We start from the raw sequence: 144,179 nt of genomic DNA on the forward strand, positions 1-144,179 counted from the left end.
TTCATCTTGATAAAAGATTACTGAGAATCACTAAAAGCAGACTTCTCAAGGTAATGATTTTAGTGCTTATCTATAGGCAAGAAGATACAAGAATCTGGGGTCACTGAAATTCTTCCCTAGATATGCATCCATCTTGACCTTGTAGGGGCCATCTATCCCAAACACAGAGAGCTCCCTCCCGCCTTTCTGCATCCCGAATTTCCCTCAGGGTGCACTGGAGGTGGGCCACTGCTGTGGCTAATGACCTGATCCTTGTAGAACTGGAATGGCAGCACCATTCTGTCTTTACAAGTTTAAAAATAATGAAATGAACAACGTCCTCCATTCAAGTTAAATAAACAGAACTATCAGTAACCCTGAAAGTGACGTGGAAGTGTTAGTAGTTCGGTTGTGTCCGACTCTTTGTGACCCCATGAACTGTAGCTTGCCAGGCTTCTCTGTCCATGGGCTTTCCCAGGCAAGAATACTGGAATGGACTGTCATTTCCCTTTCCAGGGTCCCTCTCCTTTTCCAGGGGATCTTCCCAAAGCAGGATTGAACGTAGGTCTCCTGCATTTGCAGGCAGATTCTTTACCACCAGGGAAGCTCTGCTGCTGCTGCTAAGTCGCTTCAGTCGTGTCCGACTCTGTGCGACCCCATAGACGGCAGCCCACCAGGCTCCCCCGTCCCTGGGGTTCTCCAGGCAAGGACACTGGAGTGGGCTGCCATTGCCTTCTCCGAGGGAAGCCCTAGGAGTCCCTGAAATCACCATCAAACTGCTGATTGTAAATCATTCCATCATTATATGTGTAAAACTTTCTTTTATTCTATATACATATATATTCACACATATTATGTATATATGTATCCTCTATAAGATGGTATCTATATATAATACATATAATATATACATTATATTATATAATATATAAAATGTTATAATGTATGGTATATATTATATATACTATATAGCTATATAGAGTTGATGTATAAAATAATTTTATATAATTTATATATATTATATATCTATTATCTTCCTTTGTAGCTCAGCTGGTAAAGAATCTCCCTGCAGTGCAGGAGACTTGGGTCAATCCCTGGGTTGGGACAATCCCCTGGAGACGGGAAAGGCTACTAACTCCAGTATTCTGGCCTGGAGAATTCCATGGACTGTATATATAGTCCATGGGGTCACAAAGAGTCAGACATGACTGAGTGACTTTTACAGGTAAGTATTCCTAAGCAATGACTTGGGCTTCCCTGGTGGCTCAGATAGTAAAGAATCTGCCTGCAATGCAGGAGACCCGGGTTGAATCCCTGGGTCTGAAAGATCCCCTAGAGAAGAGAATGGCAACCCAGTCCAGTCTTCTTGCCTGGAGAATCCCATGGACAGAGGAGCCTGGAGGGCTACAGTCCGTGGTGTTGCAGTGAGACATGATTGAGCGCAGAGCAGCAGAAGCAAAGACTTGTTTAGTTTTCCCTGTTTCTGAATTTTATGTAAATCAAAGAGGACTTTATGAATCCTCTGTGACTTGCTTCTTTCTTTCATCATCCTGTTTGTGAGCTTCATCCCTGTTGTCTCTGCTGGCGGTTTGTGTCTTTTCTGTGCTGTGTAATAATTAGTTCATGGCATGACTGCACAGATGCTGATCTCTCCACTTTTTTCTGTTGATGAATATATGTGTTGTTACCAGGTTTTTGCTACCAATGGCATCTGTTTACATTTCTTCTGGTGCATTTATAAAATAATTTTTCTAGGGTATCGTTTTGGTCAGTGTTTAGCCAGAGAAACAACCAGTAAGAGATACAAGTTTAAGAGATTTATCACAGAAATATAAGAGTCGATCATCACTAGTTAAAAAAATATATTTTTATATCAAGAAATGAATTTCCGTGACTGTGGGGGTGGCTAGGCAAGTTGGAAATTCACAGCGTGCCTGGCTGGAAATTCTTGGGCACCAGCCAACCACAGGGGGAACTGCTTCTTCCCGGAAGCCTCAGCTCTGCAGTTAAGGCCTTCCAACCAATTGGGCTGGGCTTCCCAGGTGGCACTAGTGGTAAAGAATCCACCTGCCCATGCAGGCAGCACCGATTTGATCCCTGGATCAGGAAGATCCCCTGGAGAAGGGAATGATCACCCACTCCAGGATTCTTGCCTGGAGAATCCCATGGACAGAGGAGCCTGGCAGGCTGCAGTCCATGGGGTCCCACGAGTCAGACAGGACTTAGCGACTAAATCACCAAGGAAACAGTTGGATCAGACCCACCCAGAAAGTCTAGAATAGCCTCCCTTGCATAAAGTCAACTGATTAGAACTTTAATCACATCTATAAAATCCTTTCACAGCAACACCCAGCTTAGTGCTTATTCAATAACAGGGGACTGTAGCCCAGCCAGGCTGACACCTAACACTGACATTCACATTTATAAGGAAGAGTAGTAAGTGTGAATCTTTATACATAATATCCTGTCATTTGTTACAACTGTCTTCGCTTTCTTATTGGAAGGACAGAAAAGCTCGTTAAAGTCTGAAAATCAGTAAAATAATGAACACTGCTCTCTGTCTCCTTCTAAGGACCCACCGCAGACTCTATGCAAATACACTCATAGAGGAATTCCAACTTGGATTCCATTCCACTTTTGTAAAAAGTAGGCTCATATTATTGATGCTGTTTTGCAACTTGGGTTTTTAAAAAAAAACTAATACTACTTCGTGGGAACCCCTCATGCTGGTGCTTTTAAGTCTAAAATCAGTCATTGTGGGGAATTCCCTGACGGTCCAGTGGGTAGGACTCAGTGCTCTCAATGCCAGGGCCTGAGTTCAGTCCTTGGTTGGGGAACTAGGATCCTGCAAGCCTTGCAGTGTGGGCAATAAAAAATATAATCATTCGTAATAATAGATGCTTGATATTCTGTGGGATAAGGGAGGCTGCCATAACTTTGCAAACTTTCTCACATGGGTGGGCACTTACTTTGCTTCTGGGTTTCGCTCCTTGCAAACAGTGCTCTGTCCACATCCTTAAAGACATGCTTTAAGGCACAAGTGGGACAGAATCCTGAAGTGGAAGGCAGATTAGCAGGTGTGCAGATTTTAAATGTCAACAGCTACAGCGACACCCTTCTATAAAGAGCGGTAGCAAGTCACACTCCCACAGCAAGGTCCCATCAGGGAGTATCCATTTTCCTGCTTTCTCACCAGTGCTGATTTTTAACAACTGGGTTAACTCGAGTAAGAAAAAAAAAAAAAAAAAACCTTTCTCATCATTGCTGTGATTTGTACTTTTCCTTGTTGGCAAAGTTGACAAGTTATCATTGGCTTAGTAACTATCTGCATTTTCTTTTCCATGAACTGTTTGCTCATATTCTTTGAGTATTTTTCTATGGTGCTTAGGCCACTGTGGGCTTCCCTGATAATTCAGTTGGTTAAGAATCCGCCTGCAACGCAGCAGACCCTGGTTCAATTTCTGGGTCGGGAAGATTCCCTGGAGAATGGATAGGCTACCCACTCCAGTATTCTTGGGCTTCCCTTATGGTTCAGCTGGTAAAAAAAGAAATCTGCCTACAATGCGGGAGACCTGGGTTCTACCCCTGGGTTGGGAAGTTCACCTGGAGAGGGAACGGCTACCCACTCCAGTATTCCAACCTGGAGAATTCCATGGACCGTATAGTCCATGGGGTCGCCACCGTGTCATTAACAAAACTGTTAGATCAGTGTTGGTTGGACTCTGAACACTACAGCAGTTCCCATCTGGGGGCCCCTGTATGCGGCGAGTAAGAACTAGGACTTTGTATCAGCGAGATCTAGGAGAGTTTGTTCCTGGGGGATGTTACCTCTCTTCTTGGACTCTGTTTTATTTATCTTTTTGTCTTTAAAACAGGATTCTAAGGGTTTCCTGGATCTCTTAGTGTTATTGTGAAGATTTAAGGAGAAAAGGTGCGTCATGTGCCTGGCAAGTGGATGTCAGGTGTCGTTACCAGGGGTTAAGTCTAAGGAACATGACTTGCTCGGTGGTCACATGCAGACACCTGCAGTGCCTGGTCAGCAGTGGCTACAGGGGGTCACATGGCCCATTGGGAGGATCAAAGGCCGTGTCCTGGGACAATGCTGTCACAGCAGAAGGGCCTGCTTCATGCTCACTGGGTCATCCCTGGGTGCTCTCTGCTCAGGAGCTCTAGTCTCTTAAATAATGCAAACTTCAAAAACTGGCTGGAACAGGGTAGCCTGTAGATAGGGGCCCTGGTAGGGTGGGGGGAAGGGGAGCGCACAGGCCAAGATCCAGAGGACGTTAAGGTCTGCCCCTTTGCCTGGGGCCTCAAGTCAGCTGAGGGACCCAAGGGAGTGGCCTTGGAGGGTGGGATGGGAGAGGCCTCCATGTCTTCTGGGCTTCTGTAGTGCCTGGCACTGCACATAGCCATCTCAACAAGCCCATATAGTGCAAAACGATTATGATACCCTTTTCATTGGAGCTCAGAGAGGTGAGGTCGCTTCCCCAAGATCACACAGCCAGCAAATGATGGAGCTGGGATTTGAACACAAGTCTATCTGAACCCACAACGCCATGCTCCTTCCTACCGATTACCCCTCACTGTCTGGCTAATGAGAGAGGGAACTGCCCTTGCTTTCAGAGGGTCAGTCCAAAGAGCACACAGACCATATGCCAATGGGACGTGTCATCTAGAATTCTCCATGGACAAGCAGTGTGCTTAGAAGGCATTAATGCTGAGAAGTAACCTTTACTGAGTGACAGTTTCAGGTGCTGTGCAAGGGTCTTATTTAATCCCCTGCAGTGCTATGAAGTGGTAGGTCCTATTCTTGGCCCCTTTAAAGAGATGAACAAACTGAGGCACGGAATGGAGCCATCGCTTTGGACAAGGACCCCCAGGGGATAGGGGTTGGGGTGGGGACACAGGTCGAAGTCTGTCTTTGTATCACTTTTCTGAGGACAGCAGGAAATGATATTAATTGGAAAAATAGTTGGGAATTGGTGGAGTGCGCCCTCTGGTGGCAGCCTTGATGGGCAGCGTCTATAGAGCCATGGAACTGAACTCAAATTCCCATTTGGACATTTCCTCCAGGGCCTAGAGGAGCTATCCCAAGTTGAAGATCAGGAAAGGCGGAGGTAAGGAGATACCCCTCGTCCAAGGTAAGGAGCAGCGGCTGTGCTTTGCTGGAGCAGCCATGAAGAGATACCCCATGTTCAAGGTAAGAGAAACCCAAGTAAGATGGTAGGTGCTGCAAGAGGGCATCACAGGGCAGACACACTGAAACCATACTCATAGAAAACTAGTCAGTCTAATCACACTAGGACCACAGCCTTGTCTAACTCAATAAAACCAAGCCATGCCTGCGGGGCAACCCAAGACGGGCGGGTCATGGTGGAGAGGTCTGACAGAGTGTGGTCCACTGGAGAAGGGAATGGCAAACCACTTCAGTATTCTTGCCTTGAGAACCCCATGAACAGTATGAAAAGGCAAAATGATAGGATACCAAAAGAGGAACTCCCCTGGTCATTAGGTGCCAAATATGCTACTGGAGATCAGTGGAGAAATAACTCCAGAAAGAATGAAGGGATGGAGCCAAAGCAAAAACAATACTCAGTTGTGGCTGTGACTGGTGATAGAAGCAAGATTTGATGCTGTAAAGAGCAATATTGCATAGGAACCTGGAATGTCAGGTCCATGAATCAAGGCAAATTGGAAGTGGTCAAACAAGAGATGGCAAGAGTGAACGTCGACATTCTAGGAATCAGTGAACTAAAATGGACTGGAATGGGTGAATTTAACTCAGATGACCATTATATCTACTACTGCGGGCAGGAATCCCTCAGAAGAAATGGAGTAGCCATCATGGTCAACAAAAGAGTCCAAAATGCAGTACTTGGATGCAGTCTCAGAAATGACAGAATGATCTCTGTTCATCTCCAAGGCAAACCATTCAATATCACAGTTATCCAAGTCTATGCCCCAACCAGTAACACTGAAGAAGCTGAAGTTGAATGGTTCTATGAAGACCTACAAGACCTTTTAGAACTAACACCCAAAAAAGATGTCCTTTTCATTATAGGGGACTGGAATGCAAAAGTAGGAAGTCAAGAAACACCTGGAGTAACAGGCAAATTTGGCCTTGGAATGCGGAACGAAGCAGGGCAAAGACTAATAGAATTTTGTCAAGAAAATGCACTGGTCATAGCAAACACCCTCTTCCAACAACACAAAAGAAGACTCTACACATGGACATCACCAGATGGTCAACACCAAAATCAGATTGATTATATTCTTTGCAGCCAAAGATGGCTGAGCTCTATACAGTCAACAAAAACAAGACCAGGAGCTGACTGTGGCTCAGATCATGAACTCCTTATTGCCAAATTCAGACTTAAATTGAAGAAAGTAGGGAAAACCGTAGACCATTCAGGTATGACCTAAATCAAATCCCTTATGATTATACAGTGGAAGTGAGAAATAGATTTAAGGGCCTAGATCTGATAGATAGAGTGCCTGATAAACTATGGAACGAGGTTCGTGACATCATACAGGAGACAGGGATCAAGACCATCCCCATGGAAAAGAAATGCAAAAAAGCAAAATGGCTGTCTGGGGAGGCCTTACAAATAGCTGTGAAAAGAAGAGAGGCAAAAAGCAAAGGAGAAAAGGAAAGATATAAGCATCTGAATGCAGAGTTCCAAAGAATAGCAAGAACAGATAAGAAAGCCTTCTTCAGCGATCAGTGCAAAGAAGTAGAGGAAAACAACAGAATGGGAAAGACTAGAGATCTCTTCAAGAAAATTAGAGATACCAAGGGAACATTTCATGCAAAGATGGGCTCGATAAAGGACAGAAATGGTATGGACCTAACAGAAGCAGAGGATATTAAGAAGAGGTGGCAAGAATACACAGAACTGTACAAAAAAGATCTTCATGACCCAGATAATCATGATGATGTGATCATTAATCTAGAGCCAGACATCTTGGAATGTGAAGTCAAGTGGGCCTTAGAAAGCATCACTGCGAACAAAGCTAGTGGAGGTGACGGAATTCCAGTGGAGCTCTTTCAAATCCTGAAAGATGATGCTGTGAAAGTGCTGCACTCAATATGCCAGCAAATTTGGAAAACTCAGCAGTGGCCACAGGACTGGAAAAGGTCAGTTTTCATTCCAATTCCAAAGAAAGGCAATGCAAAAGAATGCTCAAGCTACCGCACAGTTGCACTCATCTCACATGCTAGTAAAGTAATGCTCAAAATTCTCCAAGCCAGGCTTCAGCAATACGTGAATACGTGAACCGGGAACTCCCTGATGTTCAAGCTGGTTTTAGAAAAGGCAGAGGAACCAGATATCAAATTGCCAACATCCGCTGGATCATGGAAAAAGCAAGAGAGTTCCAGAAAAACATCTATTTCTGCTTTATTGACTCTCCCAAAGCCTTTGACTGTGTGGATCACAATAAACTGTGGAAAATTCTGAAAGAGATGGGAATACCAAACCACCTAACCTGCCTCTTGAGAAATCTGTATGCAGGTCAGGAAGCAACAGTTAGAACTGGACATGGAACAACAGACTGGTTCCAAATAGGAAAAGGAGTACGTCAAGGCTGTGTATTGTCACCCTGCTTATTTAACTTATATGTAGAGTACATCATGAGAAACGTTGGACTGGAAGAAACACAAGCTGGAATCAAGATTGCCGGGAGAAATATCAATAACCTCAGATATGCAAATGACACCACCCTTATGGCAGAAAGTGAAGAGGAGCTAAAAAGCCTCTTGATGAAAGTGAATGAGGAGAGTGAAAAAGTTGGCTTAAAGCTCAACATTCAGAAAATGAAGATCATGGCATCCGGTCCCATCACTTCATGGGAAATAGATGGGGAAACAGTGGAAACAGTGTCAGACTTTGTTTTTCTGGGCTCCAAAGTCACTGCACATGGTGATTGCAGCCATGAAATTAAAAGACGCTTACTCCTTGGAAGAAAAGTTATGACCAACCTAGATAGTATATTCAAAAGCAGAGACATTACTTTGCCGACTAAGGTCCATCTAGTCAAGGCTAGGGTTTTTCCTGTGGTCATGTATGGATGTGAGAGTTGGACTGTGAAGAAGGCTGAGTGCCGAAGAATTGATGCTTTTGAACTGTGGTGTTGGAGAAGACTCTTGAGAGTCCCTTGGACTGCAAGGAGATCCAACCAGTCCATTCTGAAGGAGATCAACCCTGGGATTTCTTTGGAAGGAATGATGCTGAAGCTGAAACTCCAGTACTTTGGCCACCTCATGTGAAGAGTTGACTCATTGGAAAAGACTCTGATGCTGGGAGGGATTGGGGGCAGGAGGAGGGGGCAGGAGAAGGGGACAACCGAAGATGAGATGGCTGGATGGCATCACGGACTCGATGGACGTGAGTCTGAGTGAACTCCGGGAGATGGTGATGAACAGGGAGGCCTGGGATGCTGCGATTCATGGGGTTGCAAAGAGTCGGACACGACTGAGCGACTGAATTGAACTCACGTGACCTGGGGCGTCCCTGCTGGCTCACACAGTAAAGTGAAGAAGTGAAGTGAAGTCGCTCAGTCGTGTCCGACTCTTTGCAACCCCATGGACTGTAGCCTACCAGGCTCCTCGGTCCATGGGGTTTTCCAGGCAAGGGTACTGGAATGGGTTGCCATATGCAAAGCGGGAGACCTGTTTGATCCCTGGGTTGGAAAGATCTCCAGAAGGAGGGCATAGCAACCCACTCCAGTATTCCTGCCTGGAGAATTCCATGGACCCAGGAGCCTGGCGGGCTCCAGTCCATGGGGCCTCACAGAGTTGGACACGATTGAACTACTAAGCACAGCTCAGCACAGCATATGACCTAAGCAAGTCGTGCCACATGCTTGTGCCTCAGTTTCTGCATCTGTAAAATGGGGGTAGTAATAGTAAGGACTTCTTGGGTAGCGGTGAGGACTCCATAATGGAAAGTGCTCACAGGTTGATTAATAAATGGTTAACAATGACAGGTATTCATGCCAAGGGAGGAAATCCTCTCCTGGTGGGAAGGGAACTAGACTGCCCACTCTGCTCCAGCTCACCAAAGGGACGGGAAGTGACGAGGGGGCATCCTCAAAGCTTTACAAAGTTACTCTGGGCAAATCAAGGACCATCCCATTACCTCCAGTCACCCTCTCCCCTCCTTCATGGGCCGCCTTTCTATTCTTCCAAGACCATAACAGCCAGGACGTGTCAGAGCAGCCTGACACGTCAGCCTCCCCCATCTGGCTGTGACCACATACCACGTCTTGGCTGATCTCCCCCAAACCCTGCCTTTCTCATGCCCTTCACTTCCCAGCTCAAAAACCAGGCATGGCTCCCCATAACTCCCCAAATTCACTGCCCACCAGCTACCGTCAACCTGCCCTTTTGAACGACCTCTTGCTCTCACCCTCCGCTCACAGCAAGTCCACAAGGCACACGGTCTCAGAGGTGCTGAGCTCTGAGCCAGGCTCGGGGCAGGGAGAAAGCTGAAGATAGGGCTTGTTGTCAGATCCAGCCAAGCTGCTTTACTCTGTGCCCCAGAACCAGCCTTGTTCAGGCTGTACCCACTGCCGAGAAAGCCGTCTTTTCTCTTTGATTCTAATGTCACTATCTGAAGTTAGAAACAGCAGACACCAGCTGCAGGAAACCAGAGTGTGATCAATATAGCCTACCACTGCTTAAAGATGTGGATGCAGGCTTTGACATGTGGATAGATGTTGGGTATAGACACATATAGAAAAGCATAAGGATAGACAAATGGACATGCTTGTAGACACATAAATAGGCACACACCTATTATGATCCCACCAGCAGTCTGCAAGAGTGTCTTCACATCCTCTCCAACATGCTATTGTCTTTTTTCTTTTTAAAATTATAGCTACCCTAACTAATGTGAAGTGGTATTTTATTGTGATTTTGATTTGCATTTCTCTAATGACTAATGGGGCTTCCCTGATGGCTCAGACAGTAAAGAATCCGCCTGCAATGCTAGAGACCTGGGATCGATCCCTGGGTGGGGAAGATCCCCTTGAGAAGGGAATGGCTACCCACTCCAGTATTCTTGCCTGGAGAATTCCATGGACAGAGGATGTTGAACATCTTCTCATGTACTCATTGGGCATTTGTATATCTTCTTTGGAGAAATGTCCATTCAAGTCCCCTGCCCACCTTTTATTTGGGTTTTTGCATTTTTGTGGTTGAATTGTAAGAGTTCTTTATATGTTCTGGATTTTAAACCCTTATTAGATGTAGTATTTGCAAATATTTTCTCCCATCCTGTGGGTTGTCTTTTTACTCTCTTAATGGTATCCTTTGAGGCACAAAAATTTGAAATCTTAGTGAAGTCTAATTTATCTATTTCTTCTGTTGTCTAAGCTTTTGGTGTCACATGTAAGAAACCACTGCCAAATCTAAGGTCAGGCAGGTTTCCCTCTATGCTTCCTTCTAACAGCTTCATAGTTTTAGCTCTTAAAATTTAGGTCTTTGATCCACTTTGAGTTAATTTTTGTATATGACATAAGGAAGAGGTGCTTATCAGCCCCATTTGTTGAAGAGAACATTTTTTTCTTCACTGGATAATCTTGGCACCTTTGTTGAGAACCACCTGCCCATAGAGGTAAGGCTTTATTTCTGGGATTTCAACTCTATCCTACTGGTCTACATGTCTGTTCTTCTGAAAATACCACCCTGTTTGGATTACTTTCAGTTTGAACCAAGCTTTGAAATCTGGATTTCTTGAAACCCCATATGGATTTCAGGATGAGTGTTTCCATTTCTGTAAAAAAAATACTATTGCAATTTTGATAGGAATTGAATTGAATCTGTATATGCCATTGGGTAGAATTGTTATCTTAACAATATTAAGTCCCCAAATTTGTGAACATGACTCCATTTATTTTTTTAGAATCCTTTGATTACCGTTTTAATAGGGGATTCTTAAAAGTGGTAATGCCTACACAACTCAAAGACTTGAATCCCTAGTGGTTAAATTTGAGGCCAACTGGGAAAGACTCATTTCTCTGACACAACGTAGAATGCTTTCAGAAATACCACAGATCAATTTAGTAGGATCTATTCAGTGTCCCTAGGCTTGGGGGAAGCCGAGCAGAAAGACAAAGCTTGTTTCAGAGCCTTTGGTCCACGATTCCTCCCGTACGTCAACAAGCAGTATGTGAGAATGCCAGCTTGCTGAGACATGCTTTACTGTCTGGGTCATGACTCAAAATGAACCTCCCCAGGACTTAGCCGGTGGTTCAGTGGTTAAGACGCCACGCTGCCAATGCAGGGAGCTCGGGACTGATCACCGGTCAGGGAGCTAGACCCACATGCTGCAACTGAAAAAACATAAAAGAAAGATCCAGCATGCCTCAACAAGACCTGGTGGAGCCAAACCACCACCACCACCACCCGAAATGGCCCTTCCTGCCCTGACTGGAGCATTCCAAGCCTTCCAGAACTTGCCTGCCTTCTGCACAGGCTAATTTAATTCTCTCGAAGACCCAGGATGGCAGCGAGGGTGGAGCTGCCGAGAGTTCAGGAGTGGAGGCGAAGGTCAGGGAGAGGAAAGGGAGCGACGCCAGGGCGACGGTGTGAGCAGCGCAGGCGGAGCTCCGTGGGTGGCGCCCTGCACCAGTCACGCGCACGGAGGGCTAGGGCGCTGGCTGTGCGCGGGAAGCTGCCCGACGCCCATGGGTGGACACGCTCAAAGTCAAAAGGGATACGAAATTGTTAGCACGTCAGCGTTTTCAGATTATACAGCTGTAATTGATATAAGATTGTACATCAACTATGCGTCCATGTATAGAAAGAAACAGAAGTTTATGTATGGAAAGATGTGTTGTGGCAAATTTTTCAAAAGGGAAGATCTTTTTCAAAAATGTTCAACAAAAATGAAAGACTAGGACATGAATTGCAGCAAGATCTTTTTTGATCCACTTCCTAAAGAAACGAAAGTGAAAAATTATTAAAATGGGATCTAATTAAACTTAAAAGCTTTTGTACAGCAAAGGAAACCACAAACAAGACAAATATCATATGGTATCACTTATATGTGGAACAAAAAAAAAAAAGTGTACCAATGAACTTATTTACAAAACAGAAGTAGAGTTGTGGATGGAGAAAACAAACTTACGGTAACCAGGGGTTAAGTGGGTGGCTAGGGCTAAATTGGGAGATTTGGATTGACATAAACACACTGCCATAGATACAATAGGTAACTAATAAGAACTTGCTATATAGCATAGAAAACTCCATTCAGTACTCTGTAATGACCTATATGGGGAAAGAATCTAAAAATGAGAAAAAGAAGAGAGTGAATATACGGATAACTTATTCACTCTGCTGTACACCTGAAACTAACACACATTGTAAGTCAACTCTCAGTTCAGTTCAAAGTTAAAATAGATACGAAATTGCTCAGTCGTGTCTTACTCTTTGAGACCCCATGGACTGCAGCCCGCCAGGCTTCCCTGTCCATCACCAACTCCCGGAGCTTACTCAGACTCATGTCCATCGAGTCAGTGATGCCATCCAACCATCTCAACCATCAAAGCAACTATACTCCAATAGAAAATTTTTTAAAATTACAAAAGGAAAAAAAATATTCTTGTTCTGGCCAGTATAAGTTGTTAGATATCCACACTTAATACTTCTAATAATATTCACTTATCTAAAAATTACCCCTTGATTGATAGGGTAAACAAGCAAAAAAATAAATAAACCCAAAAGAAAATGACTAACTTACATCCCTATGATGGCATACCCATATGATGGGACACAGTGACATCTGAGTGAGGGAATATTATGGTGTTTTCAAAGAACATTGGACGACATGAGAAAATACCCATGATTCCATACTAAGGGGCAAAAACAAGACACACTATAGTATATGCAAGATGACTCTACATTTGTAAAGATACATGTGTTTGTATGGATGCATAGCAGAACAGATGGAAGGTTAACTGAGATCAATCCTGGGTGGTAGGGGTTAGGGGTGACTTTTAGAAGCAGATTTCAGGGACTTCCCTGGTGGTCCAGTGGCTCAGACTCCTCCTTCCCAATGCAGGGGGCCCCTGTTTGATTCCTGGACTAGGAACTAGGTCCCAGATGCCAAGACTGAGAGTTTGAATGGAGCAACTAAAAGATTCTACATGCTGCAACTAAGACCTGGTGCAGCCAAATTAAAAAAAAAAAAAAGCTTTTTAAAATGGAAAAATATCAGTTAAAAAACGTGGTTTCATTTTTTCAAAATTCTCTAATATGCCTGAATTAAAGGCTTAATCTGAAAAAAATACATATATACATGCACATAGATACACACATATTACACACACAAAAGAAAACCAGCATTCTCCTTTAATACTGGGGATGGAGGAAGTGAGGGGAAAATTAGGGAGAGTAAAGATCTCTCTTCCCTTCATCCAAAGACACATCAAGAAGGCAGCCACCCTCAAGCCAGGAAGAGGGCCTTCATCAGCTGTTCAGAGTTGTAGGCTTTTATAATAAACTGGTAATTAGTAAATAAGCTGTTTTCCAGGTTCTGTGAGCCATTCTAGAAAATTACTGAGACTGAGGAGGGAGTCCTGGGAACCCCCAGTTTATAACTGGTTGTTTAGAAGCACCAGAGGCCTGGGGGCTTCCCTGGTGGCTCAGAGAGTAAGGAATCTGCCTGCAATGCAGGAGATCTGGGTTTGACCCCTGGGTGAAGAAGATCCCTTGGGAGAAGGGACTGACAACCCGCTCTAGTACCCTTGCCTGGAGGATCCCATGGACAGAGGAGCCTGGTGGGCTACAGTCCATGGGGTCACAAAGAGTCGGACATGACTGAGTGACTGACACTTTCACACTGGAGGCCTGGATTCTGCAGTGGAGGTGGGGGCAGCCTTGGGGGCACTAAGCCCTCAACCCGGGGGTTCTGACGTGGACTCCAGGCAGAGAGGGTCAGAACTGAATTGAGTTGTGGGACACACAGCTGGTGTCAGGGAGTTGCTCAGTGAGAGAAAGTCCCCCTCGCCCCCAATCTGCTGTGAAACCTACTGGGAGCTGCCTGGTGCTCCGGAGGTTGGAACTCTACGCTCTCGCTGCCAAGGGTCGGGGTTTCATCCCTGGTCTGGGAACTGGGGTTCTACAAGACGCGAAGCATAGCCCTCAAACCCCAGCTAACCAACCAAACAGAAAGCATGGCGACTGGCGTCAGAAACACTGAGGGCAGAGGAAGGAAACAGCTTTCCCTCTTGCGTGCGAGTTGCTTCCCTGGACACAGGCCGGGCAGGATGGACTAACAGGGCCTAGAGTTGGAGGAGGCCGATTCTCCTACAGGCCCAGGCCCCGAGCTGCTTACCAGCCCCTGTCCCCTTGAAGCAGCTGCTGCCCGAACAGATTAGCACACATTTAGCGGCTCAGAGCCTTGCAAGTGTGTTATCTCACGTTTTGTGGTCAGAGGCCCAGCAGGCCTGGCTGTTTCCCCCATTCTAGGCCCCAGAAGGCTGAAATCTAGGTGTTGGCCAGGCGGCGCTCCTACCTGGAGGTTCTGGGGTCGCTCCGCTGGTGGGTAAGCCTGGTTCCATGTGCTGTAGGATGGAGGTGCCTGCCTCTTGGCGGGCGGTGAGCCCCCAGAGGCCTCACATTCCCCGAGAGCAGCTCAGACGCCTCGTCTGCCTCCTCTGTAGCTGACCCTCTCTGACCTCAGGTGGAACCACTTTTCTGCCTTTAAAGGCTGGCGTGGGATTCAATTGGACTCACCTGGATCCTGTCCCCGCCTCAAGATCTTCAACCACATCTTCGGTGTCTCTTTTGCCATGTCAGGCAACATAGGCACAGATTCCAGAGAGTCAGCTAATGGCTTTATCCACTGACAGTCTCTGTTTAAACCACCTGTTTCATCAGAGGTTGCAAAAGGGCGGGATTTCTAACTTGTCGTACTTTCAACAAACATTACATAGGATTTTCCACTTAAAAATTTTGTTTCTTTATCAGTCGTGGCTGTTTGTTTATCCCGAAATAAAGTTTGTATGAGAAAGGCTGGGTTTATTTCTTATTCATTGTTTTCTGAGAAAAAAAAAAGGAGGGGGAGAAGGTACCCGAGGTACTTTCAATGATGATCCGTGACTACATGTTTCTTTGTTTTAATTAAAAACTTTTTTAATTGTAGGAAAATTGCTTTACAATGTTGTGTTGGTTTCTGCCGTACAGTAACCAAGTCAGTGGTAATTATATATATATACATATATATATATATATATATATCCCCTCCCTCTTGATCTTCCCTCCCCCCTTCCATCCCCACCTCTAGGTCATCACAGAGCACCAAGCTGAACTCCCTATGTTATAAAGCAACGTCTCACTACCTGTTTTACACATGGTAGAATATATATGTTAATGCTACATTCGTCCCACTCTCTCCTTCCCCCGCTGAATCCACAAGCCTGTTCTCTACATCTGTGTCTCCATTCCTGTCCTGCAAATACGTTCATCAATACCATTTTTCTAGATTCTCTATATATGCATTAATATACAATATTTGCTTTTCTCTAACTCACTTCATTCTGCATAAGAGGCTCTAGATTCATCCACCTCACTACAATTGATTCAGATTCATTCCTTTTTATGGCTGAGTAATATTCAGCCATATATATATAATTATAATATATAATATAATTATATATATATATATATATAAAATGTACCACATCTTCTTTACCCATTCATCTGCAATGGACATCTAGGTTGTTTCCTCTCTTGGCTACTGTAAACAGTGCTGCAATGAACACCGGGGTACATGGGATGGCTGCATGTTTCCTGATCACTGAAACATTTCCTTTTCTTTGCTCTTAATGACCTTAAATGTCTACTGAGTGCTGAGAAGACTATAATGGTCCCGTTGTGCCTCTCTGAAGGGCTTTGGGTTGCTCACTTTATCCATGCTGGTCTTCGTCCACTGTACACATATCACTTAGCGTGTGGTTATAAACTGCCCTTCATTCTTCTTTAAGGAATTTGTTCTGGTCCCTTTAAGTACATCACAAACCCTGTACGAATGTCCCACAGTTCCCTATCTATGGATCTAAGGCAAGTTCAGGTGTCTCGAGGGGTCTGGTCACTGGCAAACTGAGCAGATGTGAACTTAGGCTGGTTCTTCTTCCATGCCTCAACCTCAGGCCACAGCACTTTCCTTTGTCCTTGTTCTGGGCCAGAATAGTGGTGCATTCCAACATCAGCTCACTGATACTAACCACGTGTCCTACAACAATTCAATTCAGTTCTGACACTGCCTGGAGATGGTGTAGACCCTAAAGGTTAAAGGGCAAAGTCCAAACAAGATTGTTCCCATTCCCTGGTGGCTCAGATGGTAAAGTGTCTGCCCACAATGAGGGAGATCTGGGTTCGATGCCTGGGTTGGGAAGATCCCTTGAAGAAGGAAATGGCAACCCACTCCAGTATTCTTGCCTGAAAAGTCCCATGGACAGAGGACCCTGGTAGGCTACAGTCCATGCAGTCTCAAAGAGTTGGACACGACTGAGCAACTGAACTTCCACATCCCAGCTGCAAGTGGGGTCCTCAGACAACTCTGACTTAGCTGCAAATTCAAGGATTCCCACGACCCCCCTTTCAGGTTAAATAATTCATAGAAAGACTCATAGAACTCAGGAAAGGGCTATTTTTACAATCACTGTTCAATATAAAATATACGAATGAACAGCCAGATGAAGAGATACATAGGAGAGGAGGGCTGGCAGGCTCAGGAGCACAGAAGCTGCCATCCCCTCATCTTTGTGATACATTCATATGCTCACCAGACAACCAGGAAGCCTTGTTGTCTAGAGTTTTCATTAGGGTTTCATTACAAAGGGACAGATGATTAAATCACTGGCCGTGTGCTTGGCTTCGATCTCCAGCCCTCCTGTCCTCTTGGAAGGTTGGTAGTGGGTGGGGCTGAACGTTTCAAGATTCCTCACATGCTTGGCATTTCAGGCATGGCCAATCCATCCTTTGAAACTAAGGACCCACACCTCATTAGCACAACACAGGGAGGGTTGGAAGGGGCTCCTCCAAATACAAAAGACAGCCCAAATCAGGATGTTCCAAGGGTTTCTGAAGCTCTTTGCCAGGAACTGGCGACAAAGACCAGATCTATTCTTGTTTATCTGACAGTTGGTATATGTGGTAGTAATCAAACATTAAGTGGATTTATGAAGTTAACACATTTAGACTTCCAAGTGTCTTGAAAGCCAAAGCCAGAGGAGAAAGCCTTTAGATTTGGCAAGAAGAAGCTCACAGATGTGGGGGAAAAGGTAGGCTCAGAAGGAAATGACAACAGTCACACTTATGTAATACATGTCTATCTGCATTAAACAACTGCTGATGTCTATCTAAATATCTGTCTCAACAGTCACAATCAGTGTGCAGTTGTAAGCAGAGCCTGGCTCACTACTGGCTTAGGAGACCTTGATTCGGCAGGGCCCCACGGAGTTCTGTGTACAGACAGGAAGAGACGGGAGGCGGGCGAGGTGGGGGAGTATGAGGGCGAGATGACAGAATCACAGGAACCGAGGGCCAGGAAAAGTGTTTCACTCTGGGAAGAGACACCTCCTCTAAGACTTAAAGGAAAAGGAAGAAGTTAATCAGAAAAATACAGGAGGGTTCACAATAATGGCACACGTAAAGCTGGATGAGAGCAGATATGTTAATAGCAGAGGTCACTCACGGAACGAGATTTCAGCGAGGTGAGGCGAGACATTACGGAGGACGTGGAGGTGATGATTTCAAGAGGAGCTGAAGAAGCTTAGGAAGAGGTAACGGGGCCCGTCAAGGGAGGCATGTATTACTCTTTTATACCATGAACTGATTCTTTAAAAGCTATTGCTTGATGGCCTCTAGAAGCTTCTCCCAGCATTACTAGTCCAGGAATCTATGACTTCTGAGTAAGTGCGTCTCATTGACCATGGAATACATCCCTGCTCCACAACTTCCTGGTGTCTGCACTCTCTTGAAAGAAAGAAAGAAATATACGTGCAGGAATAAAACATATCCAAGCAGTCAGAACCACTGGTGAAAAGACACAGGAAAAAGAAAGAAGAAGTGTATCTGAGAAGGTGATGATAACCAGGGACAATTTGGGGGTACTTGTTGCCAGAGAAACTGATGGGAGAACCAAGTATACCTGGGGCAGGTATCTTGGAAGGAGGTGGAGCTTTGAACACGTGTGGCAGGCACTCTTGGTTGACTGACCCAACCCCCACCCATGGCTGTCTTCACCGCTGCCCTTTTTGGAGTCACTTTTAAGCTGCAAGCAACGCATGGCAACGGTTCCGGGTAATGAAACATAAGACTTTGCTGGATGAGGCTTCGAATAAGACACCCTGTGGGTAGGTGTTCTCCACTTTTCTGTCCCTCCAGCCTGATGGTGAACCCGCCACGCAGAGGTGCAACAGCTACTCTCAGTGCCAGGAAGACTCAGCTAGACAACTCAAGAGGGCGGAGCCAGAAGGAGCTAGGGATGAGCGTGCCCCGGCTGGCAGTCGGCCATCTCTGGAGACATTTTTTTAAAAGAATTGATTTACTTATTTGGCTGTGACGGGTCTTTCTCATTGTGGCACACGGGCTTTCCGATTGTGTTGCATGGGTTCCAGAGTGTGTGAGCCTAGCTGTCTTGCAGCACGTGGGATCTTAGTTCCCCGACCAGGGATCGAACCCACGTGTGCTGCTCTGCAAGGCAGACTCTTAACAGGGAAATCCCTGGAGACATTTTTGACTATTGCCCTCGGGGGTGGTGCACCCGCACCTCCTGGGTAGGGAACCAGGGGCTGCTGCTCAACATCTTACACTGCTTACACCATGAAGAACTATCCAGGCCCGAATACCAACGGTCACGGTGGTGACAATCTGTTCCCGGGGAAAGCCTGATGGAGCTGTTGAGTGAGTCCTGTATTGCCTGCCTTAGGAGTTCATCAAATGGGACCAAAAAAAGCCAATCGTTTAAGCACCTGTGTTGGGCTATCTGTAATGTGTGGCCGAGTGAATCTCAAGTTCCTAGAGCAGAGGAAACTCTTGGATGGAAGCCCATCCCGGGGTAATCTCCAGACGACACTTCTTTAGATGACTTTTCTGGGCACTTTCCATGGTTGTATGGGACATCCCGACTTATCTTTGAAGCAGAGAGAAGACAACCATTCAGTCGCTTCTTTCGCTAGAAGATGCCAACACCAACGGTCCCCTCCACCCACGTCGCCAGTAGGATCGGCTGGGTCCAAGATCACAGGCCTAAACGAGAGATTAGGAGTCATTAGAGACATGGTTTTTCAGAACTGGTGGCCTCAGAATTAGGGGCCTATTCTCTTTTCCATGATAAAACAATGTGTCTTTCTAGTTTAGATATCAGTCATTCCAATGTACTGAAACATGTACTGAAAGGATTTCCTAGAATTAAATCATATTTGTCAGAAAAGTTTAGAAAGCTATTTGTTATTATGCACAAGAAGGCATGATATAAACATCTCCCCATCCTGGTGCAACTGAAATATGATTTATCATTTAATCAACTCTATTTCCCAGGTGGCTCAGTGATTAAAGAAAGAACCTGTCTGCCAACACAGGAGATGCAAGTTTGATCCTTGGGTTGGGAAGATCCCCTGGAGGAGGAAATGGCAACCTACTCCAGTATTCTTGCCTGAGAAATCTCATGGACAGAGGAGCCTGGTGGGCTAGAGCCTCATGGGGCTGCGAAGGGTCGGACGTGACTGAGTGACCGGGCGCACACTGTCAAGCTGGTCACACCATAGCTGGCAAGCCACAGTATCTTTCTCTTTTTCTCCCCCTCCTTCCTCCATTCTTTCTCAATGTTCCTTTCTTTTCTCTTGCTTCCCTTGTTTTGGTTCCCTGCTGCTGGCGCTGAGTGGATGCATGAAGATTCCTTCCTATTCTTGAGGATAACCGATTTGTAGGATGGAGATGGGAACCCGATCTAAAAAATAACCTGCAGGATCCTTCAGCAGTGAAGTGCTTCCAAAAGCACTATTTCTCAGGGACACTCTTCCGACTCCCACACCTTTTAGACCTGCTAACGGATCCCTGCTTTTCCTTCTGACCTAGAAAGATGAAAGCAACTCAGGACCTGGTACCCTGGTCCTTCCCTCTCTGTTCCTCCTGGATGACATTTCCCCTGCCTCCCTGGAGACCGTGGGAGGTTCTGACGGTCAGCACAGTTCCCTTCTCAGTTTCATATGAGGAATAATGAATCTGGGCCCCTGGGAGGTGAATTCTGGTCACCAAAACAGTGTTGGAGGGAATAAGGTTAAGAAACAGAGGGGTTTGGGGCACCTGGTTCTCTGGATCTGGGTCAGGAGGAAGTTCCTCAGAATTTCATCATCAAAACTGTAGTTGACCGTCCAGAAGACACAGAGATGCTGATATTGTATGACCAACTCCAGGACCATCCGGAAACCTTCAGCTGTGTCAAAATCCTGTGCCCCTCTCCCCTTCTCCCAGGCGTAGATGGTGAGCAGCTCCAAGGCGTACTTAGGGGGCAGAGACCCCTTTTGCTTCAACTTGCTTTCACACTGAGGGAAGAGTGGAAACATCAGACGATCCCGGTTAAAGCAGGGAGGTGACACGCACGTAGCAAGAAGGTGCACCGAAGGATGCTGTGGCCACAGCAGAACAACCGAGTCACGAGACTCAGCCCTGGGGGGACCGGTCTGCTGGGGCCTGAGAAGGGCCACTCTGCAGCTCAAAGGCAGCTGTGCAGGCTTCTTTGTTGAACTCTGCCTGTATGTGCCTTCCCAGAGTTATAACACAGTCTTGTCGTGGATTTCGGTGGCTCGGACGGTAGAGAATCTGCCTGCAATGAGGGAGACCCGAGTTCCATCTCTGGGTTGGAAAGATCCCCTCTAGGAGGGCATGGCAACCCACTCCAGTATTCTTGCCTGGGGAATGCCATGGACAGAGGAGCCTGGCGGGCTACAGTCTGTGGGGCCGCAGAGTCAGACACAACTTAGCCACTAACACTTTCACCACTTCCAAAAGCCCCAGTCTGTGCTAATTATGTGGCCAGACATTCCACCTGCATCATTCATTCCTGATCCTCCAATGTCCCTACCCAGCAGGCAGAGGTCACCACGATGAAGTGAAGTGACTTGCCCAAGGTCACCCAGGAGCCCTGAGTCCTCTGAGCTCCCTGGGGCTCAGCATAGACACAGATTCAGTCTTTTCCAGCTTCAGGAATCTGGACACAGAAAGGGAACATCTCCTGAAAGAGCAGCTATTGTGTGGGGCTCAGAAAGTGCCCCCTGAACCGATGGAAGTGAAGGGAGGTAAACCAGTATAGGAAATGCAGCCCCTGGTGCCACCTGTCACTCCAACCTGCCTTCCAAGAGTAGCGTCTGTGTGTGTTATGGGCACTCATCAGTAGGTAAGCCATGCTGGCGACTTGCAGGCATGCACATCCCGACTTCATCCTCCCTTCGGCTCCAGAATTCTTTGGGTGCCAGAGCAGAGGCAGAATAAGCCACATGCAGCAGCTTTGGGGGTATGAGGGGCTTGCATGTGACCCGACTCAATGGGGTCAGGGATGTGAATGCCACTAACACACGCAGGTTAAGAGCGGGAAGATTTCTTAATGTGATTCCGTCCCCACCCAGCATGGGCAAGTGTGAGCACCAGGTAAGTGCTGGTTTCGTGGTCACAGAGTACTGATAAAAATAAAGACCAGGACAGTCCGGTGGCTAAGAACCTGCCTGCCAGTGCAGAGGACTCGCATTCAATCCCCGGTCTGGGAAGACCTCACATGCAGCGGGGCAACTGAGCCCCAAGTGGTACTGAAGCCTGCATGCCTAGGGCTTGTGCTCCAGCACAAGAGAAGCCAACACGGTGAGAAGCCCGTGCACTGCACCAGACAGTAGCCCCCACCTGCCGTAACTAGAGAAAAGCCCAGGCCTCAACCAAGACCCGGTAAAGCCAAAAATAAGTAGAAGCATTTTTAAAAATACAATAAATAGAGAATTTAAAATAGTAATAATGAGGTGGCTCTAGGAAAAGAGCCGTCATACCCCTTTGTACCAGTGCTTCACCAGGCGGATTAAATCCTTCAGTTTGGGGGGCAGGGAGCGAACAAAATTGCGCTGTAGCTTCGTGAAACATGCAGAAAACTCCCCCCCCCCAGGAAAACATCAGAAGGTTTGTACAGATAGATGAGTTCAGCATAGGTCCTGGGGCTGGGTGTGGAGCCAGAGCCTAGCATGGGCGAGAAATTTACATTATGCTACAGTCTCTCTAGACAGTAACTAGACAGTAACAGATCTCAAAACACTGTTATTATAATTTAATCCTGGGAAATTACTTTAACTCTATTAGTGTATGTAAACTACTGATGCCTAATATCTGCCGAGTAGTGAGTTATTAAAAATTATATGGTTTATATGACTATAGATGGCATTATTAAAGGGTTATCTAGATCTGCACTGTCCTACAGGGTAGTCATCAGCCAGGATGGCTATTTGCATTCAAACTCATTAAAGGAAAATTGAAAAAATTTAGTTCCTCAGTAGCACTAGCCATATTTCAAGCTCTCCATAGGACATTTTTGTTATTGCAGAAAGGCTTTCTGGACAGTGCTAACCTGAACTTTGGAAACTCTGGCCCCCAGATGACATCTGGCCCCTTTCTTGTTTTTATAAATAAAGCTTTATTGGAACACAGTCATGCTCACTTATTAATGTATTGCCTATGACTGCTTTCAAGCTACAAAGGCAGAGTTGAGTAGTTGTGATGGATACACTATGGTCCTTAAAGCTGAAAATATTTGCTCTCTTATCTTTTATAGGGCTTCCCTGGTGGCTCAGATGGTAAGGAACCTGCCTGCAATGCAGGAGACCCAGGCTTGAAAAAGTTAGCTGACCCCCAATCTACCTACTGTCATTTCCTCTCTAAAGACACGAAGAACCATTCAGAAGGAAAGGACCAGAGTCTTCTCGATTTTGATTTGGAAAATGCCTGACACACCCTTGGTTTCTTTTAATACATCATTGTGTATCTGTCACTTACAAATGGAATTTCCAAAGGAAATTTTTTGCCTGTGATTGAAAGTGAACACCCAGATTTCCTGTTTTTGCCTCAGAATTTCTCCCAAAGTCTATTTTTAAAATTTCCTTCCCTAATACTTGAGGCATTTTATCTGTAAATGTGTACTGAATTCCTGTGATCTGAGAAGACAATGGCACCCCACTCCAGTACTCTTGCCTGGAAAATCCCATGGATGGAGGACCGTTGTGCTGCAGTCCCTGAGGTCGCTGCAAGTCAGACACGACTGAGCAGCTTTGCTTTCACTTTTCACTTGCATCATTTGAGAAGGAAATGGCAACCCACTCCAGTGTTCTTGCCTGGAGAATCCCAGGGACAGGGGAACCTGGTGGGCTGCTGTCTATGGGGTCTCGTAGAGTCGGACACGACTGAAGTGACTTAGCAGCAGCAGCAGCAGCAAGTGATACCCTGGGAATATACGATGCAGGTTCTGGCTGTTGCTGTTGTTGAGTCACTAAGTCGTGTCAGACTCTGCGGCCCCATGGACTGCAGCCTTCCAGGCTCCTCTGTCCATGGGATTCTCCAGGCAAGAGTACTGGAGTGGGTTGCCATTTCCTCCTCCAGGGGATCTTCCCAACCCAGGGATCGAACCTGTATCTCCTGCATTGGCAGGCAGATTCTTTACCACTGAACCACCAGGGAAGCTCTCTGGCTTTCGTCAGGATACCTGAATGAGGATAAAAATGCACACAGGTGTAAGATGGTGGTGTCCTTATGTCACCTGTTGGGGCACTGGACCCAAGACTGATTAGTGAGTCATGTGACTTTCCCTCTACCCCGCCCCTGCCTCCATCACACCAGAATCCTTCTTCCTTCTTCCATCACGCCAGAAGCCTCTTCCAGAGGCTCAAATCTCGGGAGTCTCACCAGGGCATTAAATGTAGGCAGCACATCAAAGTCAACACTTTCATTGAGGACTTTGGATTTCAGAGTGAAGCTCAGCACCCAGGGAGGCTTCCATTTTGAAATCTCAAACTTCACTTCAAAATCTTTCTGCTGCTGACAGGCTTCCAGCTGCTCATGGATTTCCTTGATGATGTTGCAGCTCTCGTTTTTTGGGGAGGTGTAGCTTTTCAGCGAGGCTGCGAACACTACGAGGCTGGCATCAGAGCCAGTCTTCAGAGCCGTGCCTTTCGCAGTCGACCCCCCCTAGGGAAGAAAGGCAAATCGAGATGCAGTGTTTTCTAGAGCTCGCCCCTCACCCCTGTGGGCTGGCTCCTGTTGGGTTAATTGATGAGGTTGCCAGGGGTAGCCCCAAGTTTGTGTCTCCAATTAGGGCTGAGTCCTAAGCAGAGTGTTTCATTTTCCCAAGAAATAGAATCCTCTGATTCCAAAGGTGGTTTGTCCCACATTTTCTGATGTGTGAATTTACCCACAAACAATGGATGGGTTAGTTTTAAATGACCTCCTTCTCAAGTCAACATCCTAAATACTTCTGGTAAAGACTGCATAGCTTTACAGACTCACAGACACAGAGAACAGACTAGTGGTTATGGTGGGGGAAGGGCGGGGAGCAGGGCCAATAGAGGTGGGGTGTAAGAGGTGTAAACTATTAGGGATGAAATAAGCTGCAGTGACATACTGTACACCATGGGGAATAAAGCCACTATTTTATAATAACTGTAAATGCAGGGTGCTCAGTCACTCAGTCCTGTCTGCCTCTTTGCGACCCCATGGACTGTAGCCCGCCAGGCTCCTCTGTCTATGGAATTCTCCAGGCAAGAATATTGGAGTGGGTTGTCGTCTTCTCCTCCAGGAGATCTTCCCAACCCAGGGATCGAACATATATCTCCTGGGTTGCAGGTGGATTCTTTACCATTGAGCCACCATTTAAATTACATTCTCTTACAAAATTGTGAATCACTGTATCATACACCTTGTGTGTGTGCCCACTCAGCTGTGTCTGACTCTTTGCGACCCCATGGACTATAGCCCACCAGGCTCCTCTATCCGTGGGATTCTCCAGACAAGAATAATGGAGTATTGCCATCTCCTCCTCCAGGGGATCTTCCCGGACACAGGGATCAAACCTGAGTCTCTCGCCTCTCTTGCACTCGCGGGTGGATTCTCTACCACTGTGTCACCAGGGAAGCCCAACTTACTTTATAGCTTACTGTACCTTATATGATATTGTACAGCAACTATACTGGAAACCGATCACTTTAAAAAGAGACCATAGTGAGAAAAAAATATCCTCAACTAATAGTAAACATCTAAAATTTTCCCACTGCAAGTGATACAGTACAAGCCAAGGATGGGCAAGGAGGGCCAAGCAGCGATCCTTCACCTCTGTGTCAGCCTTGGAGGTTAACGCAGAATCGGAAGTCTGTCGTGAACGGGAACGCCCTGGTGGTCCAGCGGTTAGAACTCAGTGCTCTCAATGCCGTGGGTTCGATATCTGGTGGGGGAATAAAGACCCTGGGAGACACACAACGTGCCCCGCCCCAGGGCCTATCACGGGTGACTTAAGCAGTGCCTCAGCACCCCCCGCTGAGTACCAGGATCCCAGGCGCTGCTCTCCCCAGCTTCCCTCCTGCATTCTTTGCCGCACATTTCTGGTGGTCACAACTCTTGCCGAGATCCAGGGACTGCTTAATTCCCCGCCAAGAACAAAGAAAAAGGCCAGGGCTCACCTGGATAACTTGAATCTTTGTAGTTGAATGTCGAAAGCAATTTTCTTCAAGGAATGAACAGATGATTTTAAGAGCTTTCTTGATCTGGTCTTGGAAAGTCTGGTTGGGCTGGAGAAAGTCCTTGATGAACTTATCTGGCAGATGGCCTGGGGTTATGCAGAGGGGCGCAGGCTGTGGAAGGAGCCAGCTGTGAGATGCCCCCTGCCAGCCACCACCCCCCAGCCCGCGTCCTCCCCTGCCTTCTCTGTTCCACCGACCCCTCCCTCCTGCTCTCCAGCCCTCCTGCTGGTACCTTTGTCATCTGAGTTCTCACATCACATACCCTAAGAGCGTGCCTGAGAGTTCCAGGTGGTACCCAAGATCCGCCTGAAACAAAAGCTCCCCTCCTTGCTCCTCCTTACCCCCTAGGAGGGATCTGGCTTCTTCTCCCAAATGGTTTGTGATGCCCTGGGCTCTGAATCACTCTCTCGTTTCCACTTTCTGTTCTGGCTTCATCTGCCAATTGCCAGTACCTCCTATGAATTGCTTCTCCTACTGCCATATGCCTTCCTTATTTTCCCATTGGTTGTGGGTATTGTTGACTCCTGACGATCAAACTCATTCCTTTTGTCAAGGTTCTATCAGCCTCTGTTAAACACCCTGTGCCCAGGTGGACTGGGTTTCCAGGTGCTGCTGTAACAAACCACGGTTCTGGAGACTGAACGCCTGAAATCAAAGCACGGGCGGGGCCGGGCTCTCTCCCAAGACTCCGGGGAGAATCCGTCCTCGCATCTTCCAGCTTCTGGCAGTCCTGCAGTCTTCCTTGTCTCGTGGCGGCATCACGCCTACCCCTGCCTCTGTTATCACGTGACCTCGTCCCCTCTATGTCTGTCCCTGAGTGCCTTCTTATAAGACCCAACCATTGAATTCACAGCCCACGCTGATCCAGGGTGACCCTTTAACTGATGATACCTGCAAAGACCCTGCTTCCAAAGAAGGTCACACGCTGAGGATCTGGGGGGACGTGAATTTTCCGGGACACTATTCGACCCTTCACAGCAGGGGATGTTGTTCCCTCTAAGTGTGTTGAAGAGAGGGATGTCCTGGGGTCAGAGGGGCTGTGCGCTCATTCTGAAGGGGGCAGTTCCCTGCTCTCGAATCAAATGGGGTCCTGGAGAGTGGCACCTGCTCATTCCCTCGCACCTGCAGTCGCTTCTGGAAGGAAACCATATTCTGATGGGTAAAGGGGTCTGACACCCGCCCAGAAGTGCGGTTCTCTCCTCTTCAGTAGAAAACGTCAGATGGCATGTGCCCTGTGGACCACAGCTCAAGACAGCTCACCCGAGCCTCTTCTCTTTGCTGTTTTGCTCAGGCCTCAGTCTGCAGAGGCAGTTTGCTTCTTGCTCCGGGTGAGGGGCGGGGGGAAACAGCGATTCGCCTCCCCAAAGTCAGTGTCCTGCTCTATGACGCTGCCTACCTTATGCGAAGATGGGACCTTGCAGGTATGGTCAGACATGTGCGGATCGACGTGCTTCTCCTTTGAGGGACGGGAGAGGGGAAGTCAATGCATCTGGCCGCGTCATTAGTTCCCATCTCCAGCCTCCCTTCTCACTCTCACCCCCACCCCCACAGTGTGTGAAGGGAGCTCAGGGCCTGATCCAGCATCTGCTAGGGGGGCCACCACCCACGTCTCCTGGGCTCTGCTCCATTTCACCTGTCTCCACCTTCTCACCTGCTCCTCTCTTGCAGAAACTAACCTCTCGTTTGCAGATGCCCCCGTTCCTTTGTTCAAATTTACACTTCACCATCATTTTAATGGAAGGGAAGGCCCCTAAGGGTGTTGTGTACAGACTGAACTGCGTCCTCCTAAAAACTGCACTGAAGTCCCGACCTCTGGGCTCTATTCATGTGACCTTATTTGGAAACAGAGTCTTTGCAAAGAGGTAATCAAGTTAAGGGGCCGCCCCTGGTCGTTCAGTGGTGAAGAATCCACCTGCTAATGCAGGAGGTGCTGGCTTGATCCTTGGGTGAGGACGATCCTCTGGAGCCGGAAACAGCAACCCACTCCAGTATTCTTGCCCAGGAAATCCTGTGGACAGAGGAGCCTGGGGGGGCTAGTCCATGGGACACAAAAGAGTCGGATGGTGAGCAAACAGTGAAAAGAATCGAGCTGAGATGAGGTCGTTCCTGTAGGCCCCTTATTCTGTATGACTGGGGTCCTTATAAGAAGAGCAGAGAGACGCAGAGACAGACAAGCATGGAGGGAAGATGCTGTGAAGACACGAGAGAGGGTCACGCAACAATGGAGGCGGGGACTGGGGTGACGCTGCCACACGCCAAGGATTTCTTGCAACCATCAGAGGCTGGAAGAGGCATGGAGGCACTCTCGCTTGGAGCCTTCAGAGGGAGCACGGTCCTGCTGATGCCTTGATCTTGGGCTTCTAGCCCCAGAACTGAGACGGAATACATTCCTGTTGCTGTAAGCCACCAGTGTGTGGCACTTTGTCACAGCAGCTCTGGGCAACCAACTTAGGGTGATCTTCGATAGACTGTAGTCCAAGTGTCAGGCGGGCCCTGTCTGCAGCAGCACACCAGCTGTGCTGGAAAGTCCTCTCACCAGAACATTCCAAGATGGTCCAGGTGACTCATTTCCCTGAGAGAATGCAACGAGTTTTCAGTTTCTTGTTTTAGCAGTAGTCAGCAGGTGTTATCCGTGCTCACATTTCCTGAGTCACCTGGTACCTTGTCCCAGCATGAGTGGGGCAGGGTGGGTTGTGGCTCAGATTGGCTCTGAGTCTGGGCAGAGGAGCAGAGAGGAAATGCTCGACAGGTTTGCATGGGTAAGGCCAACAGGTGAGCTGCTGGCTGTGTCTAGGAACCAGCCAACCCTGGGAGGGCAGTCTCTCCAGGATCAGCAGGGTCCAGATGTCAAAGCATCTGAGAACACAAATATAGAAAGGATAAACACAGAAGCCCCGGCCAAGGAGCAGGATGAGGGCTGCGATGGGGTGGGGAGAGGGTGAGATGGTAGCTTCGTCTAGAAGCCACCTCGGAGGCAGTGACATTGACTGAGAAGAGGTGACGGCTGAGGATGACCAGGATGGTACCACGGGTCATCATCACAGCTAGCATTTGCTTAAGAGCCCACACCTACCTTGAGGGTGGTGGCAGAGGTGCTTGTGTGGGTCTGGGTCACTCTAAGGAGCAGATGCCAGTGTGAGATTAAATGTGGGAGATTGTTTGGGGAAACAGCCAGGTGAGAGACAATGATCAGGGATCTTATAGAAGCTGCGCAAGCTGACAACCCTGATCTCATCTGACTCTGGGTGAAGGCAAGAAGGAAGGACAGTTGGCTCTGCAGTCAAGACAGAGTCCAGCAAGTTCGTGGAGAGTCCTCTCGCCAATGTCCCATGTCGGAGCTTCCCCTGACTCTCAGGAATGGGGCTGCCTGAGTGTCTCTGGCACCCGTGGTCATTGTCTGGGAGCTGCAGGTAGGCAGCGTGGCTTTGGTGTCAACGTGGAGATGGATCACGGAGGGCAGTAGCTGGTATGCTCAGCCGAGTATGTTCCCTCCACTGAGGCTCTGCTAGATTCCTTGTCATGGTCCCCAAATGAGAGTGAAAAGTGAAAGTGAAGTCGCTCAGTCGTGTTCGACTCCTTGCGACCCCGTGGACTGTAGCCCTCCAGGCTCCTCCCTCCATGGGATTCTCCAGGCAAGAATACTGGAGTGGGTTGCCATTTCCTTCTCCAGGGGATCTTCCTGACCCAGGGATCAAAACCAGGTCTCCTGCAATCCAGGCAGACACTTTAACCTCTGAGCCACCATGGAAGCCCGTAATGGGCTTCCAAATGGGAACAGAAAAATCCAGTGTATAAAGACACATTGAGAGCAGCGACAAAGAGCAGGAGCTTCACAGCAAGAAGGACCAGGGTTCAACTTCACACTCTCGTCTCTCACTCACCAGGGGACTCTGAGTGAGTGGCCATGTCTCAATGTATTATTATGAGAATCAGAGTAAAACCCATGTCACGGGGGTGCTGGAGGCCTCAAAGGAGGAACAGCAATATGGAGAAGCCAAAGGCTGTCTTCCAGCCACTTAGGTGACCAGTGACTCAGGTGGTAAGAACATCTTGATCTTTTGTGTGTCCTTATGGGAGGTTTTCTGGAATGAACTTTGGTCAATGACACTTTGGTTTGGGTACCAAGGCAGGGTGACAATGTAAGTTGGTAAGCCTGCTGTCTAACCAAGGGATTCATTCTGGGGCAGACACAGGTGTAATTCTACATTTTCTAGTAACCACAGTGAAAGAATACAGAGACCGAGATGAAATTCCATTTGACCAAGTAGCATTTCTAGAAGTTGTTATCTCAACACGCCATCAGTATCAGGTCACATGAAGAAATCAGGAGTTCTCACCGGCACATTCCAGGTGCTCACTGGCGTCCCATCCAAGTTCTTACAGCACGAATACTTGAGCCAGACTGTGACCTCCTGTGCCAGCAGCTGCCACCTCTGTGACTCTCCACCAGCCACATTTCCAGTTGGGTCAGCCGGGTCAAGAATCACAGGCCTGGAAACAACAGTCAGAGAGGACAGGTGAGTACATGGGCTGTGTCTGGGGTGTTCAGAGCTCCCAGCAGGGCAAAATACCAGCCTGGGTAGACTGTTTCTGGGGGCAGCTGGAGGGCCCCATGGACACCTCTCTCTGGCTTGTGACCTGGGTGCCCTGCCCCACAGTGGGTATTGAACACGAGGTGAAGGAGGCTTGCATTTGGGCCTGGAGAGACCTGGTTTCAATCTCACCTCTGCTCTTGAGTAGTGCTGTCTCTTTGGACAGGTCACCTGAATCTCTAGTCCTCAGTATCCTCATCTGTGAAATGGGCAGATTTGAAAATCCCTACCTCAAAGGTTGTTGTATGAGGATCTAGAGAAGTACTTGACATGCTCCCAACCGTAACTGAAACATAATAAGGGGTCTATACATGACAGGTTTAATATTCAAGATTCCATGATTCTATCAGTGTTTTTGTCTTACAGCAAGCTCTTACTTCCTGGAAGCAATTTTTATCATTGCTGCAGCTATTGTTATGTCAGTAAAATTTCAGTTATTTCACTCATTTTCTGTAAAGGTTTGAGCAAGCTCTTCTTTCACCAAACCTCAGTTAATCTGTGGAATGGTTAGCACAGTGCCAGCCTCATAGGGTTGCAGGTTATTATTTAAATTGCATGGTAAGAGTAGAGCACTCAGCATGTTTGACAATAGCTGATGATCAATAAATGTGGAACCCTTTCTCTTCCTAAATTTCCAGGGTTCCACAGCTGTAATCAGAGCTTCATTTATATGGGGATCTAAGCCATGTGAGGATAGAGTACCTGGGTTTTTCAAGTTGTCTCCTCAGGTATCGTCTAATAACATGGTTTTCAAAGTCATAATACTTTTTCCAGTAGATGCAGAGGTCCTGATGCTTCAGGACTAACTCCAAAACAGTCCGAAATCCTTCAGCTCTCCTGAATTTTGTTTTTGAGCCTTCCTGCTCCCAGGCATAGATAGTCAGCAACTCCAGAGCATACTGTGAGGGTAGTTTTTTCCCATGTCTCTTCTTACACTGAGAAGAGGAAAAAAATTAGAAACATGAATTTTTCAGCTTTTGTATGAAGACTTAATGAGTTAATGCCAATGCTTCTCAAACTATTCCAGAAACGTGAGGATCAAGAGATGATTTCAAACTCCTTTTATAGCAAAAACAGCACAAGAAAGAAAACAATAGGCCTGATGATCATAGATGGGAAAATCCTCCACAAAATACTAGCAAAGTAAATTCTCCAATATATTATAAGGTCATACGCTATGATCAAGTTAGATATATTCCAGGGATGCAAGGATGCTTCAGTATCACAGATCAATCAATTGATACAGTTGTATTAAGGAAATAAAGGATAAAAAGCATATGACCATTTGCCCAGACACAGAAAAAACATTTGAGAAAATTCAACAGCCATATGTGATACAGACTCTTTCCAACGTGGGTATGGAGAGAACATAACTCAGTACAAGCCTTATATGACCAGTGCACAGCTAATATCACACTCAGTGGTGAAGGCTCAAAGCTTTTACTTTAAGATCGGGAACAAGACATATATGCCCTCTCTCCCCACATTTATCCAATGTAGTATTAGAAGTCTGTCCATAGCAAGCAGGCAGGAAAAAGAAACAAAATACATCCAGAGTAAAAAGGAGGACGTTACACTATTGCTATTTGCAGATGACATGATATTATACATAGAAAACCCAAAAGACACCACCAAAAAACTTAAGACAATCAAAGACTGAATGCAGAAGTATTGTAGGATACAAAAACAATACATGGAAATCTGTTGTACTTCTATACGTGAATAACAGACTATTGGAATGAGACCTTTAAAAACAATCCTATTTATAATTGTATCAAAAAGAATTTTAAAAACTAGGAATAAATTTAACCATAGAGGTGAAAGACCCTGCAGTGTATAAGACTTTGATGAGAGAAACTGAAGATGACAAACCTAAGTGGAAAGAGAGTGACAACGGCTTTGAGGAATTGATGTTAAAATGTGCAAATTACCCAACAAACCATCAGCGCGTCGTCATGGCCGATGATTTAGTGTTGCTGGGCCGTGTTACTCTTCACAAGTGACAAAACGGGAAGCACAAGAGGTTACTTCATTTGCCCAAATTCAGACAGTCAGGAAGTGATCAAAAGAGTGTGGGTTGGGAGGAGGCGAGTAGGGGGTTAGCACTCATTAACTTATTGAATAATTACCCAGCAAGCACCTATTATGCGCCAGGCACTATTCTAGGTTCTGCGGCAACAGCAGTGAATAAAACATACAATATTATATTGTATATTTATACAATATATATAAATAAAATATACAAATCCCTTCCTTTGTGGCCATTTTTAGTGGGGAGATAGACAATAAACAAACTAATAAGCTCATGCAAAGGCCCTGAGGCTGGAGGAGAGTTTCCTCCTTGGAGAACTAATGAAGAGGAGAGACAGCCTGGGAGTGGGGGTGAGAGGGCAGAGAGAGGGGTTCAGGGAGCTTGAGGGCAGATCCTGTGAGTCTCCCAAGATTACGGTGGCGGGGAGGGTATGGGGGTCAGTGGAAGTGACCGAGATGGTAGCAATTGATGATAATGGGTTTATTTTAGATACAGGACCAAGCCATTTGCAGACTGGTTGGATGGGTGTGTGTGTGGGTACGTGTGTGAAAAAGATAAAGACCCATGGTTCTGCCCAGTGTAGCCGGAAGGATGGAGCTCTCGTTTCGTGATATGGGAAGACTAGGAAGAATGAGATGTCCACTGGCAGCCGTCCCAGGCCCTACCTTTTTTTCTCCCTAACTTTTCCCCCCTCCCTACAACCTCTACACCTCCACCTTCTTCCTTTCATCCTTTCTTTCTTGTTCCTGCCCTCTCCCCTCCTCCACGCCCTTCCCTCCTCTCCATTCGTCTCTGTCCGGCTCCCTCCTGCCTCCCGCATCCTTTCTGATTCCTCCCCTCCTCCTTCCTCTCCTCTTTCTTCTCCTCCCCTCCCCTCTCCCTGCTCCTTCCCTCCCTCCTCTCACCCCTCCTCCTCTCCCGGCCTCACTCTCTCCCTTCCCCTCCTCCTCCTCCTCCTCCTCGGCTCTCTGCCCAGATGGGACCGGCCATACCAGTTGGTACCAGTGCTTCACCAGGCGGATGAGGCTCTTCAGCTTGGTCGGACGCTCCTTCAGGAAGGCTCTCTGCAGCTCCGTGAAGCAGGGGAAGACCTCGCTCTCTCTCCTTAGTTTCTCGCACTCTTGGATGAGCTGGACGTAGATTTGAGGGTCAGGTTTGTAATCTTCAGTCACCTGACCTATGGAGGCGGCATACAGAACTTTAAGGCGTCAGCTCTTCTCTTCTCTAGACAACAAGCTCACTGGCCAAGGGGGGCAGTGGGGAGGTCAGCAGGCCCAGAGCCAGGAGGCCTGAGGTCCATCCCCGGTCCTCCCTTCTCCCGCCTCTACCGCCGTCACCCATCATCTGTCACCTGGACTCAGCAGAGGTGGCGGCACCCTCCTCCCTGGATCCTCCACAGCCCATATAGAGGCCTTTAAACCTGATCCTTCTACTTCTTGCTTCCCAGGACCTCTGGATAAAATCCCGAGTCCTCACAGTGGCCCACGCGGATGGTGAGACCTGTCTCCTCCTTCGTCTTCCCTCCTGCCTCAATCCCTTTGCTGCTGACTCCCCTGGTTGCTTCACTTCTTCAAATATGCCACCTTCATTCCTGTCTGTGCACTTGCTGTTTCCTCCTCTGCAACCCCCAGATCTTTGAGTGCTTGGCCTCGTCTCATCCCACATGCTTCAGGTCAGAGGTCACCTCCCTTGTCGCCCTGTCTGTGAAAGTGCTCTGACTCCCACCTCTCTCTTTTGGACCCCCATATTCAGGTTTTGTCAGAGTGAGTTATCATCTCATTCCTGGTGTTCACATGGTCAGGCTCCAGGAGAGAGGTTCCCTGTCTGTCTCATTTAGGCCATGGAATAGGCCTTGTGCCTCCAAGGTGCACAGTGGAAACTGAGGCTCAGAGATGTATTGCTCCCGGTCCCAGTGATCCTGCAGATTGTCTATAGACGCTAATGCTCAGCATAAGTTTGCTGAGGTTCCTCATGCTTTGAAAAATAGATGAAATTAACATTCTGAGCTTACATCAGATCTATGCTGCTTCATTTTGGGGGATGGGATTTATCTATTCTTGGGCTTCCCTGGTGGCTCAGATGGTAAAGAATCTGCCTGCAATGCAGGAGACCCAGGTTCGATCCCTGGGTGAGGAAGATCCCCTGGAGAAGGGAACGGCAATCCAGTCTAGTATCCTTGCCTGGAGAATCCCAAGGACAGAGGAGCCTGGTGGGCTACAGTCCATGGGGTCACAAAGAGTTGGACACAGCTGAGCGACTAAAAGTTTCACTTATCTATTAATATTTTATTGAAGTTAATTTATTTACAATATTGTGTTGGTTTCAGGTGTCCAGCTATGTGATTCAGTTATAAATAGATAAGATATACTATAAGATACTGAACATAGTTCCCTTTTGAAAGTGAAGTCACTCAGTTATGTTCAACTCTCTGTGACCCCATGGACTAGCCTACCAGGCAACTCCATCCATGGGATTTTCCGGGCAAGAATACTGGAGTGGGTTGCCATGCCCTTTTCCAATAGTTCCCTGTGCTACTCAGTAAATCCTTGTTGGTGATCTGTTTCATGTGTAACTTCCTCATTTTTAGTAAGGTAAGATTCACACACTTTGGCATAAGTAGAACTAGTAAGCCTGGCTATAAGAAACATCTTACCCGGAATTTCTACCAATTTGCTGTTTAATATTGTCATGGTGGCTGAGTATGACCCTAATTATCTTGCTCTGAGAGATACTAAGATCTCCTCCCCGTGTTGACGGGATGTTTTAAAAGGCTCTTGAACTGAGGGAGATTTCTGCTCAAAATCATGAAAAAAAAAAGAAAGAAAGAAAGAAAGAAAGAATCCCTGACCTAGGATAAAGACTGAAATACCTTGTGACTGGGAGTGCTTAGCCAGAGCATCAAAGGCAGGCAGGACATCAAACTTGACCCCCTGGCAGAACCAAGGGGACCTGAGCACGAAGCTGAGAGCACGTGACTTCCTCTTTCTCCGCTTCTGGACCTCAAACTCCACTTCAAACATTTTCTTTCTTTGACAGGCTTCCAACTGTCTCTGAATTTCCTTGATGAATCTTACTCAGTGCTTAAAGTTCTCCTGAAAACTTTTGAGATTGGTGAGGAAGACAACGAGGTCAGCATCTGAGAGGTCCTTGAGGGTCGTGCCTTTGCCTGAGGAGCCGCCCTAAAACAGGTGATGAGAATGAGAGCTGATATTTATCATTTGAGAAGAGCCTCCCTAAATAAAATGCTGAGAACAATCACTAACATTTTGAGTGCTAGCCACTGCTCTGAAGGCATCAGAGGCTATAACTCCTAGAATGCTCACAAGAACTCTGGGATCTAGCTACTGTTATTATCTGTTGTCATCTTCTGGATGGCGAAACAGATGCTGAGAGAGATCATGTTATCAGTCAAGTCACACAGCTAGTAGGTGACAGAGATGCAGTTCACACCCTGGTTGTCTTTTTCTAAAGTCTGTGTTCTTTACGTCTTGTAATTTATGACCTTATGTGATTAATACTATAAACTGGCCCATGGCTGACTTTACTTGATCTGCTGAAAATTCTGGATAAGGAAACTGAGGCACAGAGAGGTTAAGTGACTTGCCCAAGACCTCACAGCTAGCAGACGCTATCTCCTTTCAAAACCTATACTCTTAACCAGCTCATGACTCTGCAGAAATGGTGAGACCCCAGCCTGGTCAAAGATTAGTGGACTGTAGATACTGCCAGGATTCAGATTGCCTAGATTCGTGATCTAGGTGGTTTATACACTTCCCAGGGCATTTGTTTAAAACTTACAGTTGGATGCCCTCTTCCCAGAAGCTATTTTCACAAGTGTGGTTATAGTTTTGGCATGGATAAATCAGAAACCACCAGCCCTAGAGACCTCAACCTCTTGCTCTCTGTCTGTCTCTGTGGAAATGCTTGCTGACCAGCCCTGCTTCTCCCCAGCCAGGCAGTTCTAGACTCACCTTCACAACTTTGGACACCCGAACAGGGTGGGCGGCCTCTGGGAAGCACGTCTCCTTCGGGAAAGTTCAGATGATGTCAACGGCTTCATTGACCTGCCTTTGAAACTCCTTGTATGGCAGGAGGTGGTCTTTGATGAACACGTCCAGTTTGTTGGCTTGGGTTCTTCTGAGTTTCTTCATGATGCTCAAGCAGGAAGGGGCAGGAGAGCCACTGGAGGCAGGCAGAACTAGTAGCCAAAACCTGTTGGCTGCTGTCTTTTCTGCTGCCTGGGACTAGGCTGCCATGAGTTTCATTTCCTTGGAAAGGCGGAGCCTTGCCAGAATCTGGGCTATCATCTCTTTAGAAGGGAGGAGCCATACTCTTGTTCTTTGCATTGAAGAAATTAAGCGTCTCTTTGATCCTGACCTTTGTCTCTTGTTTTCTGAGACTTTTTGTTTTTAACCAGCCCCCTAGACAGCGGTCCCCAACCTTTTTGGCACCAGGGACTGGTTTCTTGGAAGAAGATATATGAATTCTTGCAAGGGGGTTCAGGCAGCAATGTGAGTGATGGGGAGCCCCAATGAAGCTTTGCTTGCTCGCCAGCCAATTGCTTCCTGTTGTGTGGCCTGGTTGGGACCCCTGCCTTAGAGCATTAGGCCTTTTTTGAGACTATTCTGAAAATGTTGCTTTTTAAACCCAGGTTAGTACCTAACTCAAGAGAAATTATAGGTAAAAACATTTTGGGAGATTTCCTCTGTCGTTTTTGGTTGCCTACCAAACTGTTTTTTTTTTTTTTTTTTTTTTTTACCAAACTGTTTTATAGTCTCCTGTGATCTTTACAGCACTACCTGCATATTTCAAAAAGAAAAATGCCAGGAAAATAAGAGAGTGTAAAGACCATCTAGGATCCCAAACCTCAAGAACTACATCTATAAGCATTCTGTGTAGATCTTTTCAGATATATATATATATATATATCCCCCCTCGCCCCAGCTTAACGGACAACCATGTGTCTCTTTTTCCTAAATGACGTTGTCCTGTACTTTTGATTAATAGACTTTATTTCCTAAAGAAGCTTCAGGTTTACAGAAAAATTGAGTATAAGTACAGAGTTCACTTGAAGCTGAAACTCCAATATTTTGGCCACCTGATGCGAAGAGCTGACTCATTTGAACAGACCCTGATGTTGGGAAAAATTGAAGGCAGGAGGAGAAGGGGACGACAGAGGATGAGATGGCTGGGTGGCATTACCAACTCAATGGACATGAGTTTGGGTAAACTCCAGGAGTTGATGATGGACAGGGAGGCCTGGTGTGCTGCGGTTCATGGGATTGCAAAGAGTCAGACACGACTGAGTGACTGAACTGAACTGAACAGAGTTCACTTATGTCCCCATCATTTCCCCTATTTTTGACTTTGGAGTGGTAAGATGAACTGATATTGACATGTTATTATTAAACAAAGCTCAAAGTTTACTCTATGGTTCACTCTATGTTGTACATTTTATGACTTTGCCAAAATCATGTCTTATCTCCACGAATTATGAAATCACCCCAGAATGTTTCCACCTCTTGCTCCACCAGCTCCTCTCTGAGTTTAGATGTTTCTCCTCTTCTAATATATGCATTCAGTGCTAAAAGTTTTCCTCTAAGTGCTGCTTTCATTGCATCTCAAGATTTTTTTTTTTTCTTTTCCTTGAGTGCAAAATAGTTTTTCCACGTCTCTTAGACTTTTGGACCCATGTGTTAGTTAATCTCCAAAGATGCTGGAATTCTCCAAGTATTTTTTGTTTCCTCATTTCTTGTTTAATTCTATACTTTATGCTGTCTATTCTTTTGAATCTGTTAAGGTGCATCCTGTGGGCCCAACAGTGGTCTTTCTTGGTGAATGTCCCATGTGAGCTTGAGAGACATGTGTATTTGGCTGTTGGGTGAAGTGGTCTGTAAGTGACAATTAGCTACCTTTCTGAATCACCCTTGTCTTAACCAGTTCATCAATTAATTGACACTCCCCACTTCTTCTGTGTAACATATTGACAAGCCTAAGATATTTGGAACCATAAAGGGGATGGGTATCCATCTATGTGACACTCTATACAGCCATTTGGAATATATGTTTATCAGAGATTCTGTTTGTTCCCAAATGACTTTTGGGCAATTATACATATTAATGAAATATATACTTTTGACAAAGTATATGTAAACAAATCCTTGCTGTTGTTCAGTCGCTAAGTCATGTCTGACTCTTTGGGACTGCAGACCCCAGGGATTGCACCATGCCAGGCTTCCCTGTCCTTCGCTATCTCCTGGAGTTTGCTCAAACTCCTATCCATTGAGTCGGTGATGCCCCTAATGCAAAAAGAGATCTGTCCTTAGAAAACCAGCACTGAATTCTTTGGCAAGATGTAATAAAGCCAAGTTCCCTAAAACATCGCATAGAGTTAAGTACAAGTGAGACAATTGTGAAAGACCTGAGGGCATAATTGGAAAAATCCAGAATTAGGCCCTTATGCCTTTGCAAGTGGCTTTTATGTTCTTGTCTCCTTTAAAGAAACAGGCGCAGGAAATCATAGATGGCTCATTCTCATGTGTTTTATGAGACAGATTACGCAGGATTTCATCCAGGGGGTCTGCCTTCAGCGATATGGTCTAGGTCTTCTTCGAATGACTGGGAAATGAAGGCACATCCGTGGGCCTGGGGAACGAAGTGAGAGAATCAGGACACTCTGATGTCCTGCCTACAGAATTGAAGACCCTTCAAGTCTTCAAGCTCAAGAAGCAAACTTGGGCCAGAGCCAAGCAAAATATTATACCTGTTATGTGCATGGACAGCCATTTCTGTTTCCATGGTGCTTGTATTATTATTATTAATTAACCTTATCAGGCAAGGCCCCTGGCAAGTTTGATTGAGCTGAGGTGGGGCCAGCCCAGGGTGTTTCAGAGCCCTGGGTGTTTAACCCACTTGGCTTGTGCCCAGCTTTCACCAGGAGCCACCAGCCCCTTGACCTTCACCTTTGTCAACCCAGAGGGGAGATCAGACCTTGACAACTTGGTTTCACCTATTTGAGGTCTTTATTGTCCCCATTTTCCAGATGAGGAAACTGAGACTCAGAGAGTTTAGGTTCCACAGCTAGGAAGTGACAGTCAGGATCTGAATGTCACACTGAGAGGATTAAATAGCTGGTGTACTTTCCTGGTCAGGTGATTTTCAGGACACAGCATCCCCTCTTATGATATATTTGGTTTCAGTGGGGAAAAAGAAAATTAGCCAAGTTAAGTGTACTGATATATATGACAACTTTCCTCGTGTGTATTCATCTCAGCCCATTAAGGATGTCCCCACACCCAGGTAAGATGAACCATTTTAGAGGTGGAAATTAGGCTTCTTCTTTCAGCTGCTCAGGACTGACCGATGGTGGATGCTGGGTGTAGAGTGCTGTGTTGAGCAGGACACAGATGCTGCTCGTAGGTTCTGTGGGAAGTGAGTCAGTTCACACAGTCATGTCTGACTCTTCACGACCCCATGGACTGCAGCATGCCAGGCTTCCCTGTCCATCAGGAAAGTGGAGCTTGCTCAAACTCACGTCTATCGAGTCGGTGATGCCATCCAACCATCTCATCCTCTATCGTCCCCTTCTCCTCCTGCCCTCAGTCTCTCTCAGCAGTAGTGTCCAGTGGTACACCATGAGCACAGGAAAGAGAGTGGTAACTCGGGTCTCCTGCCATTCCGAGAAAGCTCTGTGGCCCTAACGGGCACCTCTCTCCACCTGGTGGCAGCTGACGGGATTGGAGGCAAAATGATGGACTTTTAGGGCAGAGGTTTGCAAAGTCATGATAGAGGTGGGAAGACCAGGCCATCAACCAGGGAATGTTTTCAAATATACCTCCCGTCCCCAGGGTGTAGCAGAATCTGAAGGGAGCAGAGAAGGTGACAGGGCAAACACAGTAGTTTGAAAAAAAAAAAAAAGAATCTCCCCAGATGATTCTAATATGCCAGCTTCTGTCTCCAACCTTGAAAACCACCCTTTGGGGGATGAGAAAAGGAAACTGCCTCAAACTTGGCATGAAGAGAAGTTACCCTTGGATGGAATTGCCAGCCCCTTCTGAGAGGTAACCAACCTTCCTGGTGAGTTGCTTAAGCACTTTTGGTGTAAGCTGAAAAATTTCACTTACAGGGAGTTTCCAAATCCTTCTGAAAAGTTAGTTTACTTACTAGCTCACATTCAGGACCATTGAGAATCTCAAGTGAGGGATCCTCTCTGAAAAGGCTCGCCGCAGGATGGAAAGTGCTAGAATACAAAGGAGGTGTTTGGTGAGTTGCCTTTTTGGATTGGTGCGTTAAGAGCAGTGCGCATGGAGTTCACTGATCTTGCTCCTTTCCTGGCATTGCAGCCATGAGATGCTGGGTGTGCCATTCCCTTCTCCGGACTTTGGATTATTCATCTGTCAGATAAGCAAGTTCACGGAACTAGACTCTGGCTCAACTCTATGGTCTCTTTCAGCCTTGACATCATCTGATTCCACAACCACTAGGGGTTTTTCCCCAAGGGTGGGTTAGGCAGAAGAAGAGGAGGATGTCCCCTTCTTATTGAGTGGACACCAGCAAAGAGCATTCTTCCAGGAGGGTGTGAGCTCAGCCAAGCTGGCTGGAGTCTACCTTTCCAAGATGAAATCCACCAGGAAGCACACTTCACGGGCTCGGGGACCACATCTGCCTGTTCACTGCTGTGACCCCAGTGGCTGCAACACAGCAGATGCTCATTAAATACTGACTATCCGAGTAGGCATCACACATGTCGGCAGGAAGAGAAAGCTTCCAAAAACCAGAGAGGACAAAAACCCAGGCCACCGGTTTTCCTGGATATTCCTACTTTATTTTTGGCTACATCATCACAAAGAAAGGCGATGGGTGGTTCTGCATGCACCAGAGGGCGTGTGTGTGTGTGTGTGTGTGTGTGTGTGTGTGTGTGTGTGTGTATGTGTGTGTGTGTGTGTGTTCTAGGCAGGGAGGTGCTTGCATCTGTCAGGGAGGGGGCGCGCCTGGGCCGAGGCACTGTGAGCTAGCTGCATGCTGAGTCCAGCGCCGATGCCAGCGTTAGGCCTGGGCGACACAGCCAGAGTGCTTTCTCCTAAGGGCAAACCATGAGAAGGAGGTGGGCTGAGAATGGGCACCAAGGGGGTCCCTGGGGAGAGGGAGGGTCAGTGGGGAAGATGGCAGCCAGGAAGCTGCTGGCCACTGTAGAGAAGGCGAGGTGCCTGGCATCTAGAAAATGGTTATTCAAGAAATCGATGCCTTCCAATGACTTGTCAGGGGAACTAGGGGTGGGAGCCCCTGAATGGAAGGTTAACAGGTGTGCGTTTGGAGACAGTGAGAGTTTAGTGTCCATTTGGCTACTTCTGTAGATAATGGTGGTGTTTTGGAGAGAATGGGGTGATTTTCATGGAGGAAGACTTACTGGAAATTGGGGAAAAAATCCAACCTTTCTTGCAGGGCACTGGAGATGACCTGGACTCAAATCTTATAAAGTTTGGCCTCATTGCCTTTTCCTCCTTTAAAACAATTAAAAAAAAATTTTAGGACGACTGAACAATCCAGAATGGAAGAAAAGCCTTTGGTGTCAGGATCTGTCACTTTCTAATGTTTTATGTGCACGATGGTGTTTTATTCTCCCAACACAATGAACAGAGTGCAAGAGATAAAGAGACAGAGAAACACAGAGAGACCAGAGATGATTCTGAGTTAGAGGCAGGATACAGACAGTCAGAGAGAGAGAGAGAGAGTGAGGGGAAGGGGTCATGTGTTCATTTAACTAGGAGCAAAGGAAGGAGACTGGTGGCTTCTATGGAGAGGCCCCCTGGAAACCAGGGCTCTGGTTTGAACACCTTCTGCGCCCACATGGGGAGGTCAGGGGCTGAGAAAGGCCCTCTGAGCGGAGCATCTACACAGCTTGCTGGATGCTGCCATGCTCCCAGAGCAGTGCTAGCGAGCGGCCCAAGGTCCAAGTACACCCAGCTCTGCCAAGGGGAGAAGTGGTTACAGAAGCAGGGACCTACGTGGTAATTCAGGATTTTGCCGGTTTCTCAGCATTTGCTCGTTAGGCTGGTGAGAGGAGGCGAGGAGGTGAGCCTGTGTTAAGATATATGTTTTTGCTTTTGCTATTCTATCCCCTCAGAGAAGGGGAAAGAAGAAGGGGCGAGAGGTGGGGGTGGAGAGAAGAGATAAGGAGGTGAGAAGAAAAAGATGAATGTGGCATCAGGCAAAAGGAAGGAGGAGAAGTGGGAGAGGGGTGGTACAGAATGGGGGCTAGTTTTTGTTAGGAAGCAAATAGGGAACATCCTCAAAGAGGGGGGTACCCAGTCCCTTGGGGTATTCTGCATGGTCATTTCTTGATGCATCTAGAGCTGGGCAGTGTGTTCCTAGTCACTGGAGAGTTTAAACACGGGGGTCTGTTTTGTGGCAATTGAGTGCATGATGTGAAGAAGTTGGTGGGGGAGGGGGGCGCGGGGAGCCGGGATGCTCCATTTCTGTCCCAGGGCTCATCCTCATGACCTTGTCTGGCTCTGCTGACAGCTGAAGGTATAGGCAAATGGATGTTAGGTGTGTCCAAGGCCAGGAGGATCTAAAAACAGTCCTAAATGATGAAGAGCCTCTGTAATTCACCAGGGCTGAGAGGTTGTTAAATGAACAACCTTCTTGTGAAACTCTCCTCATCCCTACAGCTCCATCCTGGAGGGATCTGAGACAGGCTAGATTCAGAGCCTGCATCACAGCATCATGGAGAGTGGAGGTTATTGGTGACAATGTCCACGGTGCAGGGGAGACCTCAAAGGCAGGCTCTAGGAGGGATGGGTGGGGAAGGTGTCGAGAAGAGAGATGAGAATGCAACGGGCAGCTGGGGCAGGCTCGGGGTGGGGGTGAGGGGCACAGGTTGGGGCATGGACCTGGGGACCTGGGCACCATCCTAATCGCTTGACACGTGGTTCTCATTCTGTAGCTGGTGCCAGCGTTCAATCTTCTTGTCCTTGTTCTTCAGACACTCGTACCAGTGTTTTAAGCGCTCTCCCTTGGCCGAGATCCCCAACTGGCAGCCTCCTGGAGGACAAGAAGGGAAGACAGGGGCAGGTGGTCGGAGTGGAGTCTCATTCTAGACCCAAATGTCTAGTTGGGGGAAAACCTGCCACCAAGCAGTGATCACCCACCCACCCAGCCACTTGGGATCCATCTTTTTTCCTGGAAGTTGTGGTTGTGATGTTATTATTACCACTGGTTTTCTTTGTCTACAGACTCCCTGCTTAAGAACCTGCAACGGCTCCCTACTATGGCATCAAGTCATAACTACACCGTCTATTTTTCAAGACCTTTATTTTTTTAAAGTCTTTATTGAATATGTTATAATATTGCTCCTGTTTTATGTTTTTGGCATGTGGGATCCTAGCTCCCTGACCAGGGATCAAACCCACATTCTCTGCATTGGGAAGTGAATCCAGAGAATTCTTAATCTCTGGACCGCCAGGGAAGTCCCTAAAGACCTTTTTAAAATCACCACTCTGCTCACTGAAACTCTCTCTCACTACTTCTGGGGACTCATCGTGCATTTCCAAGGAGTCCGTTTCATCACCCTGCTCAATCCCGCCTGCACTCCTTTGCTGGAGCTGTATCCATTGTCGGGAATTCCCTCCCTGCTCCACAGGTAATGATGGTGCTTCCTCATTATTTGGAGGGGGACTGGGAACAACAGAACCTTCATCCTGGACTTGCCAATAGACTAAGGAGACTCCTTTGCACCCTGTTTTCTGCAGAGGCCACACACTCCTCTCCTCTGCAACTGTTTATTCCACTGGAGGTGATCTGTTCAGCAAATAGCCAATCATGATCCAATCTTCCCAGCTTTGTAACCCAAATTGGACCCAAATGAGGACCCTGGGTCCTGACTTTGCATTTGGACAAAGTAATTGCCAGAGTAAAGCAGGGTCCTCAAACCTCTGCATCCCTGGGTAAGGCTCTCTTCTCCTAGGAGGATAGAAGATAGCGTTTTGCCCAGGGGCTGGGACCACTCACCAATGTAATCATTGGACTTGCCGATGTCATAGTCCCAGACTGAGATGTCCAGTGACTTCTTCGCCAGGTCACTGTGTTTGATGTCATAGAAAAATTCCTAGATGCAGCAGAGGAAGGTATGTGAGTGACAGGGTTCTCTGAGCCTTCAGCATCAGGAGCTAAGAGGCTGAGTCTGAGGGGTGCATGGACCAAGGTAGGGGCCCTTGTATTGGTTATTTGGAATCAAGGGGGTCTTTACCCCAGGCCTGATAATCCCCTTTAAACAAACACTCTGTTTAACAAAGCCCCCCAGGCCCTGTAATTCTCTTTTCAATGACTCTGCTTGAAGTTGGGAAGACTGGTGGGGTTTTTCTAAGAAGGCTGATTCTGGTCACGTTTCCTTGAAGGTAGACAGACATGAACTCAGTCCTGACATTCTGATAGCTTCTGAAGTGGTTTTCCTTCCTCTTCATCATTCAGAGATTAAAGGTAGTTGAGGTTTAGGTGTTTATGTTTTCAGATAACCTGATTTTTTCAATAACTCTTCTGCCCAATCATAGAATTCACTCATGTTCACTTTTAAAACAAACATGGAAGCAACTCCGGCGCCCCCTACACAAACCCCAAACCAAACTTGTAATCTATCCACCCAAGAATGACCAAGGTCAACGTTCCCCATGTGTCACCCATATTGGTGTATGTCTTAAAAAACCAATGTGAGTATTAATTTGAATTTTATATCATATGAAATATTCAAATATTAAATTATAGGAATATAATATGAATATACTGTACTGTGGTTTCCTTTTTCCATTTTATAACTATGGTAAGAACCAATTTTGCATGTTAGCAGTTTTTTCTACATCACCACTTTATTCTTTATTTATTAATATATTTTTTTCCAAATCACCACTTCAACGGCTTCATCTACCAGCTGCATGCCTGGACCGTAACCTCGTGCCCATGAGTTGAGGATTTAGGTCCCTGACAAGTCGCAGTGCAATACAGAGGAAGGAACACCTTAAATGGGCATCTGGAGAGTGGCTTTAGCAGGACTGGATGCATTGGATGGATCTGGGAATTGAGGGAGAGGGAGAGGGCACTGCCAACCAGGTGGCTGGTAAGGGGGACAACTGCTCCTATTTATTTCCTCAAATATTAGTATTACACACAATTAGAGTTAGTAAAGACATTCTCTCCCCAAACACAGCCTCTTCCCTTTGACATTCCAAATCTATAGGCTTCTGTCTTAGGCTTGATTCCCACCGGTGATGAGGAACTCATTCCTTCGTCTTTAGATAATTCAAGGTGATCTATGAAAAAAAGCTATTTCTTAAAAAAAATGTGCTTTACAACTTTCTAGCAGGGAATTTGTTCCACCTTCACATATAGGAACTATTACAGCATATGACAAAAAATAGGACAACCATACCTCATTAAATTCAGGATTCAAGGTTTTCTTCTTAATTTGAGTCTTGTGTTTGGCTTTCTTTCCCATGTCTGGTTTCAGCCAGCTGAGAGCAGACATAAGAGGCTATTATGAATGAAGTTTAATGAATAGGAATAGCCTCCTGATGACCCTAAATGTCCAACTAGTGTCGGGAGAATAATTAATGAACAGATCAGAAAGTGAATCAACATTAATAATGACAAGTGTGCATTAGAGCATTTACCTGATGCCAGACATTACCTAAGCACCTTATGCACATTTAATCCTCAACAAACCCTAGATGGTACAACCGCCCATTTACATATAAGGAAACTGAGGGACCAGAGAAGTTGAAACATGTGCCTCCAGTCACACAGCTGGGGGCTCAAGGCAGCTGTTGCCTCTGGAGTCTGTGCTCTTAGCCAGGACTTTCTCCCAGTGGATCACTGAGAACCTGGATGATGGTGTCTGGGGATTCACTACTGATTACCTCTTAAGCCGGGCATCTGTCTCACTGTGTGACCTCGGGCAGGTTCTTTGCCCTCTCAGGGCCTCAGTGTAAAATGATCTTGGGGAAGCTCTCTAGTTCTCCATTTGCAAGGACCTAGGATCCCCTCTCGGGCCCACTGACAGGCCCCGGCATTGACTCACAGCTTCACAAATGGATCTGAGTAGCCATTGGCATCCATGGCTGCCAGGTGCACGCAGCGTATGATGCCCACGATGAGGCCTCCCTGCTGTGTGCTGTACATGAGGGACACCAGGATCTTGCCGCGTTCCTCTATGTCACCAATACGCTCCACCTGCTGCAGGAGAAGAGGGTGAGTGGGTCTAGGATGGACAGGGTCTGGGAACATGGATGGTGATCATTAAGAGAGAGTCTGTGGAGAGTAGGAGGACTTGGGCCAGCACAAGTGCAGTTCAGCACCACAAATAGCAGACACACCCCTCCAACCTCCAGGGAGAAGCAAAGGATGAAAGCCAAGAGGCCCAGCCCTTGGCACACAGGGGCCGATGGCTTTATTCTGACACAGTCACAGACTGAGCCTGACCCTGATGCCAGCCCAACTCTGAGCTCAGAACCCCCCATCCAACCAGTCTTCTCAAAAGTGGAGTGCCTGGGACCAAGGGCATGGCTGTGAAGCCCAACTTGAGCCTCTGCCAGACGCACAGCTTAAAGAACCTGCCCTGCCTTCCCAAGGGGAGCGTGGCATTGCCCTAGTGCAGAAGAATTACTAGAAGAGCTTCTGCAAACAAGGCCAAGGAACACGAGGGTGTCTCCTGTGGGCAAGAGGATGTGGCTTCCCCCACCTTGGGGGCTCCAGGTGTGAAGAGCAGGCTCCTGGTCTCATGCTCTAATGCCCTGGGCAAGGGCACCTCTCATCATGAGCCAACAGGTGGGTGGTTTGGGGAGAAAGCGTGGGAAAGGGGCCAGGGAGGGAGAGAAAGGGGAGATGTCAAACCCTGTCTGTGGCTTCAACTCTATTTTTCCATTTTCCTCGGCACTCACCTCCTCCTCATAGAGGGCCATGCCTCGGGCTGACCCAGTGGTTCCGGCACGCTTCATCTTGAGGAGGGAGATAGAAAAGATAGAAAAGAAAAACAGCACTGTCAATGGGGCTCATCGCCCTACTCAAGAAAGACCAGAGACCCCTTCTTCTCCCCTCCACTAGCATCCAGAGCCGTGATGAGAGGTCCTCCAAGCTTCAGGAGCCCTCCAGCACTCTCCTTTCAGCTAATATATACGTATATAAAATGCTAACCATTTGAGAGACCATGTTAATGCACAACGGCCTATGATGTAGATTGTGTTAATGTCCCCATTTCGCAGATGATGACACTGAGGGTCAGAGTGGTCAAACCACTTGCCCCAATCAGTAAGTGGCAGACTACAGGATCCACAAAACCGATAAGGTTTTGTCTGCTCTGGTTGAAGCAGCACAGGGGCCTTGAGATCTGGTCCACCAGATGCTTCTTCCCCACGGCTCCTCTGGGGAACAGAATGTGAAAAGCGCTGGTTAAATCCAACCTCTCCCCTTTAGAGATGAGGAAACTGAGGTGCGGAGCAAAGGGCACAGTGCTTAGGAGATCCCTGTCCTTGGTGGGACACGTGAAGGGAGTCAATGGTGAGAGGGTTAAGAGCAAAGATCAGCAGGGTTCTGGGGCCAGCGCAGGCCTGTCCTGCCACCTCTGTGCCTCTGGGGACTGGCTGTGCCCATCAGAGCAAGATGAGCAGACCCAGTAACTGAAGACCCAGATGGGGGCCTGGCCCTGTCCTGACCGACTGGACTCACTGAGTGAGGGGAAGGAGATGAAGCCTGAAGAAGCCAGCTGTTACCAGGCAAAGACCCAGAGGAAAGGCTTCCTCCTAGCACATCTGGTGATTTATTGGAGCCTGGCATCCGGTGTAAAGTTCTCCTTGTTGTTTTGTCGGTGCTATGGAACATGGTGTGGCACACATGAGAGCCCCTCCTGAGGCTGGCCATCTGGTGGGAGGATGCTGCAGGCCTCGCCATGGGGGCACTGGCTCACTGCCCAGCGAGGAGACGTACTGGTCATCGCAGCAAAGCTGGGCTACGGCCGGTGTCTGAGAGCAGAATCACCGACTCATATCTTAGCAACTCCCTCCTCTTTCTGGACTCCAGGTGGCTCAGAGGTTAAAAAAAAAAACTGGGTGGGTTGGATTATCTGTAAAAATACAGATTGCTAGGTCTCACCCTTCCTCGCTAAGTCAGAATATCCAGGGAGATCTCCCGTGAAATCTATTTTGTAAAGCTCTGGTTTTAAAATCTCCAGCTGATTCTGAGGTGCAGCCCAATTGAACAGCCTCAGTGCGGTTCTCATTCTTTCTCAAAAGGTGAGAAATAGCAGTTGTAATGCTTTATATGTACTGTCACCTCAATCCTTAAAAGACCCTATGAGGTTAGTACTGTATTTTCCCATTTTGCAGATAAGAAAACTGAGGCACAGAGGGGTTAAGTCAAGGGATTCAAGTTATACTGCAAGTGGCAGAAACTGGTACTCAAACCCAGCCTGGCTCCAGAGCCCATGCTCTTAAGCACTCTGCTATCCTGCCTTCTGCGTATCTCTGCGATGCTTTACGAACTTCTTGACTGACAGGTGGGTAAGGCAGCATTATTTTCTATAATAACAACAAGTAGTTTATGCATGCTCATTATGCGCAAGGTTGTTTTAGTTATGTCTTTCACACAACCCTCCTACGAGGCAGGTGCTACTGTAATGCCCATTTTATAGACAAGAAAAACTGAGGCCCAGAATAGTTCAGACCCTTGGTGAAGGCCAGGGAGCAGGGACATGGCAGGGCTTTGAACTCAGGCAGACCACCCTGCCACACCACACTGCCCTTCAGAAGCGATGCCAACCAGGGTCGGAAGAAGGCATAGCCAGGAGGCAACCACGATGTTCTGAGCTGAAATCTTCACCCTCCTCCCCAGAGCTGCCGCAGCCCCTCTCCTGTCTGGCACCTGACAGATCTATCCCATCCTCTCCCTCACTGGACCCTCAGGGCATAGGCACTCACCGGGACCACCCGCTCCAGACAGATATTGAAGTTCTTCCTCTGATTGGGCTTCAGTTTCTTGAGGGAGAATCTGGTCTCACCAATAAACTCATTATGGCCGAATTTGTCCTCATCACAGACAGAAATTCTGTGGCCAGTATAAAGGATGGGGATTAAAAAAAAAAAAGAGCATATACTGAGCACATATTGTGTACCAAGAGCTGGGTGTGATTCATGATGGTAGGGAACGTATAATGTGCACAGGAATAATACAACCTCCTATTTACTGAACACTAGGCCAGGCATTTCACATTTCTTCTTGATAGCAGTCTAACTTAATGAGCAGTAACATGCAACAAAACTTAAATTTTTAGCTTGCTGGATTTTTGAATATGCATACACCCATGTAACCACCACTCAGATCAAAATGTAAAACATTTCAGCTGCCAGAAGACCCTCATGATTCTCCCTAGCCACTAACTTCCTCAAAGATAACCATTTTGTTCCCTTGGCAAGATTCAGTGTCTTGTTTTTGACCCGCATATAAATAAAATCACATGTGTAGGTTCTTTTCCATTTGGCTTCTTTTGTCCAACATTATGTCTGTGAGAGTCATCCACGTGTATAGTAATTTGTCCTTGTTTTGGCTGTATAGTATTTCATCATGTAAATATACTCTAATAATGTTGCTACATATGGGCATTTGGTTTTGAGCTATTTCTAGTTGTTATGAATGAAGCTGCAAGGGAATATTCACTTTCATGTCTTTTTGTATATGCATGTGTTTCTATTGGGTATTGGTGAGCCAAGCTTCTCCTGAGGTTAATGCACAAATTTAACCTCAGTAGAAATGTCTAAACAGTTTTCCAAAGTGGTTCCTCCAATTATATTCCTACCAGTAGTTTACGCAGGTCCTGGTTGTTCTTCATTCTAATTTCGTTTTTGTCAGTTTTAACTTTTGCATTTCTGAGTAGGCCATCGTATCTATCTCCTTGTAGTATTAATTTACATTTCCCTGATGAGTAATGAAGCCCAGCCCCCTTTTCATCTGCTTTATGGCCATTTCAGCAGCATGTTTTCCCAAGTTAGGCTAGGACCTCTTCTCATTTAATTCTTTCTCTTCTCCCAAACCTCTGAGTTTCCCACTTTGTAGAGGAAACTGGGGCCCAGAAAGGTTGAATAATTTTTCCCTACTAAGGGGCAGAGATGGCAACCCACTCCAGTATTCTTGCCTGGAGAATCCCATGGACGGAGCAGTCTGACAGGCTACATACAGTCCATGGGGTCGCAAAGAGTCAGACACAATTAACATCACACAAGGGGCAGAACCAGAATTTGAAGCTCCTGAATCCCAGAACACTGTATCGTCTTTCGCTATCCATTCTGTACAGCATTAAGCACACTAGAGACACAAAACTGGCTGGTCATGAGAAAGGTACCTCAGGAGGCCCAAAGGACAAGTTGAGGCATGATAATTCTTCCTGACATATACTAAGAGGAAGGAAGGAATTTCCACCTCACCAAGGCATGGGAGGCAGATAGGAACTAACAGCACCTTGCTCTTGGCCATCAACATTTGTTGAACGAGTATACTCCAATTAAAAAAAAGTTGCTGAACAAGGTTCATAGTTCTAGAGGGTCAGAACACCCTCCTTCTGAGCCCCATGTGTACACACCATGCAGCCAGTAGGGGTGTGAACAACACCATCCTTTCTACAGGACACTGTGTCTCCAAAGACTTAAAAATAGTCGCCATATTTGACCTAGCAATGCCACTTCTAGGAATTTATCTTGAAGATACAAGTGCAAAAATACGTAACTAAAGAGCCTTCCTATAGTTTTGTTTGTAATTGTGAAAAAGCAGAAATAACACAAGTATTCTATAATGGGGAGAGATCTTAAGAAAATTATGAAATAATCCTGGAAACGTTAACAGTACACATTGAAAATAATGTCCTCACTCACCAGGGAAATGCAAAAACCACAATATGACACCCCTACACACTCACCAGAATGGCCAACATGGAGAAGTGTTGATGAGGACGCGGCTGGAACCCCCAGACATTGCTTGTTGGAGTGTAAAAAACAGTTTCTGCTAAAACTATGGAAAACTGGCTATGTTTCTACCAGAGCTAAACATATACATATACTGCAGTTCAGTCATTACCCTCCCAGGTGTATATACGACAGAAACGCATGCAAGAAACAGCTACTACTATGTTCCCAGCAGCACCATTTGTAATAGCCCCAAACAGAAAATCAACCAAATGCCCATTAACAGTAGAATGAATACATGAAACTGTGTTATGTCCACACAATGGAATACTAAATAGCAATGAGAAAGAGCAACTTGCAGCTACACACAAGTCGGGTGACTGTCACAAACAGGAATTAAATGAAGGCAGACAGACATAAAAGGAGGAGGTGGCGTGATTTCATTGTATAAAGTGCAGAACTAGACTAAGTGAGCCTGTCCTGCTCGCAGTGAGGGTGGGGGACCCCCTGCGGGGAAAGGTCCTCACTGAAAGGGGGCACCAGGGGAGGGCTTCCGTGGCCCAGGGCCGCTCTGTTTTCTTAACTCAGTGTGTTCACTCTGTGAAAATTCATCTATCTGTACACTTTTCTCATGCACACTTTTCTAAATGGATGTTACACTGCTATAAAAATGTGTGCTTAGGAAAATTTTGTAGCTGACAAGAATGTACTTGGAACAGCCTCTTTGAAGAGGAGTTTGTAGGTCTTGTAAAATTAAAAAGACCCACACCCTATATCCTCTGATCCAGCAAATACTCCTCCTTGATTTCTATCCTAAGGAAATACTCATATGAACACAAGGAAGCATGAAGAGTGCTCACTGAAAATGCGTTTATAATAGAGAAAAGCTGGGAGCTGTCTAAACGCCTGCCCACAGGGAACTGGATAAGTAAAGGGGTAAACAGTCACATAAAACTTTAAGACAGGCCAAACAATATCATATACTGTTTATAGACACATAATTATGCAGCTGAAGCATAGGATACGCTTGGGAATGATACCCATAGAATTCAGAATAGTGGTTAGCCCTGGGGAAGGAAGAAGAAAGGAGGTGGGGGATGGAGTATTAAGAGGAGCTTCAGTTTGCATCTGTAGTGCTTAATTCTTTACAAAAAAAAAAAAAAAAGAGCAGAAGCAAATGCAACAAAATATTAAGGTTTTTGAAAGATTGTTTTTTTTTATATTCTGTAAAAGTGTTACTTGCTCAGTCATGTCCGACTCTTTCCGACCCTATGAACTGTAGCCCACCAGGCTCCTCTGTCCATGGAATTCTCTAGGTAAGAATACTGGAGTGGGTGGCATTCCCTCCTCCAGGGGATATTCCCAACTCAGGGATCAAACCCAGCTCTCCCACATTGCGAGCGGATTCTTCACCATCTGAGCCACCAGGGAAGCCTGTATATATATTCATGATATTTAATAATAAAGCATTTAAAAATATGTGATAAATCTATGCCGTGGAATTTTCTAAAACAGTTAAAAATTAGGTAGATCTAATGTGTAAAATGTGTAAAAAGAATACATTTGAATCAGTTCTAATGAAGTAGATGAAACTGGAGCTGATTATACAGAGTGAAGTAAGCCAGAAAGAAAAACACCAATACAGTATACTAATGCATATACATGGAATTTAGAAAGATGGAAACGATAACCCTGTATGCGAGACAGCAAAAGAGACACAGATGTATAGAACAGTCTTTTGGACTCTGTGGGAGAGGGAGAGGGTAGGATGATTTGGGAGAATGGCATTGAAACATGTATAATATCATATAAGAAATGAATCGCCAGCCTAGGTTCAATGCAGGGTGCAGGATGCTTGGGGCTGGTGCACTGGGATGACCCGGAGGGATGGTGCGGAGGGCGAGGTGGGAGGGGGATTCGTAATTGGGAACACGTGTACACCCGTGGCAGATTCATGTTGATGTGTGGCAAAACCAATACAATATTGTAAAGTAAAAATAATAATAATAATAATTTAAAAAAGAAAGAGAAAAAGAAAAAAATAAATAAAATTAAAGATCATTTATATATATATATATAAAGTAGCTAATGGGAAGCTGCTGTCCAACACAGGGAACTCAGCTTGGTGCTCTGTGATGACCTAGAGGGCTGGGATGGGAGATTGGGAGGGAGACTCAAGAGAGAGGGGATATATGTATACATACAGCTGATTCACGCTGTTGTACAGCAGAGACCAACACAACATTGCAAAGCAAATATACTCTAATTAAAAAGTAAAATAAATATCCTGAAAAAAATTAGGTGGATCTAAATGTCTTCTCATGGCCACAAACCTAAGATATATTGTTAAGGAAAAAGGCAAGTTCCAGATATATTCAAGAAGATATTTCTTGTACTGTAAATGACGGTGTTTGCATATATATGTACACTAAATGTATGTATATGAGGCTTCCCAGGTGGCACCAGGTAAAGACCCTGTCTGTCAATGCAGGAGACTAAGAGATGTGGGTTCGATCTCTGGGTCAGGAAGATCCCCTGGAGGAGGGCATGGCAACCCACTCCAGTACTCTTGCCTGGAGAATCCCATGGACAGAGGAGCCTGGCGGGCTGCAGTCCATAGGGTTGCAAAGAGTTGGACATGGCTGAAGCCACTAAACCGCCACCACCATGTATGTATATAATGAATATACACACACTCACAGAAGGGGAAAAGAGACCCAGGCTGAGGAAGGGATGAACATTTAAAGGCAGCTTTGTTTTCTCAGTAATTCTTCACAAGAAGGATATACTCATTTATTGTGTGTAAGTGGCTTCAGTCGTGTCCCACTCTTTGCATCCCCATGGACTGTAGCCGGCCAGGCTCCTCTGTCCATGGGATTTTCCAGGCAAGAATACTGGAATGGGTTGCCATGCCCGCCTCATTAATGCATTTTAATACATTATAGAAGAATATGAAGTGGCAACAGTATGTTGTTAAGTGAAGCTGGCTAATTATTCAATAGGATGGTCCATTCTTATAAACATTTAAAAAAATACTTTATTAAAAAAATACTTTTGTGCGCACACACACACAAATACACACGCTAAACCCAGATGTCAAGACACCAAGATGTTAACAGCTTCACTTACCTGTACTTTCAAAAAAAATGTCCACTTGAAATAGATAACATCTTTTAGAAGTAAACTACCCTGAGATGTTTTAAGGCATAGCTCCTGGGGGCCGCGCCTGCTTGTCTGCCCAGCCACGGCCCGGTCTCTGCCCTCCCACCCAGCAGGCACCTGAGGGTCTTCCTTTGCATGTCCTCATCTGTGATGCCGTGGTAGACCAGAGTTTCATTCCAGATGGGGTTTCTGGTGTTCCGCAGGGTTTTTGTACGAAGCTTGTTGGACTAGAACCCAGAGAGATGGACAGACAGACACCTGCCTCAGTGGGGAGCCAGCCCTGCAGCCACACCCCTGGGCCCATTTAGGGTGGCTGCGTGACTTAGGCGTCCACTCCCCTTACGGGCGTCAGGGCTCTGTTCTCGGGGGAGTCGGGGTCAGGCTCTAGGGTGCATCAGCAACGCTGGACGGTGGGCCACCCCTCCCTCCAGGCCCTCTCGTTGACTTTTCCATAAAGATTAGAAAGCTACGATGTCTTTCTTTGAGAAAAATGATTATTTCCAGGACAGGGAGGCAGAAATGAGAGTCATCTGGGGATATTGGGACAATTCTCTCAATTTCCCCAAACAGAATCCTCCATGCTGGAAATTCCTCGGAGGGAGCAAAATTTGTTATTTTACTCTAGGAGTGAAGGCTAGAAATACACCTGGTGACAAGTCTAATTCATACTAACATGTATGACTGATTGGATTCTCTGGCAAAGCAGGTCTGGATCTAGGAGTGGGCAAAGGAGAGCGTGTCAAGGAGAAGCAAATGTCACTCGGGTTAGAAGGAGCAGTGGCCAGCTAGTTTGGCCATGGCCAGATGGGACTGTCTTGTCTTTACTTGCTCTTAGCCTAAAGGCCGAGAAGCGATGGGACTGTCTTTTCTTGATCTAAACAAAAAAAGAGTGACATAAAGTGTGTGTGTGGGTGTGTGTGTGTATGCCTGCACACATGTAAGTGTATCCTCTTTTGTCTTATGGGGCATTTGATACTTACAGACATTTTTGAGAAGGCATTTTCCTAAGATCATGTGTATAGTATATACCAAGTATACAGTCAGCTTTGTTTTTAGGACATTCATGTCAAATGAACACAAAGCAAAAAATAAAACTCAAGAAGGCACACTTTCATTTCCAGCCTTGTGTTCTGAGGGGGTCAATCCAAAGAAAGGAGAATTAATCCCACTTTTCCTCCCCAGAGCAAAATAATGGTCAGCAGGTGAGGTGGAATGGGAGAGAAAGGTAGGAGGGATGGGGGCCCATTTTCTCTTAATGACAGAATATTTTCTCAAGTTATCTAGAGAGAGTTATTCACCCTGTAGAGAGATGTTTGGCTGAGGCACAAAATGCGTGGGAGGGGTGACCACGGTCAGCACTGGGGAGCCACTATAGGTGTTTGAGCAGGTCAGGGCTTAATCATGGCATCTGCCTGTCTACTGGAGTCCCGGTTTCTGAGCTGGAGAAATGAGCAGAGCCCCTGCCACTTGAAGGAGGATGGTTCTGGCCCATGCCTTACCCCGGGCAAAGACTTTGCCAATCAGGGAAGAGGGGGCTTGGGGGCAGATAGGGCTATTTTAGGCTCTGAGCTGGGAACCTTGGCTGCTTTCCAGAGCCCATGTACCCAGCTTGCCAAGAGGCCCAGGCCATATGGTACCTTGCTGGCTCCTGGCAGGAGGTGCAGCTTAACGTAGGGATCGGCCAAGCCGTTCGAATCCATGGGCTTCAGTCCCTGTAAGAAAAGAAAGCAAAGGTGTGAGGGCCTGGGGAGGGCTTGGGCACTCAGCTATCAAAGGCAACGTGCAGTTATCGGTCCAACCTGTGTCCTTCCTCCTCTGAAGAAAGAGAAAGGAAATACAGCATCTCAGAATGAGCACTGGAATCAGGCAGATGAGCTTTAAAGCCTGGTCATGTCACTCACTGGCTGTGTGACCTTAGGCAAGTGTCTTAACCTCTCTGAGTCTCATTTTCCTCACCTGTCAAATGGCTGGTAAAATCTAAATGCATTCCCACTTGTAAAGTGTTTGGCACAGTGCCTGGCACACTGGAAGTGCTCCATTAAGGTTGGATTGTTATTGCTGAGATGGAGGGACATGTCCCAGAATGGGTGCGAGAGGAGGAAAGGCTAGGGAGAGGAAGCTTGCATTCTGGCCCTGGACTCTTCACTTGCTTCTGAGACCTCAGTTTCTCCATCCATGTGATGGAGATCACAGTCTCTGTCTGGTCCCTCTCAGAGCTGACATGGGGCTCAAATCAACCATAGGGAGAGGAGTCTGTCTGGGATAGGAGTTAAGTTGGGCTTGTCAGTATGAGCAATTCCAAAATTCCTGGGGCTCAGATACTCTTTGTCCACTCCCTAGGCCCTGGCTGGGCAGGTGTCTTATCTCTGGGTTCCCACAGTCTCCTTATAGAGCACTAATCTCCACTCCCATGTGCTTCATTCTGTGATCTCTGGGAACCTCAGTTTCCCTATCTGTTCAATGGGGCTGATCACAGCCAATGCTTCATGGGATTCTTGGAGGAGTAAAGGAGCTCTCATTTGTGAAGGTTGAGCTCTGGTCCTGGCATAAGTTAAGTATGATCAGTGTTTGTTAGTACTATATGGGGACAGGAGGCCACAAAGTAGGGTGCAAGGGGTAAATCTGGCCAGGGAGCCGAGTGCGTAAGAGCACAGGCTTTTGAGCTGGACAACATTGGTTCAAATCCCAGCTCCACTTCTTCCTGGCTTTGTGACCTGAGCAAGTCCCTTAATTTCCTTGTGTCTCAGTTTCCCCATCTATAGAATGGGAATGATGATGGAACTGTCCTCATAGGTTTGTTGTGAAGATTAAATGGGACAAAATAATCTGCAGAAAGCCCCGGAGGGTGAATAATACTCATGTGTGCAGAAGTGCTCAGCCGCTCAGTTATGTCCAACTTTTTGCAACATGGACTGTGGCCCACCAGACTCCTCTGTCTATGGGATTTCCCAGCAAAAATACTTGAGTGGGTTGTCGTTTCCTTCTCCAGGGGATCTTCCTGACCCAGGGATGGAAGGTCTCTTGCACTGAAGGTGGCTTCTTTACTGCTGAGTCAACAGGGAAGCCTGAATAATATTCAGGTGATGGTTTCTTATCCATTTCTAAAACAAAGTTCATGAGAGCACAGGCTATTCTCGCTCATTCTAACATTCTCCAGCATTAGGGTAGTTCCTGGTACACAGTAGCTATTTAATAAACATTTCTGGAATGTCTGGTTGGATTGTGAGTTTGCAAATCAGCAGATGTTGTGGTTTTCAAATTGAAGTGGGAACATGTTGGTTTGGTAAGCACACCAGTTTACTGAAGTTACTACCATTCCCTAACGCTTCCCACATGCTTTTCATGTCTCTATTACCAACCTAGCCCATAAGTCATTAAGCCCCTGTCTCAAGGGGGCTGTGATGGTGTGGCTTTCTCCCATTTCTGAAGCTGGAGGCCATTACATCTGGAGTCAAATCCAGCTCTATCCCTTACCAGTTGAGTAGCCTCAGGCTTTAACTTTCTAAGCTTCAGTTTTCCCATCTGTACAATGGGGCTAATAATAATCTCTTCCTCAGAGGTTCCTGTGAAAATTAAACAAGATAATGTAGGGCCTTACCTCACCGTGTTATTGGGGGTGGGGTGTAAATGCATCTAAACACCTGCTGAAGAAGTGACCTGGGTGTGTTGATCTAGAAGTTGTGTTAAGCATTTCACACATCACTGATCATCCAAACTGGGACATTTTGTGAGTGGGAAGGAGAGTTCTTAATTATTTTAGCAAGGCAACAGGCATAATGGGGGCTATCTGTGCAAACTGGGATACCCAGCTACCTTCTGTGTAATACTCACCATAGCCCTTATGGGAGAGGCTCTACTATTATCCCCGAGGCACAGACAGGTTAAGTAACTTCCCCCAAGTCCCACAGCCAGGAGCAGGAGAGCTGGTGTTAGAACTCAGGAAGTCTGGTTCCTGGGCCTTGCTTGTTCTCTATAGACCACACTCGGGCAGGGGAGATCCTGGTTAGTTTTTAGTACTTCCTGGGGTTGGCACTGGCATCATCCAGCTTTCCTTGGGGGCTAGAGTGGAGTCAGGTCACTGCCCGTGGAACCTGCTGTGTAGAGATGCTCTTCCAACCTGCTCTGCCCTTCCGCCCCCTCAGAAGGCCAGATGACTGTCCTCGTATCTGCAACCACAGGGCTTCCCAGGCGGCTCAGCGGTAAAGTATCTGCCTGCTAATGCAGGAACCACAGGAGATGTGGGTTCGATCTCTGGGTTGGGAAGATCCCCTGGAGTAGGAAACGGGAACCCCCTCCAGCATTCTTGCTGGGAAATCCCGTGGACAGGGGAGCCTGGTGGGCTATAGTCCATAGGGCTGCAAAGAGTCAGAAGCTATTGAGGTAACTTAGCGCACCTGACCTGCAACAACAGGCCCCTGACTGTCTGCTACTCCAGCTTGACAGCCACGTCTGTAGAAGGAGCTGTTCAGTGACATGTCAGCCGTCAGGATCGGCTGTCACTGCCTCCCGGGTGACACCTCTGCAGTGCCCTCCAGCGGCCGTGGATGGGGCAGGTCTCAGCTCTGCCCTTGAAGCTTGGTTGCCGTCATTCCCAGGAGGCAGATACAGTTAAGTAAAACCCCTCCCGGGCCATTCCCACAGGAAGTCCTCCCCGAAAGGAATTAGCCGTGGCCAATTCCTGCTCTTTTCTCATTACGGTCACTGTCACAGACAGACAAGGCCATGGCAGGAGACAGGCCTAATATCCCCTGCCCTCCCCAAGTCCCCTAGAAATGCCAGAGCGTACTGAGCGGTCCCCAGCTTGGCGCCTCACCCACCTTGGCCTTTATGATGGTGCAGTGCAGGGAGCTGTTGTCCTGGTCATAGAGAAGGCTGAACTCCAGGGCACCCAGGGTGGCTGAAGAGGACAGAGGCAGGTACCAAGAAGACACTCGTTCAGTCATTCAACAAACATTTCCTGAGCACTAACCATGTGCCCAGTCTGGGATAGGCATTGAGCCTACAGGGGAGAGGAAGCCTTATCTGGACTCCTCATCCTCATAGACCCTCCTCCTCCCTGGAGCCCTCGGCACACCTATGATCAGTTAATCATTTGTGCAATTGCCTAGTTGATGACTTCCATCCGCTAGGCTGAGAACCCCGTGAGGGTAAGGCTGTGACTGTCTTGTTCACTGCTATGTCCCCACTGGGCACAGCGCAGGGCACACAGTTAGCTCACTTACTTGCTGAAGGAATAAATGAGCCTTAGCATTTGCTGTTGCCTGTGTCGAGAATGCACTTCCTCTAGATCCTCATGTGGCTGGTGACATCTCATTATCCACTTCTCAGTTTAAATTAAATGCCACCTCCATAGAGAAGCCCTCTCTGATTGCTCCATCTAAAGCAGCTACCTTCTTGGTCATTCACCCTATTTTACTTCCTTCACCATGCTCTGCCTCTGTTTGAAATCAACTCATTGGTACATTATGTGTCTTTCCACTAGAATGCTAGTTCCATTAGATCAGCCATCTTGTCTGTCTTTTTTTTTTTTTTTTTGGCCATGGTATCCTTAGCACTTATAATAGTTTAGGGGCACCTAGTCGGTGCTCAATAAATACTTGTCAATACAGAGATGAGTGAGGGAGGGAGCCAATACAGAGACAGGCTTGTTGCAAATCATCAAGGACAGCTCCTATTAGGGATATACATAGGCTGCGATGGATATTCTAGGCTTGGCAGGTCAGTGAAGAGACACTTCAGGTGGATGGAAGGAGCAGTGGTCACTGCTCTGGGCAGAGGGGCCAGGATTGAAGAGCCAAAAGGTGGGATAGACATGGTGCCTTTCCAGAGCAGAAGCAGCCTGTGGCCAACAGCTCAGACTCCTTTCCCCCTAGCCTGCAGCCCTGCGACCCCTGGGGGAGACAGGACAGCTCATATTTCCTCCAGGTCTGGCCTCCGATCTGCTGCAGCATTGAGGCTGACCGTCGGCCCCTCCACTCACTGTCCATGGGAACTAGGACAAGCCCTTGAACCTGTCCGAGACTCCATCTCCCTATCTGTGAAATTGGAATAAGAAAAGCGACTATTCCTAGACTCACTGGGATGGTTAAAGTGAGCGATGCACTTAACACACTTAGAAAAGTGCCTGGCACAAAATAAGTGCTCACCAAGTGTTGACTATGACTATTATTACTTCTGATGCTCATGTTGCATAATAATAATTCCTCATGTGTGTTTTGTACTATAGAAAATGATTTTTGGTTTTTGATGCCCTTTCTCAGGAGGTACCTCAGTTTACCCTGTACTTGTACTTTGTACTATATAAATTGTTTTGTGTGTGTTTTGTACTATATAAAATGATTTCTGGTTTTCGATGCCCTTTCTCAGGAGGTAACTAAGTTTACCCTGCCCTCAGCCCCACATGGGAGGCAGTATTCACTCCCCTTTTTACAATGAGGAGAGATAACCTGAAGGGCCAAAGCCATTCCACCGATTACAGCCATTGGTCCATTTTTTTGGAGCGGGTACAGTCTCCCCGTCTGACCAGCAGGTCGTGGAATGTCCCTCCAACCCCACGTGAATCAGGTCCAGACACGACCCATCTGTGCTTCCTTCCAGCTCACAAGGGCCACCCCAGCTCTCCCCTGAAGCACCCAGCCACACCCAGGAGAAGTGCCACTGGCGTGTGTGTGTGTGTGTGCACGCATGTGTGTATGTGTGTGTGCATGTGTGTGTGTGTGTGTGTGTGTGTGTGTGTGTGTGTGTGTGCGTGTGTCCCCTTGGGACTCAAGCTCTGAGTGAGAGAAGCACAGAGTCAACACTTTATAAATCATCGAGTGGATGGATGCAAGAGGAAATACCAGAAAATTTTAAACCATGGTTAAAAAAACGACTTTTAGAAGACACACTAAAGAGTTTGGGAAACTATTAAAACACATGCCTCTTTGTATACACCTAGGAGTGGAATTGCTGGGTCATATGATAATTCTATGAAATCACCCAGTAGACCATTGTGAATGTAGTTGAATTATACTCATAAAAAATGATGTAAAAGGTAACACTGATGTTATGTATGTTTTACCAGGATGAAAAAACCATACAGCACCTATACTTTAGAAAGCTGATGTCACTTTGTGAATTTAGTAACACAAATTTGTATTTTTATAGCTTGGCTAATATGTTTATGGGGGGCTGGGGTATACAGGGCTGTCCCCAGACCCATTCCTGTTTCCCAGGGGGTGACCACTGAAGCAACTTTTTCAGCCACCCCTCTGTTACGAGTCACCTACTTGCTTCATCCGAATCGTAGCTGTTGGCTTCCTCCTCGTCCTCCTCAGGGGGTGGGGGCTGACGGGCTGGGGCCACCACCGGTTGGGGAGCAGCCGCAGAGGCTTGGGAATAGGGGCCTGGGGGGTGGCCCGCTCGGTCCTCCCTGGTTCCAGCCGCTGAGTAGCCTCCGATTGCCCCGGTTCTCTCCTCCCGGGGTTGGGCTGTGGCCCCTGTATAGTCTGGGTCACTGGGAGCCACCTCTGCAGGGGAGATGGGAGAGGGTGAGAAAGAGGCAGCTGAGTCCCTGTGTTGGAATTCTAGCAATGACAACTGCTGCAGTGTTACTGTGAGTGACGAGCACCAACGAACCAGGTGCTTGTCAAGCTTTGCACCAGAATCACCCACTGCTCTGCAATGGGGGGACTGTCACTTTCCTTGGACAGTGGGGGGGGGGCACACATTGCACTGCTCCCCAGATCTCAGAATGTCGCCTTTGTCAAAGCCACCCAAGGAAGGTCTGCAAAACTGCAGGTTCCCGGGCCCCAGCTAGAATCTAAAGGCCCTGTGATGGGGCCTTGGAATCTATGTTTTATAACAAGACCCATGGGCTGATTCAAATGGAGGCAAAACAGACCTCACTGAGAGCACTCATTGGTGTGGGCTCTGAAGCCAGGCAGCCTGGGTTTGAATCTCAGCTGTGTGTCCTGGAGCAAGTGACTTGTCTCTGAGCCTTAGTTTCCTCATCCCCAAAATGGGGAATTTTAAGACCTGAACGTGCTCAAATAGTAGTTCAGTTCGGTTCAGTTCAGCCACTCATGAACTGCAGCACGTCAGGCTTCCCTGTCCATCACCAACCCCTGAAGCTTGCTCAAACTCATGTCCAACAAGTCAGTGATGCCACCCAACTGTCATTCTCTTCTCCTCCTGCCTTCAATCTTTCCCAGCATCAGGGTCTTTTCCAATGAGTCAGTTCTTCACATCAGGTGGCCAAAGTATTAGAGCTTCAGCTTCAGCATCGGTACTTCCAATGAATATTCAGGACTGATATCCTTTAGGATGGACTGGTTGGATCTCCTTGCAGTCCAAGGGACTCTCAAGAGTGTTCTCCAATACCACAGTTCAAAAGCATCAATTCTTCCATGCTCCGCTTTCTTTATAGTCCAACTCTCACATCCATAGATGACTCCTGGAAAAACTATAGCCTTGACTAGATGGACCTTTGTTGACAAAGTAATAGCAATTATTTAAACTTTTTTTTTTCTAATATTTGCACAGTAGGCTCAATGGTAAAGAATCCACCTGCCAATGCAGGAGATGCAGGAGACACGGGTTCGATCCCTGGGTCGGGAAGATCCCCTGGAGGAGGAAATGGCAACCCATTCCAGGATTCTTGCCTGAGAAATCCCATGGACAGAGGGGCCTGGTGGGCTACAGTCCACAGGGTCACAAAGAGTCGGACGTGACTGAGGAACTGAGCACGTCACACAGTAACTGGTGCATTAGCAAGCAGTGAATACGCTGTATTGATTGGGGCTGTTACATATGTATCAGTGATAATCACTGTCACTTGGAGTGATCTTGGCAAAGAAAGAAAGAAGTTTGGAACAGAGAAGGCGACATCATTTGAGTGTTTGCCCCATGCACCGCCCTGCCTCCATTTCACAAGTGTAGACACAGGCCTAGGGGCAGCAGGTGATGGGCAGAGGCCACGTGCTAAAGTTTTCTATGTCTCAGTTTACTTAATCCTCACAACTCTATGAGGTAGGTCTTTGTGTTATTCTCATTTTCAAGATGAGGAAACTGAGGCTCAGGGAAGTTAAGTGACTTACCTAGGGTCACACAGTTGGGAAGTGAAGAAGCAGTGATTTGAATCCAGGCAGCCTGTGCTCTTAACCACTAAATGTATTGTCATTTTCTGTCCATCAAATGTTAGTACGGACTCTCTAGAGTTTCAGAATTCGGGGGATCCCTTAGAGATCATCAGCTAGCTCTCAGGATGCAGAATGGGCCAATGTCTGGTAGCCCTCTCTCTCTCCACCTCTGTCTCTCTATCTCTGTCTCTGTCACTCTCTCTCTCTCTCAATTGGTGAAACAGAGGTGGTCACCCGTGCAGGCACAAAAAAGAAGCAAACACTCGCCTGGTCTCTGATCTGGAAAGCGTCCCGTCGGTGCCGGACTGGGTCTGCTGCCTCCTGGGGGTCCTGAGTGAGGCAAAGAGAGAAAGAAGCTTGGAACAGAGAGGGTGACGTCATTTGAGGGTTTGCCCCAAGCTCTCCTCATTTCACGGTGCAGACACAGGCCCGGGGTGGTGGATGATGTGCAGAGGTATCCAGGGGTGCAGGAACAGTCCCACTGCAGGGATCCTGGGGTTGGAGAGGCCTAGCTTCAAGCCTCAGTCCCTCCTTCCTGAATCTCAGCTTCCTCCCCGCTGTGAAGTGGGGCTGGTGATACCTGCTCTTCACGTTTTGCTGGCTGTTATGAGGGCAACGAGCTAATGGAATAAGAACCACTTGCAAGGTAACAGGCGAGCCCATGTTTTGTGTCCACCATTATTACAGGGTCATTACCAGTCCAGAGGATTCTCTACATTTCCAAAGCTTGGGATGTGGGAGAGAGCCACGGGCTTGGGGCATGAAATAAAAATAACATTCAACGATGCAGTGAGAAAGCCATTCTGGGCTCCATTGGTTCGATACTGATCCCATCATGGGAAAAGTCTTACTGCAGTGCTACTTTTCTTTAACACGTCTCTAACCTTTATTTAAGTGTCCCTTTTGAAAAAGCCAAAGAGGACAGGCCTCAGGCTCCAAACCTTCAGTAGGCCAGTGTACTGAGAATATCACTGTGCTCTTTTATCTTCAGTACATTAATCTTTTAAAGCTGTATTTAATTTATAAATTAAATTATAATTTAATATCTAGGTCTTTGTTGCTGTGTGTGAGCCTTCTCTAGCTGTGCTGAGTGGGGTCTACTCTCTGTTGCTGTACGCAGGCTTTTTATCGCCCAGGTGTCTCTTGATGCAGAGCACGGGCTCTGCACACAGGCTCAGTAGTTGTGGTTCACTGATTTATTTGCCCCATGGCATGTGGGATCTTTCCAGAACAAGGATCAAACCCATGTCCCCCTGCATTGCCAGGCAGACTCCTAACCACTAGACCACCAGAGAAGACCCAGTATACTAATTTTTATAATAGCTTTCACAGTAGGTTGAATTGCATTCCCCCAAAGATGTTCAAGTCCAAACTCCCAGTCCCTGTGAATGTGACTATTTAGGAAGAGGGTCTTTGCAGATGACCAAGTTAAGACGCAGTCATTAGGCTGGGCCCTAATCCGATATGACTATGCCCTTATAACGAGGGGAAGTTTGGACATACAGGGCCCAAGCATGGAAGGAGGATGATGTGAAGATACCTCTACAAGCCAAGGAATGCCTGAGGCTCCCAGAAGCGAGGGAAGAGGATGGGACACATTCTCTCTCACAGCTCATGGAAGGAGCCAACCCTGGCAACACCCTGATTTTGGACTTTTGACCTCCAGAACTGGGCCACAGTACATTTCTTTTATTCTAAGCCCCCCAGCTGTGATATTTGTTATGATTGTCCTTTGTGCTGTTTAGTCACTAAGTTGTGTCCTATTCTTTGAGACTCCATGGACTGCAGCATGTCAGGCCCCCCTGTCTTTCACTATCTTCTGGAGTTTGTTTAAATTCATGTCCATCGAGTTGGTGACACCATCCAACCATCTCATCCTCTGTCGTCCCCTTCTCCTCCTGCCTTCAATATTTCCCAGCATCAGGGTCTCTTCCAATGAGTTGGCTCCTCACATCAGGTGGCCAAAGTATTGGAGCTTCAGCTGCAGCATCAGTCCTTCCAATGAATATTCATGACTGCCCTAGCAAACTATTAATAACACACTCTCTTTTTTTCTGGTATGGAATACTGGTTTCCCATTATTATAGGTTTCTTTTAAAATGACAAAAATTTTAAAATATTTTATTTATTTATTTGGCTGCACCAGCTCTTAGTTGCAGCATGTGGGATCTAGTTCCCTGACCAGGGATTGAACCCAGGTTCCCTGCATTGGGAGCATGGAGTCTTAGCCATTGGACCACCAGGGAAGTACCTAAAATAACAGCTTTTTAAATGCACCTATTAGGAATTATTTCCATTCTTTTATACAAGACACATGTGCTCAAATTTTCTCATATTACTAATCTCTTGCCCACTATTTCTTCATGAATCTCACATACCTGTCTGAGAACATGTCTTTTTGTTAAAGTCCAAGATCCTTAAATTTTCCTTGAGAGAGAGTTTATGGTAACAACTTCTCTCAGTTATGTTTTTAAAGGAGGTCAATTTGGAGAAAATATTAAGGAAATAAGAGGGCAGATGGTAGACGTATGTGGTGAGAATTGTGACAGTGGGGTGACAATACTGGAAGGCGGGGCACACTAGGGGATGAAATATTGTCACTTTTTGCGTTTAGGTGGATATGATGCTACCCACCCCCTCCCACCCATGCTGGGCTCTCAGCCTCATTCTATTCTAGTATTACTCATTCTAAGGGTTATGGAAGAGTTTAGAGTTTGCCAATGGCTGCAGCTTTGCAAAAAGCCCAGCGGATTCTGTAAGCAAAGGTGGGAGGTATTGCAGTCACAGCTGAGTGATGACCTGGGTGGGCAGGTGGGTGGCAGGTACCTGGTTGCCCAGGCTGGGGAGGTGCTGGGCTCTGCATTGAGGTCGGGGCGGGTCTAGAAGCCTGGACTGAGTTGGCCCGTCTCAAACCTGTAGGGGAAAGAAAAGAGCTTGTCGTGTTACACACACACACACAGACACGCGCACACACACATATACAGTCAAAGCAGGAAGAAGCTTGGGATTGGTGCGTTGGCATAAGGTACGGTCCTCTGGGTATGAACTGGAGGCAGCTCCCTGACATTCTCGGCTCTTTCAGACATTCTACTCCCCTCCTCAGTGTGTTCTCTCTTTTCAGTACTTAGATCACCCTGAGAAGTCACAGCAGCAGTGTGGGTATTGAAAAGCCCAGGTTCTGTGATGTTGCTCCCAACATCTATGACTTTGCACAAATGACCTGTCCTCTCTGGGCCTCAGTCTCCTCATCTGTCAAATGGGATAACAGTACCTAGCTCACAAGGCTGTGGTGGAGACCCATAATGATACAATACATGCAAAGTGCTCAGAACAGTGCCTGGCATGTAGTAAACACTCAACATCTGGTAGATTTTAAAAATCAATTTAGAATTTACTTTGGTACTTGTGTCAAGCAGATTTCTTTTTTTTTGTCACACCTTGTGACATATGGGATCTTAGTTCCCAAACCAGGGATCGAACCCGTGCCCCTCCTACAGTGGAAGCATTGAGTCTTAACCCCTGCATGGCTGAGTAAGTCCTGAAAGACTGTTCTTATCTTCATGAGGACTTAAGTTTTGCATCCCAGATTTTTCTTTTATAAGCTGTGTGTCTTTGGGTTGGTCACTTACCCTCACTGAACCTCAGATGCTTCATGCAGGCAATAACTCTACCCACTTGATAACAATGGGCTGATGCTTATTTATAAGAACTTATTTAATTTCATACCCTGTGAGGTAGTGCTTTATGAGCTCCATTTTACAAGCGGGTAAACTGAGGCACAGAGGGGTTAAGGAGCTCACCTAGTGTCTCCTGATTAGTTAGTAGCAGAGCCTGGGTTTGAAGTCAGGTGTTTGACCTCTGGAGTCTGCCTGAGACTTTTAGGCGCTACTGCCTCTTGCAGAGCTGCTGGGGGATCAAATGTGGATGATACACATAGCAGCTCCTGGTGCCCAGAAGGTAAGACATTCCCAGAAGAATGCCTTGTCCTCGCTCACCTCGCTGAGCTGGATCCTACCTTTCCTGAATTTAGATCTTTAAAAAAAATGTATAACTTTTATTTCCAGAAATAAAAATGTGTAGGCTTTATAGGAAATTCTCTTTTTGGGGGGGGCAGGCTGCACCCTGTGGCATGTGGGATCCTTGTTCTCCAACCTGGGATGAAACCTGTGTCTCCTGCACTGGAAGCATGGAGTCTTAAACACTGGACCACCAGGGAAATCCTGATTATTTACTTTCTTTTTCTTTTTGCCCATGCTGAGTGGCTTGCAGGATCTTAGTTCCCTGACCAGGAATCAAACTCATACTCCCTGCAATGAAAAGTGTTGAGTCCTAACCTCTGGACCACCAGGTAAGTCCTGAATTGAAACCATTTCCACAGGAGAGATGCTTGAATGCTCAGAACAGAAAGTACCTGGCCACTCCTGCACTCCTGGCTGGGCTAACTAGTCCCCAGGCCTTGCCTCAGGGTCCTGCATTAGCACAGCTTGTTTGCTTGTTCATTTTGGTCTTTGTTCATCCATCCATTGACTCACTCACTCATTCAACAAATGTTCCCTGAATGTCTACCAATGGCCAGTGAATAAATGGATAAAACACTGTCCTCCCCATTCCTTTTGATTCTCTTCCGCCAGGAAGCCTGTTTGGATTTGCCCATCTCTCTCACCTGCTGGGCTCTGGCTAGGGTCCCCAGCAGCCATGCCGTGGTTCTGGTCCCAGCTGTCTGAGTCCCGGCCAGGGGAGCTCATTCGTGCTTCAGAGGCCCTGCGCACAGGAGGCCCGTAGCTTCCTCGCCCAGGAGCTGAGGTCATGTCAGGGCCTGGAAGGAAAGCATGAATGGAATGTAGAAAGGGGGACTGGAGGAATGGGGGAAAGGACTCCTGTCCCCAGAGTAGAAGACAGAGTCAGCAGAACCCACCTGTCTTCTGACCTGGGCTCCTCCTATCTTCAGTGTCACCTGCAGAGAGAGAGAAAAAACTGACCAGGGGTATGTATTTGATGTTTTTGAAGAGGCATCACTTAAGGAGCTCACAAAAGAGTCTGTCCACCATTCCTAAGAGCTAAAAAAAAAAATTAAAAATTTCCTCTCCCAATTTCCCCTCTAATGTAGAGACTGCTTACAACATCACATTATTTCCTTTGCAAATGAGTTGGGATCATCACCTCTGTATTCTTTCTAGAATGTGCTTTGTTCACTTACTTTGATTTTCCCCAGGATTCATCAGGCATGCTCCAACCTCAAGCCCTTCGCAAGTGACATTCCCAAAGATTCTATGGGCACTTTTAACCACCTTGGTCAGTTTCTCTCAAATATCATCTCTTCAGACACCCCTTCTCTGACCATTCTGCCCAACATGAAGCTTCTATGCCCTCTACCCATTTCACTTCTCTTCCAGGCACCTATAACTACCTGATATTTATTGTATTTGCATTTGCTGTTTGTTGAGCATCTGTTTGTCCCACCAAACTTTAATTGCATGAAAGTACAGATTTTATCTGCTTCATTCACTGACTCCCTAGGGTGTAGAACAGAGCCTGGAACTCATTAGGTGTTCAGTAATTGCTTGTTAAAAGAATATTGAAAGTTCATATCATAGGCATAATTCTAAATCTATTATGTGTGAAATATCATTATGTCTTAAAAAAGTACATGTCTTAATTTAAAAATATTTCATTGCTTAAAAAATGCCAAAACAATTGCCATGGTAACATCAAAGACCACTGATCAAAAATCATTTTTTGTGTGTGAAAAACTGCAATTACTGTGAAGTGCAATAAAGCAAGGTGCAATAAAATGAGGTATGCCTGTAGCATCTCATTTAATCTTCAAAATAACCCCATGAGTTATTAACCTCATTTTATTGATGAGGAAAGAGTTTCAGAGAAGTTAGATTACTCATCCAAGCTCACACAACTTGTAAGCTGCAAAGCTGGAATTCAAATTCAAGTATTCCTGGGCTCAGATGTTCAAGATGTTGACAGTTATGCTATAGTCTTCATCTTAGAGGGAGTAATGCTTAACCAGGGAGAAAGATGCTCTAGTGATGGAAACCCAGGGCTACAGGGTATGTTGACAGTTTGGTGAGTCTCTGCAAAGAGCAGAAATTGCTCATGCCTTGCCAGGATAAAAGTATTTGTTGAGTGCCTTTTGAGTGTCAGACATGTTACTGGGTGCCTTGAGAAGCTATGATTGGGCACTTCAATTTTTGCGATCTTCAACTATAACTTTCCTTTCAGAAGTACTGCCTGCACTCAACTCTGGAATTGTCATTCAGACCAGTTTTTATCACTTGGTTAATCAAAAGTACTGCAAGAGCTTTATGTGGTCGGTCTTAGTGGCCTTATTAAATTAAAATATGTTCTATTGAGGTTACATTTTTTTCTTCTTTTTACTGTTTTGTCACTCTTTTTATTATCATTTTTATAATTAGTAATAATAGATAATAGTGATAATATCCATAGTAGCGGTAATTTTCTTTTTGCTAATTTCCTTTTTATTCATCTTTCACTTTTAATTAGTCCAGTTTCAGATTTGCTGGTGATTGATATAAGAAATATCAGGAGAAAATAAGGCCTTTTCAGCAAGCCTCCAATCCCCTGCCCTCCAGACTCCAGTGTGTACTTTGGTGCTGGGAGTCTTTCTCAGTTCCTAATTTTGACTTCCACCTCTGCTGTACCTCTAAATACTCCATCAGGGATGACAACAAAGCCTTTTGGCAGCCTGGCATTGCTGGAGAGTTCCCTGTGCTACTCTCTTGATAAGGGTTCATGGTGAGTTGTGAAAGGGACATAGGAGTTCTAGACCAAAGCCCAGAGGCTGGCTGGCTGTCCACCAGCTGGGTAGAAACACAGACATGATGCCAGGACACCCTTCAGGTAGACCAGTTAGCCAAGATCTGTCCTTGGTCCTGAAAGCAGCAGCTATATCTTCCTACCTCGAGTTGGAGCCCGGGCAGGGTGCTTGGGCTCAGGAGCGGGCTGCTCAGGGGCAGCGGGCACAGGCTCACTGACTGGCTGCTGGGGCTTGTTCTTCTTTATGGGCATAGGCTGTGGGAGGACCTGTTTGGGGAAGCCCTTGAAGAACCATGCTCCAGAGCGCTTCCACACCTGGAGGAGGAGAGGTAGAAGATGAAGACATGGCAGCTGAGCACCATTGCTCCTGTCTTGATGAATGCTAATTTTCCACTTTGCTCCCTGTCCTCAGAGCACCGACACAATAGGCTCCAGGAACCGAATGGGACCCGTCCACTCACCTCTCTCTGCTCGATGCAGATTTTGCAGAGCCACACAGGGTGTGGGCGGTTGTTGGAGGTCTCCACCCCACACTTGGTGCAGACATTCTGGAGACAAAACACAGCCCAGTGCACACTCAAGATATGTCAGGCTCAGAGCTGCTGGTAATCAGAAGTGGCTGGGAAGGGTGTCAATGAAGCCCTATTCTCCCTTGTTCCTCACCTGCCTCCCATGACCAAGGCCAGTTAGAATAAAGTTCTAATTTGAGTCTTGATTTCTGATAACAAGAACTGGAATCATTCCCAAGCCCTCAAAGCAGGGATTCTCCAAGAGTCTCTGTGGGGCCTGAGTTTTCAGCATCCACACCAGGGAGATCATTGACATAATTTTTTAAAGAGCAACTATTTATCTGTTTCTTTATTTCTTCTTTCTTTCCCAAATGAATTGGAGACAAGCTAGACTATGACTACAGGTTCAACTCCTTACAAAGAAGGAAGTTATCTGAGTAAATGCTGTGACTATGTGATGGAACAGTATACTTTTGGCTGAGTTTCCTGCTAGTCAAAACAAATAGGTCACAAAATTCTCACTATCTAGTTGACTACAGAAGACAGGTTTTTTGGAGTACTCCATTCTAAATGCTAACTGGGACCCCAAGTAGGAGAAGTCAGGTGATATTATGGATCTCTCCAGCTGGATTGTTCCCTTGAATTCCTTTCCTGGGAATCAGACAGACTCAAGGACAGTTGTGTTTCTGTCCTGAAATGGTCAAGTGCAGACAACTTGAGCAGAGGGTACAAGGTGGAAAGCATACAAGCCCCAAGAGTGAATGCTTGAGGCTTTCCTGCCAGTTCAGTGGCTAGGACCTCATCTTCCAATGCAGGGGGTGTGGGTTTGATCCCTTGTTGGGAAGCTAAGATCCCACATGTCTCATGGCCAAAAAACCAAAACATAAAACAGAAGCAATATTGTAACAAATTCAATAAAGACTTTAAAAATAGTACATGTCAAAACATGTACTTTTTTTTTTCTTAAGGAAAAAAAAAGAGTGAATGCTTAAGAAGACCAAAGTCTAATTTGGCCTAACTTGGCTAGAGCTGGGCTTTCTAAAATGGCTTGTACTATAACCCAGGGTAGAGCATGCTGTGTATGCTTTCCATGTACACATGTATATAGACATAAGCCCAGCGTATTTTTTTTTTTTTTTGCCATGTGGGATCTTAGTTCCCCAACCAGGGATTGAACCTGCACCCTCCTGTGGTGGAATCATGCAGTCTTAACCACTAGACTACCAGGAAGTCCCCCAGTATCCTCTTTAGGATGACCAATATCTTGCTAAGCCAGAATACCTGTAGGTTCAACCACAGTTCATGTTCTGCCTCATTCTCCCAAGTTCATCCTGTACGGAGCAGAGCTCCAAGGGGACAGAAGGGTCAGCATGACATCTAGGGGAGGAACCATGAACAGGCACAAGAGCATGCTAGAAGGAATCGATCCAAGCTCCATCCCTAAGACCCAAGGCCCCCAAAAGGCTGGACCCCAGGCTTAGGCCCTCTACATGGGATGGCCAGGGAAGCAGGGAAGGGGAGGGAGATGGTACCTTCTTACAGTCCTCACACACCACACAGGTGGAGCCCAGCATCCCCAGCTGCTCTCCACACAGGATACAGCGGTTCACCCCGTCCCCGGCCACGTTCTTCCTCATGTTCTCTAGGCGGTCCACCAGGCGCCTGGAAGCAGAGTCAGCGTTATATGGACCTTACAGGACCAGGGGCCACCAGCAGCTCCCTCAATATCTGGCTAATGGCCTTAACCTTCTTTGGGGCACATATTCTTGAGTATCTGATGATGACTAATTGGGCTACTCCCCAGAAAAATGGTACATACATTCTGATATATTTCAGAACATCATGGAACCCCTTCCCTGTACCCCAAAGCCTATCTATTCTACTAACTTCAGATTAAGAACTTTAATCTTTTCTCCTGTCACCTCCTCCAGGGACACTGTCTTCTGAACTCCAGATCTTTTTATCTAATTGTCTAAACGATGTCTCCACTTGGGTCTCAAACTTGCACTTTCAGCTCAACTCTTCATCTTGGCTGCTCTTCATTCCATCCCCAGTAAATCTGCTCCCATTCTCAGGGAGCAGTAGCGCTACCCACTAACTGGCTCCAATCAGAAACCTTGAGGGTCTTCCTGAGCCCCTACTCTCCTGACATTCAGTGACCCTACCAAGTCCTACTGTGTCTAACTCCACACCACTTCCAGAATCCACCCACTTCTCTGTCTTCACCTCAGCCAAGCCACAGACATCTCTCCTCCAGGTGACTGCAGGAACCTCTCAGTCTCTGTGTCTTCATTCATCCCCTTCTACCGTCTGTTCTCCCCACCACAGCCATGGAGAGATTCCTAAAACATAAATCTGATCATGGCACCCCCTCTTCCCCCTAAAACCTTCAGCTGGTTCCCATTCCACAAGGTTTCCGTGATCCCGTGTGGTCTGGCCCTGGATAAAACCCTAAACCTCTTCTCCCTCTTAGTTTTACTTCAGTGTTATAGTTCAGTGGTTCTTTCAGTCTGATAACCAGACCATCAGCACCAGTGTCTCCTGGAAATTTGTCAGAAATGAAAATTCTTGGGCCCCACTCCAGAATAACCTAATCGGAGAGTCTGGGGGTAGGGCCTGGCAATCTGCTTTAGCAACCCCTCCAGGGGATTCTGGCAAAAGTTTAAGAACCACTGCTCTGGTTACCCTGGTCTTTTTGAGTTCTAGTTTTCCCAACTGCCTCAGTGTTTCTGTACATTTCGTTCCTTGTGCCTGAAACATGCCTTTGCCCATTGCCCATCTTTGTGATCTTTCTCTCTCACACACACACACACACAATTTTCCTGTCTAGATTCCCCTTATCCTTCATATTCCATATATATTTCATATTCCAATATCCCCTCCCCTTAGAAAACTTTTCTGACTACCCATTTTATTTACTCTAATTGCAACCCTTCTGCATAACACTTGTCTCATGTATAAGTAATTGTGGGATTGTCTACATTAAGTAATTAGGTAACTGTGAATCCATCTCTAGACTAAGAACTCCCCTGGGTCAGGCATCTTGTCTTCAGGGCCAGAACAGTGTCTGGTCCACAGTGAGTGTTCACACATGATGGTCAAATGAATGAATGAATGAATGCAGCCCGCCTCCCAAATATGTATTCAGCAAAAGCAAGCTGAATTCAATGTCTAGTGACATATAATAGCATCTTATACTTAATGAATACATAGTGCTTATTATATGCCTGGCATGGTATGAAGTGCTTTGCCATCCAACCCTAGGAGGTACTATTAATAAGCCATTTTGCAGGTAAAGAAAGTGAGGCACTTTCTTTAAAGTTAAATTACTTGCCCACGGTCACACAGCTAGGCAGTAGCAAAGCTAAAACTGAAACCCATGTATCTTATGTGCTACACTGTGTGTGTGTGCATGTGTGTGTGTGTCTGTTAGTCACTCAGTCATGTCTGACTCTTTGCAACCCCATGGACTGTAGCCCACCAGGCTCCTCTGTCTGTGAAATTCTCCAGGCAAGAATGTTGGAGTGGGTTGCCACTCCTTTCTCCAGGGGATCTTCCTGAGCCAGGGACTAAACCCAGGTCTCCTGCACTGTAGGCAGATTCCTGACATTTTGAGCACCAGGGAAGCCCATGTGTTACGCTAACCCTTCTCAAACTTAATGTGCATACCAGTCACACTGGTGTCTTGTTAAAATGCAGATTCCAAGGCATCAGGTCTGGGGTGAGGCCTGAGGTGCTGTGTTTCTACAAAACTCCCAAGTGATTCCACACTATGCTACTGGTCCCAGGACATACTCTGAATAGCACAAGGCTGCACATGATGACTCTACCTGTGGGGGCAACCTGCTTTGATCTCAAGCGCGTTGTTTTTGACACTTCCTACCAGCCTGAGGGGCTTCCCAGGTGGCGTTAGTGGTAACCCACCTGCCATCCCTACAGGAGATGTAAGAGACACAGATTCGATCCCTGGGTCGGGAAAATCCCCTGGAGAAGGAAATGGCAACCCACTCCAGTATTCTTGCCTGGAGAATCCCATGGACAGAGGAGCCTGGAGGGCTATAGTCTATGGGGTCGCAAAGAGTCGGGCATGACTGAAGCGACTTAGTATGCACACAGCAGCCTGAAGTCATCTGCTTTTTCCCTCAAACAAAACCTTACTGTTTCCGTTCCAGCCACCGCCAGTGGACTCAGATGAAGTTGGACCCTGCCCACCCCTCCACGTGCTGGCTCTCAGCTGTGGACACCAGAAGCATGAGAACCCCTGGGATGGCACTTAGGCATCACAGGGTCCAGGAGGTCCCTGGCCAGCCCTGCTGGCAGCCACCTGATGCCAACTCTCCCCACGGCCATCTCTCCTCGGTCCCGCCATCCACTCAAAGCACTCTAGTCGCTGTCTTATAAATAGCAGCTTCTCTTTTTGTGTTCCATTCAACAGGGGAGCCCACGGAGGAGCCAAAAGCAGCTTGTGGGCGCTAGAGCCTGCTGTGACCCTGATCTGACAGGGCTGCTTAGGGAGGCAGCATGTGAAAAAGCAAAGGCAGCACACGCTCCTCCTCCTCTGCCCCGGCCCTCCCCACATTTTCCCTAGAAATGGCTTTTATAGGACGACGCAATGATGCGAGGTAACCAGATCCAGGGGCTCCCGGTGCTCAGTCTCAGTACACCAGCAGCCAGTGTCTACTGAGCACTTACAGTGTGCCAGGCACAGAGGTGGGTACTCCACGTGGATTTCCTCAACAAATCCTTCCAGCAGCACTGCAAGCTGAAGACTATTCTTTTCCTCATTTTCCAAATGAGAAAAGTGAAGCGCAGAGAGGTGAAGTGAGGTACTCAGGTCACACAGCAGGGAGGTGGGTAGGGAAAGCCTGAACCCAGATCCAGGCAGTCTGGCAGTCTGGTTTTTGAGTCCCTATTCTTTTTTTTCCCCTACATTTAAGTAAATAAAAAATCTTAGTTCCCTGACCAGGCATGGGCCTCTGCATCCCTGCAGTGGAATCATAGCATCTTAACCTCTGGACCACTAGGGTAGTCCTTCAAGTCCCTGTTCTTATTCAGACCTCGCTGCTGCTACTGCCAAGCAGAGCCATGGGGGCCTTCTTGAACAGTCCAGTCTCCCCCTGCTCTGTTCTGTTGCCTTTCTCACACCAGCGGGGCCTCGATCACTGGTAGGTACCAAGTTGCACACATGATTCTATCTTTTTTGCCTCTGACTTCTCAGAAGTTGGGATAAGACACCAACAACTGAGCTGCCATCTTGTTCCCCTAAAAAGTCCCCAACATCGGATGCAGAAATCGGGATGTTGGCCTTGAGTTTTGCCTCTCTGGGATGCAATTTCCTCATCTGTAAAGGAGAAGGTGTTGGGCTAAGTTGGTCATTGTCAAATTGTGCTTTATGGCACCCCAGAGGTTCCTCAGAGACCATCTTGGGCCCACTCACTGGAGTGCTATAGCGGGAGTAATGCTGAGAGCTATTTCATTCAGAGTATATCTGTGTTTATCTCTTCCATTTGTTTGAGCTTTCGAATTAGATTTCCTTCAGAAAGTTGGTTCCGCTGTTTAAAGAAACAGTTTGAAGTTGTCTGGAGCAGACAAATTTGAAGATGCTTTTCAATGCCATACAATTACAAAATGTTATGAGACAATGAGCTAAGCTAATGGAGGCAGGGGATGGTGATTGCACAGTGTCATATATGTATCTTTCTCTTTTTTTTGGACACACATTGGCTCTCACATTGTTTCCCTTTCATCCACAGCCAGATGAAGTGATTCATCTAGCCAGAAAGTAGTTACATTTTGTTCTTCTCACGCTATCAGTGGTGGTGATGGTGGTGAAGGGGGCAGTCCCAAAGTACAGAAAGCGCTAAGCCTGGGCTAGAATCTAGTTCTCTGAGCCAGTAAACCATCTTTGCTTTCCATGCAATCCCCTCGTGGCCTCCTGCCTCAAGTCAAGCTTTGCCAACCCAGCTCAGGAAGAGTGCACTGGCTAGACGACCCAATTCTAAACTGCAGCATGCTTTACTCAGGAAACCTAGAAGGCTCACCTGCTGCCACTTGCAAACCCACACTCTTGCATCCCTCTCAAGATGCTTGCTCCTGCCATCATTCAGTCCTCAACTCCCAAAGGCCCCATTAACACGCATTGTACTGGGAGTGTCTCATTAGCTTCTATCAGTGGCAGCAAATGGCATGGAAAAACAGATTGAAGATCATTATCCAGATCTCTCAGCATAGCGACCCCTTGTTATTCATGAATTCAGTACAGACCAATAAAGAGAGAGGGTAGTGGAGTAGGGTTGGGCAGACCTTCCTTCTCTGCTCAAAGACAGGGATGAGCAGGGTGGCAGGTGTGTGGGTGTTTCCTGTAGCCTGACCATTCGGACAACCTCTCTGCAGCCCCAGATGCTAGGGCCTCAACAGGGAGGGCCTGAATAGCCAAGGAGCATAAATTTGGAAATAAAACTTTGCAGGGAACTAAGTCCAAATGATGTCATGAAGACCATGAGTCATAGATGGGTCTTTATCCTGGTGATCAAACATTTCAGTTTCTTCACCCCATATGGAATGTTTCTTGTTACCAGGCTTGGCAGGAAAGTCCTATATGCACTATGAAGGACGCCTGTAATCCTCAATGCATGTTAATGACCCAGAAGAATTAAAAAAAAAAAAAAAATGCCTGGCGCCCCAGCTCTAAAACTTCTCAGTTATGGATTTGATTACACCCGGAAACCAGTATTTCAGCCTGTGGTCCTGTTGAGAGCCACTGCATGGGGGTATGTTCTGCAAATGGATGGTCCATCTAGATTACCCTAGAAGCGTGTTCAGCATTCAGATTCTGTGGGACTGGGATGGGTTCCAAGTGTCTGTAGTCTGGAGTAGCTCCCTATGGGATCCTGGTGCTGGTGAATTTTTGGCCACACTTTGAGAAATGCTTCAGGAGGGAAGGAAGCAGTGGGACAAACCACACGAGAAAATGCTCTCCGCCTTATGTTAAGTGGAGGAAAATCCCCCAAATCTGTGCAGAACTGTGATCGTGATATAAGGCTGGGTTTGGAACATGCTCATCTGAATACATTTGCCTAGTGTGCACCAGGGGAAAAAAAATTATAAAAGAAACACACTGAAATATTCACAATGATTATTTCCAGGCGGTGGGATTATGAGTACCTTTTTCCCCCTTCTTTTATACCTGTGCTACCCTCTTCCCTTAAGCACCCAGTTAGCTGGACTCCTCTATACTTTCTTAACTTTCTGTAATAAACATGAGCTACTTTATGTTAGATGATAAAATTAGCATTTTTGGAGATAGATAACATGTAAGCCAACGGTTGAAAGCCATGGCCTTAAATCCTACCCCTTATCCAGTCAATGACCTAGAAAAAGCTTTGTGCTCTGTGTGCTTTCACCCCAAACAATAATGTGAGCAATTAGATGAGATGCACCCCAAGCTTCCTCCCCTGGGCAACATTCAGGGATTCTCAGATGCTGAGGCTGAAGCATCAAGATTTCTCCTTGTGTTTTGAAACTGAAGGACTTTCACTGACAGAGAGAAGACCCATCCGCATTGGCAGGCTAGCTTTGTTTGCCTGTCTAATGTCTCCACATTAAGTGCCCAATTAGCTGGACACTGTACGTGGCTGTCACTCTCTAGTTGTGTCTTTACATGCCTGATTAACTTTATGATTCCTATTCGTGCCTCAGATCCAGGAAACCCGTCCATCACCAGGCTGGGTGCTTAAGGGGAGCTGATGGTGATTCAGTGAAGTTGGGTGGGCATCTCCCGTTTCCCAGGATGTTTCCGGAGGCACCAGAAAGGTTAATGGTCTCCTCCTCTGGGCACCAACAGACAACCCCTGGAGGTGGTGGGAAGTGGATTCCTGAGGTGCTCTGACCTTGCTGTCCAAATAGACGCAAATGGGCTATTCATTCATGTGACGAATATTTATGGAGAAACTACTATGTGACAGTAGACAGCGAGGACACAACGGGGAGCAAAACAGATGAGGCGCCTGCCGTCGCGGAGCTGGCATTCTAGTGAGAGACTCGGACATTTTTTAAATGATCACATTGATCATCATAATTAGGCTCAGAGTAAGTATTCTGCAGAACAAGCACGGGCAACTGTGAAAACTCAGAGGGAGGGACATTAAGTAGGATGGGGCCTCAGAGAAAGTGACCACTGAAATGAGACCTGAGGATAAAGAGGAGCTGGACCAGTAAAGAGGGTGAGGAAAAGCACTGGAAGAAGGAACAGCAAGTGCAAGGGAGTTGAGAGTTGCTTAACAGCCCTTGGGCGGGACGGCAGAAGATGAGGCTGGAGAGGTGGGCAGGGGCCATTCCCTCAAAGTCTTGAGTCTAACAGTGATGGGAAAGCATGAAGGGCTTTAGGTAGAGGAAACCCAACTTCCCCCATTTTGAGACAATGTATGGACATATGATGGAGCCCCTGCAGTCTTGGAACAGTGAGTTTCAAATGCCAAAGTGGTTCTAGGTGGAATGAGGCGGGCAGGTCACCAGACTTTGTCTACACATGGGATTGGACCAGGTCTCTTGAAACTATAAGATTGTCCCCAGTGGCTCTAATTCAGTGGTGAAAGGGTACACAGTGGGAAGCCCATGAGATGCCACTGCCTGCTAGCTGGCTTCAGGAGTCCCTCTGTGCTAGCTTCTTAGTGCCGCTGTCACAAATTACAGCTTAGTGGCTTATGACAGCATAAGGGTCCTAGAGATTACGTACCTGACACAGGTTTCACTTAGTCAAGGTACTGGCAGGCAGGGCTGCGTTCTTCCTGGAAGCTCTAGAACACCTGTTCCTTGCCTTTTCTAATTTCTAGAGGCTGCCCACATTCCTTGGCTTGTGGCCTCTCCCTCCATCTTCAGCCAGCAGGGTAGCATTTGCCAAGCTTGCTGTTACCCTCCCACCTCTCTCTTATAAGGACCCATGTGATTATATTGGCTATTCCAGGGTAATCTCTGTACCTCCAGATTCTTAATCATACCTGCAAAGTCTCTTTGGCCATGGGAGGTAACAGTCACAGGTTCCAGGGGTTAGGATGTGAACATCTTTGCAGGGTAGCATTATTCTACCCACTACACCTATATTCCTGCCCCATCTGGCATGCAAGTTCTGTTTCCACCTGGTTCAGGTCAGAATCAGATTCAGGTTCTCTTCTCTGGAGCAGGGTTTGGGCAGTTCCTCCCTGCCTGGCTGTGGATGTCAGACAAATCAAGTTTTTGGACTCTGTGAAGTTTCTGATCACCTTCTCTGGGTAGTCAACTCCAGGAAAACATAGACTCTCTCCACACATGCACACGCACATGAACACGCGTGCACGCACACACACACACACACACACACACACACACACACACACACTCTCTCTCTCTTTCAGAATTAAGAAATGTGAGGCACTTATGATGCAGGAGTTGGGGTGTCCATTCTGCAGTGACCTTGCTTGGGTGCAAGTGGACTTTGGGCTTTGGACTTTGGACTTTGCGATTTCCTGGCTCTGAGACTTTAAGAAAGTTATATAACCTTTCTGAGCTTCTGTTTTCCATCTGTAAATTTAATGAAAACAAAGTGCTTGCCTCCTGGAATTGTTGCAAAGATAAAACGAGAGTGTTTGTAAAATGCCCGGAACACAGTAACTACTCAGTTGTGGCTGCTGCTAATTATTTCTTCTGGAAATTTGTGGCTTTAATAGCTCCCTATGCTCACATTTTTCTCCTATGTAACCAGGGTGCTAAAATCTGCACATGAAATCCATCTTTCGAAAGCTTTTAAAGGGGCTGCCGTGACTAGAAACTGACAGAACTCATGTGCCCATCTCTAACCACACACACAGATGGAACATACAACCACACAGGAGCATGGGTGTGATTGTCACCTGCATACAGAGCATGCTTGCACACACACACGGCTGTACACACTCTGCTTTTGCAAGGAGCCTAGCCCTAGTTGGCTGCCTTCTGCAGACAAGGATACCAGCCAACTGCAGATCTGACAGTGCTTGTTCGTCGAGCTCAGGCTCCCTTCAAAAAATCCAAATTGGCCCCAGAAATGTTCAGGCAACTGCTTTAGAGCTTTCAAACCAGCAGTGCTGCAACATCTTGATGAATGTCAAAGAGAAGCCTAACAGATGTACAGCTGCTCCAGAAAGTAGGTCTGAAGGGGTGAGCTGCAGAGCTGAGAACACCCTGCCTGTGAAGGTGTGCTGGCTTTACATGCTGGTCCCTGAACCGGTGGGGAGAATGGCAAAAAGCTGGGCCTCCATCACTGATGGTGCGGAGACAGACAGCTGCCTTTAGAGCCTCGATGGAGCGTGACGGCACGACGGTTCGGAAGACGCAGGGGAGCGAGAGAGTGCGTCGTGTTGTCTCTCTCCCTCACGTACACACACCATTAATTCCAGGGGCATGCTGCTTTCCCCATCACCCCATTGCCAAGTGGGGAGATGCTACCACCAGGTTTATTCGACTTGGCATTTCCTGAAGTCTAGACTGGGTCATCTAGACTGTGAACATGGCTGCTCTGAAGGGGGCTGGTCTGAGACTCCAACGCCAAGGTCTCTCGGGAACCTGTCCTTAAATGACCAAGTCCCTCCATCATGAAGCCATGCTGCTGGCATGCAGGGTGCGTGCAGTTCAGACTCATTAATTTCTACTGCTGTTTATTACCGTCACTAGCTGGGGAGCTGTTGATCCTACTCTCTCTCCTTGATGGATTGGTCAGTGGGATTCCTGTCTGGACCCCAGCACTTTGGGGAAGGGGGTCACCCCGGGTCAGGGTTGGAGCCACTAGAGAAAGCCCGAGGGCTCCGCGGGGCTAATGTAGTCAGCCAGGCAAGGAAGTGGGTCATTTAAACCCAATAATAGCACCAGTTATCCGGTGCTGTGCTAAGCATTCCTTGCGCATTGTTTTCCTTAAGCCATACAACCTGTGGGGTCAGTTCTATTATTCACTCCCATTTTATGGGGGGCTGGGGGGGCGGGGAATGAGGCACACAGACAGGAAGTCACTTACCAAGGGCACACAGCCAGCAGGTGCCCGAGATGGGACTGGAGGCTGGGTCTAGCTACTCGGACGCTGTTACCCACTTTGGAAGAATGAAGCCTTTGTTTCTTTTCAGTGCTTACAGTTGGGGCCCCTTCTAACTCCTGCACCTGCCCTTTCTTGTCATGGAAAGTAGGGTTGAGAAAATATGATGCTGAGGCCCAAAAGGGACAGTGGAGAAGGGTGAACTGCCCCACTGTAGGAAGAAGTGTGTGACACTGAATCTTTTAACCTGAGTGAATATATGAGACACCCTGTAAATTATTGACTTCCCTGAAGCTCTGAAGTCATTTGTCAATTGCCTTCCCTACCTGCACCTCTGAAAGGCAATAAGATAATGTGGAAAGACAGATTCAAGTTCAGAGTTTGGTTTGGCCATGAAAAGACTGTGTACCCCTGGGCAAGTGACTTACCCTCTCTGAACTTCGGTAATCTCATCTGTGAAGTAAAGATAGTAGTCTCTCACTCTGAGAGGACATAGTAGGGATCAAAGGTAATGCAACATATTTGAAAGTTCCTAATAGAATGCTTGGCTATAAATGATTATCCCTCTATCAGTCAGTTCAGTTCAGTCACTTAGTTGTGTCCAACTCTTTGCAATGCTATGGACTGCAGCACGCCAGGCTTCCCTGTCCATCACCAACTCCCAGAGCTTGCTCAAACTCATGGCCATTGAGTCGGTGATGCCATTCAACCATCTCATCCTCTGTCGTCCCCTTCTCCTCCTGCCTTCAATCTTTCCCGGCATCAGGGTCTTTTCCAATGAGTCAGTTCTTTGCATCATGTGGCCAAAGTATTGGAGCTTCAGCTTCAGCATCAGTCCTTCCAATGAACATTCAGGACTGATTTTCTTTAGGATGGACTGGTTTGATCTCCTTGAAGTCCAAGGGACTCTCAAGAGTCTTCTCCAACACCACAGTTCAAAAGCATCAATTCTTGGGCACTCAGTTTTCTTTATGGTCCAACTCTCACATCCATACATGACTACTGGAAAAACCAGAGCTTAAATCTCTCTATAGAATAGCAGAATAGGCATCTAACTCTGAAGCCAGCCAGTCTGGGTTTGCAATCCCAGTTGTATTGCTTATTAGCTGCGCAACCCTGGGAAGTTGCTTAACCTCTCTGTGCCTCAGTTGCCTCATCTGTAAAATGGAAATGATAATAATATGGCTTAACGCATAAAGCTGTTGAGAGGGTTACATAGATGAATCTGCATAAAGCTTTGAGTACACTGCCAACACATGGTGCTTTGTAAGGGTGAACTATTATTATTTCCCTAGAAGTTGAGTTACAGTTGCAGGAAAATTCTCATTTGTTTCTTCTTCCTGTTTTGAGTCACTCAGCAAGAAGGCTAGAGCAGTGATTCTCAATGGGGCATGATTTTGCCCCTCAGGGGGGCATCTGGCGATGTCGGGAGACATTTTGGATTGTCACAACTTGGTAACAGTCCCAGTTACCACTGGCATCCAGTTGGAAGGAGCCAGAGGGAGCTGCTAAAAAATTCAGGGCACAGAACCACACCCACCAGAAAGAATTATCTGTCTCCAGATGTAAATAGTGCCAAGGTTCAAGAACCTTGGGCTAGATGGATTTGGAGATGGACATAGTCCAACTCCAACTCGCCATTTTATAGATGAAGTCTGATAAATCTCAAAGTTAAAATCATTCAATGAGAGACTTAGTCAGTTGGGTTTAGAATTATCCAACATGCATTCATTTGCTCTCTTCTTCTTATGCCAGGCACTGGACTGCTTAACGAATTAGGAAGACATCTGTGTTCACTGGGGGCTTCCCATATAGCTCAGCTGGTAAAGAATCTGCCTGCAATGCAGGAGACCCCGGTTCAACCCACTCCAGTATTCTTGGGCTTTCCTGGTGGCCCAGCTAGTAAAGGATCTGCCTGCAGTGGGGGAGACCTGGGATTGATCCCTGGGTTGGGAAGATCCCCTGGAGAAGGGAACAGCTATCCACTCCAGTATTCTTGGGCTTCCCTGGTGGCTCAGCTGGTAAAGAATTCGCCTGCAATGGGGGAGACCTGGGATTGATCCCTGGGTTGGAAAGACCCCCTAGAGAAGGGAACAGCTATCCACTCCAGTATTCTTGGGCTTCCCTGGTGGCTCAGCTGGTAAAGAATTCGCCTGCAATGGGGGAGACCTGGGATTGATCCCTGGGTTGGGAAGATCCCCTGGAGAAGGGAACAGCTATCCACTCCAGTATTCTTGGGCTTCCCTGGTGGCTCAGCTGGTAAAGAATTCGCCTGCAATGGGGGAGACCTGGGATTGATCCCTGGGTTGGGAAGATCCCCTGGAGAAGGGAACAGCTATCCACTCCAGTATTCTTGGGCTTCCCTGGTGGCTCAGCTGGTAAAGAATTCGCCTGCAATGGGGGAGACCTGGGATTGATCCCTGGGTTGGAAAGACCCCCTAGAGAAGGGAACAGCTATCCACTCCAGTATTCTTGGGCTTCCCTGGTGGCTCAGCTGGTAAAGAATCCGCCTGCAATGGGGGAGACCTGGGATTGATCCCTGGGTTGGGAAGATCCCCTGGAGAAGGGAACAGCTATCTACTTCAGTACTGTATAGTCCATGGGGTCGCAAATAGTCAGACATGACTGAGCAACGTTCATTCATTCACTCACTGTTTTCATCTTGTGCAAACAGATTCCATATATTATTAAGGATGCATGGACATAAGAAAGTGTTGATCTGATCCCTTGAAAAACTGAGGTACTATTCAGTTTCTCAACATTTGGGGGTTCAGAATCCCCCCAAACCTGATGACATCTATGAATATTTCTTCTTAAAAATGAACACATACACACAGATAACTATGTTTATAATATCAGGATGCCCCAGAACCCCTGACTTCTAGCCACAGAATGTCTAGGACTCTGAGTTAAAAAAAACAAAAAAAAGGTAGCAGGGAGGAGAAGATGACCTGGTTTGCTGTCAGCTTGTCAAGCCATAGGAAAGATGCCTAGCTAATTAGATGCAGCAATTCCAAGCATTATTACTCACTTCTCCCTCTGTCCACACTTTGAGAAAAATTCTGGGCTAAGACTATAGGGGATGGTGGAACTGAGATGGGGAGGTGACAGAAATCCAACAGATTTTGTCAACAACAGGTCTCCTGGTGTCTCTTTGACTTCCTCCTCCATCACAGTGTTTGGACACCAAGCTTAATGACAAATCCTAATTACTTCTTCGGATCCATCTGTTGAGGGACATCAACCTCGAAAGGAAGCCACCAGGCTGCCTGTCCCCTTGCAGACAGAATATGTGAGCAAATGCCTTTGAGAGGCTCTGAAAGAAAGAAATATGATAAAGACATGGAGGAACCTACCAGGGAAACAAAACAAAAACAAACCCTGCACACACAAGTTTCCCCAGGCAAATGTTTAATTCCAGATTTAATATGCTTTAAAAGTCCTATGGGCACCCTCGGGGTGTCTGTTCAGTTCACAAAGGACCTTGGCACTCTCTTGAGAAGCTCAGCATCCTTGTTTGTATAGCCTGGCACCTCTGGTCACGGCTGATTGGATGAGAGGCAGGCACTCAGGATGACCTGGACCAATCAGAGTTTCTTTCTTGGGAATTTGGAATTAGGGCTAAGAAGAAGTATAACAACTGAAGAGGTATAGTATGTGACTATATTTTCTAAGATGTGGATGAGAAGCAGAACTTTCGTGAGTCTAGGCTGTGTCCCTGTCCTTGGATCCCTTGAGATACCTCTGAAACCTTGTATTCAATTCCCCTTTTTGCCTAATGGAGTAGAATCTCCAAAGAAAACTCCCATTTACAGCTTCCTCCCCTGGATGCGTCTTAAGTCATTCTTCCAGGAAGAGGTGGATCTCTTACTCCTCTCCAGTAGAACCCAGTGGAGTGATGCTCTACCAGTCCCAGACCTAGCTGTTAAGAATCCCGATGACTTCCATCTTTGCTTTCTTTGCCAGGTAAAGGAACTCAGGTCAGACAACTGAATAAGGAAAGATTTCTTGGAAATAGAGGGGCCATGCAGAGCACACTGTGTGAAAGGATTGCAGCTTTCCTGGCCCTTCCAGTCCAACCCACTCACTCACTGAATGCAGTTGAATGAGTGACCCCTTGCCCATGCTACACAGAGCAGAAAATCAATCTGTCAGAGTCCTGCCTAAATTCTTAACCCACAGGATCATGAAAAATAGTAAATTGTGGTTGTTGGCAGTCAGTAAGTGTCGGGTGGTATGTGATGCAGTCACAGATAACTCAAACAGTCTAGCTGGAATTAATTTCCTTTCTTGCAAGCCAAATGTCCCAACTAATATAGAAAGTTTACAGCAGTCAGGGCATGCAAAATAAATTCTGAGATCCCACATAGCCTTGAATAAGGAATGTGGGGCAAAATGAGGCTCTTTAATGGATTTCCCTTCTGGGTGTCATCCTTCCCTCCAGGAATGCTGAAGACAGCAGAGCTTGACTGTGGGCTGAGTAGCGAGTGAAGGTTTAGACATCCTCTTGGTCAAAAGCAAAGAGGCTCCAAGGCGAGAACCAGCTCTAGCCAGCTGCATCTCCTGGGACTCCCCAGGGCATCTAACTCTAGCTAAACCACCACAGGGAGGCAGCGCCTCCTGGGACACCCGGGGCTGATTCTCACTTGGAATTCTCCATGGCCTTAGGACCATGGAGACAAGCTCTGACAGCTTTGGAGGTAGAAACAGGTTAGTAAGATCACTGGGAAGGAATTACTGGGCCAGTATAGAAGGGATTCTAGCTTCTAACTCCCCCAAAAGTGAGTGAAGTTGGTCAGTCATGTCCAACTCTTTTTGACCCCATGGACTGTAGCCTACCAGGCTCCTCCATCCGTGGAATTTTCCAGGTACGAGTACTGGAGTGGGTTGCCATTTCCTTCTCCAATGTCCCCTCCAAACCCAAGCTTTAAACGTTCCCATATTCTGTAGAGTCTAACAATTTGAGGCCAGGACTTCAGGAAAGACACCTAATAGTTAGGAGCGTAATTCTGAGAGTCAGCCAGAGAGGGACATGTCTCTTAGCTCTGTGTGACCTTGGACAAGTGACCTAGATTTTCTAAGCCTCAGTTTCCACAGCTGCAAAATGAGAATAATAATAGAAACTACTTGATCCGGCTGAGAGGAGCAGTTAATGAGTTAAGCCTATATGAAGTTTTTAGATTCAGTGTTTGGCACACAGTAAATACTCAGCCTATAAATGGTACCCATTATAATGATTGCTTATTATGTAAACAATGACTTTGCATGTCTCTCAGATGACTGTTAGGTAACAGAAAAGGAAGTTCAGCATCACAGAGCTGGTGTCTGGGCCCAGAAGGGGACACAGTTATATCCACAGGTTTAATAGAAAGAGCTCATTTGCTGAGAGGGGCAGCCAATAACATGGTACAGGGTCCTCCACCAGACACTCCCAAATACTTCACAGTTGGATCAGGAAGGATTCTGAGACCCAGGCTGACCTGCCTTACTGGATGGGTGGGGAACTGAAGCCCCCAAGGCTCATTAACTGAGCCTCAGGTTCTGGAGGGGGAGCCCCGATGGCACCCCGTGTTCAGCCTCACTCTGCGTCTGATGTGTCGCTCTCCTTTCATCTGACTCCACTCTGATCCCCTTCCAGGGATGCGTGGGTTGAACAGGAATGAGGGCAGGTTCGAGCTCATAAGACACAAATAGCATGGTTTGCCTCTGGCGATGCTACCAGCGAGGGCTAGCAGCTGGAAGGGCGCGGGGAAACAGCAGCAGCCAGAATCCTCCAGGACTGTCCTGCCTCCTGGCAGGATGAGAAAATGTGTCTCAGCAAGGGGACACTCTGTCACCATGAGCTTGGCCCCTGCTTCACTGGAAGGCTCTCAGGTCTCCTTCAGGGGAAGCCAGGGGCTTGCCAAACCACAGTCTCGGGCATAATTCTAGAACGGAGGCCTTGGTTGGTGTAAAGAAATGCATTTCCTCAGCAAATGCATTGTTAAATGATCATCACCATTAACTGAGCATGTGCTCTGTGCCAGGCACCATGAAATATTTTGTATGTGAATTAAACACTCCCAGAGAAGTGTGTGCTAAGTTATCCCTGTTCTTACTGTCCTTCAGTTGCTAAGTTGTGTCTGACTCTTTGCGACCCCCTGGAATGCGGCACATCAAACTTCCCTGTCCTTCACTATGTCCTGGAGTTTGCTCAAACTCATGTTCATTCAGTCGATGATGCCATCCAACCATCTCACCCTCTGTCACCCGCTTCTCCTCCTGCCTTCAATCTTTCCCGGCATCAGGGTCTGCAGAGGTTCAAATCAAAGGCACCTATTTCCTGTGGGTTCATAACATCATTTTCCATCCAGGAATAAAATGATCTGCAGAGCTTTCCCATTTTGCAGATGAAGAAATTGAGGAAGGAGGAGCTCAAGTGGCTTGCGTAAGGTCACACAGGGGATACGAAATAGGGCTGGAATTTGAACCCAGGTCTCTCTGACTCTGGGGCCTCAGGGGTTAACTGCTGTGCTCTTCCACCAGGTCACCAGATCAGGCAAATAGGAGGACATGGGGATAAGGCGGGGAGCCCGTCTACCCTGATCTTGAATGTTCAAGCTAGAATCCATTTAATTCACAGAGATCCCCTTAATTCACACCCAAAGACAGCCTAGTTAACAGGGATAGATTCTGATATAAATCTAAACCAGCCAGTCGTAGTGTCTTCTCTGGAAATTTGGACCCTGGACTACAAAATTCCAAGCTCTCCAGCCTCATGGCCACAGGAGATGCACAAAGAAACCGACTTGGGTGGATGGGAGGAGCACTCACTCATTCAACAAATACTTTACTGCACACCTACTGTGTACTAGGTCTGGGGAGTCCGTGGTGAACAAAAGAGGCAACAATGTCTACACTCAGGAATCTTATCATCTGATAGGGAGAGACACACAACAGTCAAACTCAATGTAAAATACAAAGTGTGTTAGCTGGTGGGAAAGTGCTATGTAGGAAAAAGGTTGGAAGTTCTTGCCTCCAAGCAAGAATTTAACATCCATATCCTTCTGCAAGGATATCCTTTCTGCAAGGCTGAGGCCCCTTCTTGGTTGAAGTGAACACACACTCAAGCTCACACCCACACACTCACAAGACTTCCAGCCTGGACAACTCCTCATTCCTGATATATCTTTTTAAAAGCAAAATAAAAACTCAGCCCTGTAAGCAAGCCCCTCAAGACCTCTCCCCATTAGCAACCTACTCAGGAAGCTGATGGAGGGTTGAACACCAGCTGACTCTGCCTGGCACAGGTTATCTGCCATTTGCCAACATCACCTCTGATGGCCCCAGCCCACCCTGAACAAAATGATCTGCAGAGGGTCAAATCAAAGGCGCCCACTTCCTGTGTGTTCAGAACATCATTTTCCACCCAGGAATCTTGTTAACCCCCTGCTAAGTGGATGGGCAGGGAGATGAAAGGACACCCCAGTGCCCAACTAGTTGCAAGCAGTCAGCAAAGGCTGCTCCCCACTCTGCCCCAGGGAAGAAAGGTCTGGGAAGGAGGTGACATCTCGGTGACCCCTCCCATTTCCCATCTGAGGTTCAGTCTTGGAGGACTGCTTGGTGGCCTCCCTGAGTCCTGGCAGTGGAAACTTCTACCCATGCCATGAACCGCAACCCCCAACCCCCAACACACACATACTCACTCTTCTCTTCTCCCAGGCTCCCTTCCCCTCTCACTTCCTCATCCACCCCTCCCAAGCCCACCTGCTAGCCTTCCCTCTCTCTCTAACACTGCCCTGGCTCACTGATGCTGTCACTCCCTGACACACACACGCCACACATCCTTCTTCCATCCCTTATGTGTTTTTGTTACCTCTGCCCTCCAAACCCCACTTTCCTCCCCCTCCTACCATTCGTTAAATGCAAAGTATGCCCAGGCCACTTGATGCAAAGAACCAACTCACTGGAAAATACCCTGATGCTGGGAAAGATTGAAGGTGGGAAAAGAAGGGGATGACAGAGCATGAGATGATTGGATGGCATCACCGACGCGATGGACATGAGTTTGAGCAAGCTCCGGCAGTTGGTGATGGACAGGGAGGCCTGGCATGCTGCAGTCCATGGGGTCGCAAAGAGTCGGACACCACTGAGCGACTGAACTGAATGCCCAGGCCTGGGCCAGGAAAGATACAAGTATCACTTCACTCCTTATGACTGTCCTATGGGACGATGACTTTTATTTCCCCCATTTTAGAGAGAGCAAACCGAGGCTCAGGGGCTGAAGCAACATGCATGGGAGCTGCAGCTGGTAAGCGGGGAGTGGGGATGGAACCCTGGATGGCATCCAGACCCACCAGCTTAATCTCTGCAGCCTCACTCTCACGCTGGCTCCCCTTTAGGAAGGATTTCTCCCGCTCTCTCATATAGTTCATTTCAGGCGTGTGCTCTCTTTCCCGGACTTTGTCTTTGACATAGACTTGCTCCCCCTTACCTCACCCTCAGCTGTACGTTCTGGAACCTGCACGACCTATGTCACTAGAACACATTTCTGTGCAGCCGAAATGGTGAGACACCCGTGCTCACACACACACCTCCAGCCTCCAGAGACAATCTCCCATCTGCCTCTGAGAAGGTCCCCCCTTCTCCATCTTTAATGGAGACGCCCAGACGCGCCTCTCCCCAGCCAGCCCCCAGCCCACTCTCTCCCCTGTTCTCCTTCCTCCTCTCCCGGCTCTCTCATCTCCTGCACCAAGGATTCCGGCTCTGCCTGAGTGGGTGGCTCGGCGCGTCACAGATGACAAACCCCAAAGGCAGCCCTGCCCCGTCCCCTCCCCCAGCACCCCGCCCTGGGCAGCACGGCCCCCCCAGGATGGAGGGAAGCGCGGGGCCTCACCCGATTCGCTCCTGTTCCATCTCTTCCATCTTCTCAGCGCGAGCGATCACCCTGTTGATGATTTCCTTCTCCTCATCTGTCAGCTCTTCCTGTTTCCTCTGTCTGTCTGGCTGACCGCTGGGGTGGACAGACCATCCTGTCTGGAGCCTGAAAGGTAATTTGGGAAGGCGTGAGGCTGGAGAGAAAGTAGGCCATTGTGGTTAGGCTCTAGCCTCTGGAGTCTGGTAAACCTCAGTTCAAATCCCTTCAGGCAAAAGAATCCCAGCCTCTCAGAGCCTCAGTTTGCTTATCTCTACAATGGGGCACATGCGGGCTTTGCAGGTGGCACGGTGGTAAAGAATCCACCTGCCAATGCAGGAGACACAGGAGATAGGGGTTCAATTCCTGGGTCAGGAATATTCCTCTGGAGGAGGACATAGTAATCCACTCCAGTATTCTTGCCAGGAAAATCCCACGGACAGAGACCAGTGGGCTGCAGTCCATGGGGTCGCAAAGAGTAGGATGTGACTGAGTGACTGAGCATGCACACACACACACACACACACACACACACACAGTGGGAAACATATACATCCTTCATAGGGTTCTGCTGAGTTTATTTTTCTTAAGTGCTTAGCATGTGGCAGACACTCTTGACTTGACATTTGCAGGAAGTTCATGGAAACCTGGGCTTCCCATGTGGCTCAGACAATAAAGAATCTGCCTGTAATGTGGAAGACCTGGCTTCTATCCCTGGGTTGGGAAGATCCCCTGGAGAAGGGAACGGCTACCCACTTCAGTATTCTGGCCTGAAGAATTCCATGGACATAGAAGTCTGGTGGGCTACAGTCCATGGGGTTGTAAAGAGTCAGACACAACTGAGCGACTTTCACTTTTCATGGAAACCTGGAGGATAATGGTGTTCTCAGGAAAAGAGTCCAAACAGTAGATTTCTACAACTGGAATGGAAAAGATTCTGGGAGAGCGGTCTGAGGGCCTGGATCCCAGGTTGACCCCAACACTTACCTGGCACAAATATGTTTAGTGTGGGCCACAGAATTTTTTTTTCAAATTTAAACTAGTTGCCAACTAGTTTTATAAAAATCTCTCCATTTCACACAAACATCTAGATTTCCTGCCTCCAAAGCTCCCGTAGCATTTAAGTTCCATCCTGTGGTCTTCTTGACTTTTTTGTTTCGATAAAAAAGCAAATACTGACATGGACTTCCCAGGTGGTGCTAGTGGTAAAGAACCTGCCTGCCCATGCAGGAAATGTAGGAGATGTGGGTTTGTTTCCTGGGATGGGAAGATCTCCTGGAGGAGGGCATGGCAACCCACTCAATTATTCTTGCCTGGAGAATCCCATGGACAGAGGAGCCTGGCAGGCTACAGTCCATGGGGTGGCAAAGAGTCAGACACGACTGAAGCCACTTAGCAGCAGCAAATACTGACATAGCGCCTCCTGGAGGCCCACATTACTTCATTTAATCCTCACATTTCTACAAGGCAGGGATGGTTATTGTCTATTTTCTGGTGAGGAGACTCAGGTGTGGAGAAATTAGACAACTTGCCCAAGGTCGCACGGCTGGGAAGTGGCAGAGGTGGAATTCAGAACTGGGCAGCCTGCACACTTAACCTCCCCAATACGAGGTGAATTGAATGCCTATCCGTGTAGCCCCAGGGATGGTGCAGAGGATCAGAGCTGGGTAGAGAGCTAATGCTACGGTCTATGGCAAATTATCTTTCTCTCCACTAATAATATCCTCCACCCCCGAGGCACTGAGGGGCATCATCCAAGCGGAATGCAGGGCTCAACACCACTAGAAATTCTTGTCCCTGTTGGGTGGGGGGGGAATCAGTAATTACAAATCCCCTGGAGCCAGCACCCCATTAGCTGCCAGCCCTTATTACTTCCACTGCTCTAATCACGTCAGCAGGCATGAAATTGCCTTTTGACACTTAAAGTTGAAAATTAAAAGCCCCTCCTCCCTCCCAGCCTCATCTCACATCCTCCCACCTTAGATGGTTTGTTCAGAAGAGCAGAGAAGGAAGAGTTTAAAAGCAACTGGAAGGAAGCAGACATCTTGCAAGAAAGAGGAGAGAGCGGCCGGGGGAAACCCGGATGGAAACATACCTTGCTTTGGATCAGGGGCCTCTGGGGATGGACAAATGCTAAACATACTCAATGGAAGAAAGACCAATATGGCAGTCAGTCTACCAGGTGGTTCCCCGGGATATCTGCCTCCTGGTATTCACTCTCCCTGTGTTTTTCGCGTTGAATCCCAGCTGGTGCTGTGTGACCAGCTAAATACAATGGGTGGGACCGTGGGTGACTTCCAAGGCTAGGTCATGAAAGACATTGCAACTTCTGCCTTGGTCTCTTGGGTCATTCGGTCTAGCAGAAGTCAAAAGCCATGTCATGAGGACACTCAAACATCCCTGTGGAGAGGAACTGAGCCCCTGCCCCCCTCCCCACCACCCAATAGCCAGCACAAACTTGCCAGTGACCCTCTAGCCCTTGTCAAATCTTCAGATGGCCTCAGCCCCAGCTGACATATGACTGCAGCTCTGCCAGGACCACCTGGTCAAGCCACTGTCAAATATCTACCCACAAAATCTGCAAGAGGTAATAAGCAAGCAGTAACTGCTGTTTAAGCCACTGTGCTTGATGTGATTTGTTCCGTAGCATTGTTCAGTTGCTAAGTTGTGACCCCATGAACTTCAGTATGCCAGGCTTCCCTGTCCTTTTCTATCTCCTTGAGTTTGCTCAAACCCATGTCCATTGAGTCGGTGATCCATCCAAGCATCTCATCCTCTGTCGTCCCCTTCTCCTCTTGCCCTCAATCTTTCCCAGCATCAGGGTCTTTTCCAATGAGTCGACTCTTCACATCAGGTGGTCAAAGTACTGGAGCTTCAGCTTCAGTATCATTAGATAATTGGAAAAATCAACATAGCTGAGGATATAGACAGGGTGGAACAAAGCCCCATCTACAATGCCTATGTTCATTTTCGATTGTTGCATAACCAGTTATTACAAACTTAGGGGCTTTACACAACACACATTTATTATGTCACAGTTTCCATGTTGGGACTCCAGGCACGGCTTTGGGTCCTCTGCACAGCATCTTACAAGGCTGCAATCAGATGTCAGATGAGTCAGATTCCAGATGGCTCCAGATGGCTCAGATTTCATCTGGAGGCTTTCTAGGGGAAGAACAAGCTTCCAGGTAAATCTAATTCATTTCCCAGCAGCCATGTGACCTAGGACCCCAACTTCTTGTTGGCTGTTGGCAAGAGGTCACCTCCATGTCATGGAGGCAGGCTGCAGTTCCTAACCAAGCGGACTTCAACTTCATCCCATGGGCCACTTCCTTCATCAAGTTTGCAAGGTGACTGCAGCTCCAGTCAAGTGCAACAGAGTCTTACATAACATGATGTAATCACAGGGCTGAGGTCCCATCCTGTTTGCAGTATTCCATAGGTTAGAAACAACCCTGGTCCTGCCCATACTCAAGGCGAGGAGGTTCCACAAAGACATGAACACCAGGAGGGGAGGGCCATGGGGGATCACCCGAAAGCCTGTCTTACACAGCCTCCCCATAGGGGTCCTTCCAGCCTTGCTTGAATGCTCCCTGTGATGAAGACCTCACTCTCTCATAAGGAGTCTATGCCATTCTATTGGAAAGATCTTCCTCAAGGTATGCTAATATCCCTCAGCCTGATGTTTCTTCCCATCAATTGCAAAGCACACACTGGACTCCTGCATGAGGAAGACCACCCATCCTTCCCAAAGAGCCTTAGTTACAACCTCATCCAGCCACCTCCCCAGGTCCCTCTGGTTTTCCATGAAAATGGATGTCTCAACTACCCCTCTTCTTCCTTCTTCATCCCCACTTCTCTTTCTTCATTCTCTTCTGATCCCCCTCCACGTATTAAAAGTGAAGTGAAATTATTAGTTGCTCAGTCGTGTCTGACTCTTTGTGACCCCATGGACTGTAGCTCCTCTGTCCATGGAATTCTCCAAGCAAGAATACTGGAGTAGGTTGCCATTCCCTTCTCCAGGGCATCTTCCTGACCCAGGGATCAAACCTGGGTCTTCTGCATTGCAGGCAGATTCTTTACTGTCTGAACCACCAGGGAAGTCTCCATGTATCTTCTGCCTTTAAAAAGCAGCTCAGGGACCAAGACAGAACATACATGTGATGCCGGGCCATATACCCAGTAGAGACCCTTTCACAGACACATTCCTACAGTTCAGTCTGGTCACGGGTATGGTCAGACCTGAAGCCAATGCCTCTGACCCCACCACACATCTCACTGGGATTAGCACGCACAGGAAATGCATGACTCCAGAAACACAAGCAGGAATAGGGGTCCCCAAGAGGCCCACCTAGGATAATTGCCTCCATCTGCAGATGAGCAAAAGGCCTGCTGGAGCTCCCAGCATCTCTCCAGACCTTACCCACTCCCCGTCCTCAGCTCCAAACCACGCAGTTGACAAACAACTCATCTAGTGTTTGAAAATGTCACCAATTGGTCCCAGTGGGGATTCGCAAGCCTCCTGTGGATTTTCATGTTTTAATTTCAAAAGCAAACAGAGGGAAACAAACTGGTTTTTCAAACCAAAGCCTTTGCTCTGAAGGGAGAGAATGGCCGTATCTGGGCCTCCTGTGGGCTGGGGAGCATTGTGAACATGGGGGCCTTGAGAATACTCTAGTGACAAGAAGGTGGCACCCTCACTAAGGATTTGGGCTCCATGTCCTTAAGACCAAAGTCCAGTGTTGGGATCTCATTTAAGACCAAAAGTGAAAGTGAAAGTCGCTCAGTTGTGTCCGACTCTTTGCAACCGCATGGACTGTAGCTTGCCAGGCTCCTCTGTCCATGGAATTCTCCAGGCCAGAATACTGGAGTGAGTAGCCATTCCTTTTTCCAGGGGATTGTCCCAACCCAGGGATCAAATCCAGGTCTCCCACACTGCAGGCAGATTCTTTACCATCTGAGCCCGAAGGGAAGCCAAAAGTGGAGACCAAAGTGTTGCCTCCTTGGACAAGTTCCTCAGAGCATTGTATTCAATCCAGTAACGCCTAGAGGGCCTACTGCACACCAGCTTGAGCCCTCCTTGACCTAGTGGGGTTTAAGATCCAAATCCTGGGTCTGTTGCTTATTAGCAGTGTGCATTGGGGCCCCAGTCTGAATGTCTGTTTCAGATCTGTTAAGTGAGAAGGATTTCATGTCTGTTTCCGGCCAGGACTCTCAGAGGCTACTCCTTTTAAAAAAAAAAAATCATTTATTTCTTTGGCTATGCCAGGTCTTAGCTGCATCACCCAGGACCCTTAATCCTGTATCTTCACTGCAGCATGTGTGATCTTTAGTTGCCAACTCTGTTGTGGCGTGTGAGATCTAGTTCCCTGACCAGGGATCAGACCTGGGCCCCCTGCATTGGGAGTGAGAAGTCTTACCCACTTAGTCCCTCAGAGGCTACCCCTGAACCTCAGTGGCTGCATGCGGAAACATCCCTGGCTTAGTGGCTCAGGCAGGTCAGGGCGAAGAGGCCTGACCCATCTCCACTCTTATTCACATACTTAGGACAAGGCTTCCTGGAGAATTATGAAGGGCACCTGCCTCTTATTCCCCCAAATAGTCTAAGCTGTTGTAGATCCCCGAAGGGACCTCAAAGGGTTGCAGGTGAGTGGGCCGTGGAGGGACAGAGTGGACAGGGAACCAAGCCCTCCATCCTCACTTCAGCCCAGATGGCAATGCTGGGTTACCACTAGCAAAGTAAGGATACCAGTTAAAAAGAGAGTGAGCAAAAACAATTTTTAAGAATTTAATATTTAATAAAATCATGAGATCTAGTTTATCACATTGGGGACCTCAATACTTCACCCTTCTAAGGATCCATGCCCTTTGCCATGTGGATTTAAAACTGCTTTCACCCAAAGGGCAGAGTCTATTTCTCAACCCTTGAATCCCACCTGGAATTGTGGCTTGCTTTGGCCAATATAACACAGGGGAGAGATGGGCCATCCTGGGGCTAAGCCTGAAAAAGCCTTGTATGTTTCTATTTACTTTCATCACTGAAACAAAAAGCTCAGGACAGGATGAGAGGCACACAGAGCTGAGTCACTCTAGCCACAGCATCTTAGATCAGCCGACAGTTTAATGCACAAGAGAGCCCAGCCAAGATCAGCAGAGCCACCAGCCAGGCCCAGATTCCAGAAAATAAATCATCATTGTTCTATGCCACTGAGTTTTTTTTTTATAATTATTTATTTTTAATTGGAGGATAATTGCCTTACAACATTGTGTTGGTTTCTGCCGTATATCAACATGAATCAGCCATAGATCTATGTATGTCTCCTCTCTCTTGAATCTTCTTCCCACCTCCAACTCCATCCTACCCCTCTAGGTTGTCACAGAGCATCAGATTTGTTAACAGCAAAAGATAACGGATACACTATCCACTGTGGCAACAACAACAACAACAACAACAAAGGGAAGCTTGCTAAACTTGCTACATTTACTTTATAGTTTGGAATTATTTTAACTTACAGTTGCACCATGATACATTTAATGCTTTTAGCCACTAAAGATCTTTATCCAGCTCCACTCTTTATCTTATATATTTAGCTTCTGAATAAAACTGTATTCACAGAAAGAATTTTGCTGCTAATAAAAGTCTAAAGATCACTGCAGTTGACCTGCTCATTTTCCAGATGCCCAACCCTCAAAAGAGGGAAGGGAATTGCCAAGAGAGCTGTGTGGGGAGGATATGGTCAGAGGCTCAAGAAACCAGCATTCTGGGTGTGCTTCATCTGTGACCTGAATGTACCTGCTCAGGTGCATCTAGAGACTGTTGGAAGGAACCCTCCCCAAGAAACCAGCACCAGTGGCCTCGAATACAAAAGGAAACTAGTCTTGACTCCAGGTGGAAGCCCCTCACAGAAACACTGCAAAGCGCAGACTCCCAGCTTCTTCCTGCCGCCTACCTTGATTCTTCGTTTCATGCACACAATAGTCACGTAATAAATACCCACCAGATGTCTCTATTAATATATTATAACTCCCCAAAGGAGTGGGATGATGGAAATGCTGTCAGGGCATGAAGGCTCTGAAGCATTAAACAGCGGTGGTGTGCAGAAAATTAATCCTTTTTCTTTTCTTTCTTCTTATCCCCTCCCTTCCCCCAGGATGCCGACAGAAGCAGGTGTCAGCAGGAAGTCTCTTTACAGCTCAGAGAATGAGATTTTAATGAATCCTGAAGGGGAGGGTGTAGAAAGAGGGACATCCACAACACAGAACATTTTATACAAGTCCTGCTGGTATAAAGGCCCTTTTGGATGAGATTTACCCCTACCAGACTCAAGGGGGTGCCAAAAGGATGCTGTGGTTCCCTAACTCCCTTCAGAAAGCTAAGGGGATCTCAGGATCCTGGCAATCTTTTAAACCAGACTGAGTTCCATTCAGCTTTCCTAAAATCCCATGCTCTCCCTCCTCTTTAGACTTTGCGTATGCTGTCCCCTTACCTGGAACTCCACTGTCTCTTCTCTGTCTTGTACCTCTTTACACAATCTCAGCTTACACAATACTTCTTCCAGGAAACTTCCCCATCATTGTACTCCCACAGGACACTGTGATTCTGCTATTATAGCTCCTTGCACAATAAAGTGTATTTGTTGGTGACTGACTATTTGTTTGTAAACCCTTTTGGGGTTTGGACCTAACAGAAGGAGAAGATATTAAGAAGAGGAGGCAAGGATACACAGAAGAACTATACAAAAAAGACCTTAATAACCCAGATAACCCTGATGGTGTGGTCACTCACCTAGAGCCAGACATCCTGGAATGTGAAGTCAAGGGCGCCTTAGGAAGCATCATTATGAACAAAGCTAGTGGAGGTGATGGAATTCCAGCTGAGCTATTTCAAATCCTAAAAGATGATGCTGTGAAAGTGCTGCATTCAATATGCCAGCAAATTTGGAAAATTCAGCAGTGGCCACAGGACTGGAAAAGGTCAGTTTTCGTTCCAATCCCAAAGAAAGGCAACGCCAAAGTTTGTCCAAACTACTGCACAATTGCACTCATCTCACACGCTAGCAAAGGAAAGCTCAAAATTCTCCAAGTTAGGCTTCAACAGTATGTAAACTGGGAACTTCCAGATGTTCAAGCTGGATTTAGAAAAGGCAGAGGAACCAGAGATCAGATTGCCAACCTCTGCTAGATCACAGAAAAAGCAAGAGAATTCCAGAAAAACATCTACTTCTGTTCCACCTTTGACTGTGTGGATCACAACAAACTGTGGACAATTCTTAAAGAGATGGGAATACCAGACCACCTGACCTGCCTCCTGAGAAATCTGTATGTAGATCAAGAAGCAGTTAGAAACGGACATGGAACAATGGACTGGTTCAAAATGGGGAAAGGAGTATGTCAAGGCTGTATATTGTCACCCTGCTTATTTTAACTTATATGAAGAATACATCATGCAAAATGTCGGGCTGGATGAAGTACAGGCTGGAATCAAAATTGCAGGGAGAAATATCAATAACCTCAGATATGCAGATGACATGAACCTTATGGCAGAAAGCGAAGAGGAACTAAAGAGCCTCTTCATGAAGGCGAAAGAGCAGAGTGAAAAAGCTGACTTAAAATTCAACATTCAAAAACTAAAATTATGGCCTCTGGTCCCATCATTTCATGGCAAATAGATGGGGAAACAATGGAAACACTGACAGACCTTATTTTCTTGGGCTCCAAAATCACTGCAAATGGTGACTGTACCCATGAAATTAAAAGACACTTGTTCCCTGGAAGAAAAGCTATGACAAACCTAAATAGCATATTAAAAATCAGAGACATTACTTTGCCGACAAAGGTCCATATAGTCAAAGCTATGGTTTTTTCAGTAGTCATGTATGGATGTGAGAGTTGGACCATAAAGGAAGCTGGGTGCTGAAGAACTGATGCTTTTGAATTGTGGTGTTGGAGAAGACTCTTGAGAGTCCCTTGGACTTCAAGGAGATCAAACCAGTCAATCCTAAAGGAAATCAGTCCTGAAAATATTCATTGGAAGGACTGATGCTGAAGCTGAAGCTCCAATACTTTGGCCACATGATGCGAAGAACTGACTCACTGGAAAATACCCTGATGCTGGGAAAGATTGAAGGCAGGAGGAGATGGAGACGACAGAGGATGAGATGGTTGGATGGCATCACTGACTCAATGGACATGGGTTTTGGTGGACTCCGGGAGTTGGTGATGGACAGGGAGGCCTGGCATGCTGCAGTTCATGGGGTTGCAAAGAGTCGGACACGACTGAGCAACTGAACTGAACTGAGCTGAACTGAACCTTTCCCATGCATCTCATTTGACCACACCACCTCCCAGTGAGGGTGGAAGGGCTGGGTTAACATAGCTAGGAGCTTTGTGCATGCTCAGTCGCTAAGTCACGTCTGACTCTTTGCAACCCCATGGTCTGTGCCCTCCAGGCTCTGTCCATGGGATTTTCCAGGCAAGAATACTGGAGTGGTAGCCATTTCTTCCTCCAGAGAGTCTTCCCAGCCCAGGGATTGAGCCTGTGTCTCCTGCTGCATTGGCAGGTGGATTCTTTACCATTGAGCCACCGGGGTTAACATACCCACGTTATAAAGGAGATGGCCAGAGTTCAAGGAAGTGACACTGAGTCCCGGAGCAGAACTTAGACCTGGGTGTTCTGAGGCCAGGCTCAGTGCTCTGCTTGTGGGTCTATGACAACTCCCCTACCGTGGGGAGAGTAAAAATGACCTTCCACAGTCTCCCAATGTGTACACACAACCAAAACCCCATCTGCTTTGCAGCCTAACTGTTCATTTATTGGACCCAGCATCCAATCTGTCATGCATATTTAGGAAATGAATCTAATTTAAAACAAAAGTTATGAGCAAAGATGGGACCTCAGAGTCAAAGGCATTTCATTGGGAAATCAGGCCGACCTCCCATGAGGCGACAGAGACCATGTGTTTAGCATATAACTTCCCACAAGCTCTGTTCTATTCTTCATCATCTTTGATTAATGACAGCAGTCATTTGAGTTAATATTTTCTTTATCTAAGAACAGTGTTCCCAGGCAAAATGCAAAAGAAACAGAAGGTGGTTAATAAACTTGCTGAATCCCACAAGCTGCTAACAAAAATTAAATTGAGGGCTCCCCTAAGGAATGTTTTCCATCCTTTTATCAAGAATTTTTTTCTTGAAATTTCATATTTTTTTCTCGAAGGGTGTGCTTTTTTTTTAACAACTTGGATTTTTTTTTTATTAGATATATAAAACATGTTAGTTCCTTTTTGAACCCACTCTCCATAGGGGCAAGCCACTTTCATCAGAAAAGAGATAAAATTCAGTCTGTAGAAAAATAAAAGTATCATAAAATACTCACTGTTCTTTATCACTGAAGGTAGGCAAAGAAAAGAGAGAAAGAAAAAAAATAAATAAAGTTAGGGAGAAAAAAACATCTTGTAACAGTATCAGCACTGGATACAACAACCACACAGTTCAGTTTAAATTACAATGACCTACTTCCATTTTTTATCAGTCATTATTATCTTATTTTAGCACATCTAAAACATGGTTGCTGTAGGGTTGTATATTCACAGCTTTGATGACCATGACCCATCAGTTCAGTTTCTTAATTAACCCATCTAATCATTTATGTATTTGAATGACATTTTTTTGGCACTAAAGAGGAATCATTTAATGATAACAAGGCCATCACCATTCTTGTTTTCTGCTGTTTCAAACACTGAGGGTTAAGGAGAACATTGTTATTGTTTAGTAGCTAAGTCGTGTCTGACTCTTTGTGACCCCATGGACTGGAGCCCGCCAGGCCTCTCTGTCCATGGGATTTCCCGGCAAGAATACTGGAGTGGGATGCCATTCCGTTCTCCAGGGGATCTTCCCAACTCAGGGATCGAACCTGCATCTCCTGCATTGGCGGGTGGATTCTTTACTACTGATCCACCAGGGAAGTTCTAAGGAGCACGTTAAGAAAGGGCAAAGAGCCCTGAACAGTGGTTGGATCATCCAAAAGCAGAACTCACAGTGCCCCATTTTGAGGAAGCAAGTCCTTGCATTCTAAAAAGAAGACCGGCCTCTCCATTTACTCGTCGTGCTACCACAGACAGGTCCCATCTTCCCTTTGTGCCTCGGTTTCCACCTCTGGTCTCTGCCACTCTCAGGCTTGCAGACTTGAGGGCCACAGCAAATAATCAACTATCAGAGACAGCATTTCTCCCCATGTATCCCCAACACAGAGAATTGAATCCCTGCTCCACCCGGACAAGAAAGAAATACATTCTCTCCTTTCAAACACAATAACAACTGTCTTCCAAACACCATCGTTGGATTCAAGGAGACTGAGAGAGGAAGGCATTTGAAAATCACAAAGGCAGTAAGTGTATCTGGCTAGCCAGCAGTTAATTAAGACTAGATTTCTTAATTTACTGGAGAAAGACATTAGAGAATCATCTGCATTAGCACATCATCACTGCTGCAGACTAGATAGCATGTGTGATGACTATAATTCACCCATTAACATTTATTGGAAAATAATTTTAATATCTGAAGAAAGTGCAGTAGCAATCAAGCCAGCCAGATGCATTAGGAATGCCAAGATGTTTCACAGAAGCCCGGGAGCACTTGAAGGAAATAGCATCCAGACTGCTTAAATAATTCTAATTTAATTGTAAGGCAAATTGTTTGGCTTCATATTGACTAAAGTAAACTGTGATGGATGGGGTTTTAATTAACTGACATTTCTTATATAAAATAAATATTTTACCCCATCTACCTTCAGGCAACTGTTTATCTTACAGAGAGACAGTTTTTGGCTGATAAGATATTCTTTGCCAAATGAGTTTGGTATCAAGAGAACGTTCATGTGAAGGGCTTGGAAGCTAGAAGTTTCCTTTCAAAACAGAAACCAACAGAGTTCAATAATGTCTTCAAAACTGTTCAACTCGTAGAACTAGAGGAGATTTTAGGTGGAAATAGTAAACAGACAGGGACTTTTGCTTCAGAGAATACGAGTGGACTAAATATTCTGAAAGACCCTCATCAATATATAATTAGGACCTTGATAATTAAGGGCAAATCTTATTAACACAGTTCTAGGATTGCTAGAAAGTAAAGGAATTCTCCAAAACCTCTTTACCTTTGAAACAAACAGACAAAATAGAGTTCATCAAAATAAAAAACCTTTCCTCTTCAAAAGACTCTGTTATGAAAAAGAAAATGCAAGTCATAGACTGAGAAAAATATGTGCAAAATGTGTCTCCAACAAACGACTTTTATCTGCAGCACATTAAAAAAACATGTTAAAACTTAATAACAAGAAGATAAATGACCTGATTTTTAAGTGGACAAAGTGTTTAAACAGACACTTTAAAGAAGAGGTTATATGAATGTCAAACTTACATAAAAAGATGTTCAATATCATTATTCATTAAGGGGAGTGCAAGTTAAAGTCACAAAACAGATACCACTATGCACACACGGAATGGTTAACATGGAAAAGACAAATCGTATCAAGTGTTGGTGAGAAAGGAGACAGAACTCTCATACACTTCTGGTGGAAATTTAAAGTGGTACAATTTGGAAAACAGTTTGCAAGTTTTTTTAGAAGTTAAACATTTACCTACTAAGCCACCGAGACATTTTCCTCCTAGGTATTTCCTTAAGAGAAATCCAAGTATATGTCTAGACAAATTTTACTTGTACTAGCCAAAAAAGCTAGAAACAACCCAAATGTCCATCAACAGATGAATGGATAACCAAACTGTAGTACATCCACACAATGAAATGTTACTTTTTTAGCAATAAAAGGAATAAACTATTGATATGAAAAACAATATGAATGGGTCATGATTTAATTATGCCAAGTGAAAGAAGACATCTTCCCTCAAAGAGATGATTCCATTTACAGAATTACTTAGGGATGGGTGGTGACAGGGAGGAGCAAAGGGGAATGAGAATGCATATAACTGTAAAAATGATCAAATTGTACTTTAGATGTGTACTGTTGGAGGTACATTAGTTATACTTTTAAAAGGCAATTTTTTAAAAAAGAGAACTGAATCCAGAACCGGGAGCTCTGAGCAGGAAACCAATGTAAACACCAACATTGTGTCCCAGAGACTGACTCTGAGCTCCTAACTAGATGAAGAAGCTGAATCTGGGACCCCCTAAGGGAGCTCAGATCACATCCTTGGTGAGTAGCACACACTTCCTGGCAGAAGCAAATGCAAATCTCTCTGAAGAAAATATTCTCATGGTAGATCCCCAGGATTCTCACAGGTTGAGCTCACAATAAAACATTACCAAGCAATCATGATAAAAAAGCTGTGGTACATACAGACAATGGAACACTACTTGGCCATAAAAAAAGAACACATTAGAGTCAGTTCTAATGAGGTGGATGAACCTAGAGCCTACCATACAGAGTGAAGTAAGTCAGAAAGAGAAAAAGAAATATCATATATTAACATATATATATGGAATCTAGAAAGATGGTACTGATGAACCCGTTTGCAGAGCAGCAGTGGAGACGTAGACATAGAGAAGAGACTAATGGGCAAGGGTGGTAGGGAGGGTAAGATAATGGAGAGAGGAGCACGGACGCATATACACTGGCATAGTAAAATAGAGAGCCAAGGGGAATATGCTGTATGACCCGGGGAACTCAAACTGGGGCTCCGTGACAATCTAGAAGGGTGGGAAAGGGTTGGAGGTGGGAGGGAAGTTCAAGACGGAGGGGACATATGTACACCTATGGCGAATCCATACTGATGTATGGCAGAAATCAAACCAGTATTGTAAAGCAATTATCCTTCCATTAAAAGTAAATAAATTTTAAAAATTACCAAGCGTTCAAAAAATAAGATCTTTGAGTGAAAATCTTCGATAAACAACAGACGTAGATTGTCAAGGTCTTTAGGCGGTGCTATGCTGGTGAATGTTTAACAGTTGCACTTCTAGAGAAAAACCCCACTGAGGCTGATTTCGAGTACCTATACGATATCACTACATGCAAAGCTGGGAGGAAACATGCAGTACCATACTAATAGACAGTGTTTCACTATATACGTATCACAGACAAGTAACACAGAGAATAGCAAAATGTCGTAAAATAAGTAAGAAATGATTAATGCTGAGTATTCACCACCCTTGTCTAATATAATTTAATTATAAAACTATACAACTTAATTTTTAGTAACAGTCACATTTAACAACCGACTTGCAAAATTCCTGCAAATTTAACAACAGCTCTAAGGACCAGCATGGTACAGAGCCAATACACCACCAATTCAGGTATAATAATTACTTAATACAGAATGTGAAGTCATTTTTATGTGAATTTTCCAATTTTTAAATGATCAGGCCAAAACTAAAAAATACATTTCTGCAAGTCACAGTCAGCTGGTGGCCTGTCAGTCTGCAACCTCTGATCGAGTCCAACTTCCTTATTTAATTGATGATAAACTGAGGCCCAAAGAAGGGAAAGAGACTCACCTAGTAAATTAGTTCAGATTTAGGACCAGAATCAAGTCTGATTCTAACCAATAGGCTAGTGCTCTTTCCATTTCACCAGACCACCTCTCATTTAGGGCATGGAGCTCAGAGTTTCATCTTGTTACTCAAACTTTGCAAAGTAGTAAACTCAGTGGAGGAGTTTCCACAACAGAACTCTCACCAGCTTCTCTTATCCCTCACCCCATGGATGGAAGTTCTCTTTTTATCTCTACTACTCTCCTCCTTCAAGTGTAGATCAGAACCTCATTGCCCCTAAGCAGATGACTTCCAGGAATATCCAGTGACTTACTTTGTTTGCAGGGGTCGGTCACTGGGACACATCCAACGGCTTGAGCTGCTGCTGAACACGGTGTCAGTCATGGCTGAAGCCCAGCACTCCTGGAAAACATCAGTCCAGAAAGGTCATCATGCAAGCAGTCATTCAATCACTCCTTATTTCTCAGGTCCCTTGTCTATGAGTGGTATGGGGAAGAAACAGAGCTTCATCCAGCTTCTCCGCTTTCCAGATGGGACCTTCAGGACCAAGAGGGGGAACTGTCACAGCCCCCTTTTGGCAGAAATGGATCAGAATGAAGAACTCTTTCCCTTTAATCTGTGTTCCTCCCATTCATTTCTGATACAAGAGGAAGGGTGTGTATGTGCACGCTAAGTTGCTTTAGTTGTGTCCAACTCTCTGGCCCCGCCATGGACTGTAGCCTGCCAGGCTCCTCTGTCCGTGGGGATTCTCCAGGCAAGGATACTGGAATATTGCCAAGAATACTGGAGGGTTGCCATGCCCTCCTCCAGGGGATTTTCCCCACCCAGGGATCAAATCTGCATCTCTTTTGCCTCCTGCAGGTGGGCTGTTTAACACTAGAGCCACCTGGGCAGAGCTCTTAACTCCAATCCTGGATATTTCTACTAGAGGATGTCATCTGGCTCATGTACTAGTCAACTTGGCCTTGGGTAGGTAAAAAAAAAAAAGAGGCAAAACCCGTCTCTCAGAGTTTTGAGGTCTCAAATGCTAGATTCATCCCTGGCTTGCTTTCTTTTTAAAACTCTACACCCAAGCCATCAGAAAGTCATGGCTTGATTGTCATAAATAGAGCCAGAATCTTCCCAATATTCTCTGCCCAATTTGCTCCTGTGCTGACCCAAATCTCTGCTGCCCAGCCTGCCTTACTAGAGGAGCCGCTTCAATGTCTCCCTGCTTCTGCTCTTGGCCCACCTCAGTCTATGCTCCACACAGTGACCAGGGAGATGGTCACAGACATAAACCACAGCTTGTGAAAACAGCATCACCACAGTTGGAATCTCCTGCTAAAATGTAAGCTTCTTGCAGAACTCTTCCTGTTTTGTTCTCTGTTTAATCTCCAACACCCAGCATAGCTCCTGGCATGGAGAAGGCATTTAGTAAATAATTATCGCATGCGTGAATGGGTCTTCATCAATGCTAAGCAAGTCCAGCTGAACTTAGGTGAACTTGTGTTCTTTCTGGACCTCCACTCCTCCCTGCTCCCCCAGGTATAGCCAAAGAGACCATGGAGATCACATTTAATTTATTGTTTTAGAAAGTTTTGGAAGGTAGGTCATGGGGTCCAGTGGGTCCTGATTTCGCTGAAGTTCTTGTTACATCACAGTCCTTTTCGCTAGGAAGCTGAATAGATGAGCAGTTGGGAGGGGAACAGGGAGAGAACTATCTTTCCTATTCTGCAACCAGTGCAATTATTAAATATTCACATGGGTGGGGTCGGGGTGAAGGGCTCTGATGATTGGATACAGGAAAGACCCCTTACAGAAAAGCCATTTCATCTGTTCCCAGGTGGTTAACATAATCTTCCTAGAATAATATGACCATTTCATTGTTTCCACTCTGAAAATAGAAAAAGGAGCAATGACTCCTGTTGCAAAGGAAATATGCTGAAAAGAACCTTAACTTCTCATTACTGCCTGTGCCAAGAGCTGAATGAGGCTGCCCGGGCTCCTGGGGGTCCCCTGGTCCCTGCTGGGGACCCCAGTCCTCAGTCCTCAGTAATGAGCTTCCTCGGCTGCCCTTGACTGGAACAGCCAAGCGTTCATTTGAATGCATCGCCTCCTGAAGCAAGATGCAACAGTGCCCTTGGCGGATCCCAGGAGGCGGGGATGAGGGGATGGGACGGGTGATACCCAGTCCCCGCCCAGGAACTCTGATCTCCAAATTCTGATGCTCGGAACAGACACCTGCCCACCCAGACCCCTGTCTGGAGATCACATGCTCTGTTAGAGCCAAAGCCCTGGCTTAAATCTAGTGAGGCGGCGGCAAGTTCAGAAGGCAGAAAATAATTAGTGTGCTCAGCTCTCTGCTGGGCACCACAGCAAAGGGTCCACCACAGCCCTGTTGGGAGCACCAAGGAATGAAAGAAACAACAGCAACAATCACTAGTTCAAATATCAAGGGTTTGATACCTGCTAACTGCCTTTCAGGTTTAACTCATTTAATTCTCAAAAGGTCCGCATAGTCAAAGCTATGGTTTTTCCAGTAGTCATTTATGAATGTGAGAGATGGACCACGAAGAGGGCTGAGTGCCAAAAAATTGATGCTTTCGAATTGTGGTGCTGGAGAAGACTCTTGAGAGTCCCTTGGACAGCAAGGAGATCAAACCAGTCAATCTTAAAGGAAATCAACCCTAAATATTCACTGGAAGGACTGACGCTAAAGCTCCAACACTTTAGCCACCTGATGTAAAGAGCCAACTCATTGGAAAAGACCCTGATGCTGGGAAAGACTGACGGCAGGAGGAGAAGGAGGCAGAAGAGGATGAGATGGATGGATGGTATCACTGACTCAATGGACATGAGTTTGGGCAAACTCTGGGAAATACCGAATGAAAGGGAAGCCTGCTGTGCTGCAGTTCATGGGGCCACAAAGAGTTGGACATGACATAGTGACTGAACAACAACAATCCTCAAAACAGATTTAGGAGGTAAATGTCCTTATCCCATTTCACAGATGAGTAACTGAGTCACAGAGAGTTTAAGTGGACTTCCCAAGGACTTTCTTGAAGCCCTTCAAGGAAGCAATCTAAATGCCTAATAACATGCGCTGGCTAGCAGGATGCTGGGGCATCTGTGTGGTGGAGGGCTTCACAGCTGCCAAGAATAATGAGAATTTATGATGGGTATGGATAGGTCAACAAGATTACTTGTCTAGTGGCAAGGCCAAGACAGAGAACACTGTTCGAGAACAACACTATTGTGTAGACAGGGCAAGTAGGATAATGTGCATGTTTAGGTTGTATAGGCATAAAGCATCTCTGAAAAGAACACACAAGAAATGGACAATACCATTGGCCTCTACGGAGGGAGCCTGGGAGGCTGGGCCTGAGATGGGAAGAATTGTCACATGATACCCCTTTGTATTTGCAACCATGAGGACACTTTAGCTATTCAAAAATAAGTGTATTTTTTAAAAGATAATTTTAAAATAATAAATTACTTCAATTTATTGGCTGTCCAGTGCATATAAGATTTAAGACTCTCTCTGTGACCTCAAAGAACTGTCATGACCTTCTACCTGCTACTGTTCCTAGATTTTGGACCATGCTCCAGTCATGCTGGCTTTTCCAGCTGCCAAGTGTTTGCCTTTGCTGTGTCTCTGCCTGGATAGCTTCTTCCTCTTACTCTTGCATAGCTGGTTTCTACTAATGCTCTGCTGGTCTCTGTTCAAATGTCACCTCCTCCAAGAAGCCTTCACAGACTGCACCCTCTAAGTCACCTCCTCTCACTGCTTACTTAATTCTCACTGTTTGTTTCCTCTATGATATTTATCAAGATACATAATTATTATTATTTTTTAACTTATTCACTGTTTGTGAATATCCCCACCTATTCCATAAAATCCATGAGAACAGGGCCTGGGTCTGTATTTGTTCAGCAGTGACTCCAGTGCCTGTGGAACCAAAGTCATGAAGCTTTGGACCCATGTCTGGAAGGACCCTGAACTTAGAAGGACCCTGTACTTTGAGGAGCCCACCCTTGGCTTAATGCTTTGCTGTCATCATCTCAAAACGTTTTATAGTATTTGAATAAGGGGCCTTACGTTTTCACTCTGCAGGAGTGTGGTATACAGTAGATGCTCAATGAATCTCCACACAAGTCCTAGAGCTCAGCGAGTGCGGCATGTACTCAGTAAATCTACGTGTAAGTGACAGAGCCAGGCCTTGTTCCAGATCTGCCCACCTCCACAGCTTGGTACTAATCTTTAAATCACCTGCATTTTAAAATGACTCAAAGACCCAGTGCCAAGCCCAGAAAAGATTCCAGAACCCTGCCTTTCTCCCCCTGCGTTTTGTTCTACCTACTTCTCCCCTGGCTCCCATCAGCACTGCTTGTTAAGGATCTGTGCCTCCATTCCCCAGAATCTCCAAGGTCTTCTGCTGGGTTTAGTTGAACTGGAAAACAACAACAACAACAACAACAACCCTGAACATCCATCAAGCTTCAGAGTCACAGTAGGTGTCTAAGCATGACGCGGCAGGGCTGGGCTGGGCTGGTGGCGGCCTTGCACGTGGCACTTCAGGGCACTGCAGGGCCCCAGCATGGGCTGCAGCTGTCTGCATGGAGTTCAATGCCACAATCAGTCTCCCAGCCCCGAGCTGGAATTAAACCAGATGCTTCACATCAGAACCTGCAGCCACCAGCTTGGATGGCATCAAATCGGTTCCATCTCTGTGTCTCTTTTCCTGCTCTGTTCCTCTCCCCCTGAGTCCAGCCTATCTCTACTCAATTAGGAATCTGGGGGTGGCGGGGAATCACTCAGACTGCCTGATGGGATGGGATATGCGACTTACACCAAAGGCTCCAAACAGGAGTGAAGTGGGGCTGGGGGGCACTTCACAACAGCATCCAGGCTGAAAGTATGTTTTGTTTGGCCCGTGCAATAGTTTTTAAAAGTAAGAGTAACCCAGTATTTTAAAGGCACAGGATTTAATTAAAAATACAGATTGCCAGCTTCTCTTGAGAAACGGGAAGAATAAACAAAAAATTATAGAATATCTATTACTCTGTGGCAGACACTGGTCTAGGCACTAGGGATACAGCATTAAAACAAATAAAAAAGGAAAATCTTTGTCCTCATGGAGCTTCCCTTCTAGTGGGGAAACAGTAAGTCAAATGAAAGCGTGTCAGCTGGTGATTGAGTGCTTTAGAGAAAAACAAAGGAGGGTTGGTGAATGAGAGGAAAGTTTGATTTCAAATAAGTGATCTAGGGAATTCCCTGGTGGTCCAGTGGTTAGTGCTCTCACCGCCAGGGGCCTGGGTTTGATCCCTAGTTGGAGAACTAAGATTCCACAGCTGTGCGATGTGGTTTAAAAAAAGAAAAGGTGGAGGCCCACTGAGAAATTACATTTGAGCAAAGACCTGAAGTGGGTAATGGACTGAGCCATGTGGCTATCTTGAGGCAGAGCATTCTAAGCGGAGGGGAGAAGCAAGTACCAAGGCCCCGGGGTGGGCATGTACCTGGTTAGTTGGAGAAATGATAAGGAGGGCAGAGTGGCTGGAGTGGAGTGAGCAAGGGGGAGATGAGTGGCAGCTGAAGCAGCAGTGGAGGCCGGACCATCGGGACCACTTAAGCTTCTACTCTGAGTGATGTACAAGCCACAGAAGGACTTTGAGAAGTGAACTGAATATATCCTATTCTGTCTCAACCATGCATTCAGCTTTGATTATTTGATAGGCACTCATGGTTCCTACAGGAGAAGGCAATGGCAACCCACTCCAGTGTTCTTGCCTGGAGAATCCCAGGGATGGAGGAGCCTGGTGGGCTGCCATCTGTGCCATCACACAGAGTCAGACACTACTGAAGCGACTTAGCAGCAGCAGCAGCAGCATGGTTCCTACATACCTTTGCCATGGCAAGGACACTTGGTCCAGTGAGAAAAAGGTGGTGGTCTCTTGCCCCGTCTACTGTACTTGACAGAGCTGAGCATGCCTCCACCTGCCTGCAAGCCTTGCCATTCCACTCTCTCAGAGCCCCAGTATCCTTTACCCCAGTTTCATCCAGGGGGTGCAGGCTGCTGCTGGCTTTCTCTTTGCTTCCAGAACCAGTTGGGTCATCCCCAGCCTCCCCTGAACCTGGCCAAATCTGGAATGACAAGACTTTGACTCCTTCCATGCTGAGCTGGTTGGTGTCCAAGATGAGGACAGAAACAAGTCTGAGAGATGCTCCAGACGAAGGCATCTCTGTGCTGCCAGCCTTGAAACACAGCAAATTCACTGTCATCTTCCCAGGGTTCTCCCATCACCGTATCGCATAACAGACGGTTCCATAAGCCCTCAAAAAAACCCCACAGGATTTTATGGGTTTTTAAGGCGGGCACAGAGCTCATCCCCCACTGCTCTACAACTCTGGCAATTTGCAGAGACCACGCGGTAAGGGTCACAGTTGCCCTAGCCTATGCAGCTGCTCCTTCATAAACTGGCCAGTCCCGGCTAACATACCAGCTGACCACAGAAGTGGACAAGCCCAGCCAAGATCATCCAAGTCTGGCCTAGACCGGAAGAACCGCCCAGGTGAACTGAACCCAGTCACTGACTCTAAACAATCTTGAGATAAATAACTGGCTGTTGTTCTAACTCACTCATTTGTGGGTTGCTTTGTTATGCAGCAAGATCTGGCTGATGGAGCAGCCCATGTTGTGGAACAATTCCTGGCCTTGGACCCAAAGTCTGGGATCTGACCTTAGCTCCTCTATTCATTTCCTGGCATCTCGTTTAGTCATTCTGGGCCTCAGTTTCAGCATCATGAGGACGTAAAAATTCACATCTTTGTCATGCCAACTTCACAGGGTTTTGGGGAAGAGCCAAAGGGTTAATACATGTGCAGAGGCCTGGTAATACAAAATACTTTTTAAGGATTAGGGAAAGAGGTCACTGTTAGTGTTATTTGAGGGTGGGGCTGGGGAGAAGAACACATGTCTAATTAATTTCTAGGTGTTTTTTAGGCCTGAGTGAGACACTGCAGTGGATACCTGGGGTAGAGATTTCTTGCTTTTTCCTGTCCAGCACTTATCCCTTCTTCTTCTTTTTTTTTTTAAAGTAACAGCACCCCCAATTTTCCTTTTGGAAACCATCCCTCTCTCGTATCAATTTGCATGGCTTAGATGGAGATTACCCAAACATGGTCCCTAAAGGTGGACTAAAGATCATCTCTAATCAATCAGTTTATTATATGCCTCATGGACTCAGGGATAGGCACATGTCCCAGTCTGGACCAGTGAAGGTATACCCTAAGACTTGCTGGAACTATGTGGAAAGAAGCATTCTTTTTCCACTGTGATTGCTAAATTGATAGAACAGAAGCCTGGAGCTGCTATTGGTCACTTTTTGGCACCACGTGGGAAAGGTCTGTCAAGGGATGAAAGTAGAGTTGAGAGATGGAGAGTGACTGGTTCCCGACGACGCTGTTGGAATGCTGGATTCAGCCACACCTGGATTCCTCGTGGTCTGTCTTGGCTACCATATGTTGAACATATGAACGAATATGTTCCCTTTTTTTTTTCCTCCTGAAGTCAAATTTGAATTGAATTTCTGTCATTATAACCCTCCTAACCTCTATGTGTCTTTATAAACCAGCTACCTTGGAGCAAATGGGGATCTCAAAGAAAACCAGAATTGGCTGAAGCCTGGGGGGAAAAAAATCCATCTTCATCCACCCACACCCCCAAAAATGCCCCCTCTTTACTTCAGAGGCACTGCCACCCAACCTGAGGTTATGCAAGAGGGCAAGAAACATTTGTAATGCATCCTCACCAAGGCCTGCTGAGACCCTGCACTGACAATTAAAATTCAGTGACAATAAACAGCACTAATTAAAAGCAAAACTAAGTGCTTAATAAGACAAATGAGGTGCCAGTATTAAAAGCTAGGATGAGAGAACTGGCATTAATTAAAAACAAAGACTAATTTCTTCCCTCCTCCAAATGGACTGCATTGTGTGTGTGTGTCTAGAAAATGTTTAGATTTATTAATGTACAAAATGCCGTGGAAGCAGACAGGTTATGGGATTGGCTCTGTCTGGGGGTGGGGGTGGGGCGGGTCCTTCCCAAAACGGGGAAGACTGGGACTGCTCCCTGAAGGATGAGCTGGAGTATGCAAGACATGAAGACTGGAGGAAAAGATGGGGAAACAGAGTGAGCAAATGTTCAGAGGCTTCAATGGACATGGAATATTTAAGGAATGGAGACATTCAAGGGGATGGAGCCTGGGGTGATTGTAGGGCTGGGAAAAAGGGAAAACAGAAAAGAGTGAATAGGTCCCAATGATGAACGCCTGTTTCTGTGGGTCAACAAGGACAGTGCATAGCATCTTCAGCACTCTCCACCCAGACAACTCCTGCTTCCAGTTAAAGATCCAGAGGCTAAGACCACATATTCTTAGCAGACAGTTCAGCAAGGTGACTTAGGGTATGAGTTGGGAGGGCCAAGTCCATTCTGCCATTTATGAGCCTGACAAGTGGATTCATCTTCCTGAACCTGTTTCCTCTTCTGTAGAGTGGCGACAATAATAGGACCCATCTCAAAATAGAATTGTGAAGATTAAATGAGATGAGGCCTGACACAAGTCATCCTCTTGTAAGTGGGAACTATCATTTGTTTATGTTATTATTAATAAAAATATCAGTTATGTTTTCTTAAAGAAATGGGAACCCAACTTTGGCACAAGTAGGAAATGTCTCAGGATTCTTGAAGCCAGATTAAGTATGTGAAGCATGATAATGAATGATGGAAATAAAAACAACAACAAAATGCATTCTGTTATTATGATAACAACAATATACCTGTACTAACACAAGGATTATTTGAGAGTGCTATGGAGAAGGAAATGGCAACCCGCTCTAGTATTCTTGCCTGGAGAACCCCATGGACAGAGGAGCCTGGCAGGCTACAGTCCATGGGGTCGCAAGAGTCGGATACAGCTTAGTGACCAGATCATCATGGTTGTCATTAGTGCTGATAACTAAATATTTCTGACTTCCCACAGTGCAATAGCATTGCTCTTGCCTCTCCCTGGAAAGCTGGAACACAAACTGTTTTGGCCAAAAAAAAAAAATTTCCAGGTGGAAACTCTACAGCAAGTGCTCACGTCACCACTTTCCCCTTTTCCTGTCCTGACAATCGTAGATGTATGAGGATGGAGCTCCCCCCCTCAATCTGGGTCCCTATGTGGGGACAAATGCAGAGCAGACACCCACTGCTAACCCACCCTATCCAGGTAGCATGAGTGAGTCTCTGCTGTTGCCTCTGTTGTCTCGGTCCTTGCAGCGTTGAGGATCACTGCTACCACAGCACAACCTAACCCATCCTTTCTGGACTCACTATGAGCGGGTAACTGCGCTAAGTGTTTCATGTGCAATATCTAGTTGTATCTTCATAAAGATCCTAGAAAAACAGGAGCTTTTGTTACCCACTTTTACAGATCAGAAAACTGAAGCCCAGAGAGGTAAGGTCATTTGTCCAAGGACACACAGCCAATAAGCCATAACAGTGTGTGCATTCAAAATGAATCCACAGCAGAAAACACAGGTCACACACTGGAAGCAGGGCAGGGCATCCAGAATTGATCTTCCTGGGGAAAATGTCTCATGCTGGAGGGAGGTGCCCCCATCATTTCCCTCTTTCCCTAGCTTATGAATCCCTCTGAATCCCGAGTCTACACACCCAAATACTGAACAATACAATGCAAAGGCAGACACTATTAACAGAACACTCTTCAGGGCTCCCTGCACAGCCCAGCCAATTACCTGATTCCTTGATAAAGGGGAAGCTTGCCTTTGTTGTGTTGTTAATCGAGTTTATCTCTGCTCCAACTCCATTGTGGTGAGTAAGGAGAAGAGGAAAAGCTCAGGATTGATTTCTGCACTTGCGCACACTTGCACAGACACACACAGCCCCAAACAGGAAAATGTGATTAGACAGGTCTGCGTATTAAAACAAGTAATTTAGCTTAATGGCCTGTGGCTGCCACTCAGGCTCAAGTTGCAATACCATTCATTCTGATTAAAACTCAGTTGGAACTGACTTATTTGCAGCCCTAAACTAACTCTCCTCATGTCACAGAGACCACAAGTGTCACCCTAATCCCTCCTCTGCCTCAGGGACGAAATACTCAGAACAGAGAGGGGTATTTATCCTGTTGAAAAAAAACAGCATCCTCTCATCTGAGGAGCACTTTCACAAATCATAGATAGGAGACATAGCACTCCCATTTTACAGATAAGGAAACTGAGGCCCTGGTGTGTCAAGGTCACATGGTAGCAGGTAGAAAATCCAAAGATATTCCTGGATCCGGGTCTTGTATAAATGTACCTTCTGACCACTCTGTTATCTTGACTATTATTGCAAATAATACAATATTTGTTCTTTTAAGTGAAAGTCGCTCAGTCATGTCTGACACTTTGTGACCCCATGGACTATACAGCCCATGGAATTCTCCAAGCCAGAATATTGGAGTGGGTAGCTGTTCCCTTCTCCAGGGGATCTTCCCAACCCAGGGATCAAACCCAGGTCTCCTGCATTGCAGGCGATTCTTTACCCACTGAGCCACAAGGGAAGCCCAAACATACTGGAGTGAGTAGCCTATCCCTTCTCCAGCGATGGCAGAGCCAACCAGGGATAAGTCCAGGTGTATCTTCCCTTGATACCAATACTCCTGACCATTATGCTAGACAACCACTCATATAACACAGCTGCCTAGCTAGATCTGGCACCAACAAGTGAAAGGTACAGTGAGGGAAAGTCTGGCATAAGGTAACGAACAGCTCTTGGGTATTCCCTGGCAGTCCGGTGGTTAGGACTCAGTACTTCTACTGCAGGAGATATGGGTTCGAACCCTGGTCAGGGAACTGAAGATCCCGCAAGCCACACAGTGTGGCCCCAAATCCCCCAAACCAAAACAAATAAAATCCAGCTCTTGTTAGAGCTGATACCATCAGAGGTACCAAAAGGAGGATGTGCTACTTTGAGAAGTAATGAGTCCCCATTCACTGGAGCCGGTCAAGCATACACAGCAGAACTACATGTTGGGACTGTTGTGAAGAGGGCTATGAGATTTTCTGAAATGGCCTCTTTGTGCATTTGCAAAGGAATGGTTCAAGTTCACAGACTTTCCTCTTACATGTGAGCAAAACTCCTCACATTTCACATGTCTGACTCTCCCATCAAGCAAGCAAGGCCAGTTTCCATTTATAAGACAGAAAGATTCAGAACTCTGGTCTCAGATGCGCCCTGCCATGGGAAAATGCATATTTCATTTCATCCTTGGAAGAAGAGGCAATCAGGGACCAGGAAGAGCTTTGCTTGCCTCTCCACCTCAACACACACAAACACACAGTCACATTCACTGTCACCCACACCCGCTACTTCAGGCCACCAACACCTACCTACACCCCTGCTACAGCCCCCTGCCTTCCCACACCACATACTTAGATTTGCCCATCCCCATTGACAACATTCTGATGCACTTAGGCCCATTCATACTCAAACTATACATCCACACACCCTCTACCACACACACTCCACACACTCCTGACCACCCCTCCTCCCACACCCCCAGCACCTTCTCCACCCACAACACACCCACATTTATGACAGTCACCCCCATACCCAACTGCATCTACACACCAACCATCTTCAGTTCCAACACCTCCCCCACGACACACACACACAACACAGTTTGTACCATTTTCACACATGGTACAAATTCCATGACAGAATCTTCCACCAAGAGCTCAGGCTTTGCAGTCACATGGACCTGGATTCAACCCCCAGCTAAACTTGAGCTGGGTGAGCCTGGAAAAAATTACTTAACATTTCAGAGCCTCAATTTTCCTGAGGCTGTAAAATCGGGGCTGTAACAGCCCTTCCCTCATAGGATTGTTGAGAGGCTGGAGTGGAAGACACAGCAGTAGAGAGCATAGAGGCTAGCGCTGGGCAGGGCAAACCCTCACTTGGTGTCATCCAGGGGCTCTTGCAGAATTCCCGCCCTCCAAACGAACACAGGTTACAGGGTCCCTGGCCGGGAAGGACAGTTTTTGCCTCAGATGGTCCAGCCATGCTACCTCCCTGGGATGTGGATTCTAAGAAATCTGAGACCAGGTCAGAAAGAACAAAAAGCTTCTCTTGGTTCCCATGAATAATAAATCTTGGAGACTTGGCTCCATCTACTCCTCTCTCCTGCTCTCCTGACACCAGGTGGGGGAAGGCAACAGAAAAATGAATCTCGGTCAGTGTTGGCTGGAGAACCCAAACGAACCCAAAAGTTCCTGTTCCTCTCCCTATGTCCCCATGAAAACAGCCATCAGAGCAAGAGCACTCTGCAATTTACCAAGTCCTTGGTCTTCACAATGACCTGGGCAGGTGGGTGCTATGACCTTCATCACTGGAGGCAGAGGAGTGCAGAGGCTGAAAGGTGCTGAGTTGCCACAGTTCTAATTACAGCTCTGTCTCTTTCTAGCTGTACGATGTTAGGATAGTTACTAAACCTCTCAGGGCCTTAGTTTCCTCATATGAAAGACTTCATAATAATAGTGATAGTAATATTTACTTCGTAGGGATGTTGAAGGATTAAATGAGATAATACTTGCAAAGTATTTAGAATAGTGTCTGGTACATGGTTAGAATTAAATAAGGAGCAGTCTCCATTATATCCTGTCACATCTGCAGGATATAATGGCTGAGAATAACAGCTCTAATGGTATTTCCCATTCACTGGGTGCCAGTGATCACGCTAAATGATTTACGTACATTGGCTCATATGGTGCTTGCAAAGAGACATCATTGAGTCCATTTTACAGATGGAAAGTTGAGGTTTAATAAAGTTAATTGGCTTTCCCCAAAACTGAATCAGAACCAATAAGAAGTAGGACTTCTTAGAAAAGCTGGGGAGACATAAAGAGAGCTTTGGCCCGAGCTATGGTTCAGGACCACAGACAGCGGCACACGTTTAATACTTTACTTCTATCATTTTGGAGCTTCCCTGGCGGCTCAGATGGTAAAAAGCGACTGCTTGCAATGCAGGAGACCAGGGTTTGATCCCTGGGTTGGGAAGATCTCTTGGAGAAGGAAATGGCAACCCACTCCAGTACTCTTGCCTGGAAAATTCCATGGATGGAGGAGTCTCGTAGGCTACAGTCCCATGGATAGGGTCGCAAAGAGTCAGTCGGATACGACTGAGTGACTTCACTTTCACTATTTCCTCTCATTTTAGTGAATATATGAAAGTGTGTGTGTGCGTGTGCTTGTGTGTGTGTATACATAGAGGCGAAACTCGTAATTGATGAACTGTCTAAAAGTTGGGATCAACCATTATTTTATGATGTAATTCACACCTTTCTCCCCGAGGCTCATGCAACAGAAGATACCAGGATGGTAAGGTGTCGAGAAGCCTTTTTCATCCTCTGAAATGTTCCTGCTCCTCCACTTAACACCTCAAGTCCCAGTTCAAGTCTCACAGTCCCATGATGCCTTCTCTAGCCCCTTGAACCCTTTCGTCTCTGAAAATTTAAGGTTCTTAGAATACAGAAACTCAGGGCTTAGCCTCCTCTAGTTCACAGAAATCATCCTCCACAAGATGGAATGTTCCATGGGGGGATGGGAAGTGGACAACTGTCCCTCCTTCTCCTTGTATCAGCACTCCAATTTTCTTTTAGTGAGCCATCCTTTTCCTATCTTACCCATGGTTCTGATGGGAATGGCCTCCACTACCAGCCATGGGGCAGTCGCAGAACCCTGGTCTGGGCAATCAACATATTCTCCTCTTCTGATTCAAAGTTGTATTGGCTCCCCAATACGAGCCAATTAGACTCAGTCCTGAAACTTTTGTTGGAATATCTTAGGAAGGAGTTTCTCTGTTTTCTTTACTGGACTGAAGATGGGATAAGACAAACTTAACTTGGTGAGGTTTGACCAGATAGAGAAAATCTGCCTGGGAGTGAGGGTAACCCAAAGGGAAGCAGAATGAAGAGACAGTCAGATCTCACTCCTACAGCTGTCAAGCTATGGGATCCAGTCACGCCTCAGCTGTGTCATGGACTCTTTGATTATGCTGACCAATAGATGTCGTTTAGCATCACTTGCATTGGAGAAGGAAATGGCAACCCACTCCAGTGTTCTTGCCTGGAGAATCCCAGGGACGGGGGAGCCTGGTGGGATGCCATCCATGGGGTCGCACAGAGTCGGACACAACTGAAGTGACTTAGCAGCAGCAGCAGCAGCATCACTTGAATTAGTTTGAGTCAGGTTTTCCATCAATGTAGCTCAAACAGACTAAGATGTGTATTAAATAGTGTGTCTTTAAACAGAAACACAGAAAGCAAGGATATATATAGATTGGTTGATGCAATGTTACCAGAAGCTTGCAAGAACTTAACCCTGATTTTCCTCTGGAAGCAATGGTTTAGTCATTTGTTCATCAGTGACCATGATGATGAACTTTACAGAACATAACATGATGACTTTACAGAACATAACTACTGCAAAGAATGATAATCTGCTCCCTCCCGCTCTCTCTCTCTCTCTCTCTCTCCACACACACACACACACACACACACACACACACACACACAGAGCTTCCCAGGTGGCTTAGCAGTAAAGAATCTGCTGCAATGCAGGAGACTCAGAAGATGAGGGTTGGATCCTTGTGTTGGGGGGGGGGGGTGATGATCCCCTGGAGAAGAGTATGGCAACCCACTCCAGTATTCTTGCCTGAATTTTCCAGGCAGAGGAACCTGGTGGGCTACAGTCAGTCCATGGGGTCGCAGAGAGTCAGACACAACTGAGCAACTGAGCGCACATACACACACACACACATATATATACATTATGCATATATAAAATAAATACTATATAAAGATGTTATATATCATATATACATATGTATCATATGTAAATGTATATAGAATACTAATCAGCAGGCACTCCTACCTTTCCACTTTTCCTCTTACAAAGAGGACTATTAAGTGGGACAAATGCTTAGTAGTTTGGTCTGTTTTCTATTTTATTTTTCAGAGTGTGACAGAGGCAAAGGGCCAATAATAAGATAATTGATGCAAAGAAGCAATTTGGGAGGCAAAGTGCCAAGGACCTAAAAGGACTGTCATTGTGGTTAGTTTCCTGGCCAGTTTCTCCTATGCAAAACCAAAGGTGCACTTCAAGTCCCATTCCTACACCATCACCTTTCTGGGGGCAGAATGAGGTGAAGAAGAAGAATGGAAACCAGCCAAGAGCGAACATATTGACTTGGGGTTCAACTGGGGATGGAGAGCTTGCAGGAATCATCTAGTACACAGCCTTCCTGGAGTCTAATCAGATAACAAGCCACTGCTGGGAGCAAATGGGTTTTTAAGTATATTTTTAATCTCTAACATCCATGGGGCATGCTCAAAGGCAGAAGGTCTGCAGTGAGCCAGAGGTAGTTGCAAGTAGCTCCTCTCCAGCCAGGCTGCCGGCTCAGTTTCTACAATAAAATGGGCCACTTATGAGGGCTGATTTGAGGGAGTAGGAGAGTCCTCCTCTTTCAAAGCCAAGAACAAGTGTGGATTGAATCCCCTTGTTCCTGATTCCCAGCTTCTTATTCAGGAAAGAAAGGAAAACTTGAAGGTCGTTTCTCTCTAAAAGAGGAGTTGAAGTTTTGCAGTTATTCTGAGTTTTTAATCTGGTTTTTGCATGACCACGTTGCAAGGAAAGTTAAGAAAGGAAACTAAAATGTCCCCAACAATGGGGCCTGGTGACAGAGAAGGCTTGAATGAAAAACCAAACGCTGGTGATGTAGAACTGAAGCCAGTGGGAGGCACTGGGTTAAGAGTCTGGATTTAGAAGCAAAACGAAGAGGAAAGTGAAAAGTGAAGTCAGTTAGTAGTGTCTGACTCTTCACAACCCTACGAACTGTAGCCCACCAGGCTCCTCTGTCCATGGGATTTTCCAGGCAAGAATACTGGAGTGGGCTGCCATTTCCTTCTCCAAAATGAAGAGGAGGTGATGCTCAACTCCTCCCACACTCATTTCACCTGGTGCTTCTTGGGACACCTTCAGGCCCTCTCCTCAAGAATTACCTTTCCCAGGAAGCCAACCTGTCTTTAGGGACTCACTGCATTTGAAGTACCTAAATCCAGACATGTCACTGAGCCTGGAACCTTAAGCAAGTTCCTTGGCTCCTCACCTTCCTTGTCCAGAAAATGGGGCTTATCACTGTGCCTTCTACTCAGGACTGATGGAAGAATTGGATGAAATCAGACATGCAGCGCCCCTAGCACAGTGCTGGCCCACATTAAATGCTCAAAACCTGGGAGTTCTCATTTCAAAATAATAATAACTCTCATACAGAGTCCTCATTGCCAACCACAGCCTGTAAGATTTGAACTTATACACAGGTCCTCTTGTTTTCCCTGCCGTCTGCACCTTGTGTTGACCTTTCCTCCCCCGAGTGCAGTTATCTCCAAACTGAGCAGCCTCGGTGATGTTTTAAAATCTTGGGGGTTGAGGTGAGCATTCTATGGCCCTAGATCCCCAAGAGGATGAGAGGGATCAATGAGGCAACCAGAAAGAAATGGTCAAGAACCATCAAAAGGTACTGACACATCCCAGGAGACCTTCTTCAACTCTCCTACATGCACAGCATTTTAATACCTATAAAGATATCACAATAGCTTCCCTCTTAATCTTCATTTCCTCGCAAGTCTTACAAGATTAGAGTTTTAGGGCTCACTTCAAAGATGCCAAAAATGAGGACGCATGAGGTAAGATGACTCACCAAAGGCACATCAGTGGTAAACAGAAGGACTGTCTTAGAACAACGTGTCACATCCCTGGCTGCACCCTGGAATTGTTGAAGAGGGATGAGAGGACTCAACAATGCTAATTCTAGGATCCCAACCAAACCAGCTAAAGAAGATGCTCATGTTGGGTACCCACGTCATACTTTTCGAAACTCCTGATGATGTTACTGTGCAGCTGGGGCTGAGAACCACCAGCTTAGAACCACGTGCCCTGAGCCACACTCTTTCCAGGCTCCCTCTCCTCCAGCCAGTGCACCTTCAACCTGAATGCACACCAGAGTCAGCTGGAGGGCTCAGGAAAGTAAGTAGACCGATGCCCACTTCCCAGCCCTGCAGATTCTGATTTGGGAAGTCTGGGATAGAGCCCGCCAATGTGCATTTCTAAGTTCCAGAGTGATGCTATGCTGCTGATCTAGAGACCACACACACTCCAAGGACCACCTCTGCATGTAATGCTAGAAAAATGGAGCCTATGAGACCAAATTTCCTGGTCCATAGTTTCCCTTCTGCTGACAGCACTCTCTTCGCTCTGAGTCAGAGCAAATGCTACCAGAAACCAAGGAAGCCCAGGGGGAGGCTGAGGGCTTTAGGGCTTTTTCTTCTCTTGTTTCTCTCCTTTTAAAAATAATCCACCACTTAGGAGACTGTCGCTGAGCATTTGCTGCTTGTTCTTCCGCACGCAGTCCAAATCCTTCTCCTGCAATGCAGGTCTTCTTAAATATTGAATACGTCTGCTGTTCCACCAACTGCCACAGCCAGAGCTGAGCTAATGTTGATATTGACAAAGGATTAATATCATTAATCAGGTTACAAAGATCAGGCTACTGAGCTGGTTTCATAAAAGACCTTCACTTTCTTTCCCATCACCAAAATCTCTGGTGCCTCAGCACCTCCCCTGACTGTCCCTGACCCCTTCTAAGGCATGGGGTTTGCTTTCTCTTTTACTGTTTTTGCCATTTAATGAACCGTAGGACGAGTCAGAGCAGCCTGGGGAGTGGGTCAGGTTTTGAACAAGAGCAAAGAGCATTAGACTGACACTGTCAGTGCCCCTTTGTTTAACAAATACTACTTACTGAGCACTGACTGTGTTGCCAGGCGCTGTGGGACACAGTGTATTGAGCTTATAGTCACAAATAAAATCATCAGATATTCCTGCACCAGTGGAGCTGACATTCTAGTTGGGGGAGATAGACAACACATGAAATAAACAAGTAAAATTGTGTGTCATATGGTGTTAAGTGCTAGGGGGAAAAAATAAAACAAAGAAGGAAGAAACAAAATTCTGGAGGGGGGTTATATTTTAAATAAGATGGTTAGAAAAGGCCTCACTGAGAAGCTGATGTTTAAGTAAAGTCCAAAAGGAAGTGAGACAGTGGGCAGAGAGTGGAAAGGATTAAGAGTACCCCCTCTAGAATGTCGAACTCTGTAATATCACCACCATCATCAAAATAACAATAACTAGTGTTTATCAAGCATCTCTCATGCCTGTTCCAGTGAAAGTCACTCAGTTGTGTCTGACTCTTTGTGACCCCATGGACTATACAGTCCATGGAATTCTCTAGGCTAGAATCCTGGAGTGGGTAACCTTTCCCTTCTCCAGGGGATCTCCCCAACCTAGGGATTGAACCCAGGTCTCCCACACTGCAGGCAGATTCTTTACCAGCTGAGCCACAAGGGAAGCCCCATGCCTGTTCCAAGCAAAGACTATATATATACATATATATAGAGAGAGAGACTCCTTAAATTCCCAAGACAATCCCAGGAAGTAGATGTTATTGTCATCCCCATTTTCCAGATGAGGAAACTGAGGTACATGGAGGTTTAGTAACTTGCTCAAAGTCACACAGCAGCAGAAAAGTGAAAGTGTTAGTCACTTAGTCATGTCCGATTCTTTGCAACCCCATGGACTATAGCCTCGAAGAAGGCAATGGCAACCCACTCCAGTGTTCTTGCCTGGAGAATCCCAGAGACGGGGGAGCCTCGTGGGCTGCTGTCTATGGAGTCACACAGAGTTGGACACAACTGAAGCAACTTAGCAGCAGCAGAAGCTGGACCGTAGCCCACCAGGCTCCTCTGTCCATGGAATTTTCCAGACAAGAATATTGGAATGGGTTGCCATGCCCTTCTCCAGGAGACCTTCCCAGCCCAGGGATCGAATCCAGGTCTCCCGCACTGCAGGCAGATCATACTCTTTGAGCTACCCAGAAAGCCTGCACAGCAGAAGAGCGGGGATTCAAACCCAGGCAGACTGGCAACTATCCTACCTCCCCTCTCCACTCTGACTTCACATTTTCAGGAATTGGACCCTACACCATGATTAACTGCAGAACACTCCCTGGTTGGGGTCCCACTGTCTTCTTGATTTCTAAGAAGTCAGTGCTATAATCACTTTCATGCATTGGAGAAGGAAATGGCAACCCACTCCAGTATTCTTGCCTAGAGAATCCCAGGGATGGGGGAGCCTGGTGGGCTGCCGTCTATGGGGTCGCACAGAGTCGGACACGACTGAAGCGACTCAGCAGCAGCAGCAGCAGCAGCAGCAGCGCTATATAGAGAAGGGGTGTGGGCAGATTGGCCAATACAAGAAACTTTCTCAGTCAGTTTAGAGCATTTCCTCCCCTTATAGTGAACCCTGTGCTGCAACCAAGAAGTCATTTTCAAAACAGATAAGGCTAGGTCATCCTTTTGCTTATAAAATCGCACTGCTCTCAGAATAAAGACAAATTGCCTCATGATGGCCCTGCAGGTACCATCAACCTCATCTCCCACTGAGCTCCCCACAACCCTATGTTTTCGCGATGCTGGCCTTGTTTGATCCTTGAATATCACCACCTCAGGGCCTTGACACACGCTTTTTTCCCTGCCATGAATGTTCTTTTCTCTTTTCACTTGGTTAACATCTATTCATCTCAGCTCCCAGGTCAAATGTCACTTTCTCCAGGAAGATGAGGTCAGATTTCTTTGTGACATGTGCTCATAAACTTGTGTTCCTCTCTTTAGAACCCTTGCCTCAGGTTCTAATCACATATTCATTTGTATCATCACTGATTTATGTCTACCTCCTCGAGGGAAGTTACCAACTCTAAATTGTTTTCTACTGTATCTGCACAGTGAGCACAGTGCCCGATAAATACTAACAATGACCAAATAGAACATAAGGACTCCCCCCAAACCCCTGCCCCGACCAAATATCCCTCAGAAAATGGAAACTTCCTTCTATCCAGGTCCTTAAAGGTTTTTACACTGTCATTATCTCTCTCAGTTTACTTGTTTTGAATAACAAAATAGTTAGGAAATTCTTTCTAAACTTTTCCACCATTATGCTCCAAATGGTATCTCCTCCTTTTCCCATTCTTTACCATAAAGTATTTGTAGCAGATGACTTTTTTAAAAAATTATAAAATTGTCCTTACTTTTCTGGTTTGTTGATTGTTTCTAAAATATGTGTCAGTGGCAGAAAGCATAGTTTTTATGAATTACTTGATTATTTTATATAATAAGTATTTTTGTATAATATAGTTGATGAATCAAACACTATAAATGGACATTTGACCAGTTCATCTATATCCCTTAATAGGTTTTGTTTTCTTTCTTTTAGCTCCTAATAGGTTATTTTTTAAAGTCTGGCTAACCATTCTGTGCAAGTCAGGAGGGACTGATTTTACAGGGAAAATGTGGAAATTGAAGGTCCCCTTTATTATCTGGGGACATCTGACCTACATGGTAGTAGGTAGTCATTAAGTATCTATCAACTGAATAGTCGTAACTATATGTTGAATGAATAAATGATTGTATGTTGGTTGAGAGGACCTCTAAATTCAATGCAGAGCAGACCAGACATTCATTTTTTAATTATCCCCCTGACAAAAATGAACTCAGATTTATAGCCTCATACAATTACCTCCTAATGTACACTTAAAGAACATGTTCTGTCTTAGGATTTTCATTTCTTCAGTTTGTCTCTGGAAGGTAAAATGGTCAGGAGTGACAGGAATCAGATCTAAGTTAACATCAAGGAGGACAACCACGCTGATCAGACCTGTTGAGCGTTGCACAGAATGACTTTGTAGATGCTGAGCCAACCATCCTAGAGGCATTCAAGCCCAATGCCCCGGAAGTGATGAAGAGAATTTGCCCATGGGAAAGAGCATTGTTCCTCCCAGAATGACCCATGGATCAGCTGCAACCCTATCAGTCAAGAAACCCTTTACCTTGCAGGTTCCAGGGTACAACCCAAATCTTCTGAGCCAGAGTTTCTAGGGATGGGCCTTGAGAATTTAAAAATACCCCAGGAGATTCTTGCATACACTAAAATTAAATAACCCCTGAAGCTAATGACTGGGCAAAATAAGCTCCCAGACATTTGGATTTCTCAAATGAGTACAATTCTCTTCCAGATTTTAGGGGGCACTCCCTAGGGCTCTCCACTTTTGCTGTTGTTGTTATTTTCCAAGGAAGGGCACTGAAACGTTTTTTTTTAAAGAAACTACCATCAACTATTGCCAATGTGTCATTTTTAAAGAACATATTTTAACATTAAATGAGCAGAAAAGACAATGTCAGCCTAAATGAAAAGTCGTTCTAGGAAAATTTAGTTGGTAATGTTTTGCCTGTCTGTAAAGGCCTAATTTCCTCCTTTCACCAAGGCTAGTGGGAACTTTATTACAGGCCAGATCCATGTTTGGAAACCACTAGTACAAGTGATCTCCTAGAGCCTCCCTGAACTAGGAATAGACCCCAAGATCTGAGAAGTTTGTATCGGCTATTAAAAAATAACAACAAAGGTGATGATAGGATCCTGGCATCTCTGCCCATATGAACCCATCTGATCTTGTGAGAACCCTGTAAAATCTGTGTTGCAGTTAACAGCATTCCCATTTTATAGTTGGAAAAAAACTGAGGTACCGGGAACTTTGGTAACTGGCCAGGTCTGCACAGTTAAAAGGGATGAAATGGAGATATGAATACCCAAGGAGTCTTAGCTCTCAATGCTAAGCCCTTAACAGCTGGGCTGTCCCACAGGCAAGTTAGGTTATTTACAAATGCCTGGTCCACGCATACCCCCGCCTTGAGCCAACCAACTGGTGGAGTGAACAACAAAGAGGCCAGAGGTTTGTTGATGGCAAGTGCAGGGGAGTGAGAACAGAAGCTGGGAGAGGGGGAGACACCCAACTTTCCCCAGAGCATGAGAAGTAGCCTACAGAACCCTGTGTGTTTAGCCTGGGGCTCCCAGCACACTATGCGAGTCAGCCCCCTGCTGTGTTTCATGACTTGGAGCCCCCCACCTGGAAGTGCTCACAGCCACAGCTGCTGGGGCCCACCAGGAAGGATGCTGAGGACACAGTTTTAACTGCCTGCTTTTTCCAGCATACTGTCACATTTTGTCGGCTTGATGCCTTGTCACTGGCCTGGTGGACCTGCTGTGCTTTAGAGTTCTGTGGTGTAGCCATTGTCATCCCTGAAGACTGAACTTTTTTCTGGTCCCCAGCTTACCTTGTGATCTTAGGGAAAAAGTTTACCTCTATGGGGTTTAGTTCCTTCATCTGTAAATGGAAGGAGTAAATCCCAACTCTCCCCTTCAGAAGGTTATTGTGAAACACCATTGACTCTAAAAGTAATTTTTAAAATATAAGTCCTATGCAATAATAAAGAGCTAGCATTTCTATAGTTGACCATGTACTGGGCACTGTTCTGAGTGCTTCATATGTATATTAACTCATGTAATCTTCATAGCAGCTCTACAAGGGAGATGATATTATTATTCCCATCTTATAGGTGAGTAAACTGAGGCCAGAGAGGCCAAACAACTTGCCCAAGGTCACAGTCCAGCAAGTAGCACAGCTGCATTCCAAAGAAGTCTAGAGGCAGTGGCTGTGCTTTAACCACTGAGAATACAGCATCCTACCGGTCAGTGAGATCCAGTCCTTTACAGGAGTGATGTTCTTGCTTTGGCTACAAACCGGAAGGAGCTGAAGACTAGACAATCTGTTTCTGTAGAGCTTTCAGTTCAGTTCAGTTCAGTCGCTCAGTCATGTCCGACTCTGCGACCCCATGAATCGCAGCACGCCAGGCCTCCCTGTCCATCACCATCTCCCGGAGTTCACTCAGACTCACGTTCATCAAGTCAGTGATGCCATCCAGCCATCTCATCCTCTGTCGTCCCCTTCTCCTCCTGTCCCCAATCCCTCCCAGCATCAGAGTCTTTTCCAATGAGTCAACACTTCACATGAGGTGGCCAAAGTACTGGAGTTTCAGCTTTAGCATCATTACTTCCAAAGAAATCCCAAGGCTGATCTCCTTCAGAATGGACTGGTTGGATCTCCTTGCAGTCCAAGAGACTCTCAAGAGTCTTCTCCAACACCACAGTTCAAAAGCATCCATTCTTCGGTGCTCAGCCTTCTTCACAGTCCAACTCTCACATCCATACATGACCACTGGAAAAACCATAGCCTTGACTAGACGGACCTTAGTCGGCCAAGTAATGTCTCTGCTTTTGAATATGCTATCTAGGTTGGTCATAACTTTACATTGTTAAAAATTGTTTCTAAATTGCTCGATCTTTGCAACAATTCTGAATAGTAAGGGAAGTGGTAACTATTATCCCATTTTACAGAACAGAAGAATGAGGCCCTAGGAAGTTTATTTCTTTGCTATGGAAACTTGACTGTAATATCCCAAAGATCTGGATTTGAGTTGTTGAATCCACCCTTTACTAAATGAACTGGGGGCAGCGGGGGAGGGGACTGAGAAAGCTGCCTCTCCAGCTTTCTGTTGCCTCAGAATTCTGTATGCAAAATGGACATAATACTACTGTCTCTTTCCCAAGGACTTCTGAGGGTTAAAGGCAATAACTCATGTGAATGAAAAGCACAGGGCTAGTCCTTGGGACTGCTCTGTCTATCCCCCAACTCATTTGCTTCCTGTACAAAACTACAGCTCCAGGATATAATTACCATGTTGCATAGCAGGTACTTGAACCCAATTGGACAGACTTTATCTCAGAGCCCTTTCTAGCAAGAGGATGAAGAGCAGGTGGGGAGCTCCCCAGGGCATCAGAGACCACCCCGTAGTAGAGCCCTGAGGCTACTGTTAGTCTGTGTCAATCAGAAATGCCCCTGTGCTGCTCCATCGGAATAAAGGTTCCCATTCCAGATCTGCTGCCATGACAACCAGAGGGAGGATTTTCCAGAGCTGAAAGCTGCTCAATCCCAGGGCCTTGGGGGTGGCCCTGGGGAGCCTCTATAGCCACTTGAGGAGGCCAACTACCAGCCTCTGAAGCATTTTACCCTCTGAGCATATTCAGGGGCAATGCGATCCTTTCTGCTGCCACCAGCATTTTTCAGAGCCCACGTTAGTGTTAGAGGAGGAAACCAAGGCTCTGGGGGGCGCACACAGAGAAGCTTGTGTGGCTGAGTCTGGGATGGGATCCGGGTCTCTCTGGGTAGTTGGGGAAATGACTACTCAACAGGTTGTTGAAGGAAATGACTGCTTCAATCTCAGCCAGGAAACTGCTCCCCAACACACACACATACACCCCTCCACACAGGGTAAATTCAGCAGAACATGGAGGGGCCATTAACACCTATTTATCCATATCCCGCCCCCAAGTATCATTTAAGAAAAAGTTTCCTTACACAAACCACATCAGGCATAATCTCATTTCACTCTCAAGCAATCTTATAAAATAAGAATATTAAGACTATCCCCATTTTATAGAGGAAACTGAGACTCAGAGTGACAAACTCACTTTGCCAAAGGTCACACAGTCAATGAGTATCTGAGACAGAATTTAAACCCAGATGTCCCTGGCTCCAGACCCCACTAACTTGACCTCTGCTTTCCTCGACATACCTATGGGGTCTGATATTAGAAGCTGTTCCTCAGTGTTTGCTGAGCAAACCATCCAAAGCAAAACAGTAAAGCATCAACCTGCACCTCTCAAATGACATTGCTACATGCTAAGTTGCTTCAGCCATGTCCAACCTCTTTGCGACGCTATGGACTATAGCCCACCAGGTAATTCTCCAGACAAGAATACTGGAGTGGGTAGTCATTCCCTTCTCCAGGGGATCTTCCTGACCTAGGGATTGAACCTGGGTCTCCTGTATTGCAGGTGGATTCTTTACCATCTGAGCCACCAAGGAAGCCTCAAATGACAATAAAGTTCTATTAAAAATGAATCTCTATGTCTTGAAGAATCCAGGCTGCCCAGTGCAGGGAAATTTCCAGAAATGATCTGGGTAACTGGAGAGAAATTAATATGAGAAAATGGGTAAGCTATAAGGGATTTACACTTTGGAGTACAGCAACAATTAGAAGCAAAGGATTAGATGTACATCTCACGATCTCTTAAAAAACAGTGCTGGGTGGGGGGGGAAAGGTGAGAAACAATGAGATCTATAGCACTATACCATTTGTGTAAATTAAAAATACATGTTTTGTGAACTTATGGTTGCCGGTGGAAAGGACAGTCAGGGAGTTTGGCAAGGTCATGCACACACTGCTATATTTAAAATGGATAGCCAACAAGGACCTGCTGTCCAGCACAGGGAGCTCTGCTCAGTGTTGTGCGGCAGCCTGGATGGGAGGGGAGTCTGGGGGAGAATGGATCCATGTGTATGTACGGCTGAGTCCCTTCGCTGGTCACCTGAAACTATCACAACGTTGTTAATTGGCTATAATCCAATACAAAATAAAAAGTTAAGAAAAAAAATACACGTTTTGCAGGTGCATAAACAAAAGAGATGATCACTGAACAGAATAGAAGGGTTGCCTATTAGGGGAGGGGTGTGGGGTAGGGGAATAAAAGAGAATAAGTAATAAATTAAAAATTAATTAATTAATTTTAAAAATTAATTAAATAAATTTAAAAAATAAATAATACAGAATAAATAACTGGGAAAGAAGCCTTCAAGGATAGATGATGGTCATGGTCGTGTACTGCTGCTGCTGCTGCTAAGTCACTTCAGTCGTGTCCGACTCTGTGCGACCCCATAGACGGCAGCCCACCAGGCTCTGCCATCCCTGGGATTCTCCAGGCAAGCACACTGGAGTGGGTTGCCATTTCCTTCTCCAATGCATGAAAGTGAAAAGTGAAAGTGAAGTCGCTCAGTCGGTCCGACTCTTAGCGACCCCATGGACTGCAGCCTACCAGGCTCCTCCATCCACGGGATTTTCCAGGCAAGAGTACTGGAGTGGGGTGCCATTGATATGAGAAAGAATAAATTCACCCTCACTACCTTGTATCAGAACGAAAATTTCATGCTAATCTTTAAAGCAGATGAGTTCTCCGTGGAAAATTGAGAGGCTGTGAATGAGGATGGCTCTCCTCCCACTATAATCAGAAGTAAGGCCCCCACTTGGTAACCAGCATTAAGCACTATTTCTTTTTCCTGGAGATTTCTCCCCAAAGTGGCTTATGCGCTGGTGACGCGCCCAGGCCCATCTTTAAAAAACACACACATAACACGGAGGTCGGCCCTGGCTAGATCAACCTTTCCAACCCTCTCTTTTTTTAAAAAAAAAAAAAAAAGAGAGAGAGAGAGAAAGCAAATCAAAAGAAACAGCAGCAGATGCCTTTCTGAAAGGCATACAAGTCACGTCATCGGTCTGCACGTGGCTTTTCACCCTGGCCGGGGTGGGGAGGGGAGGGGAGGGGGGATGAAGGTCCTCCAGTGCCCTTCCTTCGGCGCATGCTCAGTGCCTATGATGCCCTCTGGCCTAGGTTCCCGGCTCAGGTGAGCCACAGATAGGTCTCTAACGATCAGAGGGGAAGCTGCAGACGCCAGAAGTGGTCCACCATCCTGTCCAACAACCGTTCCCACAAGCCCCCACCCCGATCTCCAGACCTTTGGGAGAGAGACTTGACCCCATGCCCCAGCCTGACATGGCAGCAGCGGCCACTTCCAGTGGCTTCCTTGGTTTCGCCAAGTTCCTCCGATGTCCTCCTAATGCTGACAGGTTAATCCAGCCACTGCTCATGGGAGAAAGAAAAACTCCAGCTGCCGCCTTTTCCTCTGGGGATCGGGGGTGGCGGAGACGGGACGATACACGTTAGCCGGCCTGGGAAGGGCATTTGCAGACCCCCCTGACAGGCCCCTTCCTCTGCACACCCTGTTGGTCTTGGCATCCTAACCCACAGGCCCCACTTTCGGGTGCCCAGAATCACAACCGCTGAACCACTGACAAGGACAGACCCCCACGCCTAATCCATCAGTAAGAGATGGCTACTGCAGTAAGAGCTACTGCAGAAGCCACCCGGAATCTGACCACCATCTTCTTTGCACCCCCTAGTCCCCCAGGCTGCATCACTGCTCCCCATCACTGGTCTCCTGGCTTCCACCCCCGCCTCCTGCAGTCTGCTCTCCACTCAGAAAACAAAGCGATCATTACCAAAATTGTAAACCAGGTCATGTCACTCTTCTGATTCAAGCCCTCCCCCCACCCCCTAGAGAAACGAAATCCAGACTCCATGCCGACCCTGGCAGGTCCTGCAGCCCCCAGGCCCCTCCCACCTCGGCCCCCTCACTTTCCCCCCATCCCACCACACTGGCTTTCTTGCTGTTCCATCAAGACAACATAGTTGTCTCTGCTTCTGCAACTGTCAGCCCCCCAGCCTGGATCCTTCTGGCTCCTTCTAGAGACTCAGCTCTCAATCCAACCATTACCATCTCCCCTGGCCATCCTTTTTGTAACTAATTTTTAAAACTTTTTATTTTGTATGGGAGTATAGCTGATTAACTATGTGATAACTTCAGGTGGACAGCATATAACTAAATTTTAATTACTAAGTTATCTCTCTCCCTGCACACCATTTATCACTATCTGTCATGTCATGCTGTTTCCTTCATAGCACTTGACATAGTCTAAAACTGTCTTGTTGGTGTGTTTCTTTTGTTCCTCACTAGACTGTAAGCTCTAGAAAGGCAGGGAACTCTGTCTCATTCACTGCTGAGTCCCCAGTGCCTGGCACATGGGAGGATTCAATAAACATCTGAGAATGAATGCAGGAAGGAATAAATGAGGGAATAAATAAATGAAAGGGAATGGGTTTGCAGAAAGCAGTGGATCTCAGGGTGGAATTCCTGGAGCAGCAGCATCCACATCCCCTGGGAATGATGTGTTAGACATGCAAATTCTTGGGCCCCACTCTAGTTCCACTGAATCAGAAACTGTGTTAACAGCCCTCCAAGGAATTTTGACCCAGGTTCAAGTTTGGGAATGTCTGTCATAGCGACCACCTGCAGTCTCTCGCCAGGTCCCTCTTGTGACTAAGGAGTGCAGAGCTAACTGGCTGGGTGGTCAGTCTTGTTGGAGGAAGGAAGTCAGAAAGGAGGAAGGAGTCAGCCCCATGCCCTTGACTGACCACTGGCCTCTGCATGCCCAGGTAGTCCTCAGAGCCATGCAAAGCCATGCTGAACACACTGAGGCTGGGGAGGGCTTCAGAAACCACTCTGCTCCTCTCCAGAGCAGAAGGACAGGGAACTTGCCCAGGAAGTTACATCTCTGGCCTTTTGAAAGCTCCACAAAGTCCCAAGCACTTGACCTTAGCAGTAAGATGACCAACTGGTCCTGATTTGCTTGAGCTTCTCTCAGTTTTAACACAGCAAGTCCTGCCTGCCAAGAATCCCCTCAGTCCCAGGCTAACTGGGAGAGCTGGTTCATTCTACTCAGAGACTCGACTTGAGGTCTCGGGACTTGTAAATGCATTCCCTTCCCAAGTCACTTTGGTATATCTACCTGGGTGAGGCTAAAGATGGGATGGGGAAGGGCAGAATTTAGGAGAGGAAGATGGAAAGAGATTGGGAGAAAATGCCAGCCAGAGGGAGAGAGCAGAGATCAGATGAGGAAGAAAGAAGGGGAGGAAAGAACTATGAGAAGAAAGAAAGGGAATTTTTAAAGGGTGAGAAAGATGGAGAAGGGGACATGGCGGGGGTGTGAGAAGGGGAGAGAGAAGAGGCAGAGGCTTAGAGACACAGTGCTACAGTGAGAGAAGAAACGGACAGACAGAGGGGATGGGACAGGGGCAGGCTAGGCTGGGGGAAGAGTGCACCACACAGATGCCTTCTGGCAGCATCTCACACAGAGGGCCTCCCAACAAACTTTGAGAAATCATCTCTCTTCTCAGGAGCCCCAGACACTACCTTGCCATCAACGGCTGGCACCAAACTTGCTTGGTGCAAGTTCTGTTCTCTACTGAAAGCTGCTTCCATTCACAAGCTGCTGCTTATCATGGTGTAGATTCATTCAAGAGGAAAGGAAGGAGAGAGAGGAAGAAAGAGAGAGAGGAAGAAAGACGAAAGGCAGCTGAATAAACTTAGAAGATTATATTAAGAGATGCGGAGAGATTTTTTTTTCTCCCGCTCTCCAAATAAATCTTTCACAAACCAAACATCATTATGACACTGTCAGATGAATTTCCTCTTGTTGATTGATGGCAGAGGGGTGGGCAAAGCCCCCAGCTTCCTGAGGGCAGTCATCTTGCTCACTAGCTGCATTCCTAAGCCAGAGTCTGACACAGCTCCATTACAATGAGATTTAAGTGTGCATTATGTCTTTAAAAGTAATGACAGCACGACAATTACTTCCAAGAAACCACAGTGACATTGCATATGCAGTCTGGTGCCTCAGCACTGCACCCTGGTCTCCCACTTTTCCCTGGCCCAAATGGGAAGCTGTGCTGGACTTAAGGAACCAAGTCTGTTCCCTGGCCAGGCTGGAGGGCTGATCCTTACCACCTTGACAATGAACCATCCTATAACCTGAGTCCTTGCATCCTGCCTGAGAAAGCAGCAGCCTCCTAGAGCACTTAGGTTAGCAGGGAGTGCTAGGTCCAGCTCTATTTCTCCCATGAGAAACAGAGGGAGCCAGTAGCAGAAAGTTAATGATGTGTCCTGGGGAGGCAACAGACCCAGTTCTCAGCCCCTTGGGCGATGTGGAGGGTGGGGGACCATGGCAAAAAGTCTGACGCTCCCAGCACACCTAGAACCGTTATAATTAACATCTGTAAAAGCGTTTTGCATTTCAAATAACTCGTTAATCTATAGCATTGGTGGTTTAGGAAAACACAGAGCCCAGGGCCCTGCACTCAGGGTTTCTAATGGGACCGGTCCAGAATCGAACCCAAGAATTTGCCTTTTCTAACAAGTTCTCAGATGATACTGATACCACTGGGGGTGGGGATGGGAGGTGGTGAGGACCGCACTCTGAGAACCACTGAGTCAGATGAACCACCCAGTTCAGGTGAATCAGTCTCTTGAGCACGGAGAGCTTTTTACAGCGGAATGTGAACCCAGCAACGTTTGTCTTTCTCTGCCTTTTGCCCTCCCAGGTAAAACCGCAAGCTTACTTTGTGCAAATGCCGCTTCTCACTGGCAAAAAGCTTTTCAAAAAGCTCCCCTCACTTTTCAGAAAGGATTTTACAACTCCGCCTCGCTAAAGTTTAAGTGACTAATAAGGCAGGATGCATTATTCCACCCCAAAAGCATCTGCTCTTCATCCAAGAGCAAAGCCTAAAGACAAAGAATGAAACTTTAATGATGGATTTTCACGTATCAGTGAGCTGAGTGTTTTAGGGTGATGAAGGAAGACTTCTTTGGACTAAAACCTGCCCTCTCCCTGAAAAGATCACATATTGTAGGCAGTCACTTACTTTATCTAAGTCCCAAAGGGACTGTGTCCTTGTCCCTATTATTACTATTATTTTTTGCCAATGCCCACCATAGTGCCAGGCATACTGTAAGTACTCAATAAATGCATGACATATGGATAAATGTCAGCTAACTCTTTGACAGGAGAGAAAGGCCAGTTCTTTGCCTGTAGCAGATCTGAGACGAAAGCCAACCTTTTTACTCTTCACCAATGACTCATCATAATGAATCAGTGCTAACCTGGACCTACTGCACGCAGGTCACTGGCTGAACCACCGGCTAAAGGCATCTCTCCACACTGACCAGTTCACTAGTCAATCAAGGTTTCATTCATTCATTCACTCATGCAAGCCACTGCTGAGCACCTGCCGTGCTAACTGTGACTCTAAAAAGGAAGGGGGTGCAGCCTTGGCCCTAAGGATCGTGCCTTGTAGCATCTTGGGAGCTGTATGTAGGGACACCCACCGTGGCAGGGAAAGCACCAAGGCAGGGAAGAGAGGGAAAGCTCAAGTCTCCTAGGAAAAATCCTTGGGCTCCAAGTTGGTGAGTAGAGATGATTCAGCAAAAGCCTCCTAAGGATTTGGAGGAACAAAAGATACAGAGTAGTCAGGAGGGCTTCTCCTCCTGAATGCCTTCCTCCAGGGCCTGCCCACCACACTCACGACTGCCCTGTTTCCTTGGGGCCACAAAGACTTAAAGAAAGGTGGTCATTATGCCCATTTCATGGGTGAATAAACTGAGGTCTGCCACCCCCACCCCCCGGCAACTGCACAAAGACCACATACTAAGTAAGTGGAACTGGAAGTCCCCTGTCTCCACACCATGTCCTCTCTCTCCTGGGTCCCAGAGCTGTATGCCTGGCACAGAGGAGTCACCTTTCTCTATCCTAACTCAGTCTTATTTAGGTCAGGGGTGACTCCACTGTTGCCATCACCAACAGCATCCCCATCACTCACATTTATTGGACACTTACTCCTTGCCAGGCTCAGTGAGAAGCAGTTTGCAAACATTAACTCAAAATGCTCACAGTTCCTTTATTATCCTCACTTTAAAGATGGAGAAACTGAAGCCCAGAGAGGTGATATGATATAACTAGAAAGTGCTAGAACCAGGATTTAAGCTCAGGAGATCTATTTCCAGAGCCTATGCTCTTTACCACCACACTGTGCTCCCTTAGTGCACCTGAGGAAAATGAGGCTCAGAGAGGTTTAGGGTCTCTCCTGAAGTCACACAGCAACCAAGCACTGGAGCCAGGATTCAGACTCAGGTCTGGTTGCTCCCAGCATCTCACACTGCAGCCCCTAGAGGCTAAACAGGCTGGTTAAAGAAACAGACAGGGGTGGGGAACAGGAAGGAGAGGTGGCTATTTTTGTGGTACCTCCTTCACTCTCCTAGCACATCAAGGATCTCCATCCTGGGTGGCAGCTGAATAATTTAAGCTCATCACTCCAGCCCACCACTACTGGGTCCCGGATTTATTTTTATCCCAGGTTACAGCCACAGTGCTTAACAGAAATAAACCATGCTGTTTGCTTCTCATCGCCTTTACATCAACTCCTGATCTGTCTGCATTCATGACCAGCTCCCAACGTGAAGGGGATAAAGAGCAGAAGATAAGCCCATATGTCATGGTGGTTTTTATTAGAAAGTGTCAGATTCTCTATGACCCACAGAGAGACGGAGAGAGAGGGTTAAATAAAGAGTAAACATCTCAGCTTACAAATAGACCCCCAGAGCAGCCACTGTGACCAGACCCACAGCCTTAGATAGGCAGCCAGGATGTGTACAGGCAGCAAGAAAACAAAAGGCACAGCAAGCCGGGGAGACTGACCTCCCAGGCCACCGTTTCGGACTGCAGGATCTCTGGCCACCGCCTCCCTCCCACCACTGAGAAAGGAAACGTCCGCATTTGTCCCCACAGCTATGCTTCCTGATCACTTCACAGGACAGAAAATGGGAAAGGAGCTGCTGAAGGTCCTCCCCCCGCACCCCGGTTGGGTCAGGGGAGCGGCAGCTGCTGGCGCCAGGAATGAAGGCAGGTGCCTTGTCTTTGTGTGTTGCTGTGCATGACTCACTGCGTGGTCTTGGGCAAGCTGTTTGCCCTTCCTGGCCCCCCTGATGACTAGATCAGAGGTTCTGAACTCGAGGTGCTCAGGTGGGCTATAGGGCATAGGCATCTTTCCAGAGTGGAGGTTCTCAAAGGGATCCTTGGTGTCTTTCTGGGATAAGTCTCTAGAGGGCTTTCAAGCGCTGCCAGATCTGGATGTCTATGCAACTGAAGCCACAAACCAATAAGACCCCTCTCCAGCTGAGCACAGGATTCTAGGAACCTAGGAAAGTTCTTACAAGAGCCAGTCTCCATCCTGATTCACCCAAACAAAACCTGCTCAACACAGCTGATAAATTCCCAAACACAGGGCTAACCCTTCCTAGAAGCATGAATGCGCACAAGCACAAATATACATACTCAATACTCATCACACGGTTATAGAGTCTCAGAGATGGAAGCGGCCTTGGGGTCACCTAGACCAGCTACTTCATAGCACAGATGGGGAAACTGAGGCCCAGAAAGGGGAAGCAGAGCTGGGGCTGGGACCCAGGTCTCCTGATCCAACTCCAAAGCTCTTTCCAGAAGCTTCTGTTTCCCTTACACTGGTGCACCACAATGCACCAATTCAAGTGCGATGAGGGGGTAGGGAGGGCAGCCTCTTGGATCTTAACCACCCCCAAGGAAATAAGGATGGGAGGCGGAGAATAGATGTTCAAAAAGCACCCATGGGTGGATGGCTGGCCTGCCCTGCGTGGCTGAACCAGTGGTTACCATATGTATGTGTAACTGAATCACTTTGCTGTACCCTTGAAACTAATGCAACATTGCAAATCAACTCTGGTTTTATATATATATATATACACACTCCTACACTGGACGGTCATATTGCATTGGCTGGTTATATTGCCCCAGCCCCCTAAACCTCCCTGTAATCCAGCAATTAAAGAGTTAACACTCAGCACAGCAGGAGACCCCTGAGGTCCCCCACTCCAGGGCCCCAGCCATGGTCCAGCCTGACCAGTTAGTGCCAAAGTTCAAAATTTTAAATCTGTGGCTCCTTATTTGACTGTGGCTCCAAATTTCCCCACATTCATCATTCACACTTAGGCTCCCCAAGGAGGAGACAAAGGCAACTTCCTCCCCAAGGTCACCCGGCAAGAAAATCTGGGGTTTTTGAGGACCAGCTCTTTGGGACTAACCACCAAGCATCCCTTCCCACTGTCTCACATGTCATGTCCTGCCTGAGCAGTCATATGCCTTGGGATTTTGGTGTCCCCACTTGGCTCTGGGGCTGGGGAAAGTGATTGAGTGGGCCGTGCTTACTCTTGCCAGTCTTGGGGGCTGATGTTTTATTCCTCCCACCTCCAAGAATAAGAACTGGAAGAGGAAATCCTCGGGGAGGGGGTGGCCCCTGAGATAATAGTGAAGATGCTAAAAATAAGGAGATTCATTTCCAGAAAGGTAGATATAATCAAACCAGGAAGCAAAGCAAATCCCCTTTTGATGGGTCACAGATTAGCCGCAAAGGAATTTAAAATTAAATGTGAGTTCTGGATTCAGTTACGAGGGACCTCCCCCGCCCCCACTCACTAACAGGTTGGTGAGGCTGATCCCATCAGAATAAAGAAACTAGAGCACGGTATGGTCTGTCCTGGAACAGATCTGAAGCTGGAGCCTGGAACCCTTCCCCAGAAGCTGAACAAACCTTATTCACCCCTTTCCCTACTCTGAGACAGGCTCAAGGATGAAATCCCCCAGGCTTGGTGCACCCTCTGTGTAATCACTTACAGGTTATGCCACCTGTGAAAGTAAAACCTTGTCTTCTCAGCAGACAGCTGGCTGCTCCCCTCTGACCTGCCTGACCATTCATTCCAAGAAAAATGTGATCCTTCCATGTCTCCTAGATCTCTCATCTCAGGAAACTGTGAACAGGCAAGCTTGCACAAAATTACCACAATTAATTACTCAGCTGTCCCTGGAAGATGGCACAATCTGCACCCGCTCCTATGCAAGCTTCACTTGGCATGCCTACGTTACCCTAGGCAAGGGTTAACCATCCAGCCATAAGTGATCCTCTCTCATCCAGAGTCAAGGTGCCCACCCACTAGGTCAGAATACCCAGAGACTGTCCATGACAGGCTGGCCAGTGCCACAAAGGGTTAATTCACTCAGAGAACTGCTGGCCACTTTCAGAAGCTTCTGTTGCAAGGGAGAGGACAAATTGGGCAGAAGCCACAATTTTGATTGCATTGCCTAAAACATGAGCATATTTTACCCCCACCCTGGGCAGTGAGCCGAAATCTCATTTGGCTTTGGGGTGCTGCTTAGGCAATCAAACACTGCAGAATGTGGGCAAATAAATGTGGTCATTCCTCAGCACCCTTTCCCTCCCACCTAACCTCTATCCCACCAGGGCATGTACACATCTCATTGCAACTGGGACTCCAATACCCCTAGCCCATTTACACAATTGAGAAGAATATCACTTACCAAGACACCAGAGGATTGCAGGGGGAATGGGCGAGCCAAATTCTTGCCAACTCCTCTCTTCCCTGACGGGTGGGAAGATGCTAACTCTGGATGACTTGGTTTGAAAGCTCAGCGGAGGTGCCTGAAAGAAAATTGTTCATTTGACTTTCCTACTCTTCCCAAAATAAAATCAAAGCAACTGCACACACACACACACACGCATGCACATGCACACACACACACACACACACACACACACAGAGCAACTATCCCTAAATCACACAGATCCAAGATGAAAAGAAATACCACTGCTGGAAGAGGAGAAAACTCAGACCAGTCAGTCGGCAAGGTAAAGACAGTGGCTCCCTCAGCCTGCCCTCCACATGGATGAAGGTTTTCACTCTGTGAATCTCTCTCTCTTTCTCTCTCTGTCCTCTCTCCCTTTCTGTCTCTTTCTCTTTCTGTCGTCCGCGTAGGCAACTCCGGGGCTGCTGGCAGTAGACGAATCAATTGCTTCCCTGGTGCGGGAATCAGTGGCGGCTGCCACCACTGCTGCAAAACCCGGTGTGAGCAAGGGAGGGGGCAGCAGTTTCCCGGAGCAGGGGGAGTCAAGCCTGCCTTCCCCCACGCCGTGATTTATGTGTGAGGTACCTGGAGAATGAGGGGTGGGAGCCCGGGAGATGAGATTGGGCGCACCAGAGATCCTAGCTGGTGGAAATGGCAATCGGGAGATCGGCGATCAGCACCGCGGACAGCGCTAAAATGCGGCGGCGGAGGGGATGGGCGGGAAGCGAACCCTCAGGCTGCGAAGTTAAGTAATTGGATGGTTAGAGCAGAAAAGGGGGAGAGTCCAGGGGAGGTGGAGGTGGGGGGGCGGGGCGGGGAACGGGACTTCTCGACATCACACAGTGAAGTCAGTGACAGCCTACCTACCACACACTTGTTCTAATCTTGTCGTTCACTCTCGAAGCAAACAAGCTGTAACTTTACAGCCCCTTTTCCACATACGCCCCCAGACTTTCACTGCTCGCTCAGAAAAGAGTTTGACCCCAGTGTGGGAGTCTCCAAGTGGCTCCTCCCCACCAAATCAGCCTAGCTGACCTGTCCTCACCCACACTACTGCAGATTTCTGACCTATACCTCAGGTGCCTTGAAAATCAGGGCAGGAAGATGAGGCTTGGGAAATGGACATTTCTATGGGGCAGGATGGTTTAGTTGAATAAGCACTTGACAGGTTTCTGGAACCAAGTCGAGCCCCCATACAACCTTGGAAAAGTCACTTAACATCTCCAAGTCTTATCTGCACAAAATGAGCATATGACTATGCAAGAAGTTAAAAAGCAACAATAAGAACATCCAAGTTGTGGGCTGCTATAACCCCATGATCCATAAGCTGTCTTGTGATTCAAATGTCTTGACAGAAGGAGAAAGGAACTGACAGCCAGTCCAGAATGGTATATGCCAGCCTCACCTTTCAGTTCATGGTTTGAGTGGGATGAAGTTGGGAGACTATAAAAGGTCTAAATCAGACAATTGAGCCATGGCCAAAGACCTAAACCCCAAAGACCCAGATTCATATTCTGAAGTGAAATCACTATACAGACAAGAAAACAAAATCATTAAAAGGAGAAATACATAAAGAGAAATTGACTTAACTTTCCTGGTAGTACAGTGGATAAGAATCTGCCTGTCAATGTAGGGGACACGGTTTCAATCCCTGGTCCAGGAAGATTCCACATGCCGTGGGGCAACTAAGCCCATGCATCACAATTACTGAAGCCCATGTACGGAGCCTGTGTGATGCAACAAGAGAAGCTACTGCAATGAGAAGCCCGCATACCACAACTAAAGAGCAGCCCCCACTCTCTACAACTAGAGAAAGCCCATGTGGAGCAAAGAAGACCCAGCACAGCAAAAAAACAAAAAAACAAAAAAACAAATAAAATATATAATTCTTTAAAAAAGAGAGAAGTTGATTCCCATAGCGTCAAACATTCCAGATCTCAATGGGTCTTATTCCTGCTTGTTGGGAAGAAAGGACAGGAAATCTCAAGTAGACCGCGATCTGTTTAGGACTTCTCAGCAAAGTGAATTAGAACCCTCTTTACTGGGGACCTTCCTCTAGACAGTCCCACTGAGAGGGCCCAGAGTGAGCTACCACATTCGTCACCTAATCCCCTCCTTGGAAAGTAGGGCTTAAAATGTCAGGATCTTAGAGACCATTTAGAGCTTCACTTTATCGATGATCATGATGACGGTGATGATGGTGGTGGCGAGGATGATGGCAGCTGTCATTTTACTGAGAGCCAAATACACACAAGCCCTTTGGCTAAGGACTTTACATGTGTCATTTCCTTGAATCTTTACCGTGACCTTTCGAGGGAACTATTATTACTCCCATTTTATAGCTGAGGAAACTGAGACTCAAGAAGTTAAGTCTCTTGCATAATGTTACACCAGAAATGTCAGACATAGGCTTGAAATCCAGGGTTGTATAATTCCAAAGCCCATGCTTCAGGATGCCTCTCTCAGAGTCAAGTTCAAATGCATTCTACAATTCTTTGGCAGAACTTCATTGAATCTTTTCTAGAAAGACCCTATGACACAGGTTCAATGCCCTCATTTTGCACATGGAGAGACTGAGGAACAGAGGGAGACAGTGGCTTGCCCACAGCCGAAAAGATAGAAAGTAGCAGAGTTGAGTCTGGACCTCCGGCCTTTCAGATGCCAAGGCGTGTGTTGCAGGGTCCAGAGCATCAGGTACATGTCTCAGTAGACATCTGAAGACTGATTCAAGAAGCCCACGTAGGATGCTGGTGGTGGAATCAGAATCCAAATAACTTCCAGGTCTTTTGGCTCCCAGTTCCAAGGAATGTCTACCCATCTCCCCCCACCTCACAACTTCCCTGGCATTAGGCACATGTTCTGGGAAGGTCTGTCATGAATTCAGATCACCCTTAGGGAACGAAAATAGCTACCACCTGCTACATGTCTAGACATCTGCCACCTGTATTAAGCACTTTACGGGTGCTAACTCCAATCTTTATAACTACGAGGTGGGTGCTATTATTGTCCCATTTTCAGCTGATGAAACTGAGACTCAGGTGAAGTAAAGCCCCAAAGCTCACACAGCCAAGAAGTGGCACAAGCAGAAATGCAAATCCTGGGTCTGTCTGATTCCAGGGCCTCTGTTTTTGCTACCTTGCTAGTTTTTTCTCAAACTGGCCCCCTCTCAAGAGGCCCCTATTAGAGTGTAAGTGAGGCCTGAGTTCCACCACCCCCCTCTACCCCTGCTTTCAACCTGAGCAGTTGCACTTTTAAGTGTTTTGCATACTGGGCATCTGCCCAAGCCTTCATTGGAACAGAGCTTCGCAGCAAAATTAAAAAATAATAATATGGTTGAAACCAGAGCTCTGCACCTTTCCCGGTGACCATGCCATCTAGGAACCAGCTCTGCCTTCTCAGATTTTGCCTCCACCCTCCCTACCTCCTTGGTCACCATCTTCAAACCCCTCTTCCGTTCTGAGAGCTTCTGGAGAGAACTCTTCATTCAGAGAACCATCTGCGGCTGTAAGCTCTGGCAGCTCTGCAGCAGGGAGATGCCTGGACACCAGACACCCCAAGGCTAACTAAGCCCAGCCAGGCTCTGATCCTCTTGAGGATGGAGCACTGCAAAGGGATTTCTCAGGGCCCTGGATTCAGCAAGCTGTCCTGGCCTGTCCTTGTGCTGCTGAGGTCAGAGGCAGTCCATTGAGACTCTCCATCACCTCCAGAATAGACAAACAGTGGGGAAGGTGGTGGCGACTGTCACAAGAGCTACCCACCATGTGCTGGGTGACTCGTATGACCATGCTGTTATGTCATCCTCACAACAATCCTGTGTGTTAAGA

The 144,179-nt window shown here is 46.7% G+C and overlaps 2 protein-coding genes across 3 annotated transcripts; both read right to left on the minus strand.

Annotated features, from left to right (window-relative positions):
* Window positions 1-19,071: 19,071 nt before the first annotated feature.
* On the minus strand, window positions 19,072-36,521 carry LOC138093561 (2'-5'-oligoadenylate synthase 2-like). Its single transcript, XM_068989620.1, is given in 13 exon segments — window positions 19,072-19,240; window positions 20,297-20,535; window positions 22,024-22,134; window positions 22,137-22,235; window positions 23,921-24,202; window positions 25,687-25,857; window positions 28,283-28,318; window positions 28,820-28,862; window positions 30,061-30,237; window positions 31,041-31,273; window positions 33,363-33,547; window positions 35,240-35,549; window positions 36,342-36,521. Coding segments are annotated over 13 exon segments (2,235 nt in total).
* Window positions 36,522-43,282: 6,761 nt separating this feature from the next.
* Window positions 43,283-105,695, minus strand: RPH3A (rabphilin 3A). Of its 2 annotated transcripts, XM_068990088.1 has the most exons (20): window positions 105,625-105,695; window positions 101,185-101,196; window positions 90,792-90,938; window positions 72,414-72,543; window positions 70,834-70,920; window positions 70,516-70,687; window positions 68,499-68,537; window positions 68,247-68,399; window positions 66,410-66,496; window positions 63,851-63,913; window positions 61,733-61,972; window positions 59,282-59,361; window positions 56,102-56,176; window positions 54,582-54,691; window positions 49,329-49,455; window positions 47,298-47,354; window positions 46,439-46,593; window positions 45,791-45,872; window positions 44,380-44,476; window positions 43,283-43,413 (listed from the first exon to the last, which is right to left on the minus strand). In XM_068990088.1, exons 1-20 carry the CDS (start codon window positions 105,693-105,695, stop codon window positions 43,283-43,285), a joined length of 2,115 nt encoding a protein of 704 aa, XP_068846189.1. The 2 variants fall into 2 exon arrangements, with proteins under 2 accessions (XP_068846189.1, XP_068846190.1); XM_068990089.1 differs by lacking the exon at window positions 101,185-101,196.
* Between the last annotated feature and the right edge of the window lie 38,484 nt (window positions 105,696-144,179).

The sequence above is a fragment of the Capricornis sumatraensis genome, chromosome 17 (assembly GCF_032405125.1).
Source record: "Capricornis sumatraensis isolate serow.1 chromosome 17, serow.2, whole genome shotgun sequence".
Classification (NCBI taxonomy): domain Eukaryota; kingdom Metazoa; phylum Chordata; class Mammalia; order Artiodactyla; family Bovidae; genus Capricornis; species Capricornis sumatraensis.

Bases quoted from the DNA above. Each gene is read 5' to 3' on its own strand.
- RPH3A (XM_068990088.1), bottom strand. From the start codon at position 105,695: ATGACTGACACCGTGTTCAGCAGCAGCTCAAGCCGTTGGATGTGTCCC. The intron at 72,544-90,791 runs GTGAGGCCCCGC...CTCTGCTTCCAG, and splicing joins ATGGAACAGGAGCGAATCGG to GCGCCTGGTGGACCGCCTAG. The intron at 59,362-61,732 runs GTAGGTGACTCG...TGTCCTCTTCAG, and splicing joins CTACGATTCGGATGAAGCAA to CCACCCTGGGTGCCCTGGAG.